The sequence below is a fragment of the Ruditapes philippinarum genome, unplaced genomic scaffold (genome assembly GCF_026571515.1).
Source record: "Ruditapes philippinarum isolate M1 unplaced genomic scaffold, ASM2657151v2 ctg1294_1_1_1_1, whole genome shotgun sequence".
Taxonomy (NCBI): Eukaryota; Metazoa; Mollusca; class Bivalvia; order Venerida; family Veneridae; genus Ruditapes; species Ruditapes philippinarum.
Genome location: NW_026856860.1, coordinates 1 through 133,289, shown reverse-complemented (window position 1 = coordinate 133,289; position 133,289 = coordinate 1). Strand labels below are relative to the sequence as shown.

Sequence of the window (133,289 nt, the reverse complement as noted above, 5' to 3'; positions counted from 1 at the left end):
AAAATTTTATTTATTTGCATAAAACAAACATAAGCATATGATAGCACATTAATTAAAAATTATTGTTTTACTGTGAACATTTCTTTTTTTTTTTTTGCATAATTATGTAATAAATAATTTTTTTAATTTAATTTGTATTGGTCCATTACTAAATTTATTGAATGTTTTCAATTCAGTAAAACAATATTAAGCCTGCCAGAGGCTTGCATTATATAATTTTATTCAGCTTGTCAATAAATTCAGTATTACACCTACAGCTATTCAATACTCACCATATACTTTATGTATATCAGGAAAGGGAACAAATTAATTATTAGTTTATAGTTTATACAATTGAATTCATTTTTATATTGTGTCGCAAAATAAATATGTTTAATGAATTTCCCATTTGGGGAAGCAGCTGAACTGGTATGATGTAATTAGTGTAAGAAATCTTCCTCAAGGAAACAACAACTTGCCCCTTATGTGGTTTGAACCTATGTGCCATCAATTTGTAATAAACTAGTTTTGAATGCTAACCCTCTGCCACAAGTGACCGTCAAGGGTTTTATTGTTGTTAATAATTGTAGGAGTTGTTATGGTTTTTTTTTTTTTTTTAAACAATAATTTTAATTTTTTGTATCTTACCTGCAGATAAGGCCAACTCCTTTGACACAGAGCAGATGGAAAGAAAATGGAGAGAAGAGAGATGGCTGGTAAGTGTACCATTCTGGAGTCCTACATGTAGTTTAAAAACACACTTGTCTATGTTACTGGAAATTGTAACTGATAATAGTACAATGTGTCTTTTTTATGAAGTTACGAGGTATTGATAAAAAAGGGAATTTATATGAAAACCATCTTGTGGTACTCTACAAAGTTATAATTAATCATGGTCCCAGGGTTATAATTTCCAATGCCCTTTGCCTTTGGGCCTTTTAGTTTATGAAACCCATTTGTGGTACTCTACAAAATTTTTTTAATATGGTCCCAGGTTATAATTTCCATGTGTCCTTGCCTTTGGCCTTTTTAGTTCATAGACTTAAAAAGAATATGAATTTGAAAAATTAATATCTCTGAAACTGCATCTCCTAGTGCTTAGATATTTTGTATGTAGCAATGCCTAGTGAAACTCTTTTAAACTAATGTTAATCATGCCAAAAACTAAGATAATTGGTTACAATAACTGTTAAATCTAATTCATGACACCCCCTACAATTTAAATAAGTTCTTTCCTTGAACATATACTTGTTTAGGAATACACATTTCAAAAAACAAAATTTTCTAATATAAAGGTACACAGTATAGATCTTAGATGCTTGGCATGTAGCATTGTGAAAATCATACAAGTCTTGGCCATAGGGTCAAAAGAAGCCTTGCTCAAATGACCTACTTCTTTGTTGGAAAATTTAGAAATGGATCTTGGTTGAGCATTTATGATGCTCCTGCCTTTCCTATATTGATCAATCGTGTGGTTTAGCAAGTGCCCATTTTAGTTTGGGGGTCTTTTTGGCATAAAATGAAGACAGAATTATTGGCCTTACCCTAAATGGCAAGACTGTTGAAATTTCCCAATTTTATCTTTAACAGACAAGCCACACAAACATGAATATTCATTAATTATTTACTCATATGTTTTGGCTATATGCCGAGTGGTTAAGGTCGTTAACTTCAAACCACTTTCCCCTCGCCGCTGTGGGTTCGAATCCGGACAGGGACTTTGGATTCTTTCATGTGAGGAAGCTATCCAGGTAGCTTACGGAACGTTGGTGGTTCTACTCAGGTGCCCGTTTGTGCCTGACATAATGCACGGAAGGGCACCTGAGGTCTTCCTCTTATACTCCTATACCTATACTGTGTCGATGTGACGTAAAACCCAAAACAAACGAACAAACATAATAAAGTTACCAGAAGTGACATCATAATGGAACATGTGTTAAAGTGACCTTATGCCCATCGAATGGTATATAGTATGTGAGCAGGTGAAGATCAAAATAAATTTTCATTTTGCTGTAATTCCTTTTGATTTAATAATAAAGTTCACATAAACAATAAATAACGCACAGATCCAAACGAAATTCCTGTAAATATCCATTTGAATTTACCTATAACGCTTAGTTTTTAAAAAAGAGTGGGGCAGTCTTTTTAAATTTTAAACAAATTTATAATTTTATCCTAAACATTTTCCAACATCAACTGTTGGTCAAACACCATTTTGACAGTCAATCTTTTGAAATATAAAGTCAATTTAGTTCAACTTGACTATGAAAATATGAGCATAATGTCACTTTAAACATTATTTTTTCCCCCACCAACTAGCTTTGATTTTAAGGCATAAATAGGTTTAAATGCATAGGTGAATTTTTATATGAAAAATAGAGAAGTCTCTGTTCAATTTTTCCCAATTTTCTGATGATTACAACATTAGAATTTCCTATATTATCAATGTAATTTATGTCTGAATTAAAGCAGACAGAGATTTTTTGTGGTCTTTTCTAGACCAGAACCTATCATATTGTAGAGATATATACATGTTACAGAACAGAACATACTTTATTATACACCCACAAACGAAGTTTAGGGGAGTATATAGGAGACAGCTTGTTGGTCGTCAGTCCGTTGGTCTGTCGGTCGGTCAACATCATGGTTTCTGGACAATAACTAGAGTTTGGAATGGGGTATTGTAATCAAAACTTGGTTTATAAAACCTTATGTGGAGCCCCCGGTTTAGGTATTGCATTTGGACCCTTTGGGGTCAAGGTTCAGGTCACAGTTACTTAAAAGGTAGAAAAATGGTTTTCGGACAATAACTAGATTTATGAATGAGAATTTTTAATCAAACTTGGTGTATAGCAAGCTTGTATGAAGACACTGGTTGGGATGGCAATTAATTCAAATAATTCTATGTAACAGTTGATACTTCATTTACTATATGTTGAGTTCAAATTTTTCTTCGGATCATTATTTTTCAAAAAGTCAAAGTTACTGGTTGAGATATTAATCACCATCAGTGATTGGACTAGTTGGTGTAGGACACCAGCCCATAACATTAACAATTGTTACATTCAGAAAGATACAATTTATGTGGATACACTCACATCAATGTATCATAACAATTCACACACATTAAATTACTGAAGGTATAATACATGTAATATACAATGTAGTTATAGCTTAATAAAAACTGCATTATCATCTTGTCTTTCAAATTGTTGCATGGTAAACATAATTGACAAGATTTTTTTTGCAACATTTTCATTTTTACATGGTAATAATGTACTCAGTTTGTGGACTGTTGCATAAGTGTAATATATCTTAGCAATATATTTTGATTTTATATCTGCACAACCCGGACAGACTAGTAGAAAATGAAATTCATTTTCAAATACTCCTAAAGATCATACTTTACAATTGCAATCATTTGTGTTCCTCCTGCTATATGACTTTTTAGTCACATGTAAATACATACATGTCAACTTTTTTTGATGATCAAGTGGGAGATTTTTCTTCAAAAAGAGAGATTTTAGAATTTGCAATGAACAAAGAAGGAAGTTCTGACATCAAAAATAGGGAAATTACTTTAATTTGTGAAAATTCGCTTTATTTTATGAAAAATCTTTGAAAATATGATTGCAGAAATACTGTAGGGAGTCTCCCACTAAAAGTGGGAGAGTTCACATGTATGGTAAATATATAGTGCAATAAGCTTTCTCATTTATTTCTCTATTTCAGGAGAGGGTGAGGAAGTTTACAACAGACATAATAAAAGTTAAGAAATTTAACGAAGAATTTACCAAAAAACGAGAGTTGAAGAAGGAAAAAAGGAAACAATACAGATTGATGGAAAAAAGTTGATGTACAATGGATATATAATGTAGTTGAAATTCAAATATAAGGAAATAAGATTGATTTACGTATAAGATTGTTTTACGTATTTTTATTTTTGTACCTTTAATAACCTTTTTATCCCAGACTGCAGAAAGTTAATTGAGAGCTGTAAACCTCAGGTAGAGATCAGAATTCCACCCTCGACTATACGAAGAATAGAGAGAGCTATTGTAGTCACGACCCAATCTGACTAAAGTTCAGATCTACTTATTTGTTTTATGTAAATCTGAAGACAATGGTTTATGTTTTGCCTTCTTTATAATTCTGATTTCCCAAGAAAACTATTTTTAGCGATGCAATCAAACCAGTTTTTACATAGGTATAGGTATAAGAAGTATCAAAATACTGTTATACGTGGAAGTTAAACAAATTGTTGATTTTTGTTTGAAAAAAAAATGTTTGAAATAACTTTTAACAAATTACTTGAAAAAAATAGGGTCAATTTTTAATGAGAAAGATTGTTTTTCCAGTCTACCTGTCAGCTATATTGACAATGCCTTGTTTGTTTTCGAAATTGTGAAAATTACCTACTCAATATTGGTTTACCCAGGATTAAAGTTAGAAACCACATCGCTTTCAAAATTATGAAAGCTTGGGGCTGATTAGCTGTGTGAATAGTCACCAGAAATAATTTATATACGGTCATGCTCGGATCTAAAAGTGGAGTGTTATTATACCCTCCCCCCCATGTGGTCTTTGCATTTTCCTTGTCCAGAGCATAACTTGAAGACTAATGGTTAGAATTCAATACAACTTAATACAATGGTCAAGCACATTGAGATGAAGTGAAGTGCAGTGCACAAGAACCATAACTCCATCTTGACAAATTACAGTTATTGCCCTTTGATACTTTTCCTTGTCTGGGGCATAACTTGAATACAACTGTTTGGAATTCAAAACAACTTCATGCAATGGTCAAGCATAATAAGAAGTGCAATGCACAAGAACCATAACTCTATCCAGAGTAATTATAGAGTTATTGCCCTTTGTTATTTTTCCATCGATTTTTTCTTGTCCAGAGCATAACTTGAATACAATAGTCAAGCACATTGAGAGGAAGTGCAGTGCACATGAATCATAACTCCATCTTAATTAATGACAGTTATTGACATTTGATACTTTTTCTTGTCCAGTTAATAAATCGAAAATTAATGGTTGGAATTCAATACAACTTCATACAATGGTCAAGAAAGTGCACATGAACCAGAACTATCTAGAGTAATTACAGAGTTATTGCCCTTTGTTTCTTTTTCATTGGTTTTTTTCTTGTCCAGAGCATAACTTGAAAACAACTGGTTAGAATTCTCTACAACTTCATACAAAGGTCAAGCACATTGAGAGAAAATGTAGTGCACAAGAAACATAACTCCATCTTGACTAATCACAGAGTTACTGGCCTTTGATACTTTTTCTTGTCCAGTGCATAACTTGAAAATAAATGGTTTGAATTCAATGCTTAGATATTCAACTTTATACAATGGTCAAGCACAATAAGAGGAAGTGCAGTGCAGAAGAATCATAACCCTACCCAGAGTAATTATATAGTGATTGCCCTTTGATTCTTTTCCTTGTTGCAAATCATAACATGAAATCTACTGGTTGGCATTCAAAACAATTTCATACAATGGCCAAGTATATTAAGAGGAAGATCAGTGCACAGAAACCATAACTCTTTCTTGACTCATTTAAGATTTTTTGCCATTTGTTACTTTTTTGTCCAATGCATAACATTGGAATTCAATGAAACTTCATACAATGGTCAAGCACAATGAGAGGAAGTGTAGTGTACAATAACCATAACTCCATCTTCATTATTTTCTAGAGTTATTGCCCTTTATTCCTTTTCCGGTGCATAACTTAAAAACTAATGTTTGGAATTCACTGCAACTTCATACAATGGTCAAGCACAATGAGTGGTAGTGCAAAACTCAAGAAGTGTAACTTTTTCTGGGCTTAGTACAGAGTAATTCAATAAAACGTTATCAATGGTCAACCACAGTGAAAGGAAATGCAATGTACCAGAACTATCTTTAATTTTTATCTTGCGGGGATATTAATCACATTTAGTGATAGTTCTTGTTGAGAGCTGATTAAAATCAGACTGACTCACCACCGCACCAGCATCACATTTTGGTTAATTTTTTGAGTGCAAGTTGGTATCTCCAAAACTACTAAAGGGAATGGGTTTAAACTTCACAACTTATTTGAGAGCATAATAAGATGTAACTATGAAAGGTCACTAACTCAAATATGGACATAACAAACAATCCTTTGAATTTGTTTGTAGTTTATTGCAGATATCAATTTAAAAAGGCAACAACATCAAAATATGGCGAAAATTTTATCACTTTATTTCTAAATATTACACACGCATTATTGGTTATTATGTGTGTATTTAATCCGACGTATTATTATAACATTTCAAAGTTATGGTCGTCGTTACATATTCATACATTTATTTAAAAAACTTTAAAAGTTTTTTTGTGGTATTATAACATGCTTACTTTTATATATAACGAACACAACGCGCGCTTGATTATTATTTAAATAACAAAAGATTATGGTTCCTTATTTTAACATGCTGTACACAGCGTTTACAATACACTGTGCATTGATTCCGTATTTCTTCATTAGTTCATCTGGTTTCCCGCTATGAGGCACACTTGTGACTGCAAGCTTCTTGATACACAGATCCCTTTCCTCACTCAGGCAACCAGCAACAGTATCGCCTAGACCTCCTGTTTGATAAAATCAAGTACAATGTAATATGTTTTGCATTAACACGTCGGGTTTTTAAAAGAAATCCAAGTTCTTGGCAAACGCTATTATTTACTTGGTATCAAAAAGCAATCCGTATTAAATTGCCATATATTTTTAGATTAGCATGGTTAACTCTTGCCGAACATTATTTTTTACATTTTCTACGTAGATTTCTTTTTACAAATAATCAACTGTTTTTATATTACATTTACTTAGCTTTTAAATAGCAAACCTCAATCTTGCCGTTAGTTTGCTTTTACATTTAAACACGCAGTTCTTGATCTTATAATGTGCGGTTTTTTACAATAACTTAAATAACAAGCAATTATCATAGTATTGCAAGCAATCCACAAGTCCCCTACCGGTTAGAACCCCAGCAACATTCTGAAGGGCCATTGGCCATTCACTTATGTTTCTATTTTAAGTAAATTTGTTGAAAAAGTTCTTTAAAAGTGATCACAGGAAACAGTTTTTATGTACAGACAGACGGACTGAAGGACACTCTAAAGTTATTTTTCAAACATCCTTGTTATCAAAATATAACATTTTTAAAAGTAAAATTTTTAAAAAGGAGATAACTCTTGAAATAAAGATGCAAGATGTCATACATGATGTGAGTGTAACAAAGAACAATTAGTAATGAAGGTATGAATAATGAATGTTTATTTTGAATTTGAAGTAAATGAAAGTTAAAAGAACAAATAGGAAGAATTAAAAGTTTAAGGAGGAGATTTTTCTGGAAATATGGATGCTAGATTTATAAACCCTGTCATAATTAATATTATGATGTGGGAGTTTGAAGAAAATCCTATCATGATTGAAGAAGTTAGAGTAAAAATTACCAATTTCTCAAAAAAAAGTCTTAAGTTCAAAAGGGGCATAATTCTGGAAATAGTCTTGCTAGAGTATTGAACTTTCTCACAAATGTTGAGTGTTAATAAGAAACATTTATATGAAGTTTGAAGTAGATACATTCAGAAAAAAAGAAGTTATTAAAAAAAACAATATTTTTTTCATGAAAATTTTAAGTTCAAGGGAGGTAATTCTGATAAATTTTGTCCTAGAGTTGTCAACCTTGTCACATATGATGTGGTTGATGACTAGCAACTTATATTTAAAGTTTGAAGAAAATACCTTAAGAAATAAAGAACTTATAGTGAAAAAACTTAAAAACTAGAATCAGAAATCTTGAAATTCAGTCTATTTGTTGCCATAGCAACCAGAATTTTCAACAAAGGAAGATAAGAAAAAGATGTTCATAATTTCCATACTGCCATCTACCCGTATGTCAAGTTTCATAAAAATATTTTCAATACTTTTTGCGTTATCACTGGATCCAGGTTATGTGTAAAATTTGCCATATTTTCAGTCTATTTGTTGCCATAGCAACCACAATTTTCAGTATATGAAAAAAAGAAAAAGACGTGCATAATCTCCATAATGCCATCTATCCATATATTAAGTTTCATAAAAATATTTTCAGTACTTTTTTGCGTTATCGCGGGATCCAGGTTATGTGTAAAATTTGCCATATTGTCAGTCTATTTGTTGCCATAGCAACCAGAATTTTCAGCATAGGAAGAAAAGAAAAAGACGTGCATAATCTTCATACTGCCATCTATCCATATATCAAGTTTCATTAAAATATTTCCAGTACTTTTTGCGTTATCGCGGGATCCAGATTTGTCGACTGACGGACGGACAGGCGGACGGACAGACAGACGGACGGAGGGTAAACCTAAAGTCCCCTCCGGTAAACCGGTAGGGGACTAAAAAGCAATCCCGGTCTTACATAGTGTTAATAAAACAATATAGTACATGTATAATGATAAAGTAATGATAGTTATATTTCACATAAATTAATGTTTCGATTTTTTATATCTCAAATTCCAGATAAATGTTAATCTGACAAAATGACTCACACAAACTTATTTGCATAATTAATAGCTCTATATAATGGCCCAGTGTAGTAATAATACTTTCTCGTGCATTTCGCGTAAAAGTTACGATCTTAAATGCCCAGAAAACTATGAAATAAAATAACGCAAACCCCATATGTAGTGGTCCTCTACAGTGATAATGTTACCACCAGTTTCTCGTGCATTAGTTAGTATTGTTTCGGTATCGAGAGGTTTCAGGGTGAAAGGGTCTATAACTCTGATATTGACCCCTTTACTAGCAAGCTCATCGGCAGCTTTCATGGCCTCGACTAATGTTACACAAGACCCAATAACCGTAACCTTGTCAGTGTCGCTTTTTCTAACGACCTGCGGAACAAAAATTCGAATATGTGTTTCAATAATGTATTATATTACATGACAAAATACAGATTCCGTATACTTGTTATAAATAAGGTACTATAATAATACATTACATAATATTGCATTGCAATACTCCATCTCTGTTTTCTAATATTTCCAATGGTCTGACGGATAAATACAGACGTTTTATCACACACAGAATAAGATAAAATGTGAATGCTAGTAATTATGCTTTGTTATTATATAGTCCTATTTACAACAGTGTTAAAATATATGGATCTGAGTTCACCATTACAATTCTTAGAACAAACGAATCTTAGCAAAACCTTAAATGCATGCTGATTAAAATCCACTCGCAATTGTAATTATATATACAGTTGACTAGCCTGGGTTCCAGTCTGTTGATTTTTATGTGCTGCCTTCTGTTCGGCAAATCGAATTAATATTATCAAAACACGATCGAGTATGAAATTGCACGTATGTTATGAATAAGCAAAAATATCAACGCCTGAATCCCAGGCTTACAGTTGTGTTATGTTTGTATATATGAATTATTTATGTTTAAAGGTCCATCATGTTCCGGAAATACTTTAATTTTGATTTCTCAAAAGCTTTTTCATTTTGTGTCTGTTACAGTTTCCAAAAATAATTCATTGGCCAGTTACCCGGATGTTGCCTTTTGGTAATTATAGTAGAGTTATACGTGTATAGTGATATAGTATTTTGTCTGGAAGTCGAAATACTACTTTGTATACATTTGACTACCTCTTTTAACAAATTATTTCACATTCAGCGCTTCTTTCTTTAGGTGATAAGTATCAAACATGCTTTTAAACCATTATGTGAACCTTTATAAAATTCATGTTTGCCCTTTTTAAAAAAGGAAATATTTCTTTGTGTCTGATACAAAATGTGCGCGACCTTTAGTCCGATTGAACCTGGGTTTTTTTTTTTTTTACAAATATATTTATAACTTGACGTAGCGTTTATGACCTTGTAACTACCTTAATAAAGGAAGTGGAAAGCCATGAAAAATACCTTAGCTTTTCCAATCTCAAACAATTCATCATTACGATACATAACCGGTATTACGGTACGGCTTGACCGGATATAGCAAATTCCCTTCGTACCAGCGGCCAACTCCGTAGCTCTTTGCATAGAAACTGCATCACTTGGACAGAACACAGTCGAGCCTGGCAGGGATCGAAACATTGCGATATCTTCCATCGCCATTTGTGAAGCACCATCTTTTCCTGCAATAATAAAAAGTGAAAAGTTATACAAAGTTGCAACAAAATACTTCAGACGTTTAGTAGGTAAATACTGTGCTCCTCTTAGTTCACGGTACTTAACGCTTTGAAGCAAGAAAGAAAACAACACATAAAACATATGGCACAAAAATTGTCATAAGCTGTAACATATAGGTATTTTCTGCTGTATGACACAAGGAAACAACAATATTTTTAGTCAAAATCAGTTTTAATGAGTCAGACGTATACCATATGTCAGCCACTTTGAAAACGGTATGTCATCATTTAAAACGCGGTAATGGTGTTTTATTTCATTTTTTTTCATGTGTCAGTTAAAAATTTCTACATGTTGTTTTGCACAATTTTAAATATTAAAAGTATCTTTACATTGTAACTCAACATTTATTTTTAACAAACAAGAACATTTTGAAAATGATGCTTGTTTCAGACGTATGTACAAATTTAAAATACTATATTGTTGTTTTTTGCAGAAGTTTGTAAAATGTTGTTTCGTTTTACGCAAAATCTAGAGATTGAAAATATTTTACACAAAAACTTTGTTGTTTAGGTGTTTGAATAAAATATGTCAATTCTGACGAATTTTAACACTGGTCACATAAAAATATGTCATTAACGTGAATTAAATAAGAGATGACGCAGAATTAGTGATGTTGAGTATGTATAACATACGTACATGTATTCAAAGTACTACTAGTAGTTGTTTTGTTGGTGTGTATTTAAGTTATATACAATTGTATTTTAAAATTTAAGTCGATTGAAAATGTAACGATGCGTTTCTGTTGATTTACAGACTGGACCTTTAAACATGTACATGATATATAACTAGAATTGTGACCATATAGCACTCAGACGCCCCCGCATTCCACTGTTGTGTCAGTCTGCGTATGGACGTCACGGCGTGACGGACGGACGGACGGAAAAGATGCCCCCCCCCATGGCCGCCCTCTAAGTTGGGGAATAATACAAAAAGTCTCACCTATGCATACACCAGCATGGGAACCGACAAAGTTTACATTTGTGAATGAAATTGCCCCCATTCTGATTTGGTCAAATGCCCGTGTGAGGAAAGCAGCAAAACCATTGCAGAACACAATATTTCTGTCCCTTGCAGCACAGCCAATTGCTACCCCGACAAGATTCTGTTCCGCTATGTAACCTTCTATATAACGGTCTGGATAAGCATCCTGCACATACGAACACAATTCTAGCTTTTACACAAATACAAAAGTATGTTCAATTGTTGTAATACTTATACATGAATTTCTCGTTTATCAATGTGTAAAAAGCTATACACACTAAGAGAACTGAAGCAAATGTATTGTACATATCTAGGGTTGTTTTGTTAACTATTTATTTTATGTGTCTCTATATTACAGTGGTCTTCTCCTTATGTTGATTGCCGCAACAGAACAGTGTGTATGTCAAATAATAATTAAATTGAATTATTATAATTATGGCTGATATACAAGAAAGTTTTTTTTCTAGCACTGGTATAAACATGTGATAATCCTGTGAGTCTGAAATGCAAGAAAGATTTGTCTAGCACCAACGCAAACAGGAGATAATCCTGTCTGATATGCAGGAAACAGCTGATGTGTAATCATGCATAAGGGTCCCCCTCTCGAGGTAAATCCGATTACAATAGTTATAATTTGTCAGATGCCGGTAAACAATGAATTTTGGATGTTCACAGAGTGTGCATCTGATAATACGTTGAATTCATGCATCGGTTATTTAGTAGTTGTGGCTTTTTTTTTGGTCAGGCTTGTTATCGAATCTTTAGGGTTATATTTACTGATCAAAAGCCTGTTTAATGGAGCAGCCAAATTGACCTTTGCTTTTGATGTCATAACTGCAATAACGAGTATTACTATATAGAAACAACAGCTGCGGAACATTGAATACATCCCCCATAATACAACAATTAGAATTTTTCACGTGCAAATGTCACGTGGATTCGCCACTTATATGTAAGAGGATTAACGAAAACTGACTTTGAATATATATGAATATGTAGAAGTGTTTGTTTCGCCGTCCAGTGCTATCACCCTAGGATTGTTTTTAGAGAGTTTGACCACGGCATCATTGTAGGCTACTCTGATCGCAACCTGAAAAAAAAAAACAGATAAGAAAAATCAAGAGATAATTTTCAGTTTAAGTGTAAGTAGTATTTTAAGTAGTATTTTTAACATAAGATTACATTGTGAATTATTTTTCAATTGAAAATGTTTAGAAATATTTTATATGCAATGAAGAGATACATAACTATGTAGATCTAACATGGCCACGCTAAATATTTTAAATGGACTTATCTTTAGACACAATCATGTCGCACTTTAAAATAGATTCTGATAGAATAGCAGTAGTGTAGACCATGGTTGATCTTTGTCTGTACTGGAGCATAAAATAATCATTTGCCGCCCACCAGCAAAGATCTATACAATTAAAGGCACATAATGCCTCAGAAATTCACCTTTTTTGTTTCATTTCTTTTAAATATTTTTTATTTAAATTTTTAATTTCTTTTTTAATGCCAAACATGTAATTGATATAGGAATATTAAAGAGCATGTAACACATTCAACAACTGAAAAAAATAGCGCTGAACTAATAATGATGTGTTGTAAAGGAAGCAAAACGTAAACAAAGTACATATATAGTATTTTGACTTCCATGCACAATACTAATTCACTTAATATTTCATTTGCAAACAGAGTAAAATAAGCAAAAGATAGTTAATATTTATCCCAAATCGCTATCTTTTTAAATTTTGACAAGATATGCCAAAGTTAGAAAGTTTTTGAGGAATAAAGAAATATATTGCGTTTTTAAAGCATGATGGGCCTTTAAAATCGCCCCTTTAGACCTTATAAATTTCAATGTATGCATGAACAATAGGACAAAGGTGCCGGTCGTAATGATTCGACCTAAAATATCTTTTATCTAATTTTTCATGCAAAAGTTTATTGATAGTAAAAGTCATTGTATACATGTATATCAATTAAAGTGCATTATAAAAAGTAGAAAAAGTAAATAAAATATATTTTAGTTTAAATTTTTGCGACCATCGTTTTTGCAATACGAGTCCGGTAAGATCATTACATTTAAGTTTTATTTTTTACCTCTTGTTCCATCAAATAGTTTGGCGGTTCAGCTAACATAACATTTGTAATATCTACATCAGGTACAGTTGCCGTAATGCATTGTGGTCCCAGATTCCATGGTCCCTGGCTGTTCATTCTTCCCTTTATAATCTTTATAACAGACTCCGCCCTTGGTCCAAGGATTTTACTGTGCCATCCCGGCGAGTCCTCAATGCCTAAATGTGTGTAAACAAATGTATACGTACAAGTATGATTTAAGGACTAAAATAAATACAAAATTGCTAAATACCATCTTTTTGTGTTACCATCGGTATATTGGTATTATATGTAATTAGTCGTCTGCTGTGCAATTGCATTATAATAATTTAGTTGTATGTTTACATTGTACTTGTCGTAAGTCGTGTGCACGACAAATCTTCCCGGACAACATCCCCCCGAATATGACAAGGCGGACAAAGCTCTCTCAGACAAAACCACTCCCGTCGGAATATGACAAGGAGGACTAAGGCCCTCTCGGACAAAAGCCATCCCGTCGGAATATGACAAGGCGAACAAAAGTTCTACCGGACAAAAAAACCTTCCGCCCGAATATGACAGGGCGGACAAAACCCCTTTTGCCCTTTCGCCCGAATATGACAAAGCTGACAAAAGTCCTTCCGGACAAAAACTCTCCTGCCCAAATATGACAAGGCAGGCAAAAGTCCTCCCGGAAAAAACCCCGCCCGAATATAACAAGCCGGTCAAAAGTCCTCCCGTGAAAATGATGTCTATCCAATTGGATCAAAATTATTCCATTAAGGCCACAAAGATCACAAATGTAAAATATAAATGACACAGTACACGGATAATCTGTATGGGAATGCAAATATATAGATCCCTAACATGTCAAATTCTTATTATCAGATTAGTTGTTACACTGAGAATTTCACCACAGAATATCTGTTAACAAATAAGAACATGCCAATGTTTGTGGTTAAATCTATCTACATTCAAATAAAAAGTCAGAAAATAGCCCGTAAATTTACCGGAAGTCAAACGAAATTTAAGAAACAGTCTACGGTCGGAAAAAAAACATAACTCGTGTGTGCAGCAAATATATACGGTGGCACAAAGGTGACATGTGTGTGTTTTTATTTATCTCGTGGCCACGAGATTGTAATTATGTTATTCCATTTAGTTATGATATTCTTTTCATCCGCATTCAGATCTAGTCCGGCTACAGTGAAAATAATATATTTTATAAATTTCACAAGTGGTTTATCAGAATATAATCATCTGATATATTACAGTAAAACACTGGAAAGCATGAAATAAAGTGTTGAATTGTGAACGATGTACCTGGGAATCCCTTTCCTTTGAGTGTCTTCGCTAGAATACATGTCGGCTTCTCTTTGACAGATTTAGCATCATGGAAGGCTTTGCACAACGCCTTTACATCATGGCCATCTACCACATATGTGTTCCATCTATAAAAATGTAATATAAATATCACGGTTCAGACCTGCTCACAACTGTAGGGGAGAAGATGTGTAAGCGTCCAGATAGCTCAGTCGGTAGAGTCGCTGGTCGGGTATTTAGAAGTTCCCGGGTTCGAGTCCCGATTGGACTGCACATTTTTCTCACTCTGTGTCACTAAAATAAAACTCCCCAGCGAAATGTACAAAAAAACCAAAAAGCTAAAAATGGTATGGCTCTTGTTTATATTACACATTTTGTTATAGCTGGATCTCTTTTACAGGTCAATAACCCTTGACCTGCAGAATTTTCTTAAATAGTCTCATGAAGTCATTTTTAGGGATATCAAAATTAACCTTACAGTTAGTCAGTCAACAGTATAGAATATTGTTATACTGTATTAAAAAACAAACAAAATAACTTATCAAATATCTGTTAGAAAGAACACGTGAAGGTGGAAACCTATTGGTGGTCGTCAGATCCTAATGCATTAATGCATAGCGTTACTAAGGAGCTGATTTTAATCAGATTGGGGTTCATTTCTAATTATTCTTTATTGCACCAAGTAAAATACACGTATAGTCATATATGTTTTAAGCTGATAATGTTACAGTTATTAGGATTTTTATGCCCCCCGGGCATATAGTAATTGAACCGTCCGTCCGTCCGTCTGTCCGTACGAGGTAAACAAAGAACGGCAAGTTGGATTTTTCTTAAGTTCTACCTGTACCAATGGCTTCTTAGTTTACACACTTACTAATCAATACAAAGTACTTGATCTGATCAAGTTACATAACTATGACTTCCATATTAACCAAGTTATTGCCCTTTTCAGCACTAAGAAAATGAATAATGGTTAACCTAAAACGGCAAGTTAGAAATATCTTAAGTTCTATCTATACTAATTGCTTCATAATTCCCACACTTACTTATCAATACAAAGTACATGATATTGCCAAGTTATATAAATGTGTCATCCATATTTCCCAGTTATTTCCCTTTTTTAATTTTGAAAATAGGGCATTGTCTGGTTAACCTATTCCGGCAAGTTGGATTTATCCTAAATTTCTCTTAATTGCTTGATTTATTTAATGATATCTTGCATATTTGGTAGGTTGGATACCTTGAATGGTCCTCTAATTTTTTGTGGTGTAAGTGGTCTTTAGGGTCAAGGTCACTGGTTTAGAAAATAAATTTAAACATTTTTGCTCATACAGCCTTTATTTTTTGGTTGATGTCTTTTATGTTTAATACAAACATGTCAAGGGAGGTCCTCCTTCTTTGGGTGTAGTAAGGGGTCATTTGGGTCAAGGTCAATGTCACCAATGTCAAGGTTACCAATGTTAAAAATAGATTTTTACAGGTGTATTAACCATATTCTATAGACAGATGTCATTTTTAATTGATAGGAACATAAACTTTGATGGAGTTAGTGATCAGTTGGGTCAAAGTCACTTGTGCTAAAAATAGATTTTTACACTTTTGCCCATACAGGCTTTATTTATTGACAGGTGTATTTCATAATTGATAGGAAGATAACTTGCATGGTATTCTTCCTTTGGATGGAGTTAGGGATCAGTGTGTCAAGGTCACTAGTGCTAAAAATAGATTTTTACACTTTTGCTCATACAGCCTTTATTTATTGACAGATATATTTCATATTTGGTAGGAAGATAACTTGCATGTTATTCTTACTTTGGACGGAGTTATGGGTCAGTTGGGTCAAGGTCACAAGTGCTAAAAATAGATTTTTACACTTTTGCCCATACAGCCTTTATTTATTGACAGATTTATTTTATATTTTGTTGGAAGATAACTTGCATGGTATTCTTCCTTTGGATGGAGTTAGGGGTCAGTTTGATCAAGGTCATCAATGCTCAAAATAGATTTTAACATTTTTGCCCATACAGCCTTTATTTATTGACAGGTGTATTTCATATTTGGTAGGAAGATAACTTGCATGATATCCTATAAGTGTCAGTGGGTCAAGGGTGCCAAGTATAGATTTCTTACATTTATATATATTTGATAAAGTTGAATATTTATCACTTCACAAGTCATAGCAATGACTTGGCAACTTATATATTTCACAATTACAAAATACCATGACTCTGTCAAGCTATATAACTTTTGTTTACATTTTTTTTGCAATGTTTCTGTCCATTACTGGATGAATGGGTAAACATTTTTTGAAATATTGCTACTGACAAGAATCGGAGCCGGGGGCATTTGTGTTTAACAAACACGTTCTTGTTTTTTTTATATTCAAATCATTATTGAAAATCGTCTATTTTACCCAAATGACTCCAGTCTGTTTTTGAAAACATCCACGTCATGTTGTAACATGGTTGGTCCGCACTGTCCCAATCTGTTTATATCAAATATGGCAACTAGATTATCTAGCTTATAAAAACTAGAAAACGCCAATGCCTCCCAGACAGAACCCTCTGCACTCTCGCCATCTCCTAGTAGACAGTAGACACGGTACCTAAAATAAACCAGGGAGTAGATCATATAAGTTGGAGAGACACTAACATTTTTCCATTAAAAGTTTATTCACGTACAAAACGATATTATGGTACGACACTAATGTTTTGCCATTAAAAATTGATACGCGTATACAAATTGATTTTGTGGTTCGACAGTAATATTTTGCCATTAGAAGTTTTACACGTACAAAACGATATTTTCGTGCGACACTAATATTTTGCCATTAAACGTTTTTACACGTATGAAACAATATTTTGGTGCGACATTTATGTTTTGACGAATGCGAAACACAATAATTATATGCTGTGCGTGACGTAAAGAAAATATAAAGTCTTTGATTAGAATTAATAAGTGGAACAAGTGAGATGAAGAAAACAATACACAATTTGTAAATTGAAATACTCGAAATTCTTACATAGGCCAACTAAACACTTAGAATGTTGAGATGGAAAAGATAATAACGGTATATAGTCGAAATTAAATTATAAATCGGAGTCTTAGCCCAATTTGAGTAAAAAAGCGTTTCAACGCTTTTTTTAATTTTTAGTCAATTTTTACAATTGAAATTAGTATCTTAGAAATACGGAATGTGCGATTATGATTTTGTGCGATAATGATTTTTTTTTAAACAAAAGTTATCGGTCAGTACATGATTTTTTTTAACAAAAGTTATCGGTTCGTATTTCTAGTTACGCCATGTTAAAAACCCTTTAACGAAATATATTGTACTGTACAATGTTTTGATTAAAGCTGCACGTCTCCAGACGAGTCAAAATATTTCAAGAAAATTATGATTGAGAAAAAATGTACCAAGATTTTCAGAAAAGAAAAAAGTTCCAAGATACAATTAGTTATAATTTACATATTTTGTGTGATAAAGGATTGATTTTGGTTGTATAAATAACCATTTTTCTACTACGTTACTAGCGCAGTAATGTTGTTTTTTGGATTGCATATTTTGACTTCATTTTGGTTATTTACGTGGATTTTTAGCGCCGATTGCAATGTGTAAATTATTTTCTTTGTTCACTTCGCAATATTATACTTTTAAATACATTATCAAAATTTTCAAGAAACTTAGCGTGAACTTTGAGGCATCATACGGCTTTAAAGCGGACATTTCTGTGCGTTTTATTTCTTATATTTCGATCGTGACTCAAATATCCACTCACTCTGACTTGTCGAAGTATTTCCCCGTATAGGCCATGCCGGCAGCAATACTAATACCCTGACCAAGAGACCCAGTTGCTACATCAACAAAGTTCAGCCGCTGAAATCAAACAAGATTCGGTAAGCTACGTTTTAATATATAACATCTATATAAAATTACAATTTAATGATTTTTTCTTCTTTTTAACAGAGCTTAACCATATTTACACATTAGTAGTGTTCAAAAACCAACTGTACTTGAAATAAATAAATCAGTCAATAATTAATGAATAAATAATCCTAAAATTAATTAATTAATTAATAATTTAACTGCTTAAATTAAAACGGCCTTCAGCTTTTGTAAAGGGTTTATTAGATATTCTATTTTTAGATAAATTGCACTTTTCCGAGATATAATTACCGAAATACTTAGTTTGAAACAACGATCGAAGAATTGTTTTTCCAACAAAAAAAAACAAAAAATAGCTGAAGGCCACTTTAAAGGATTCCTAAAAAAGCAAGATCATATCTGGTCGAGAAAACACAAATCAATGCATTGCAAAAATGTAGCAGTATGTTACATAAAATATATTTTCTTCATTAAAACATTAAGCTACATTCATAGTCGTAAGAACGGAATGTCTGTCTCAAAAGCAGAACGTCTAGACAGTACTGTATTGATTTGAGTCTTTTTTAAGCCTTTTTTCCAAGAATATGGTAGCACGGAATTACGTAACAGCTGTTGAGAGTATAAAAAGGAACATTGAACTTTACAAATCAGTAACATTGAAGTTGAACCATTTGGAAGTGTGATATTTTCCCCTTCGGTATGGCGTGTCTTTGCTTTGACACCTTGGTCGGGCAAAGGTCATAACGATAAATATTATGAATTTGTCTAGGCGTTTTTTTCTGGTTATTTTTTTCATTCTCAACAACTTCACGGAAGTCAATTTTGCCGATGGAGTCATTTCGCATTTTAATACCAAAAAGTGCAAACGGTACAAAACAAGGCAAACTAACAATTCGTCGTGATTCAGATCTTTTGCCCCCAAAAGCACAGGCACGAGTATCGGACCTGGGAAGAAAAAATATGACCAGATTGATAATAAAACCTGTGTTCATCTTGAAAGTGTCAAAAAACAAAAAAAAATAATGTAAATAATGACCCCCTTTAAAAATAAACTATAAGTTAAGAGAAGGTCGGAAACTCCAGATTCGAGCTTACGAGCAAGGGATTCATTTCCCGGGCCGTTGTGAAAACAATTGGCCAGACAATTAAAAAAAACTTTTATCGCTATTTCACGTTTGTATTAAGCTTCAAAATGAGACCAACCCAAAGTCTCTAGCCCTACCCGTTCATGAAATATCTATCAGAAAACGAGCGAATTCGTGCTTAAAATCCTTGGTAGGCAAAATTGCGGCACAACAATGTCTGTGTAAGCGCAAACTGTCGAAAATACGATAATACGACAGCGTTATGGTTCGTTGTGTCAATATTTCGCCTTTATGCCCAAAACATACTCGTAGAACATAACAGAAATCCATGGTGGCTGATTTGTGCCATGTCAAATTTTCCGCCCGCATAACGCCAGGCGAAAAAAACTTTCACCTCACATGCAGCCGAGTGGAGCGAAAATACGACATGGCACAAATTAGCCACCATAGCATATATTACTGTCATATAAGACATGGCAGAAATCAGCCATCATAGGAATCAAAACACCATAGCATCATAATAATGATGTTTTTGATATAAAAAAGTAAACTTGTCAATGACTTATTGGCTGAATGTAAGCCATCTGCTTCAAATACATAAGAGCCGCGTCACGACAAAACCAACATAGTGCGTTTGCGACCAGCATGGACCCAGACCAGCCTGCGCTTCCGCGCAGTCTGATCAGGATACATGCTGTTCGCTATCAGTTTCTTTACTTGTAATATGCTGGTCGCAAACTCAATATATTGGTTTTGTCGTGACACGGCTCATATATCGTTGATCACTGAAAACAAAAACAAATCACATGTCTATATGCAGATTTCAAACAAGTATAAATGTAGCACAATACATATTATCGGCTTTAGAATGTGTTTTCTGTTTTCTCCTTTTAAACTTTAACGCTACAATAGACATATGACTTTACAAGAACGAATAGATAGAAAATAGATATTAACTAGTTCATCTACATGTATTTGTAATCGTTATGAAAGTTACAAATATGTAGATGACTAAATGACATATATTTGCTTTTGTTGAAAGAATAAAATGTTGGAACATTGTATATTTTATATTTAAATTCAAATAAATTGTTATATTATTACAATGAAGAAATGCATTATACATCGAACATTCGTTGACATAACATACAGATGTATTGAATCAAAATAATTTATGCTGGTTTGGTAAAAAGAAAATTTAGACGTTTCAAGATCAATAATGAGAGAATATATATTTCTTCTTGTGCCAAAAAATTGACAATTTGAATTTTTCCATGCCTTTCTTTGTTTTTAAAGGAGGAAATGTCTGTATACGTAAATAAGGCATTTTTGTGTCGCCTGCTACAGAGTAGCGGCCCTTGAATAAAAGTTGCGTTTTGGCTTTTTCTCCTGCTACACAGTTGCTGCAACATGCAATAATTTCATTGGCAATCATCAGGCGACACACGTGATCACTGATCGCTCTTGTTTTTTGTCATAAAGCTATTATGACAATTTTGTAAAGTCACTTTTTCATTTAATATAACTTCTTTATTAGACTAGCTTTGTGAGAAAATCAAACGACACATCATTATAAAATTAGAACACTTACTGGGGTGGGATGACCTTCCAGATCCGAATCTATTGTCCTTAGTTTCAGGAGATCTTTCACAGGAAATAACCCCGCTTCAGCCCAAACCGCATACAAAATGGGGGCTGCATGCCCCTACAAATAAATAAATAGATGAGTTTTTCAAATTAGATTTTTAACACAATCACTCCTCAAAGATTCAAGAAGATTCAAAACTTCGAAACCTACTACTTCTGCTGCTGCTGCTGCTACTGCTACTGCTACTGCTACTACTACTGCTACAACTACTACTACTACTACTACTTCTACTACTACTACTACTACTACTACTACTACTACTACTACTACTACTACTACTACTACTACTACTACTACTACTTCTACTACTACTACTACTACTAACTACTACTAACTACTACTAACTACTACTTCTACTACTACTACTACTACCACCACCACCACCACCACCTACTACTACCACTTCTACTACTACTACAACTACCATTTCTACAACTACTACCACTACCACTACTATATAGCGACAACAAAACCTATATCGTTATCGCCTTATCGCTAGCAAAATGCACCATACGGCGCGTTGTCGCACTATCGTCTTGTCGTCCTGTCGCAAGCGAAGCACGCCAAACGGCGCGTTGTCGTGCGGCGCGTTGTCGTGATGTCGCCAGTTTTTCGATTTGAGCCGAGCATCAATGTGATATTGCGACAACACGCCGCACGAAAACGCACCGTTTTGTGTGCTTCGTTAGCGACAGGACGACAAGACATCAGTGCGAAAATGCGCCGTTTGGCGCTTTGTCGTGCTCTCGCTAGCGACAATACAACGAACAAAAGTGTTTCAAATCAGCCACCATATAAAATAGTTTTTCACCCTCCAATGAAAACAAGTCCTCCATCCCTTAATAGATTACCTTTGACAAGACAAACCGGTCACTCCTTGGGTCTTTCGGGAATTTCAAATCATATCTTAACGTATTGAAGTACAATACGGACATGATCTCAGCGGAAGATGAGCATGATGTCACATGTCTGAAATATAACATAAAATCATAGAAGTTGCTTATTAATATAACACCTATACAAGTCTCCAATAAACCGAAACTATATTTATTTAAACGAACTGGAGAAAAAAATTAACCAGAAAACCAAAATTAATTACAAAACCAAAACACCAACAACAACAAACATACAGTCGGAAACCAGGTGATTTTATATGGCAAACTCTCAACATGAAGAAAATATCACATCCATTAACAAAAATGCCGTAAATTTGCTCAGTTCAGTCTATAAGTGAATGTAATTTCAAACTTCGTATTTGATCATTTGTTTGTAATTGGCGAGGTATTCCGACCGAATTTCATTCAGAGAGTTGTAACAATCGGAACATCTCGACGTTTATTCATAATCATCCCGGAAGTACTTGTTATTTAATGAATTGATAGTAGTTTTATCACGTGACTTCAGATGTTACCAAAACAGGACTATATATATATATTTTATTTGACAGACAATGGGAAATAAAGTCAATTTCGGTAAATAATAATTGAAAGTCGGACAGAATGCCCAGTAACCAAATCCGAACTACTAGTATACCCAAGAGGTATACAATTTGTACTTTCGGTTTTCCATACCATAGATGATGATATACTATTTACTGGTGTATGCAGTAAATGATGTATTGATGTATTGTAAAATATTTGTTTTTGTATATCATAATAATTATGGCGAGCAAATATTTTTTTATTTGACGAAAATGTAATCAGTTTGGCTTGAGCAAACAACTACCAGGATGAGAAGCCACACCAACCCGCCAACCCTTTTTGAAGTAATCTGTTTCCCTCCCGTAGTCTTTTAAACAATAGTCCCGAAGATGCGCTTTAGGTGCGTCCTTATGCAAATCGAATATGCACTGGAGGTTTCCGGTACTTTCAGTGCTTTGATTATATCATGAACATAATATAATTGATTTATTGGGAAATCAATCTACTATTTTGTTGAATTGCTTCAAAATCCTCGTTTTCCCTCATAACCCCCCCTTTTGAGGCCTCAAACAGTGACAAAAAGCCCTATTTAGTCCCCCCACTGTTTTTCGTTTAAAAACGTGACCACTTTTTCGGCATCGCCCCGATCAAAATAATGAATGGATGAATATATAAATAAACCAAAACCATAACAAAATTAAGAAAGTCAACCACGTTGGAATGCGATTATATCTGCTTGATTTAATGCATATTTTACAAATTTAATTTTGTCACACACTAAGTCTTAATAATGACAGCTCATAAATCGGTCTAGATACATCATAGATAACTAAAGGTGTTTTTTATATAAAATAAGATGTAATTTATATTTTGATATTTTCGCCTTGAAGCTTCATTGATTTTCATATTACCTAGACATAAAAAAACAACTGAGGTGTTTTATTTTACATGAACGTGCGTATCTCCAATTAAATTAACCTTTTTATTCTGAAATCTTTAAAAAAAATCTTTCTTTTTTTTAAATACGCACATTAAAACATTTAAAATGTACTAAAATTTTTCTCCAACCAATTAAGTGAAGTGGATTGAATTTGTACTAGATATTAAAATGTTTTGCAAGGACTTCTTATCTACATGTATGTCAAATCAGGAATTTAGAAGTAATGAGTATACCACTTTTTGTACGAAAATATCTGAAAATAGTACTTTAACATATACTTTTATATAAAAATGATTAAAATAAATTAAGTGTTTAACAGATACGAAATCTTGCGACATTAAAAATATTGTCGACAACGTCATTATGGTTATGAAGTTTTCGCTATAAATGAATAAGCAACACACGTTTACGTTATATTTTCTTCAATTTCTTTGCTCTGTGTATGATATTTAAACATGTGTTTCCGCCACCACAAAATGTGTTATTCGTGTAAATCGGGTAATGTGTTTTATGTGTATATGTGAAATGTTTCACAAAAACTGTATGGTTTACGACAATATATTGTCTGTTTATCTGTTTTGTCTAAATTAAAAAAAAAATCATCTGCTGGCGGCAATGACTGATCGTGGCCGGTGTCTCTCAGTGTATCCCTGAAAGCCATCATATAAGTCTTTGCACACAGCTTGGTACGATACCAGACACCACATACATACGGGACAAGACACTGAATACATTCGAGACCAGACACTGAAAACGTGCAAGACAAAACATTGAATTCGTACAAGACAAGACACTGTTTACGAACATGAAAAGACACCGAATTCGTACGAGACAGGCAACGAATACGAACGACACATGGTACCCAATGTGTACGAGACAAGACACCGAATTAACACGAGACATGGCACCGTTTACGTACTAGACAAGACACAGAATTCGTACGAGACAAGACACTGAATGCGTACGAGACAAGACTCTGAATACGCACAAGGCAAGACACCGAATTCGTAGGAGACAATACACTGAATACGTACGAGACAAGACACCGAATTCGTACGAGACAAGATATCGAATTCGTACGAGACAGGACACCGAATACGTACGAATCAAAACAGCGAATGCGTACGAGACAAGACATCGAATTCGCACGAGACAAGATATCGAATTCACACGAGACAAGACCCCCGAATACGTACGAGACAGGACACCGCATGCGTTCGAGACAAGACACCGAATTCGTACGAGACAAGACACCGAATACATTGATTTGATACATATATATACATGTATAGGTTTGATGCAATCACTTACCCAGACTCACTTGCTTGAGTAGCGTCGATGCAATCGATTCTAAGTTTGTTTGCCATGTCCTTTAAAGACTGCATAGTATCACAACCTCGTGCATGATAGTCCACCATTATTTAAAATAATATATATCTATCTTAGTATGAGACGAAATGAATTACAAATTTATATTGAATCAACTTATTTAAATGAATACGTTTAAATGTAAAAATTATGACGGATGTTACGTGTGAAAGGAGCACTTTCAATAAAATCGTTGTCTGGAAAATAAGTTAATGACTTGCAAGTTTCACAAAAATATATAAATCCGCGCATGCGTGAATTTACGAAACGCTGCAAATATGTCGGATTCTGCCATATGTGAACTAAACGTGTAATAAACATGTATATGTATAACTATACATATATGAATTAACACGTATATAGAAACTGACTAAGTTGTGACTTTGTCTATCATAGAGGAAATCATAGGCTTCGATTTATTCGGGTTTTTGTCTGTTTTTTTTATTATTATTATTTAAGTTTTTTAAATTAATAAGAAATATATTGACTCTTTTAACGTTCAAGAAAATAAAATCAACTTTGAGAAAAATGACGTTTGAAGAAAAATATAAATATTTACAATTCAAGCGATGATTTGTTCATTTACATGTTATTTGCAAAGTGTATTTATTACAGTCGATTGATTTTGCAGTATTTATTACCGTATTTCTACCGTTTGACTTACACAGTATATTCTATTTTTGCATATTTTGACCTGTATTTGGTAAACTATTTGGATTCAAAGTGTCGTTTGCAATGTGTAAATTAACCTCTTTGATCTTTTTAAAATATTTCACTTTTAATTACATTTTCATTTATTTTTTGAGAATTAACATGAATCTGAAGGCTGCTGCTTTATTACGTAGACGCTATATTTGTTGTCACGCATTTGCCTATCATTCAGAAAATCGGTTGCTTCCATTCTTTGGTTTTTGAGTCTTGTTTTGGTTTTGTATACAGGTATTATTTTTGTTTAATGAGAAATATATTTACTCTTTGAAAAAATGCACAGCAACTGCTTTATGGATTTTATGAAAGTAACATGTGGTAATATTATGGACACATCTTATAGATCTATATGTATTCATATTGAAGTCCCTGGCTTTTGAGTTGTGTAACCATTCTATATTCATTAAACATTCGGGTAATCATTTTCGAGCAATACGTTCAGTTTTAAAGCCATATACCATACACCATATAGTAAATGAAGATACTTTTATTTCCTCCATATTTGGAGAGCAAATATACCATGCAGATAGGATTAAAAAGAAAATAAAATTAACAAGAGCTGTCACGCAAAAGTGACGAAAGCCCCCAAAAAGATTTCTTAAGTATTGCAGAAAGGTATTAAGAAAAGGGAATAAAAGTAACTTATTGCTTTATATTTGTTCTTGTGAAATAAAGTGCTATTCATAGCAAACTTACAACCTTGACCTTGAAGGTAGGGATGCGACACGTCATCTTGATGTGGTAGACATTTAGGCGAAGTTATTTTAAAATATTTCAATGTATGACAATGTAACAGCCTGTACACTAATGTGTACCTTCAAACTCTTCTTGTGAGCATGTCATGAGTACCTTCAAACTATAAGTTTGACCTTGACATTGGAGGTAGGGATATTGTCCTTGCTCGCGACACATGGTCCTGATGCGGTAGATATTCGTGCCAAGTTATTTTAAAATTCTTCAATGCATGACAAAGCTACAGTCCGGACACGAAGGTATACCTTCATACTCTTCTTATGAGCATAAATACCTTAAACCTAGAAGTTTAACCTTGACCTTGGCGGTAGGGACATGGGCCTTGCTCGAGACACGTCGTCCTGATTTGCTAGATATTTGTTCCAAGTTATTTTAAGATTCTTCAATGCATGACAAAGTTACAATCCGGACACGAAGGTGTACCTTTATACTCTTCTCGTGAGAATAAGTACCTTTAAACTATGGGTTTAACCTTGACCTTGTAGGTAAGGACATTGGTCTTGGACGCGACGCGTCGTCTGGATCACGGGGGAGGAAGTGTTACACGAAGGATGGAGTTCTTATGATAACTTGTTTGGAGTTCTTATGATAACTGTCTCGGAGTTCCTGGCAAACGTTACGGATTTCTATGGAAAACCTTTCTATAGAGTTCGAGGAAACGAAAGGAAAAATGGTAAGTTTTACCTTTAAATGGGGAGTTTGAGGTGCTAAATTAAACTTTGATAATTAAGCTTGCCCTACATATTGTATTATGTTTCAGAAAAACCTTTTAGTCCATTTTTTATCGCCTTTTAAAAAAAAATCTGGTAGTTTTGAGTAAAATTTCTAAATTACTTGTGTATTTGTACATATGGACCTTTTCATTTGTGATCTTCTTCATTGCTAAACCTAATTACCTAATTATAATGGTGATTTGCAAACATAAAGTCAAGGTTAATTTTATATCCGATTTTTCAAATGTCACCGAGTTCTTGTGATAACTCAAAATATGTTCCGGAGTTCTTATGATAACTTTTGTTACTGCCAGTGTGTTTCTTGGCTTAATAACAGCACGTTCAAGCGTATTTTATTAGTCAATAAGTGTGTTAATCATAATGAAGCATAGCACGCTTATCATTTGCACAAAAATTTGGTTATATAATGTTGGTTTAGAGTGTATTTCATTTCTAGAAATAAAACCATGAAAAATATGTGTTACAGGATCTTTAACTTTCATGAATATATCGTTCCTGGAACGAAACATAATCTTAACTTGTATGATGAAGGATATTGTAAGCAATCACTTCATCCTTCGAAAGTTATAAAAAAAAGTTGCATACAGATGTATAATGAAACATACAGCAGCCGACAGTTTACACTTCTCAAAAAAAATATCGGTAAATAACCCAAAATATTTTATTTGAAACTGCTTTGGTGTACATTCTACAAAGGATAAGCAGGTGATAAGCTATCTTCAGGAAAACCTGAATCAGCGGTCAACTGTATTTAGCAGTAACATGGCTTAAACCGCCAGGCAAAAATCTTAAAAACTTGCACTTTTTTTCTTGGTTACATGTTTTAAGCAACCGCCTTTCTTAAGCAGACGATATATATATGGGTTTCACTCAAGCAAGAAGTGGCTAAGTAATTTGTATCATTTTATACCATTAACAACAAGTATATAACCGGATATCCTTCACACCCGTGTGCCCAAAATGTATGATCTTTTCATACATAAAAAATCAACCGATCACTACCGATCTCTTCTACAGATTTGCACATGTCCTACGGGTTCGAACGATATATTTGTGTTATCAATTACAGAAAATTTGTTGCAGAGTTTCCACAACTAGGATTATATAGGGAAATACCCGAAGGACTTCAACTTTGGTAAGAAAAATGTATGCACAAATTTTCCGAAATATGGAGATTTCTGTACAAGGTCGATGAACGGCATGAAGCTAACGGTGACTCACATATGTTATCAAAGACTTACTTTCTTTGTATTGTCATATCATTGTCATAGAACTTTATACATTTCTATGACAAAAATGATACCTTTTAGAAATTAAAATATCCGTTGAATACCTAAAGATGACACCCACTTCATTAAATTTAGATAAAGGTAGTGCATATTACTTCCTATTTTGCTACAAACCATTTACATATATTTTGTTTCGGCAGACCGAAAGCATAGTTACTTAATGTTCTCTAAAACTGCAAGGAATAAAATATACATGAAGAAATCATGCTTAAATTCAAAGCGTATTTTTATCCTGTAAGTCAATGCTCTACATTCAAGTATGTTTAAAGACATTCCAATAAAATAAAATAAAAAAAAAACTCAAAGAAACACATAAAAACCCAAACAAACACAAGAAACGGAGGTAAAAAAAAATCTTTTGAAATGAAATACACTCTAAACCAACATTATATAACCATTTTTTTGTGCAAATGATAAGCGTGCTTTGCTTCATTATGATTAACACACTTATTGACTAATAAAATACGCTTGAACGTGCTGTTATTAAGCCAAGAAACACACTGGCAGTAACAAAAATTATCATAAGAACTCCGGAACATATTTTGAGTTATCACAAGAACTCGGTGACATTTGAAAAATCGGATATAAAATTAACCTTGACTTTATGTTTGCAAATCACCATTATAATTAGGTAATTAGGTTTAGCAATGAAGAAGATCACAAATGAAAAGGTCAATATGTACAAATAAGCAAGTAATTTGGAAATTTTACTCAAAACTACCAGATTTTTTTTAAAAAAGGCGATAAAAAATGGACTAAAAGGTTTTTCTGAAACATAATACAATATGTAGGGCAAGCTTAATTATCAAAGTTTAATTTAGCACCTCAAACTCCCCATTTAAAGGTAAAACTTACCATTTTTCATGTGTTTCCTCCAACTCTATGAAAAGGTTTTCCATAGAAATCCGTAACGTTTTCCAGGAACTCCGAGACAGTTATCATAAGAACTCCAAACAAGTTATCATAAGAACTCCATCCTTCGTGTAACACTTCCTCCCCCGTGTGGATGTGGTTGACATTTATGTCAAGTTATTTTATATTCCTTCAATGTATGACAAAGTTACAGTCCGAACACGAAAGCATGTACCTTTATACTCTAATTGTGATAATGTGAACCTTCAAACTGTAAGTGCGACCTTGACCTTTGTGGTTCTCCGTCGCAACATATCGTTCTGATGTGTAAGTCATTTGTGCCAAGTTATTTTAAAATCCCTCATTGAATGATAAAGTAACAGTTCGGACACGAATGTTGTGTAAGTGGGGACACACGGACGGACAGACAGACAGACGGGCAGACGGTACGATTTTAATATGTCGCCCTTTGGGGTCATAAAAACAATAAGATAAATTGTCTGTTAACATGGATGACAATAACAATATTTAAAAATTAACCGAGTAAAACGCATTGATATTCCTTTTTTACTAGAATAAATTAAAAAAGTAAACAGGTAGATCTATATTATTGCGTTTAAAGCTGTTTGTATTACTATGATTTTTCTCAACATTTATTTACATTATTATTATGTATTCATTTATTATATCTATTATTACTTTACCCAAAATTATGTGATGTTTCTTAATTGTTGTTGTTGTTCTAAAATTTAACGATGAAACATTATATTTGTTGGATTAATGATTTATTAAAGCCATTAACTGATATGTCATTTTATGTCTTTGATTTGATCATGGATGCATACAAACCATGTTTTAATGTATTTCATGTGCCCCTGACCTTGATTTTACAAAAGGTCTACATTCAATGATTGAAAATGTAATCATGACATCTCGTATATGAATTTGGTACAAATCGGCATTTCTTGCATATAAGACTCTTATCTCGTTAGTTTTACCCACACTTGAAATTTCAACTGATTTGATTTCGAAGGAGTGGGGAGGGGATGGGGACGAGTGCTGGGGCAGTTGAGTCACACGCTCAAAAATGACGTCATTAAGTACAACGCATTGTAAGATCATTATTAATTAAGTTGTAAATTCGAAATTCCTACTCTGATTATTGAGTTTAACATCAAGAACTTAAAATTTTGTCAAATTATTGAAGTCATTGCGATATATTCAATATATGTCGGAATATATAAAAGAATTATACATATCAAGAACGGCGTCTTTCTAAAGGACTGTCTATATGACTAAATATATGTTTCTTTTTAGCAATTAAATTTGCTTTTATTTACAAATTTATGTCTGGAAATCGTCCTGATAATTATTTTCGTGTCGCCAGCTACAGACCTGTGGTGACGTATAGGGATCACTTCTCCACCTGTTTAACGTACCGGACTACTCCTAAAAACGTATTGGTGCAATTTCATTCAAACTTTACACGAATGATCAGTACCAAGTCTAGTTGTACATATCGTCGGCATTTTCCAGTTTAATGATTTTTGTCAGAGTTATGGTCCTTTACTTTTTTAAAAGTTTTGTTCGGGCTATTTCTCTTATACTACTTATGCGAATGAAACTTAATTGGATTGATCGCTACCTTAAGTCATCGCGCATAGTTAACGAGTTTGCCAGTTGAATGATTTTTAGCTGAGATATTGCCTTTGAATAATTTTAAAAGAGTGTTGTCCTGTTTAATATTTTGTGTCTCCACGGTATCTGCACATACTACAAGTAGCCGCAACATAAAGGGAACAAATTTACTGTCCAATCACCCCTCAATACAACTGCTGAATTTGCTATCAATCGCTCTTAGTCAGACTTTCGCATTGTAACATGGCCAGCGATTGGTTGAAAAAAAATGCAAGAAAACGATAAGATTCAATGGGACCGGAGGTGATTGGATGAAAATGGGATGTTATTAAGTATGAAAACTTATTTAGAAACTAAAACTGCATAATTATTAAGAAACTAACACTGCATTGTTTTCTGAAGAAAATGAAATATTTCATAAGTCTCTAGCATAATTTATGACTTGGATATTTGCATTTAAAAAAAGTGTATGTCAGTCCTGTGATCAGCAGAAAATTTTGATAAGAAGGGGGATATTTCCTCTTTGAAACTAAAATGGTTAGCTTCGTAAGTTATGGTGGCTGATTTGGTAAATATTGCACGTTGCGTTGTCGATAACGACAACACAACCTATATCGTCTTGTCGCTAGCAAAACTCGCCAAACGGCGCCTTGTCGTCGTGTCTCTAGCGAAGCACGCCAAACGGCGCGTTGTCGTGCAGCGTGTGTCGCGATGTCGCTTGGTTTACAAGCCAATCCTTCGATTTGAGCCGAGCGACAATGTGACATTGCGACAACACGCCGCACGACAACACGCCCTTTGGCATGCATCATTAGCGACAGGACGACAAGACGAAAGTCCGACAAATAGCCGTTTGACGTTTGTCGTGCTGTCGCTAGCGACAACACGACGCACAAAGCCACCATAGCGTAAGACAAGATCATTTTTATGTGTCAGGCACTTCATTCTGCTTGAAAAATTACCAGTTTATCATGAAAACTTAATGTTAAAGTAGAATTAGGGACCATAATGGCATTTCTCCAAGAATCTGACTCTTGTGTTACGCAACTTTTTCCCGCCAATGACCGAAGTGCCGAAAAGTTGCGATTAGAACTGTCCGCGAAGTGTCCCGAATGCTGTATCGTGGGAGCAACAATTAATATTGTTACCTTATAGAACTAATACTCTTTTTTATTATATTCTTAAACAGTTTCGAGGCACAAAAAAAAACAAGAAATTTTATTGGATAACAAATATTCTTAATGTGTCAAAATTTGCTCCATATTTAGAATAAATGAAATAAATGAATAAATAACTTCTCCCCCAAAACAGGAAGTATGGCGGAAGGTGGACAAAATCCGGACAGAGACAACCCATTTTCATTCAAAAGTTTCGTAACTAAGAAAGATAAAAAGGTGACAACGGATGGCAAAGCATCTGCTGATGATGATCTTGACATATTTGATTTGCCTGATGTTAGCAATCAGCGAAAACGCGATAAACCCAAGCAAATTGTTGTTGTTGACGAAGGTAGGCTGTAGCTAACCTGGGGTTAGTATCTCGAAGCTATCGTTATATTTGCGTTTACGAACGTGCTAACGATTGACGGAGGGTTGGTTAACGAGAGACTAGCGCGGGTATCTCGAAAGCAGTAGTTAAGAAATCGTTCGTTGCTTACTCGTTAGTTATTAACGATTGCGTTGCGTTATCATTTGAATACATGTACCGCGAAAATTGTGTGCAGCTCTTGTTTATATTCACCGAATCATTATTTTGCGTAGACGAAGGTGAATATAAGGTAACGATCATGCTAAACCGGAACACAATCACATGACACGTGCAGGATCCGCCGGTCTGTCGTCTAGCAATATAGACTTGTTTTGCGATGAAAATCCCGATTGCTTTGATAATATCAATTGTGATAGTGGTAAACATACGAAAACGGTTCCTTTAAAAAAAGAGAACAGTCATTGGAACTGCTCCTGTTGAAAGTTCCAATGAAACAGGCGTGATTTAAATTGAGGGGCGGGGCGGGAACTTAACATAGAAACTGCTAGAAACAGAGGAAAAACGACTGTATATAGAACCGCAGAGACTGAAGATTTAGCAGCAGAGGATGCCAGTGTAGTCAGATATTTTAAACACTTTACCTAGTTAAAGCCAATATTCTGTGGAGCTTCTTCTCAATACCAGTCAAAAAATCTGGGGGCAGATAACCATCCCTCATTCTTCAGGCTATAGCAACATGTTGTTTTAGGGTGTAAGTATACTGTCAATATTCAAATTTGAAAATGTTGCTTTCATTGTTGCTCTCCGTTTGAGTGAAATGTGGACTATATTTTCACGAAACATAATAAAATTTTACTCTTTAGACAAACATATGTACAGCAACTCTTTCTGAAATCCCACTTGCTACACAGCTGCAAAGACGTCATGCGCCTAACAATGACGCCATGAGCAAAACAATTACTTCATAAGCATAAATATATATTAAATATGTAAAGTCGATTTTCAATGGATAATCATGACGTTTATATTATTAGTTATAAAGATTTTTGACAGGTTATATTGCCCTATATAAACGACTGTTTGGAAATATAACCCCACCCGCTAGGTGATGGTTATATTGCCTACAACCATTTAACATGTCAGAAAAATTTATAACGAATTTATAAAACCGCGAACTTCCCTTTTTTTTGAGAAAAAAAGTAAGATTTCTTAGAAAATTGCCAGAAACAGTGTATATAAAACTATAAAAATGTCACGATTCTCCAATGAAAAGTGACGTGACAAACGTGGAGTATTATAAAATCTTTTATAATACTGCACGTTTGTTACTGCAAGTTTGGTACGTCAGTTTTAATTGGCGTTTATAAATATAGTTTATATACACAGCTGCTGCCAATTTATCAAGAAATCTCTCTTTTTTCTGCAGTATTGTAAATTCGTTATAAAGATTTTTAACAGGATATATGGCCGATATATTTTGTTTGCAATATAACTCTCACCTGGCGGCTCGGGTTATCGTTTATATACGGCCATATATATAACCTGTCAAAAATCTGTATTACTAAATATATACATGGCTGCTGTTAATTAATGTGGATAAATTTTCATTTTGTTTTAAACAAAGGATGTTTGTTGTATTATAAATTAAAATATAACGAGTTGAAAATATAACATCTGGGGTTGGCGAGTGAAATATTTGTTACTATGAAATGATAAACAAACAACATTTCTATATATTACATCCCTTTTTGTGGTACCGATTTTTGCAGCTGACGTAAAGCACTTTTCTTCATGATGTAAATAATACATCACAGTTTACTTTTCGAAACATAATTCTGTAACAAGTTTGAATTTTGTTGAATTTTCAGCATGATGTATGCATATATTTATTTATATTTTCTTGTGCAAAATTACACATTACGGAGATTATTCCTTTCGCTGTTTAAGTTATGATATGTTTTTTTTTCATCCGCATTCAAATATAAGTCTTAAATTAAAGAGCCTTTACGGCTTTACAGTTTCCATAATGTTTGATATGTGAGAACAATTTTGTTTGTTTGGATTTTTACGGGTCGTCAACACATAACTGGCCATATCGTGCCGAATGCTATAATAGGCTTAACATGTTATGTAAAACTTTGTAAATGACAATAAAAAATGAGCCAATTAGATCCAAGAATACAAGTTTATCTCTTTCAAATAATCAATGATATTTTTTTGGAATTGTATTAAAGAGTTCTTTAAGTGAATTTACACAATAAAATCTATTACGGGCCTGTGAAAAGTCATGAGAAAAAGAAATACAATACTATATTTATGTCGGTTCATCATTTTTAGCTCGACTTTTCTATGAAAAGGGGAGCTATCCTACTCGCCCCGGCGTCGGCGTCGGCGTCGGCGTTGGCGTCACACCTTGGTTAAGTTTTTCGTACCACCCCACTTTATTTCAGAAGTATTACAAGTATGGCTTTGAAACTTACCATACTTGTTCACCATCATAACCTCCATCTACAGACAAGAGTACATAACTCTGTCAAGGTTTTTGACAGAATTATGGCCCTTTTTTGACTTAGAAAGTGTATTGAGCTTGGTTAAGTTTTTTGTACCACCTCACTTTATTTCAAAACCATTGGAGGTATTGCTTTGAAACTGACCATACTTGTTTACCATCACGACCTTCATCAACAGACAAGAGGACATAACTCTGTCAAGGTTTTTGACAGAATTATGCCCCTTTTTGACTTAGAAAATACATTGAATATGGGTAAAATCCACTTATTGCCTTAACCCTTTGAGATATTGCTTTGAAACTTTTAATGCTATTTCACATCATTACCCCCATCTGTACGCAAGAGAAGGTAACTCTGTCAAGGATTTGTTTTAAAAATTAAGGCCTTTTATCGACTTAGAATCTTGGTTCTTGTATTGCCTTTTACTGCAAAAACTTTTTTTATTGGCAAGCAATAAAAAAGTCGAGCGCGCTGTCTTACGGACAGCTCTTGTTTATCAATAAAATGATATAATTCTCATTTTTTATGTACTTTAAAATCGCACCTTTCTTACTTTTGTGTCAAAATGATAGTAACGAGAGCCTTAAGACACCCTCTAGGCATCCGTTAATAATTGGACATGTTAACGATTATTCGTTAATTACGAGAGCGTCGAGATAGCGGTGAAAACCTTAACGAGAGGTATACGATAGTCGTTATGCTAACGATAGCTTCGAGATACTAACCCCTGGCTAACTAGTCTAGAAGCTAACTTGACTAGAAAAGTAAAAATGTTTTTGTGAAACCGAGTATAAACTCAGGCATTCCACTCATTTATCCTGTGAAAAATAGTGTTATGTTAAATAATCTCCGGAACACATTTATAATACCATCATGACAATAACTTGAATAAGTTGAGACAACTAAAAAAATGAAAAAAAATGTCAAGGGCCACTGACTTTTACAGCAAATAAGCAGATTTGTCAGCTAAAGACTAAATAGTTATCACACATGAATCAAATAAAAAAAAATGAAATCAGGGTGTCTTAAATCGAAATCGAATCGAAATCTTGATGTATCTTTGCAGCCTTTAAATTTGTTATCTGTCCATATTCTGGATGATAATGGATTAAATATTATTATGATGCTAATTGTCAGCAAAATGACATAATAAACAGTTCCAAGGTACAGGTGTTCACCCTTTTTTATTCACCGTTTTGAGGCATCTATACAGTGATTTTTCTCACTTAATTTGGAAGAGGCCTTAGCCTCTTAGTTTTGGGAAAAAATGTCGCTAAAATTGCTAATTTGGGAAGTAAAAAAGCAGGTTTAAGTTCAGATTTTTGGGAAAACTGCATGATTTTAAAGAAAATTTCAATTGGGAAGAGGCCCTTTATCGGAGTCTGTTATATAAGCAGGAAAATCACTGCTAAGTCTAACTGAATATCCAGTTTTGACCCATTTCAGTTGTCACATGTATGCAGTGATTTTCCTACTTATATATCAGACCCCGAAATAAAAGGCCTCTTCCCAATTGAAATTTTCTCAAAAAAATCATGCAGTTTTCCCAAAAATCTGACCATAAACCAGCTTTTTTACTTCCCAAATCAGCAATTTTAGCGATAATTTTGCCCGAAATCAAGAGGCTAAGGCCACTTCCCAATTAAGTGAGAAAATCACAGGTATGAATGTGATAGTGAGAATACACAGAATGGATATGGTATTTTGGTCTAAACTAAACTAAACATGTAAGCTAGCTTTAATCTAATAATTCAAGTAAAAGTCCACCTAAATTAAGTAAATTATAGATATAAAAGTAAACAGTGCATTATTTTCAATATACTTATTATTATGGCTGTAGTCTGTGTAGAAACCGAAAGTACAAAATTTCTTCCTGTGGACATTAACTAGGATTTGGTTATAATTGTACATCAGTTGGCATTTTTAACTCAGACATACTTTCAATCATATTTTTACTGATACAGACTTTATTTTCCTTAGGATATCAAATATATACATTTTGTTATACATTATAGAATATTACATTGTCTGCTTTGTTAACACCTAAAATCTTGTTGTAGAACTACTTTCAATCTGTATTAAGTCCAAAGTTATTATGAATAAGAGCCAAGGTTTTCTGATTCTGTTATCAGCTGTAACTATTAAGTAATTTCTGCAATCTTTTATACACCTGGCAGCAGAGACTTATTTTTTAAACACCTGGGAAATAATATAATGGGACACACAACTGGAAAATAATGTGCACTACAATGTATATCTTTTCGTCCAATTATAGCATTACATAGTCGTAACATAGTTTTATGAAAATTTATCTATGTATGTTTTTATATCATTTAAACATATAAATATATGATTTTGACACTATGCTTAACCGGTGATCATGTGTCAATTGGACATCAACATATGATGGTTTATGTATCACAGTTAACATATTTTATTGGAAATTTTATATATGAACCGTGCCATGACAAAACCAACATAATGGGTTTGCGACCAGCATAGATCCAGACCAGCCTGCACATCCGCGCAGTCTGATCAGATCCCATGCTGTTCACTTACCAACCCTATTACAAGTAGAGAAACTGATAGCGAACAGCATGGATCCTGATCAGACTGTGTGGATCCGCAGGCTGGTCTGGATCCATGCTGGTCGCAATTGCACTATGTTGGATTTGTCGTGACGCGGCTCAAATATATTCAGTTGGTTTCATTTTAGGTGTTGCATGACAGTGATTATTCTTGAAAAGTATATAATGCTTAAATTACATTGTTGAATTTATTGATTTATTGATATTCTTTATACAGTGACTATTTAATGCTTAAACAACAATTTAATGCTTAAAAAAATTCTTTTAAAAAGGATTTGATCAACATATAATGCATAATACCTTAACTAAAATTAGGCTTATGAAAATAGCTTATTCCCTAAGCAAAGATTGTTTCACATAAGCCATTTTTCCATTTAATGTTATAATAAAGGACATATGTTATACAATCGAGGCTCATTCAGATGCAATTGTAAGTAAATCAAACAGACAAAACATATAATTAGAATAATTTATTTCAGATGAAGGTAAACAAGGGCAACAAAAGAAGAAAGGCAAATCAGCAAACCCATTTTCATTCAAGAAGTTTTTGTCTGGAAGTGGTGGTAAAAGTAATGAAAGGTCTAGTCCTTTACAACAGCAACAACATGTTCCTATAGTGAATGATGATAATGACGATGATAATTTACATAGTGTGCCAAACTTACATGTGACTGGTGAATTGCCAGATTTTGTGCAAGATCATTATTCAGATGGTATCGGAACCTCACCAAGAGGTTTAGAACTTCCAGATTTTACCATCCGAGGTATCACGGACAATGGTCCCGATATTGGTGATACAAATTTTCACAGCACTGATTATTCAAGTATAGAAGATTCAGATCGTAGACAAGGGAATAGTGCCGATGTTCACAGTGACTTCGATGAAAATTCAGACACAGAAGACAGTGTTCCGGCACACAGAAGTTTAGTTAATAGATTACCGGACTTTTTATCGGATGCTGCAGTGAGCTCAAGTAAAAATTCTGACAATGTTAACGGCAGTGTTCCTATTGTTTCAAGAAATTCAAGACATGTAGATACTCCAGTTACCAATCATGTTGAACTTCAAAAGGTATATGATGTTGTTACTACTAGAGAATGAATGTTTTCATGATTTATTTTCAAACTTTCTACATTAATTGGTAACTAAATTGAAGAATTTAGATTTTATATACTACTGCATTTTGTAAAGCATTTTTTAATTCTAATTAAAATGGCGCTCATAAAACATTTTTATATTATATATGAATTACATCTATATATTTTCACAAAATACATGTAATGAAATGTTCTTTGTTTGTCAATGTTCTGCTGACAATACTAGAAAGCAAAGACATTGTAGACTCCACATTGAAGAATATGTTAGCAAGTGTCTGTAAAATGAAAATATTGCATAATTATTGTATCACCATATTTCTTTGCAACAAAATTCTTATACTGATTGTCCATAATAATACAAGACAAGGTTAGCTTTTAAAAAAGCTAGTAGCGACTCGCTTCGTAATTTTTTTCAAGGGGTGTGTTTAAATGTAAAAATGACAGTTCTGTTAGCTGAAGAGACTTCAGCGAACATCAAAATAAAAGTGAAGTCAACACTGGCCCGGTGCCCGATGGCCAGTGTATATAAGTTCAGGCCAGTGTAAATTTAAGAAAATTTTGTTAATTATTTAGTAGAATAAATTCAAAACTGGAATTCGGGCCAGTTAATTCAAAATCTTAAACTCATTGACTGAAAGTGACATATAAAGTTCTCTCAGTTTAACCAAGATGAGTATGAGTATATATGAAGGTGCATGTAAACAGGTTGAATGAAGAACCTATGTCTATGCACATTTACTATATGGCCTGTTGACCTTGACCACAAAATGTTAGATAGGTAGATTTCATAAAGATGTCTCTTTATACAAAATTAAGTTGTAATACATGTATGTTATTTAGTATTGGAATGAGAGGCACAAGTCCTAAAGTAAACACAAGTTGTCAATCAATTCAGCCAGAAAAGCCGGGATCCTATTAAAAAATATAGGGATCCCAGAAATTGACCAGGCTAAGAAGATGTTTTTCAGATAAGCCGGGATCCTATTAAAACATATAGGGATCCCGGGAATTGACCAGTTCAAGAATATAGTTTTCAGAAAAGCTGGGATCGTATTAAAATGTAAATATATCTCACGGATTGGCCAGTTCAAGTATATAGTTTTCAGAAAAGCTGGGATCGTTTTAAAACATATAGGGATCCCGGGATTTGACCAATTCAAGAAAATAGTCTTTGATTTTTCCAATTAATTAGGCATATAATTATAAGTATTGTGATTTCCGCATTTTAAGTTTGTTAATAAATAGCTCTAAATATATCTATATTCTAAGTTAAATTAATTTAACGTTCATTGTATACAATAAAAAAAATTAACGTTTTATGGCCTTTTATTACGACAACAATCAACACAAATATAGTTCATTAGGTTTTTCCTCCATATCTTATACGATCCCGGATCCCGGGCGTCCCGGATCCCGGCCAGTAAATACATACACTAAATACCGGAAAGGATAAAATGACCGGAAAAAAGGAAAAATAAAAAATGCACAGAACCAGATGTACACTTATGTTAATTAACCAAACAAAAACTTACTACAGAGAAAACAGGTGAAATCGCTAAATCAGAAGTCAGTGTAAATATGATTTATTGAAAAGAATTCATAAAGACAAACATTTTAATCATCATTATATCTTTGCGCTCAAAACAATACTTGCTGATTTTTAAAAATGGCGTGAAAATTGAAGGTTTTTTGACGCTATGTAAGATTAAATTTGATTGGCTAAATAATTTTGGATCCTAGCCCTGATAGATAAATTTTGTAGAAAGCTGGAAGCCAAGCTTCGATTAAATTTTTGGATAGCTTCGGAGTTTTAGGTTGTTTCTCAGTAAAATCCTACCGTAATACCGGCTCGCCGTGGCGAGCCGGCATAATATAACTTTGGATACTTTTAGATAGTACATGTACATTCATGATTGTAGTAACTTATATTGTAGTAATTTTAACATTTTTCATTACAGTTACAAGATGAAAATCTACAATTAAAAAGACAGTTGGAGGAGTTAAGAAGAAAAAAGTTACAGGATGCTGATAGGTATTATATCTTGATTTTAGGAACATTTCATGTACAGACATCCGTATTTTTACATCCATTTTTTAGCTCATCTGTCACAAAGTGACAGGGTGAGCTTTTGTGATCGCTTTTCGTCCGGCGTCCGTCCGTCCGTCGTCCGTCCGTTCGTCTGTAAACTTTTGCTTTAAATGACATCTCCTCATAAACCACTGAGCCAATTTCATCCAAACTTCACAGGAATGTTCCTTTGGTGGTCACCTTTAAAAATTGTTCAAAGAATTTAATTCCATGCAGAACTCTGGTTGCCATGGCAACCAAAAGAAAAAACTTTAAATATCTTCTTTTAAAAATCCATAAGAGCTAGAGCTTAGATATTTGGCATGAAACATCTTCTAGTGAGTGTCTACCAAGTTTGTTCAAATAAAAGCCCTGGGATCAAAATTGGCCCCGCCCCTGGGGGTCATTGATTTTCCCTATATGCATATAGTAAAAACTTAAAAAATCTTCTTTTAAAGAACCGTAAGAGCTAGAGCTTAGATATTTGGCATGAAACATCTTCTAGTGAATGTCTACCAAGTTTGTTCAAATAAAAGCCCTGGGGTCAAAATTGGCCCCAACCCAGGGGGTCATTGATTTCCCTATATGCATATAGACCCTTTCATTTAAGCGATAACAGTCAGTGAAGAGTTACTTCCCTTACCGGATGTGACGTAAATGGGGGATAAAACAATGCATGCCGCATAGAAAGTTAGCTTATTGAAAAGTTAAATGCGTAAATACTGATCGTTCAATTATGATTATAACATGTAAAAATTTACGCATGCATACATAAATTCAATATCAAGACAATAGAAAAAATACAAAAGCAAAGATTGAGATTAATTCTCACTACCACAGATTTATAAATCTGTGTCGCAACGGAGTGAAACAGCGAAATTTCAAAGTGAATATTTTTATTAGATCTAGATTTTCTCAAATGCCAGGATAAAAAGCTAGTAACTAAATCAAATTTTAATATTTTACAAACACCTATACACACCGAAATTGCCTATTATAAATTTAAATGGCCATTTTCTAGTTTTCTGTGTTATTTTCTGTCATTTAGAAAATTCTGGCATATTTGTGACAAACCTGAAAACACGGATTTATATTACATTAGTACACGGATTTATGTAATATAAATCCGTGATTAGTAATATAAATCCGTGTTGAAAATAAGATTGCCAATGTCTTTTAATGATTGTTTTTCAAGCTTTAATAGAACAATAACAGAATGCATTCTTTTTCATTATGCCGTATAAAAAATATTTCAAAGAACCAGTGAAGGATATAATTTTATAAATATTCCGGAAAGAACGAAAACCATTATGTGGCATTGACTTTTATAATTTTAGATTCGCAATGTTCAGACGATAATAAGATAATTTTGATATTAAAAATCTATTCTTTAAAGACCTTTTCCCAGCATCTTATTTTATAGATAAATAGATGTGTATATATAAGCGCCACTGGGCCGTAACTTATTAATTAAAGGGTACATATGTCGCAATACAAGCGGCACTTGGCTGTGACATCATAAATCATAAATCACCAGGGTGCATTTTTTAGAGTTATAACATTACATCAGATTACGTCACTTTTGTTAGTTGTCAAAATATTTATGGTCCGAATTTTGTTATGGATTATCCTAGGGACTTTATTGGTCACGCCTTACTGATTGATACTCGATCCAGAGTCCTACCAACTGGCACAGTCAAAATACGTAAAATTATAATTCAGTTAATAACAACTTGTTTTTCTTGTTTTTTTGTTGTTGTTTTTTGTGCTTTTTAAAATATTTGAAAAGCAGAGTATGAATTAAAAAGTATCAAGTTGAAAATATTACTTTACCAGCTTAATTAATATTGGTGTGATGTACGATTTTTTAAGAGTGCATTTTTGCCGACTAAATAGTATACAGTCCTGTACATTCAAAAGAACTTTTATTTTTTATGCCTTTACATTTTTTTTAAATTACATAGATTTATATTGTTTTCTTTTCTTTGTCTTAGTAATGCTTAAATCAAAATTATTTTAATAAACCAGTATCTTGCAATTAATTATTACGCAGCCGTTTTTCGAAACTACAGAATCCTTACATTTTTGAAACTCAAAATATATTTTGGGTATTTTATATTAGCAGAGACCTAGATACATTATTTATATCTCTGGTATTAGCAAGTTAGTACGATTTAACTGCCTGGATTAAGAATCTAACGAAAATGGTAATCATGATCAGTTACCCAGGAATATGGTCTACTATTAAAACAAATCGTTAACCATATTATATAGTAAACATATTTATTCATTTCACCATCCTTTTTATGTAATATCTTATTTAATTACACACAATTTTGGCAATTTCAATCTGCCAATCTTAAAAAAGAAAGGATTAAGATCTTTATATCCCTCTATTATTATACTTAATCGTATCGGCATTGTCCACCGTATCCCCCAATGACGTCATCCAAGGGCGACAACTTGAATACAGTCTTAAATGAAAGGGTCTATAGTAAAAACTTAAAAAATCTTCTTTTAAAGAATCCAAAGAGCTAGAGCTAAGATATTAAGCATGAAACATCTTCTAGTGAGTGTCTACCAAGTTTGTTCAAATTAAAGCCCTGGGGTCAAAATTGGCCCCGCCCCTGGGGGTCATTGATTTTCCCTATATGCATATAGTAAAAACTTACAAAATTTTCTTTTAAAGAACCATAAGAGCTAGAGCTTAGATATTTGGCATGAAACATCTTCTAGTGAATGTCTACCAAGTTTGTTCAAATAAAAGCCCTGGGGTCAAAATTGACCCCGCCCCAGGGGGTCATAGATTTTCCCTATATGCATATAGTAAAAACTTAAAAAATCTTCTTTTAAAGAACCCAAAGAGCTAGAGCTAAGATATTAAGCATGAAACATCTTCTAGTGAGTGTCTACCAAGTTTGTTCAAATAAAAGCCCTGGGGTCAAAATTGACCCCGCCCCAGGGGGTCATAGATTTTCCCTATATGCATATAGTAAAAACTTAAAAAATCTTCTTTTAAAGAACCCAAAGAGCTAGAGCTAAGATATTAAGCATGAAACATCTTCTAGTGAGTGTCTACCAAGTTTGTTCAAATTAAAGCCCTGGGGTCAAAATTGGCCCCGCCCCGGGGGTCATTGATTTTCCCTATATGCATATGGTAAAAACTTAAAAAATCTTCTTTTAAAGAACCATAAGAGCTAGAGCTTAGATATTTGGCATGAAACATCTTCTAGTGAATGTCTACCAAGTTTGTTCAAATAAAAGCCCTGGGGTCAAAATTGACCCTGCCCCAGGGGGTCATAGATTTTCCCTATATGCATATAGTAAAAACCTTAAAAAATCTTCTTTTAAAGAACCCAAAGAGCTAGAGCTAAGATATTTAGCATGAAACATCTTCTAATGAGTGTCTACCAAGTTTGTTCAAATAAAAGCTCTGAAGTCAAAATTGGCCCCGCCCCAGGGGGTCATTGATTTTCCCTATATGCATGTAGTAAAAACTTAAACAATCTTCTTTTAAAGAACTCAAAGAGCTAGAGCTAAGATATTTAGCATGAAACATGTTCTAATGGGTGTCTACCAAGTATGTTCAAATAAAAGCCCTGGGGTCAAAACTGGCCCCGCCCGGGGGGGGGGGGGGTCATTGATTTTCCTTATATGTGTATAGCAAAAACTTAAAAATCTTCTTTGGAAAAACCCAAATAGCTAGAGTTTAGATATTAAGCATGAAACATCTTTAAGTAAATATCTACAAAGTTTGTTAAAATAAACGCCTGGGGGTCAAAACTGGCCCTGCCCCAGGGGTGACATTGTTTTTAACTATATGTGTATAGTAAAAACTTTAAAAATCTTCTTTTAAAAATGCCAATGAGCTAGAACTTAGATGTTTAGCATGAAACATCTTCTTATGGGTGTCTACCAAGTCTGTTCAAATAAACAAATAAAAGCCCTTGGGTAAAAATTGGCCCGGGGGTGGGGGGCCTATATACAGGTGAGCGACCTCAGGGCCATCATGGCCCTCTTGTTTTAAGTGATTTTGTTGTTGTTGATTATAATTCATTTTGTATCTTCACATGAAACCGGAAATTTCTTCAAGACCCGTACATTTTCATATTTCTGGCAACTGATGTAAATCTTTGTACATGTATTGGAAAAGCACTGTGTAGATTTTTTAGTTATATAAATCTTATTTCTAGACTTTTAATACTGGTCAAGACTGGTGTCAATAATAAGTCATGATCCTAGTATTGCTAACATCAAAACACTTCCATCACCAGTCTGGGTTCGAATCTCTCAAGGAACTTTGAATGAATTCTTTTATGTCAAATTGCTTTTAGCTAGCTTAAAAGGTTAAAGAAGATCAGTGAATCTACTTCCATGCCCAATTATTCCTTTTATAATTCACTAAAGGACACCTTACTTCTTACTCCACTGTTAAAGAAGGAATGTTGCCATATGACTTGTAAAGTAGTGATAATTATTATGCTGTCTGCTGGTGTTTTACTGAAATCACCTTGGAAAATATATATTGTGATTAAGAATCACTTTTGAGAGCTGCAGTTTGTGCACAACTGAAAGTTACTATAGTATATCTTAACCTGCTAGCAGCTATAAATCTGCCCATGTGAGTGGTGTGGACCAAGACCATGGTTTGCACTGTTTGCTATTCAGTCAGTACTTATTTTGAAATGAAATTTCATACTAAAATGACGAATGATTTTGTCCAGATTGCAAGATGGGCAAGCTCATTTATGACATTAAGTTTGGTAAGGGTTAATCTGCATTTTTATGTGTCGTCTAAACTTTAAATGATATGTACAGTTCAATTTTCCATTTGTTTATTTTTAATATCAAAAAAATAATTCATGACAGCCATTTAGATTGTTCATTGATAATTTTCAGAATTTCAGAGCTTCAACGTCAGATGGTTGAACAAAAGAAGAAGGAAGTGGAAGAGACGAAGGCTATGGAATATGCCATGGAGCAAGTGGAACAGAATCTATCAGCTACAACAGTAAGTTGTTACCTTGATTAAAATGTTGAGAATTTTGTGTTAGGTTGAAAGGTCTACATGATTGTATCCACTGATAAGTCTACTTGTATCCAGTGATCAGGCAAAAACTTTTGTTTCAAACAAATTTGATAGTACACGTATATGATAATATGGGAGAAGTAAAAAAAAAACCAGCAAATTTAGAAGAGCCGGGAACCATCTCAGTGTTGCTTGTTTGCATCTTAGTCAGATAGCATAATTTTCTCTCCCGGTTATTTCTGCAGCCTAAAGTTTTGTACTGTTATAGTATATAACTCTCAGTGTAACATCACTGTTTAAATACTTTAAAGCTAAATATGATGCTAACCCAGAGTTTAAACTCTCTACATTGTTTTATTATCAAATCTAATAAATAAAACAGAAGCTAGGTGTTGTAAGCTTGCCATTTTTGAACTGCCGTTCTTAGCTTTTTACCTGACCATATATTTAACCATCATCTGACTTAACATTAAATAACATGGTACTTAGCAAGCAAAGGTCATGAAAATTACACACGATCAGCAGTGCAACCACGTAGGTGAATGTATATTGGTCTTGATAATGTTACATCAGTCTATTTACACTATAGTCTCTGTACCAAATAAATATAGCAGGGAAGTATATGACAGAATAGAACTGTTCACAAATTTGGGAGAAAATGTTGAAGCACTTGGGTAGCTCACTTAAAAAAGCTTGGACATAGTACATAGTATTCTGTGGGTTTGTGTTCTGTTCAAGGGAAAGCATATTTTTCTCAGTGCTGAAACTTGCTGTTTGTTTTTGTTTTTCCAGAAAAGAGCAGTGCTTGCCGAGTCTACTGTTACAAAGTTGAAACAAGAGGTGAAAACTCTGCAGGTAAGTAAATGGTACTTTTTCATTTTTACCTCCCTTATTTCAAAATGATGTAAACACCCCTCAGTGTTTTCAAGATGGCTGCTGCTGCGTTTGAATAAACTGTAGTCATTTGCAAACAAAATTTTAGATGAAATTTAATCAAGTGACATTAACAAAGTTTAAAATAGAAGATCTATAAACTTCAGAATCCAATAACTGTGCCAAAGTCAAAAGGTGAACTGCAGAAATTCCTAAAATGACTTTGGATTGATGATATAATCAGGAAGCAGTTCTTATAGGTAGAAACAATTATGTCCTAAGCCAAAGAACATGTCATTTAGATTTAAATGTAGATAAATCTTAAAGGGGCATTATGTCTCAGAAACGAAAAAATATTTCCTTTTTTAGAAATGGCAAACATAAGTTTTATAACTTTTAAATAATTGTTTTAGAGCATGTTAGATGCTTATCACCTTAAGAAAGTAGTGCTGAATGTGAAATTATTTGTTATAAAAGTAGCAAAATGTAAACAAAGTAGTATTTTGAAAACCATACAAAATACTAAATCACCATCACTACTAATTGCCAAAAGGCAACAGAGCAACAGATTGTTCAATGAACTAGAACAGGACACTAAAAATAAAAAAGCTTTTGAATCGATGAATAAAAATGAATGTGTTTCTGTGACATAATGGGCCTTTAAAGTTAGAAACAATAAAACGTACAGTGTGGAACAAATGCAATATTAGAAGCATCAAGAACCACTAAAGGCATTCACTTGATACTTTACACATGTCTTTTGAGCCATTATTAGCTTACTAAGACCTATGATTCTTAACATAAAGTTTTGAAAAATAATACCCTTTTGGGTACTCAAAAAATTCCTGAACAAGATTTTGCATGCTTATTCTATATCAATAACAAATGAAACATATTTTATATTGCACAATTTTCTTTCGCCCAAACTGACATTACAATGTATTTCAGGTTTACAATTTCGTTTGGCTAAAAATTTCAGCTTTAAAGGGTCCTAGACGTTTTCCCTTTAAACTGTGTTTTGAATTATTGCAGTTAGTAATTATGTAGTATATTATAATTATATACGGAATCATTCTGAATAACATGTGTCAGCCAAACTAAGAAACTATCACAATTATTGAAGAAAATGTTGAAATATTGTATTTCAGACAGAGCTTAAGGCAATAAGAGGGGAGAATGGAATGTTGTCCAGTGACCAACATCTCAATGATGTGAAGGAGAGAACAAGTTATGTTGCCGAGCAACTGTCGTCTGCTACAAAAACTGCTGAAACTTCCTTGAGGTAAGGTTATATCTTGTTACCATAGTTACAGATGGCTGAGTCCTGAAAAATGTGTCAGATGTGGCTTTATACTTGGTATGGGCCTGACATTATTATATTGCCTGAGACCTTAGGGATATATTATGGTGTGGCTTTGTCTGTCCATAGACAATTGGTTTCCGCAGCATAATTTTTGAAGGATTTCAGTGATACTATTTTCATTTGGCTTGTTGGTATGTTATAACTAAACACATGTTATGTTTAAAGCTCATTGCCCTTTGTGGCTGTGTGTTTGCCTTTAATGGTTGAGGTTTAACAATTGCAGCTACTGTTTGTCTTTGCCTGATCAAAAGAGGCGACTAAATGAGTTCCAATGACTGGAGTCTATGCAGCTCTTAGCTCCCAGCAGGTGAGGTGGTTTTGATCCCTGGTGTTGTATTCAATTTAGTAACACCCAAGGTCAGCCAACATCATCTTTTCTGTTTGGGCATCATATGACCTATACTGTGTTGGTGTGCTGAAAAGCCAAACAAACATACAAATTCATAATATGTACAATTTTTTGTCATCTTTTAATGGTAATGATTTATTTTTATTCAGGCAGCTCCTGTCCGGTGTTGATAATCTGAAGTTGTTATCACAGGTGCTCAATTCTATAGACAAAATCTCAGAGGATACATCAAGTACCAGCAAAACCAGCTCGGATAATTCCTGACATACGAAACACCAGTAAGCGTTACAAAACACCAGTGAATGTATTATTTTATGTTACTTCTGAAGTTCAAAGAACATTTTACAGAATGACATGTAACAGAACGGCGTCTGCTGTCATAACTCAAAGAGTTTAAGGCAGGAGTCACATCAGTTAATCTAGAAGGGCCATAATTACCAATTACTGCTGATTTCTTGATTAATTATATTTGATTGCAGTCAGTTACAGATTACTGTTGATTTCCTGAAAAATTATATTTTAATGCAATCAGTCAGAACTCAAAGAGTTTAAAGCACAAATTACATCAGTTGATTAAATTATGATCACAAGTAATCAAAAGGGCCATAATTACAGATTACTGTCACTTTATTGACAAATTGTACTGTCGATTTCTTGGAAAAATTATATTTGAATGCAATCAGTTACAGATTACTGTTGATTTCTTGAAAAATTATATTTGAATGCAATCAGTTACAGATTACTGTTGATTTCTTGGCAAAATTATATTTGAATGCAATCCGTTACAGATTACTGTTGATTTCTTGGCAAATTGTATTTGATTGTAGTTCACTTAGGATTATTGATTACGATTACACCTATTTTCTGTTTTTTCAAAGGAAATACAAATAATGTAATGATTTTACAGTTGATGAAATTCATGGAATGACCTATCCACAAAAATAGTGCCCCACAAATAATAATGATTTTACAGTATATAGATATTTTCAACATAAAAAATGTTATGTTGCTCAATTCGTTGTTACAAGGTTGTTATGTATTGAAATAAGGCCAAGCATGTGTTTTTATTGTCCTTATATGGCCAAAAAAATTTTATTTTACTGAAAAGATTATTTGTTTTATTATATTTAATTGTGATATAAAATCCATAAATGATGAACTTATGAGCACAAATAGAAACTGGATATGGTTATATGCTTGAAAAATAAAAACAACACTAGAATTTGATTGATTGATTGATTGATTAAGTCATTGATTGATTGATTGATCGTTTGTTTGTTTGTTTGATTGATTGATTGATTGATTCATTCATTCATTCATTTTTAACATCAATAATGTTAATGCTAGAATGGTATTTGGGCTCTTTATTCCATAATTTTTGCAGTCAGCTACCAGGCTTATCACCAACCAAGTCAGCAGTTTTATAAGTTTTGTTTGGGTTTTTTTCTTCAAAATTTATGTTGCCATAGCTGTCATAGATGTTCATATTTATTAAAATTATGATAGGGTAAGGGTCTCATGTATGGTAGAAACCCAGAAACAAAAATATCTCTGGTGTCTGAACGCAATTATTGAATATAGTCTGTTTATATACCTGCTCATTTATGCTGTTGAAGATGATTATGTCCCTTGAATTAATTAAAGGGACATTCATTCTTAACCACATTATAATGTTTTGTTTTTTTCTGTAATATATTTGTTATAGGTTGGTAATCCTGTTGAATATGTATAAAATCTTGGGGGAAAATTAATGCAAAAGGCAGTTTTGAATAAGTATAATATTAGTTACTTTTAAGGACTGTTGTTTGCATGTACATATATTGTGAACAACCATTCATATCATACTGCCATATAACTTGTCACTAATATTTATAACGAATTTATAATACAGCAAACTTTGAGATAGAAAAATATGAATTTAATTCATGTCACACATTGTCTAATGAAAAGCTATGCTACAAACATGCAGTACTATAGAAATCATTAGTACATGATGAACATGTACAATAGACATCATTCTCCTTATGTTTATGAAACATTGTAGACTTACTACATAAATACTAGCCTCCGTGGTCGAGGGGTTAGAGTCGATGACTTCTAATCCAGTTACCTCTCTGGCGTGGGTTCGATCCCCGGGAGATGCTTTGGTAGTTTAGCGCGGAGGAAGGTTGTCTAGTACTGGTGTAACTCTCCAGGAACGATGGTTAGGAAACTACCCGCCTATATGACTGAAATACTGTTGGAAAAAGGCGTAAAATGAAACAAACAAACAAACAAACATAAATACTATCCATTATGATCAGGATCCATGCCGTTCGCTTACAAACCTTATAACAAGTAGAGAAACTGATAGCAAACATCATGGATCCTGATCAGACTGCGCAGATACGCAGACTGGTCTGGATCCATACTGGTCGCAAAAACACTATTTTGGTTTTGTCATGGGGCGGCTCATATGTATTCGGAACATAATTTGGAACCTATAACTGTTAGAATACTAAACATAATTCTTGTTCGCTAAAAAAGTAATTCCAGATCAAGTTTTGACAAGTATGGCCTAAATCAATTTAGACCTAAATGGTTCGTTTCTATTTTTGTTCTGAAAATATAATGTTTTTGAGAATAAAGGGACTTGAAAGCTTCGTGTGATATTTTGAAGAGAATGAAAGCAAAAGCATTGAAATGATTGTTTTACTCAGATTTTGTTATAATACATATATTGCTTTTGAAATTTTTGGTTTGGGTTGTTATTTAACATTGATAATGTGACAGTGTTATTCGCAGGATTGTGAAATGAAGTCTGTTGTATAGTGGTGATATAAATTTATAGTTGAAGAATGAAATGTGTCAATTTCTTATGTGATAAACTTGTGCAATTGAAATTAAAAAAATTGAAATTTGATTTAAACATTGTTACCTTTTATATTAACAACCCCTTACATACTCTGTTTACATTTTACGTCAGGTTATCTCTCTAGGTAGAGCGTTGGACTGTTAATCGGGCGACATAGGTTCGATTCCCGGACGGTGCAGGTCACTTTCATTGTGGTTGATCATGAAATATTTTCTACGGTCTCTGATCTGACATGCACAGTAGTTATCAGTTAATTTTATATCATTATAAAAAAATATTCCAAGGAGGCCGTATTAACATTTCTTTCTGTCTGGAAATTGGATCATTTAGGGACAATTAAAAAATCATTTACGAGTCCTTAATAAATTATCATTTACGAGTCCTTAATAAATTGCCAATATATGAGATGACGTAAATTATTTAACTTTTGACAGTTGAATAATAAATAAGTAGGCACTATCAAAATTTTAGAAATTTTATTTTAAGAGACAAAGTAAAATCGCCATACCAAATGCACACATTTAATGACCATGTTTATTTTCTGGTTCTATAAGAAAAAAATCTAGGACATCTTTACTGGTAATATTTTACATTTCGAGATACTACTATATACATGTATATTAATTTTGAAAAGTAATAGAATTTTAATATACAAGAAAGTTCATTTTTCAATGCTATAATTTATGAAGTGTCGTGGTCTACTGAGAATGAGTGGTCCGTGGATTAATACTCATGGACATGTCCCTGGCACGGATCGCGTACCAATGAAATAGCTGCCGGTATTCCATTCATACGTGAGCGCGACGTGAACGTAATGTGTAAGCGTGACACTTAAACATGAGACCTGATTTTTCACGAACACACTATTCCATACATCTGTCTAGCGTGCGTAAAAAAGCAAATCACTTTGTCATTTTGCGTTTGAAACTTGACAAGCTCGCATGTCCAAAGTATGGATGAATGCTCGCCGTTTCTGGCTCTTTTGGGTAGTTTCGGCTCTCTCCATGCACAAAAGCACAAACGAAGACATAGTTGATGGATTCGAAATATTGTCAAAAAAGGGAAAAAGAAAGAAAACAGGAACCTACCAGTTACAGGCTCTGTGCCCCTGTACTCATTTAGCGACTTATCATACAATACAGGGGGGTTTCTGATAAATTATATGACCTTTTTAGTCACCTCAGGCTTGGACAGAGGACCTTTCATCTTGCTCCCCCCCCCCCGAATGCCGGCCGTGAGCGTGAAAAATCACTACATGTTGCGACCCACGTCACGCGCATGTTTCACGCTCACATGGTGTCGCGATGACGTCGATATGGAAAACTGACAATAAAAAGTCGTTTGTTCGATTTTTACGTTTCCTCTTTACGTTCGTGTTACACGTTCATGAATGGATGGAATACCTGTATAACGGACAATAATCTTGATTTACCGAAAATTGATAATGCACAGGTTACATGTCCATTAGAGAGTTTTAGCATGTTTAAAAATGAATAATATATGAGAAAAAATAGTTAGTTCAAAACTCAGTAACACTTAGTAGGATAATAAATGGAGAAGTTCTATTCTATAAATACCGGATTTATATATTTTCATTGAGTGGTATGAAATAAGATATTTCATGATATGGCTGTAGTAATCTTATGTACATGTATAAAAGAAAAGCGAAGACAATTGAAAATACGGGAAATATTTTTCACTTCAGTGAAAAATAAATGTTTACAGTGAACGTACGGAAAATGAAAATACGCTTTTTCCATCAATATTTCATTAGTAAGTGTATAATAATTTAAAATATATCGTCGCTAACATTGCGGGGGAAAACACAGGATGCGCTATAAATTGACATGTAAAAATGTTTAGAAATACCCTGACTAAAATTTAAGTTGTTTAATGATATGCATAAGATGAAAAGTCTTGTTGTTTGGTTGGAGCATATACCTTTTGTTTGCTGAAGTATTGTTACATCGGTATGTAAATGTTTGTTAATAAAGATCCCAGATTATAACCTCATAGTTTTGTTTACATGATAAATAAGAGAAGAGACAAAAGAAAATCGTTGCCAAACAATCACCTAGGCGGAATGATTTCCAGCTGAAATTAAACATTAGATTTTTGTGTAATATTGTTAAATATTTTAATTTATTATATACTTATAAATGAAATATTGATGAAATAAAATGAATATTTTCATTTTCCGTATTTTACACTGGTGTCTTGCCGGAATACTTTATTCTAAATTTAGCCAATACCGCCACTCATGAAATATCTATTTTCATATCACTCGATGAAAATGAATCCTATATTTATAGAATAAAACACAAATATCTTCTATGTATTAAAGGGTATAAAGATATTTTCATCAAATTTATCAACAGTGAAATTATGTTGGTTTCATTATTATACGGCTGATTTCTGAAAATGTTGTTCTGTTATTTAATACACATGGATAATGTACATAAACAGAATAAAATGTTCCGAAACAAAATATAATTTTGCTACTTTTAGTAGGGTTTTATCCGTTAAGCAATGATTTGTGCATGCGTCATTCAATTTTAAGGCAATTAACTACCATATTTATTTCATACAAGCGGTGTATTCTTTTTCAAAATTCAAACAATGATTTTTGCAGCAGATTATATAGCTTTATACACTTTCAAGGGACACCACTGAGGCATTTGTCATGGCGGGAATGGAAGTGTGAATCATTTATTGTAGAGATACACCAATACATTGTGTTTCATCTCATTCGTTCTCTTTAAATTTTCAGAATGATCATGCAAAAAGGTCAAAATTGATAAGCATTTGGACGTGTTTTACTCAAATCCGGATAAAACCACACTCAATATATATTCTTAATTGAAATTTTAAAATATTTCTTTATTATCTTATCATTTTTTGTTTTCTCTGCATTATCTGATCTTTGTAAGAAATTCAAATTTAAAGTATTAAGCTTCTGGAATTTGGACTTCAGTGGAGCTCCTGAACGTTCACTACTAACGTGGTTGGCTCTACATCAAGATTCCCACTTCACCTTAAACAAATAAGTTGTGCGCACGAGATACTATGTCGTGGTCACAAGTTACTAAGTCGTACGCACTAGATAATTAAGGAGTGAGTCTAAAAAAAAGGATTGGAGCACCACACTAAATTCCGGTATATACCGGACAAGGCGCTTGAATGTTAAAATGCTAAAATCTTGCCTTTTCACCCAACGGAATGAACTTTAATAGGTCTAATTCGTCTTTTCACACCGATTTATGTATGATGATGAATGAAAAATGTAAAAATCGGCGAAAAAAACGATATTTGTCTATTTTATGATCATGATTTCTGCAAGCGTCTAGAGGTACTGCTCCAATCCTGTATTGAGTTAAATCCATAATTAAGTGGTACACACGATCTATTATGTCGTGCGCACGAGTAACTAAGTCGTGCGCATGAGATAATTAAGTCGTGTTCACGTGAGCACGACATAATATATCGTATGCACCACTTAATCATCCCGTGCGCACGACTTATTAACTCGTGGTCACGACATAGTATCTCGTGCGCACGAACTAAATAAAAACGCACAAAAGTCACCTCTACGCCACCGTATGTTTAGCACTGTCCACTAAATAGAATATATTTTGAATTTTTCGACTGGAATTTTCCAGACTGAAAGATGCACATCTTTAGCGTCGTTAAGTTTAAATCAGATGTAAAAAGACAATATTCCTGATTAAATATTATACAAATATGGACTTTTTAGCTGTTGAATATGATGTAATATGTACTGAAAAATTAATATTGACCGAGGCGATAGCCGAGGTCAATATTAATTTTTCAGTACATATCACATCATATTCAACAGCTAAAAAGTACATATCTGTTTTATTATATAATTTATAAATAGCTTTTATATGGCTTATCAAATCTGCCATTGCATATGACGGAAATCATTATTTTTCAGCTTGTTTACAAGAAAAGGTCGACTGTCTATAAAAAAGATAAACTTGTCGTTTCATAATTAAACTTCATTTAAACTTTATTTTTTATCTAAAGAAGTTAAACATTGTACATCTCCTAAAGTAATTTTGCTACAGTTTATTATAAGTTTTTTTTTCATTATTAAGGATTGAAGAATTTTATGGGGCCAACAATCGGAACTCCTGGGCTTATTCATGTTTTGTTTGTTCTTTTGTGTTTTTAATGTTTTAAGGGGTCACGCCACGTCTAAATTAATCCCATGAAAGAGTTTTCATTCCTGCTTATACAATCATGTATCTTTATATGAAAACTTTACAGTGGCAACTGACATATGACCAGTGCAGATCAAGGTTAGTCGGTACACCAGGTCCGCATTGTTAACTATTCAGTCAGTACATATTTTAAAGCATGAACATATTTCTTCTTTAAAATATATTAAAATGTAAAATATTGTCAAGTAAAGAAAGTAGTTTATACATTTCAAGCACACTTAAAAACTATGAAAATGGCCAAAAATACGTTAGAATGTGTACAAATAGCCATTAATGCGTTAGTCATGCAGTAAAAATATGGTGATAAATGTACTCCAAAATCAATCATTAATTGCATATTTCATGAAAATTGTTTCTTGAATTGTGAATATTTTTACTTTTCTTAAAATCTTAGCAAATTTCCCTCAAGGTTAAATTTCTTCAAATATATTTTGGCTGATCTGGAGGCATGCAGCTTAAAAAATCCCTATAAATGATAAATGGTTTTGTTATGACTGAAAGATGGACAGGTCTATCTAAGATTTGTTTGGGCTGCAAGGGTTTGAAACACATGCATATATATAATACATGATCTATTAAATGGTTTGTTAAAGGAACTCCGCCTAAAAACATAACATTTGAATTTCTTACTTATAATTATGCTGAGGCACATCACACAGAACTTTATGCAAAAGATTATTCAGAAATATGTACTCAAAAATAAATTAAAAATCGTATTTTGTGCTATTCTTTGCCTGATTTGCGTGAAAAGCGTTGACAAACTTTTCAAGTTATGGCTATTTGACACAATTAGAATAATTATAGAAAATAGAGTGAGCAATTGTCTGAAACTTTGCATACAAGTTATGGAGCTAGTTTTACATCTAAATGAACATTTATCCCGAAATAATATTTCCAGTCCTGTCATGTCAAATAACCACAAGTACCCGCTTAAGATTACAACAACAACAACAACAACAACAACTCCCCTCTCTACCGTTTTGAACAAAAGAACACTTTCTGACTATTTCTTGACTGCAACTTTGCAACTTTGCATGCAGTTGAACTATTTTGTTGTTGTTGTTGTTTTATTTAGTTAACAAAATATATCTGAGGTAGTGGAATTGGTAGTTTTCACTCCGTATCACGGCAGTAAGCTACATTGAATGTTCAGCCACCGCACCGTTCATGGGCAAGCTCTCCAGCAGTTTACCAGTACTAGTTGCCTTTACTTTCGCAAGGAACTGAATCTTCTGTACATGCCAGAACAGAGGTACATTGCAAATGACCGTAGAAAAGACTTCATGATCAATCTAGACGAAAGTGACCTGTACAGTCCGGGAATCAAACTCGGGTCGCCTGATGCACAGTCCAACGCTCTACCTATTGAGCTAACCGGACGCCTTAAATATATCGGAACTTGCCGGTATCAAAGATATATAACTTTACCTTTCAAACTATGTCTTCTTATTTTCAAATTTATATATTGCAGATTTAATTTATTCTATTTTTTTATTTACTGAAAAATTTACTTTTTTAGTTACAGGAACACATCATCACATATTTTCTAATATCAAATTTGAGAAAAGTATAATTTATTATCTGTCAATAATATGTTTTTTCCCTAATCAGTTTTATGATTATTTTTTTTCACTTAAAAGTCCGCGATTATTCTCATTGTTGAAATTTAAACATCCATAAGCGGATTATAGTTAAACTTGCAGATCAGAATTCACGACTTAGGTCATTTTATTTTCATTCTCTTTTATTTATTAAAAACATTGTCACATAATTTATACTTTATTATCCCTCCATAATGTTAATATAAAACTAACTGTTAAAAATTCGTTTTTGTGCTAAATCAATTTGGAATGAACGAAAACTGACCGACTCGGCTCTTTGCAATTCTTGTACCCCTTTTTGCAAAATTAAAACATGAAAAAAGACAGGTTTAAACAAACAGCCGCCTCTCGATTACTTGGTTGATAATCCAATCAAATACACCAATTTCTGCATATAAAATAGCATTATGAAATAATCGGGTTATAACGGGCATATTAAACAAAATCACCACATAACTTGTTGGACACAAGTATAGAAGGGTCATATTTTGGGGATAACTTTAAGGTAATAATACATTTTGTTCTTGTCTTTTTTTATATCAGTATCAGCATATTAAAGATTTTAAAATCGTTTCTTCCTATTTGTTTTTGTTTTGGTCAGTAATTATTATTTTTTTATGTATTGTTTTTTAGCAAATGTATACTTATAGTGTATGTCAACAGGCCTACTAGAACTCGTTGCTATGGTTTCAATTTTAAAAATAAATATGATTGAATTAGGTCGCTTGTTTTCGAATGATATTACATGGGTGACATTTTTTTGTTGAGATCAAAATATGTTAACTTGATTGATATGGAAGTATAAGAGTTGATCTGCCACGGGCAGGAACAAAATCATAATTTTGTAATGAAATTGAACTTTTCATCCTCGTTCGAAATTCAGTCGTCAGATATATTGTCAAAGTCATTTAAAATTTTAATTACCTCGTTAGACCATATTTACATATTTGTCAATCACGGGAAAAAAAGTGAAAGCTAACTAACAGTAAATTGTTTTAGCCGGTGTCCATAGCACGAGATTAATTTATGAATCAGACAAGGTTAATATTTCTTTTAAATTGTACAATATTTTTATACTTACTTTATAGTACTATTGTACACTTTATAGTACTATTGTACACTTTAAAATAAATTATTGATCATTTTTCAAAAGATTTGTTATTGGCACGACAAAAAATGATGATTGTTTTTTGCCGAAAATGTGTCACAGTCTCCAAGACTCATTCGGGTGGAAGAAAGGGATGCTACGGGTCACAGATTTTTATATTGTAATATAAATCCGTGTACGGATACATTTATTAAAAGAGCTTTTGTCAAACGATGAGTTAAGGCAATTCAATAAATTGTAAAATTAAAGAGTTTTTTTTTAAGATTAGTTTTTATTTTTTTTAACAAATAACATAATTAAATCAGAATGGTACGTTTATGTATTCATAAACATAATACATTATATCAACATTAATAACTGTCCTTCTTTTCTCCTCTTGGTATGGCGTTTTTTTTTATTTTTCTTGCGCCAGTTTTAAATAAATTATTTTGATATTTCTATTGAATTAACAAGTTTTTGTTAAATACATGTAATATCAAGAGATTCAAAACTTTCTCACAATGTCCGTGGTCATGTTCGGCGGTCCAATAAACAAATAATGAAAAAAGTAGATCTATGTACAATAAACATAATGACGATATAATAATTATATATCATTTTTATATATATATTAATATACCGATTTTTTTACATATCTCGCCTAACGCGCAGTTTGTATCCTTCCAGTTTCTTTTTTAAACGAAAATATTTGATAAATACTCAAAACATAAACAGGAGACGAACACATAAGCTACTATAAGAAAAAGTGCTTAATGGAAATAATTGTTCGTAGTTTGTTTCCGAAATATGATTAATATGTAATAATATTAAATATTCAAGGAAAATAATCAAACATTAGCTGTCATAAGAGGCGGGAGTATTTTAATATCAGACAAATTCAGTTTTAATGTACATTAAGTGTCTAATATCTGAGAGCTTTGTATACCTCTAAACCCGTGTTTTTGTTAATGTCAATCTTATAATCTCGCATTATAACATCATCTATTTGCATATTTGTAACATCTTGAATCTATAAATAATCTAAATTTATGATATAAATTTTCTTTCGTCGACAGCCAGTCTGAAATCAATTTAACTTCCTGTAAAATTTACAGGGAAGAACTGACTATAAGAAGAATTTTTATTTTAAAATTACAAAATGAAATTCTGGAATCTCATTGGCCATTCTAAAATGAAATGTAAATGATAGTTCTTGCCATTCTAAGATAAAGTTTTAAGGATAGTTCTAAAATAAAACTTTTTATCAAATAGGAACTTACTCAGTTATAAGTTTTGTCCAAAAGAACGAGACCACCAATTACGTTCACGATCATGTTATTTTGTTCATGCACATGAAAATATCGAAAATCAAAGTTTATGATGCTAAAAAAGTGTCCAATATATTATATGATCGTTGATGTGTTCAATTGATATAATGTTAATAATTTGCGCATATTTCTGCATATTAAATTAAAGATCCTGTAACGCATATTTTTATGATTTCATATCATAAATCTGATACTCAAATGAAGATTTATCAATATTGTAAGTTTGAAAAAGCATTATTTGAAAGGTATTACCGAATTTAACATTTCATGTAAATAAAGGGAGATATTTCATGTAAATAAAGGGAGGTGATATTTTTTGTATCTTTGATAAAATCTAAGCAATTTTATAAAAAAAAAAAGAATTGCCTACCGACTGCCTACCGAAACACGCCAGGTAAATTTAGGATCACATACATCTTGCAGTGTTCCAGTTTTCAAAAGAAAGAACCCGATTATTTATTCTGTCAAATAGATAAGTATCGAAGACTTAGAAATAATATACAAGTTAACCTCGCTTACTTTGACCAAGTATTTTTCTTAAAGATACTTCTTGTTAAGATTATATCAAAAATTCACCATAAATAATTGTCCATATTTGTTTAAGAGGTGGTTGTTTATTCTTGTTTGCGTAGGAAAAATATTGACCACTAAAATCATATTTTAAATTAAAATCAAGCCCTAAAGCATGTATGGGCAATTCGTTTTTTTGTCTATAAAATATATATACGTACATTCACGTTATGATGGTAAGATTTAATTAATTGATAATAGTTATAATTGTCAAAACATTTTATATTTTTACCAAAGGAATAATGGTTTAAAATTTTATACTTAAAATATATTTTTAGATATTTAACTTAAAGTGATTCGTTTGAAATTGGGAAATTTAAAAAGGTACCATTACAAAAATAGTTTTTATACATTTTAATTTTTATAAATAAATGAATAAATAAATAAATAAATAAATAAATAAATAAATAAATAAATAAATAAATAAATAAATAAATAAATAAATAAAATTCGTTTAAAAATTGTTATTTAGTTGCATTAAACAGGGTTTATTTATATTTTTATTTTGGTTGTTTGTTGGTTTTTTTGTTGTTGTTTGAGAGACTGTTTACATTCATTCTTTTGTAAATCCGTTCGTTCGTTTGTCCGCCCGTGCGCACATTTGTTTGTTTTGTGCATTCGTTCGTTTGTTTCATTGGTATTTGTATGGGAAATGAAATAGTTATATTTCAAAAACATAAATTCAAGAACACGTTGATACACAAACACTGAAAGTCTCAAGATGACGTTGGAAATTTTGGCTTTTTATGGATACTTTTGCTAATGGAAGTTACTTTATAATGTTTCATAATATAATTTGCTTTCGAAAAGAATATCATTTATATTCTATTTTTTTTTTTAATTCTACAATTGATTAAAATGCGATTTAAATGCCCTATATCATAAATTTATCAGTCGCATATTTTCGGCCCTTTCCGCCAGTCTTCGGTTTTTATGAATGATAGCCGAAGACAATCCGATTGCACCTTGATGTGAGACGGAAGGGAATGACGTATGCCATAGTTTAAATTGCTTTCTTATGTAAATGGCGGGTATTTGTTTGCTTTGATAAATTTCGGATAAAACAATGTTTAACCCTTTTGGGTTAACAAATATTTGATTGAAGATAAATATCAAACTTTTACCTTAAACAATTTTTTGGAACGTGAGTCATTTTGTGGAAGACGATCTTTATGAAAGAACACGTTTGCAATTTCATTATTCTATACTTCTATTAATTAATAAAAATTGTAAGTACCAGAAATGTTGATGCCTACCCATCGTGTCGTGTTTATTGAAACATAAAAAATATGCACTTATAAATGAAACCGAATAGATGATTAAACCGTCGTACAAAGTTTTTCTTCTTCTTTTGGTTGGGTTTCACGTCGCTTATTCGCACCAACACAACAAAGGTTATATGGCCACTTTCCAGCTTTAGTGGTGGAGGAAGACCTCCGGCGTGCCTTCCGTGCATTATTTAGGCACGAATGGGCTACTGAGGGCCTGTGGGTCAGATTCAATTCCACAGCGGTGCATGGCAAGTGGTTAGAAGACAATATATCTAATAATAAAAATAAATAAAATAATTTTGTTGATTTAATTAGATTTTAGGACATTTTTATGTGTACTCATTATTTTTACTCTGACTCTAAAGTAACTTTCAACAATATGATATTTCATTGTTATTTTTTGTCTGTGAAACCTGTATGACAAAAATCTATAATAGTCCCAATAACATGTGGACACACTATTTCAAAATAATACATGTAAGATCCTTTGAGGTCATAAGGGATATTAAGCCAAAGATAGCGTCAGTTTTGAAAACTAAAACAGCATTTAAGTCAGGATTAAGGCAAAATACTATTTTAAGCTCTACAACCCGTCGTGTTATTAAACAAAATATAATCTTCTTTTATTTGACGCAAATGACCACTCATGATATTTACCGACGCTTATATTTCCATAACATTAACATTAACATTTGCTTCCATTACATTTGCATTTGATTCCTTTACATTTACATATTTTATACATGACATTTTCACTTGTTTTTGATTCCTATTCAATCTTATCAAACTCATCAAACTCAACTATTGTTAGCATCAAATCCTTATACTGTATTTGAAGCTTTTATCCAAGACTACGTTTCATTATCTTCTTCGGCAATTTTGAAACAATTTTTTTTGTAGAAGGCAACTTATCTTTAGTTTGACCATGCTTGTCAGCGTCAATATGTTAAATGTTTCATGCAAATATTGACCTTGTCCTTTGTCTTTGTTCTAATACAAATGAATATAAAATAGAGTCCCTTTATGTAAACTCTTTAAAATTTGATTGAACGGCCCAGTGTTTTATGACAAAATAAGCTCATAAAGCGATATTCGCAACTCATGTCCAAATTTCTTCTTTGTTCGTTCATTTGTTCGTTTTCTTGTTCAGTTGTCTTTAATTTATAACGAGACGAAAGCATAATATACAGTCGCAACTTTTCGGCCTTTTCCGTCAGACTTCCGATAATAGATAAAAGCATTTTCTTTTATGTAGTGTCTGCAATTGGTTCCTTACAATATTTAGACCAGCCGAAACTTACATGACGTAATTCTGTATTTTATTTGTAAAGATAATATTGTGATCCAGTTAAAAGAATAACCGAGCTTCGTACGCCATTATCATGATTATTGCTAAGCACAGAGTTCGAGTGCATGCATGAAAATGGTCCTGCCTGGACTTCCGGTGACATCATCGACTTGCTAATGAACAAGCTATTACCTATGTTTTCATTTACTGCTTTTAGGGAACCAGTTAAAGAACAAGCATGAAGATTCTAATAACAGGAGGTGCGGGATATCTCGGCTCAACAATGATTCCAATGTTGTTGGAAAAAGGTCACGAGGTCACGCTCTATGACCTTTTCTTCTGGGGTATAAGCCCCTTATTACCAATAGCAGACGACGCAAACCTTCACATTATCAAAGGTGACATCCGTGATAGGGAACATCTCTCTAGTGTGATGGCGGGAAAGGACGCCATAGTTCATCTAGCAGCTATTGTCGGCTACCCAGCATGTGACAAAGACCCAGAATGCGCCATTAACACAAATATCGAAGGTACAAAAAATATTACGGAATTCAAAACTGCTAACCAAATATTAGTTTATGCCAGCACAGGCTCATGCTATGGCGCTGTCGAAGGACTGTGTACGGAAGAGACGAGCATAAGTCCACTGACACTATATGGCAGCAGCAAAGCGGAAGGGGAGAAAATGGTTCTTGCCGTTGGTGGAATCGCGCTAAGACTTGCAACTGTGTTCGGTTTGTCACCACGCCTTAGGTTAGACCTGCTTATAAATGATCTTACATATAAAGGACTAACGCTTAAAGAATTCGACCTATACGAAGGCAGCTTCCGGCGCACATTCCTGCACGTGAAAGACGCAGCTCTAGCTTTTATCTTTGCCGTTGAGCATGCGTCCGAAATGAAAGGACAGGCCTATAACGTAGGTGACGAAAAAATGAACATGACAAAATCACAAGTGGCACAGCTTATTCAGAAAAATGTTGAAGGCTGCAAAATTACTGAGTCAAATTCAGGCGTAGATAAAGACAAAAGAGACTATGAAGTGTCGTATGCAAAAATCCGGAAGCTCGGGTACCAGTCAACAATATCTGTAGAGCAGGGAATCAGGGACATGCTTAAAGTGCTTCCGCATATACTTCCTGTTGAACTTGGCAGGTGCAAAAATGTTTAAAAATTTCATTCGAAGTTTGACTTTAATACAAACAAAAATATTTCAAGATTTAATTTGAACGGAAATTTGATAAGGCTTATTCACAAGAACAAAGTGATTAGATTTTGACGATCTCACTATGTAAGAAAGTTCTGATGATGCATAAAAATGAAGTTTCATCGAAATCATCTTGTAGGGTCGGTTACATCTTTTATTATTTCAAATTTTTACCGGAAATATCATTACATTCATTCAGATTTTTTTTTCTACTTTTACTTTATTGCTGGCAACGAGGTGGCTCATTCTTTTGTTCATTTATCTAGTTATTGTATTATTTATTATTATAATTATTTATTTATTTATTTATTTATTAAACATTTGGAGACTGTTTAATGACAGTAAGGGTGTTTGTTAAAATTATACCACTCGTGAGAAATAATTAATGTCATATTAAAATTAAAACCAATGTTAGACATTTTTATGTAAGCTGTTAAAAACCCCTTCCCGGAACAGGAAATCTGGTTAGTTGCTTCGCAGCGATTTCTAGATTTTTTTTCTAGAATTTACAGGAGTCATTTATAAAATTATGGATTATGTAAAAACCACATGCTTCAAACAGTAAAGCAACTTTAATAGGCCAAATTTTCGCAAAGATATTATTTCAAATATGCCTCGTTATTGATGGTTTTCTGCAGCAAGATTTGACTAAGGGAAACGGTTGCCAACTTGTTAAGGTGTCTGCCTCTTAAGCCTGTGATAATGGGTTCGAGCCCTAATCGGGTCATGACATCGTTTCTTTATATGACACCAGTACTGGTTGGTTTGGAAAGTGATTAATATAAGTTGCAAGAACTTGTTTCGAAATCGAGCTTATATAAATGACTCGCTAGCATTTCAGCCTTTGTCTATCCAAGTCAAGTCAAGTCAAACACATAAAATAGCGGCGTTCTTAATTTCTCGTCATTTAAATGTTCTATTACTTTGTAAAATCTGGAGCCGGTGAGATAAGTACATTTCTTTGACCACATATTTTAAATCCACAATGGTAAAGGATAACATATTTTGTATCCTAGAATTATTTTACCTTCTTTCGGTTGGTGTTAAGTCACATCGATACTGTAAAAATCAATTAACAACTTTCAAGCTTTACGATTGGAGCGGAGATCATGCACGGGTAGAAACATCAACCTTTTGTTGTCTGGATGGGTATATTTCTGACATCATTGTCATAAAATATCATTAGTTTCCTGGCGGGATTCGAACTTAAGAAATTAGGTCACCTGAATCAGGTCTGAATCCACTTCCAAGAGGTATGCAGTACTGGCCTGAATGTTATAAAAAACTTTTTTTGTGAGTTCTGTCACAAATATCAAGATTTTCATTGGTCAGTGTACATTCTGTGACAGTTTCTGACCAATCAAATACATGAGGTCTAAGCTTAGGGATTTTCTTTAAAACCTTTGACCTCGATATATTAACAGGAAATACAGCCATGGTACAAGTAGGGCTCAGACCTACGACCCCGGGTTAAGCTTATAAACTTTTTCCAAAGCAGATTATTTATTATCCTTCAAAAGTTGCCATTATACAATAGAAAATGTTGACATCATTATTCACAAAGGGTCTTTTGAAAGACCCTGATTAACAGAAATGTCTGAAAGAATTTTTTTTCTTCAAAATCAGAGCAACATTATGCTCATTTTTTTCATGGTCAAGTTGGCCTGAATTGATTATATACCGGTATTTCAAAAGATAAACTATTAATTATATTGGTGATTGACCAACAGTTAATAAATAGAACGACTTTTACGTTACAGATAATTTCAGATAGACATTTACAGCAAATTACTTAAGCCACGCGAGTTATTTATCGTTCATGTGGAGCAAATTATGAAATTGAAAGGAATTATGACAAAATGTAAACTTATTTCGACTTTTACTTATTCATTAACTATATACATATACCCTTGGAAGGCATAATGTCATTTTAAATTTACTATATACTGTTTATAGCATGTTACTCCTGTTCAAGTTATAATTCTATTATTGTATTGTAAGAAAAAACAGCATGAACTTTATTTCACCATAGATTATGTGATAACTTATAAAACTACAATACCCTTATAAACTAATAAAATTATCATCATTTGTCATATACTTTCATTTATTGACCATATTTATTCAAATGGACTCGCAAAGTTTTCGTATTTTTCACACTTGTATCCTGATTAATGAAATCAAATAATTGATAAGATATACGCAGTTGCAAATAGGTAATAACAAAAAAAAAAAAAAAAAAAAAAAAAAAGAGCCGCGTCACGACAAAACCAACATGGTTCGTTTGCGACCAGCATGGATCCAGACCAGCCTGCGCATCAGTGCAGTCTGATCAGGATCCATGCTGTTCGCTTACCAACTCTGTTACAAGTAGAGAAACTGATAGCGAACAGCATGGATCCTGATCAGACTGCGCGGATGCGCAAGCTGGTCTGGATCCATGCTGGTCGCAAACGCACTATGTTGGTTTTGTCGTGACGCGGCTCAAATGTCAGTATATGAGGCATTGCTATATCAAACAAGAGCTGTTATAGGGAGCGGCGCGCTCCACTTTTCTCAACGCAGGATAGTATGATAAAAGCAAATACATTGTACTAGAAAAGTGGGCATAATTATGAAAATCCGATTGGGGAATTACTGCCCTTAAATATAAAACAAATACTCCCAAGTTTGACGTGATTATATCTGATGTTTTTTCACACATCAGGAAAATTTAAAAATACAAATAGGGAGATAAACAAACACGAGCTATCAGTGATAACATTGCGTCGCCCCCTGATAGCTAATTGCATGTTGCAGCTACTGTGTAGACACAAAATCATTAACAGGGCAAAACGTGTAATTCTTATTCAAGGGCCATAACTGTGCCAAAAATTATTCAACCGGTAAGCACGTGTAATATGCGCAAGATCTTGAGCTATCAAATAATCATGTAAAGTTTCATTGAAACTGCATCAGTGGTATAAGAGGAGTTATTATTTTTCAGTTATCTGACTCTAAAAGTGATTTTAAACTCATTTTCAGCGCTTGGCGGAATTTTTAAGTACACAACAGGAAAATGGGGGGGGGGGGTGGTTTAATTATAAGCTTGGGATCTTCATCATTCAGCTATGTTTACTCCTATTACACACTGTCAGTAGGTAAAGTACAAGTCTGTTTTTAATGCTTAAATACATGTGTTCCACATGGCAATGAACACGTGACAATTATTGGGATCTTCATCACTCATCTATGTATACTTCTATTACACACTGTCAGTAGGAACAAGTCTGTTGTTAAAGAAATGCTTAAATACGCGTTGAACACGTGACAATGAACACGTGACAATAAAAGCATAATTCAACAGCAATATACATATTTCAATGTCTTTATTAAACGTAAACTATAAATAGTAACATATTACACAACACGTGTATATCACATAAAATGAAATGGATCAAAAATAGTGAATGGCTAAAAGAACACATTAAAATGCAGTACCAAAGATGTGTATAAATAAATAATTGCTAGGGAGTACATTGATTTTTAGAACAGCCTTCAGTCATACATTAAACAAGAGCATCTCATGCTGTGTTAACGCTCCTCTGTTAAAGAAGGGACAAACTCAAAAAATATTGTTTTAAGAATTACTTCCCTTGTCTTACAACTGCACCTTCTCATTCAAGTTTCATGTTGATAACTTTTTTGAATAATTGGCTACATTAAAGTTTTTGCACAACGATGATGCCATAGCAATCAGGATAGCTCTACTTTTCTTCAAAACAGACAAGCTAATAAACAAGAGCTGTCGGTAGGACAACAACGCTCGACTATTCTTAGTGCTTGATAGTAAAAAAAAATGCTTGATACAGTTACCTCCTCCTGTTTACAGGTTGGGGTCGTGATGGTGAACAAGTGTGCAAAGTTTCAAAGCCATATGTCAATGGACTTTGAAAATATTTGAACTATTACAAAAACTTTAACATAAATTCTAAGTCGAAAAAGGGGCATAATTCTGTCAAAATGCTTGATAGAGTTACCTCCTCCTGTCTACAGGTTGGGGTCATGATGGTGAACAAGAGTGCAAAGTGTCAAAGCCATATGTCAATGGACTTTGAAAATATTTGAACTATTACAAAAACTTTAACATAAATTCTAATGCAAAAAAGGGGCATAATTCTGTCAAAATGCATGATAGAGTTACCTTCTCCTGTCTACAGGTTGGGGTCATGATGGTAAACAAGTGTGCAAAGTTTCAAAGCCATATGTCAATGGACTTTGAAAATATTTGAACTATTACAAAAACTTTAACATAAGTGGTTACGCCGACGCTCGGGTGACTACAATAGCTCTACTTATTCTTATCGAATAGTCGAGCTAAAAATAGTCTTTTTAACACTCAAACTGTCAAATAAAATACTAACACTTTCAGTTGGAGAGAAAATTTTCCACTTAAATCACATCACATCACATCAATTTAAAGCATAAATTCATACAGGTACCAGTTAAATCAACATGTATATAATCAGCTGTTAATAAATGAAATTAGTTCCTGTAACAACATATTGTGAAATTGTTTTGCAGATCATAAACTTGTGTCACTGGTAAATATAAAGACTACAATTGAAAAAAAAAAAAAAAAAAAAAAAAACATGGTCCATTGGCTCTTATATTATCTTAAACCTCTTGGTATTTAAACTATATACATGTACATATATTCTCAATTGTAAAGAACTTAGAAATTATATTATTCTGGTCACAAGATAAAGTTTTTAAAATTCTGCAAATCTGCTTTTCAATTTTGGACAGTTTGTAATTGTTTATTAATATACTTCTGGAAAATATTTTTCTTAATTGATTATTGCCAATTTAAAGCATAAATGAAAGCCTTCCAAAATGTTATGCACCCCTTAAATGCCATGGTCATTCAGTGTTATTTATAAACAAACAAAAAATATCTATAAAACCTATGACAAGCAAGATTGGCATAAAAATAAAAACAACAAAGGAATAAAATATCTTGTAAAATAAGACAGTAGACATGGAATTTTATTAAAAGAATCAAATGTTGTGTAGTGTATAATGATACTTTATTGGTAGAGGAGGAACTACAGGTGCCCCATTGAACATTATTTCACAAGCAGGTGTGTGAGTAGAACTTCCTTAAAGCAAGCTTGAATTAATTATATTGATTCTTTAGCTCAGTGGTATACAGAATTGTGTCATTTTGTGTTTGAATATCTTATGGCGCAAGTTTGAATACCGCACAGTGGGATTTTCACAAATATAATGGCACCTTCACTTGCAAATTTAAATATTCATAATTCATTGATTTATTAAGACTTAGTCAAAAATGTATAAAAACATAAAGTAACTCATTTAAAAGTAATAAAGATAGAAAAGATAAAAGCAAACTGAGCATTATTTAAAAAACATCTACCACTTACAATTTAACTGAATACACTGAACCTACAGGTTCTAGTTATTACAAAAAAGCAACTCAAACAACAAAGAAGAGCTGTTGGTAGGATAGTGTGCTTGACTATTCACAGTGCTTTAAACAAGAACCTGGATAATGTTGAATTCTGTAAGTTCAAAAAGGGCCATAATTCTGCAAAAAATCATTCCAGAGTAATGGGTCTTTGACATTGATCTCCTACTATGCCCTCAAATAAGTTGTAAAATTCCAACCCATTCTCTTCAGTAGTTTTGGGAGATATCAACTTGCAATAAAAAACTTAACCTAAGTGTGACACTGACGTTGACATTAGTATAAAAGCTCTCCCTATTCTACAAATAGGTGAGTGAAAACCACAAAATAAAACCTTCATGCAACATATTTATTGTAAATTGACTTCTACATGACTAGATCACTAGAACAATGCCTGCTGTTTTCTCTGTTAAAAAATTATAAAAAAAATCATAACTTAAAGTTATACATGTAACAACCTTATTATAAAGTTATAACAACCTTAAAATTAAGTCATTTCAAAATTCATTCCAATAAAATATACAATTACCTCTTTTTATAACAAAACGTATTGACATTTGTTTAATAAAAAGTTTAAATACATAGTAATACAAATACATGTCACATGTATAAAGAAATATAAATAAACATTGAATCTTAATGTTATAAAAATGCACTAACTATATTTTATCATTTGAAAATATTGAAATTTTCAGCCACTCTTTATAAAACAAATCAACATTTTCCTGCAAATAAAACCCTCAAAAACTCAAAAATCTATAAAAAACTATAATTTCAATATATATTTTTGTTTTCTTTATTCGTTGCACAAACACAGGTCACATGCCGACTTTCAAGCTTTACTGGTGGAGGAAAACCTCAGGTGCCTCTCTGTGCAATTATTATAGGCGCACCCAGTAGAACTGATATAAACCCACAGCGGTAAGTGGTTTGAAGTTCACAACCATAACCACTCGCACAAGGACGCCCCTTCAAAAATTTAAAAAGTTGTATTTGAATTATGTGCTGCTTAACAGATCTTGGTGTTATAATATCAAATAAGTATAAAATATCAATAAAAATCTATTATTTAAATCTAATATCATTAAAATACATATATATACATACTACTTTATCTTTCAAATCAAATTAACATGTAAATATCAACAAAAATATGATTTATTTATCTAAAGTTAAATTTGAACATGTAAATATCATTAAGATATGTTATTTCTATCTAATTTTATGTTTTATAATCTTAAACCAAATAACTTTAAGGTAAGTGGCAGTTATCAATTCTGTTTCTTAATGAAAGAATTTATGTCCTACTAGAGTCACGGCTATGTTTTTTCATATAACTCCAATATGGCGGAGTGCCCCTGAATGCATTATTTGAGTAGAAGTTGGAGTGGAGTCTACAGTGGTTTATTAAAGTTTTTAGAGTTTAAAACTCACAATCCATTCTATATGTTCATAACTACTTTCAAACTAATCAAGTTTACATGTATCATACACCTTACATATAACCTACTGCGCTAAATGAGCTAGATGGACAATATGAATAGAGTAAAATTATAATCAAAATGCTGTACATGTACATAACAGTTATACATGAGTAATATCATTATATCATAGCAATATTGTGAATGAATTGAACCAGGCAGGCCAGGTTATTAAATGCATTGATTTTATAAATAAAAGAAAGAAAAGCAGTAGAATAATACTTTTTTTGTTTTCTGAAAAAGAGTGAGATTCACTTTGTGTCAACTTGAAGATTTTTATCCATTTTTATCTTAAACGTTAAAACGTTTCAAACACTACACTTAACACGATAAAGGGAATGGCTTGTGAATGGTATAAATTACTCTACATATTGCGTAACAAATTTATATAGAACTATTACATTTGTGATATATATACCGTAAAACAAGGCTCAGCTATCTAATTTCTTATATATATAATAACCGGTCCCTACAGCAGCTCCAAGAGTTACTGCCCCTGCAATATATGGCGAGGCAGTCTTCACACTGTCCCACAACATTGTCATTTTAAGATTCGCAATCTCTTTTTCTATTCGTTGAAACGCTGGTCTCTTTTTCACCTGCCAATAATACTGATGAATGCACGGGCATTTTGACGTTGAAAAATATCGCCCATCAAGTCCGAGTAAATAAAGACGATTTAGTAATACTGAAAGACTAATATCTGCAGCAGTAAACATCGGTCCGAACAACCATAACTCATCCGAATAATCGGCACCCTCTGTAAATGTAATATATTCACACAGTATTAATACAAATCTTTACCAAAAACACCTAACAACTGCTTATAAGTTACAATACAACAACCAAAAACAAGTTAATTTGAGCCGCGTCACGACAAAACCAACATAATGGTTTTGCTTCCAGCATGGATCCAGACCTGCCTGCGCATCCGCGCAGTCTGATCATAATCCATGCTGTTTGCTATCAGTTTCTCTACTTGTAATAGAGTTGGTAAGCGAACAGCATGGATCCTGATCAGACTGCGCTGGTCTGGATCCATGCTGGTCGCAAACCCATTATGTTGGTTTTGTTGTGACGCGGCTCATTTGTATATCTTCAACAGACTGTGCCATGTTCAATTTATGATGGTTTTTTTTAAATTAGAGTTATCAAAACAATTAAAATCCAATTATTTCTGTAACAAAAGCTATTCCCAGTGCTTGATTGTTTAACAAGAGCCTGGATAATGCAGAAATTTTTAAGCTCAAAAAGTGCCATAAATTAGTCAAAATCAATGCTTATGGGTCTTTGTCAGTGACTTAATAATAATAATTATTATGCTCTCAAATAAGTGTGTGAAGTTTCAACACATTCCCTTCAGTAGTTTTGGAAATACCAACTTACATGCAAAAACTTAACCAAAGTGTAACGCTGACGCCTGTGTGAGTACAATGGCTCTATTCTCCTGATAGTCTAGCTAAGAACTTAACAACCTTGATAACCCATTGTTACCACTAACAAATTGGTCTTCTATTATTAAGTGCATGTGAATACATACATACAAGTATTATATGTAAACTATACAGAACATCCTCTAACAAAATATACTATTCCATACGACAATTACTTTCAAGGAATATTACGTCTTTCATGTAATAAATATACTTTGGTATCTTGTATCATTTTATTAAAGCAGCCTTCAGCAGTTCTAAAGGTTAATATTGTTATTTTTAGATAAATTGATTCATATCATTGTCAAATCAAAAGAATTAAGGTGAAAAATGAATTTTATCGTCAATAAAATACATAAACAACACAAAACCCCTAGATACCTCCAATCTACCGGTCTGCTCTCTATATGTAAATTAGTAAAAAGGACAATTGGTTCCCTGATCTTCTATTTTTAGAAATGAACGTCACTGATGCCCTATAAATAGCTTTCAGGATGCCGTTTTGAAGAAGACTTAACAGTGATAATAATGCATTTTTTCAAGATAAAATTACTGAAATACTTAGTTTGAAACAACACAGAATTGTTTTTCCAACAAAAAATAAAAGCTGATGGCCGCTTTAATTATTTTATATACAAATACTTCGCAGATTACTAACAGCATGACCATAGGCATACATGCAGCATTATACCCATGTTATGGTTAACCTGGAAGGAAAATACATTACCTTCTTTGATTTTCTTCAGTTGATTTTCAATAGTCATAAAAACAGGTTCTAAACTGTCAAGCTGGGCAGCAACTTGGGCCTCTTCTGTAATGATGTCAAATTTATGGGCCGTAGTCTGGCTTTTCGTCAAGTAGCTGTCTCGTAGGTCAGGATGTTTTGTTGCTAGTTCCGTTAACATACTCATTCTCTTCGCAAAATTTTCTACGAAAAATAGAAAGTAGAAGTACATCGGAAAATAATTTCATACAAATCTTACTTGATATTAACATTTGAGCTGAACGAATATCGTATCCAATAATGAATTTCATCTTGATACACAAATAACACTATCACTACAAAACACACTTTGATAGTTATATACAGCTTTTTTGAGGTACATATTTTAATTATGGTAGTACCATGACAGTACTCTTACATAAAGCAAGCAATTCAAGAGAAGTTAACTAAAAAAACAAGATTTGGTTGACAACCTTTTTTTTACTTAAAGGCACATTGAGCACTTTTACTTCCTTAGAAAGGACAATTATGAAATTTATAATGTTTAAAAAATGGTTTATGAGCATGTTAGATGCTTGTAGTCTGAGGAATGTAGTGGAAAATGACAAATAATTTGTCATAAAAGTAGCAAAATGTAAACAAAGTAGTATTTTTACTTCCGTACAAAATACTATATCACTATAAAAGAACAAACTGCCCAAAAGCAACAGATGAAAAAGGTTGTTCAATTAATTGGTCAATAAGTAACTTTTTGAAGAATATAAATACACTATAATTAAGAGCTTTTGAAAATTAAAAATAAAATCATTTCTGAGGCATAATGGGCAAAATGTTTCTGTTACCACACATGTATTCTAAAACAATGATAAATCAATAATACTAAAAATACAGTTTTCATCCCTCCTTTGTATCTATTTTTTTTCTTGGGTTTTACGTCACACCAACACAGTATAGGTCATATGGCGATGTTCCAGCTTTACTGAAGAAGGAAGACCTCAGGTGCCCCCCTTTCGTGCACTATTTCAGGCACAAATGTAGAACCACCGACATTCCATAAGCTAGCTGGATAGCTTCCACACATGAAAGAATTCAAAGTCTCTGTCAGCATTCAAATCCAAAATTGTGAGAGGCAAGTGATTAAAAGTCAATGACCTTAACCACACAACCACGGACACCCCTATGTATCTATCTAAAAACTGTAGCGAATATACTAAGAAGCACTTTATAAGTATTATTAAAACTTATTTTGTCTTTATCTAATACAGAAAATTTTGTATATTTTTGTTGTCCGGCCTTACCCTGCATACTAAGCTGTGTTGCACTGGGTATTTTACAACCCGAGTTTGACAGTTGGGGATGATATATTACTCCATATGTCAATATATCTGCAGGGACACTGTCAATCATCTCTCGAAATTCCTGCACATTTCTCCCTAGCTGTGACTCAAGGCTTGGCACCAATTGATGACCTATATAAAACAAATGTCACAAAGAAATCAAAACCAGACACATATATGAATGTAACAGAATCTCAACATTAACCCTAAACATGCTGGAATCAAATGGGATAAGCTTTTGCCACCAGTATGCAACTAGACCAGATGTGCAATCAGGTGTGCAGCCTGACCAGGCTCTTTAATGCAAGTAGCTTAAAGGAGCTCGACAGAGATCTAAAAACATAAAATGTATAATTCTTACACAGATCAAACAGAGCACTTAAAACCAAAACATACAATTGTATCCAAAAAAAATAGATAATAAAGAAATATACTTGGACATAATTGAAAATAATTTTTTGTGTGCAATTCTTAATGGAAAATTGGGGTTATATTTTTTGGATCATATTGCCTAATTAAAAAGATTATTCTCTAAAAAACACAGTGAGATAATGATGTGAAATTTTTCTTTTCATTTTTGTGTCATTTTGCATAATTTAATTAAAATGATTATTCAGAATTAATGGAGTTAGGCTTAATCAAATGGTTTTTAAATCTAAAAAATAGTATTTCCAGCGAGTCCCTTCATATCAAGTGGATTTCCTTCAAGTTTTGCATTTTGATATTGAAATCACATAAACTTTAAAATTTAATGAAGTCTACTGAATCCAAAATTGGGCAAAATCAGCAGGTTAAGTTTAGTTTAAACATATTTATTTTAGCTCGATTGCAAAACAAGTTCTTGCAACTTATTATATCATATTAATCACTTTCAAGTCCACTTCCTGGAACAAACCAGTGCTGGTGTCATATGAAGAAACATGGTCGTGACGCAAGTAGGGCTTGAACACATGATCCCTGGGTTGAGAGGCAGACACATTAACCACTAGGCCCTTTCAGCAGGTTAACTATTAACTATTATCTGCATTAAACAATAAATTAAAAGATTGGGAGGGGAGAACAACACATCAAAACACTAGGTTGGTTTCTATATTTATTTAAACTACTGGTTTCGGGTACTATATACCCTTCATCAGGTTATCTGCATTGTCTTGTTTGTCAAGTTACAAAATTCAAGATTGCTTTAAGTGTAAATAAAGATAAGTGTAAATAGTTTTAAAAGAAAGAAAAAAAAGAACTTCTCAAGTTCTGATTTTATCAAGGCAAAAATTTTTCCCTCTGATAAAATTATATCAACTTTAGTGACCATAATGAAATATAAATATCATGTTTTACATTATGTATTCAAACACATTCAATATCTTACCAGCATTTTCTGTACATTTACTAATGTAGTCAATTATTGCCGCTGGTTCCACTATAACCTTGTTCCCATGTTTCAATACGGGTATATGGCTTCCATCAGGGTTTAACCTCATATACCACGGCTCATTATGTTGACCAGAAAACAAACTCACATACAGCGGCTTGAAGGTTACTTCTTTTTCAAATAATGCAAACAGTACCTATGAAAATAAAAACATTTTAAGTTCATATAAAGCAAAGATATCTATATCACTCATCATAAGGGTTTCTACTATACACAGGTTGATATACAGTCAACTATCGTTATCTCGACATCGCTTTTCTCGATATTTCGTTATCTCGATAAAATTTTGAAAGTCCCGATTTTCTGCCTTCTTAATCTATATTGGAAATATTTGTTTATCTCGATATTTTTATTTCGATTTTTTCAGTATCTCGATGTATAATTTCAGCCCCAACAGTTATTTCCACACTATTATCCTTTGTTTATCTCGACTAATAGTTTTCTTTCGTCTGTTCCCTTCAGACGTGTGAAAAACACAAACTAGACGATAATTGCTCAATAGCATGTGTCATAATGATGCTTATGTTTGTAACAAGTTTAGTTGTTTTTATAAAAGTTAATCTATTAAGCGTGTTGATTGCCTTAGGTCCAATACGAGTGAATTTTACGTTCTTTATAAATATTCAAACACTGAATCAATGAATAATGGCTTTAAGTGTAAATGAAAAAGTGAAAGTATAGAAACGCTATCGTTGCAATATTGTTTCAAAACATCACCACCAAATCAATCAGCGGTCGAACAATCTCGAGAAAGACCCGAAAAATAACACGGGAGGATATCCGGATCAACCACCCTGAAAACAATGTTTTCACTATATTTGTGTATTACTGAGTAAACCTCACTATGGGTTTTTATCACAAACACCCGTATTTCCGCTGGTAAACATCCGCTAATCTTACTTTGTTAAATATTGACTAGGCCTATGAAAACAAGACATGGGGATATCTGTTTTTTTGACATAAGGTATGCACATGTCTTTTGTAAAAATCAGTTTCTGCATTAATCAAACACTAATTTGGTTATCTCGACTTTTCGTTATCTCGATAGTTTTTGGACAGTCCCGATGACTTCAAGATAACGAGAGTCGACTGTAATTACAAAGGCAAAGAAATAATAATAAGTTGAAATTCCTTCTTTGTCCAAAACGCTATTTAACTTTATAAAGTCTATCAGACAGATTTCTGATCAATGCAAACAGGATGTTTCAGCCCAAAACTAGATCTACTAACCAAATGCAAAAATCAGCCCCAAAACAGATGATTCAGCCATTTTACACCAGACACATCAGCCCTTGTATAATACATGTGTGTATTTGATCCATAATAACTTGTTTTCTTCATTTTCATATTATATAAAAAAGTCCTTTATTTGCTTTAATCATTTTTTGTAGAATTTTGAGTATATTACCCTATGAAAAAGTGTAATGATCGAATGATGTTCTTAAGTGAAAATAAAGTATATTTGAGAGGAGTAAATGTATTTGCCTTTGTCATAGGGTGAGGAAACAGTGGATTTTTTCCTGTAATTTACAGCCGGATAAAGGCTGTTTCTCCTAGCACAAAATAATAATATTTTACCGCGGCAATACTGACTAAGCTATCCAGCCGCATACACCTTGAAGTTGTTGAAATATGTGTCTAGTAGTCAATTATCATTTGGGGTTGAAACGTCTTGGGCAGAAATGACTCTTGAAAATCCTTTCTAATCGGCTAATTGCTACATTATTATTATTGTTCTTTTGCTTTATTATAAAATCAGCATCTGTCTTTACACATGATGTACATATAAACATAAAATGAAACATAATGTCATTATTTAAACTTTACTGATAGGCTAGGCATTTTAGCCAAAAATAAGACCCAACCTCAAACAAATTCCTTCAGAAAAGATATTTGCATATTTGTTACCTACTATATATGTGTTGCTACAGGAAAAAAGTCCTCAAAAAAATTCGAAGTATAAAATGCTAAAAATGTCATGTTTTGAAATCATGTGTTTTCAATTAGAAAAATCTGTGAAATTAAATAACCCAGATATTCTACGCAAATATGATCATTAACAAAGTAACACTTTAATACACAAACATGCTTTATTTAATCTAAAACACTTCAACCAATGTTCATTACATTCAAAAAGTCGCAACACTGCATAATCTATACATTATCATTTAGACTGGTATAAAACATTACCCCACCCACTAATGATAAAATTATTTGTTTTACTTTAAGTCAGATTCCATTAAATATTCTTACAAGTTAGCTCTACCAAGAATAAAGTTGTATGAATCTATCTAAATTAATATTATAATTCAAAATTGCAATACATTTTACACGAATAATTATTATTTATATGCATTGTATTTGTATTTCTGTTCTGAAAATCAATCCTTCAAGTAAATATCTTACCAATGCTTAATTGCACTTACTTTACCATGGAAGTTTTGTAAAATAAATTAATGTAAAAAGACATTTTAAAATAAAATGAATCTTCTGAATGTTAAGACACTGAAAAAACACAATGTTATTTCATCATTTTTGTCACCGAGGCCCGACTATCCATATAGTCTGACAACGCTACACATGTATATATATACATATTGCCCTGCCCTTAATTGTTCAATGCTGAAATTACATCTCCACTTTTTCGGCCGGTGCTGTTGAAACTTTTAGCCTGCCCTTTTCACAGAGACACATTGTTTCGCATCTGTAAAATTGTTACAACATAACATGATGAATAAAAATGCGAACTTTGCATTCTGCTTTTAAAATAAAACAATTGTATGTCAAACTGAAAATTTAGGTACTATGAAAAGCAAGATAGGATTGTGCTTTTAGATTTATATTTTTATATTGAATTATCTTCAAATAATTCATACATTAATGAGGCACGTTTAGCCTCAGCAAAAACGTGCCTCAGCTTTCTTCTTTAGAAAATATGTTTCATGTTATATTGTTATAACAAAATTTATAAAGCGTGTAAATTGCCTATCGGCTGAAATAAGCGCTGACTGTGAAACATCATAATGTGCCATATAAGTAGGAAATACTGAACAAAACAGCACCTATACTTTCATACAGATAACTGAATTGGAAGTTTTGGTCGAGTGTTTTACTGACTTCAAAACACTTGCTTCTTACGGTGTTAACGATGTAGGTTCGAGTCCTGCCTGGGTTTTGGAATCTATTATCTGACGTAGCTATCCCAAACTGACTTATAGAATATTGGTGGTTCTACGCGTTAAAAATAATACATATGTCACACTTTTTCCTTCACCAGTAAAGCTTGAAAGTTATCATATGACCCGTATTTAAGTGTTGATGTGACATAAAAACCAACAAACAAATCTCTGATGTTAGTAATTCCGAGAATGTAAGAAAACTGCAGTTTTGGACACTAAAAATAAAACACTTTTAAAAGAAAACCATTTAACTTTTACAAATGTGAATTCCCTTTAGAAAAGTTATATATGCAGTAGCACACAAAACTGAATCTGGTACACCAACTCCAACTGTGTATTAATATATAGAAGGTTTTTCTTTGATTTACCTGTTAATTACTTTTCAAAAATGCAGGATCTTTTCAAACAGAACCTAACTTGGAAATATGGAAAACTCTTGCCACATCCAATCAACGGATTGTTTGCCAAAATATAAAAGACTGGACTCTCGCTAAATATTGTCCTATTATTGTTTAGTCCTTCCTCTGAAAATAAGATATATAAAGTCCATTAAACATTATCAAAAAGATATTCAAAAGAAATAGTATTGAAATGATATAATAGGGAACCGCCTGAGAAGATGTTGGTATGAGCAAACTCTTTTGTATGTGCATTTATTATAATCATGCTGTAAAACAATGATGTAAATTTGTGTTGATATATAAATTTCTGTTGTATTAACAAACCTGAAAGACACCCAATTGTTTTGTTTTCATTCATTCAATAAGATATATCTACGTAAAAAGTCATTTTTCTCTCACTCTCTCACATCCCATTGCCCCTTGTGTAGAAGTCACGTGTATATCCATCTTCTAACTAATTATACATCAACTGTTCTATAAATGCTGACAACAACATGGAAAACATTACTTAAAATACACATACAACTGGCACTAGTATCATGAGGGTAGATTGTCAAGCTACACAAAGTTGTAAAACAGAATTATTTTCTACAGATGAATGCCATATTTGTATATGATTATCAATAACTCGTTGTTTAAATATTTTTGGAAATAATTTACTATCTACGATATTATTTTCAAAAAAGTATTCGAATAAACCATATATGTCTAGCATTTCTTTAACATTTGATACCCAGTTTTTTACCTTTATAACAATCAGATAAACTTAATTCATATGTTTTCCGTAAAGTTATATTGTCAGTATTTATCAGTTTGCACCAAAACTTAAGTACTCTTACGTATCGATTTACATGTATATACAATGGGTAACGGCCGAGTTTATACGAACATTGCTTGTATTGGCTCTAACATTTAAAATTATTTTACAATATTTCAAGTGAATACGCTCAATTATCTTTTGATTTGCTTTAACCCCATACTCTCAGATGCATATGATATGATTGAGCCTACAAAAAAAATCAAATGATTGGCATAATAATTTGGGTTTTAAATCCATGTCTTCTGTTTAGAAGTAAAAGTAATGTATAAAGTTCCAGTAACAACTTCCTCATTAATAGGTAATAGTTTTAGCTTGATTACACCCTATTGGATACGCTGTCTATTTTTCATATAACATGCTGGAATATTATCATTTCGCTTAGAAATGCATTATGTATTACGAAATACATTTGTTTACATCAAGTTAACATATTATTTGTTTTGATAATGATTTCCACAATTCATAAAACATGCCAACTCTTTGAAATAAGTCAAATTTAACATTTTAAAAATATCCCTAGATTTTCGTGATTTTGGTCACAGCACGCTTCCGTAGAAAGAAAAATTTACATAACTTTGTGCATACACATTTTTTTAAATACTCAGTAAGATGTGTGGTTAATTCTTTGTCATTTTAGATAATTGTACAAAAGGAAACAATGTAGAACAGCGAGTAAAAGATAAACTCTCTTTTTATGATTACTTCATTCAAAATTGCGTTTAAAATCGCGAAATTATATGACACATTTTGTCATCTGCATAATCGATTGATTGGTGGTCAACTATATCTATCTGCTGACATATTTTTTCCCTAATTTATACAGAAGAATATAAAAATGACTAAAAATACTCACCTTTGCACTAGGAATGCTGGAATTGAAGTAACTTCAGATCTTTTCAACGAAATATAATAAACGTTACGTCACCGAACGTGCATAAAATTAAAGTATGGTGTAATTTAAGAGACACATTTAAATATCGATTTTTACTAAATCTTTATGATCGATTTTTCAGGATTCTGCAAGGAGATTTTTTGAGGACTTTTTTCTCAAAATGTAGATAATGTTTATCTTTTATTTGATCGTGAAAACATTTGTGAAGGAATTAGTTTTACCTTAATTTCTATTATGACTGGCCTATGAGTAAATTTACATATCTCAGTGCACAAAACTGTTGCAATTAGCAGATAAGGTCAATATTCAAATTAATAATTATTGAGCAGACAAGACTAAAGAGTGAACCAATACTTTCTTGTGAATAAATCACTACTACTGAAAGTACATGTTTTAATGATTGTGGTGAAAATTAATCCAAAATTCAATTATACAAATATTCTACATGGTCAAAGTAATAAATATTTTTACAGCCATAACCAAGTGTTAACTGTCCGAAATATTTCTTATCCGAAATATCTTCACTTCATCTTAGCAAGGTCATATTTTCAGAGTGATTTTTTTCGGATAAATGCATGCTTTATAGTTACCTTTTGGGATGAAAATGATGTTGGGAAATAAAATAAGAGGAATTCGTCGATTTGTGGCTTTGACATGTCCAGATTTTAAAAAACAAGCCAGATGTTTCAAGTCCTCTGCCGCTGTCAAAAATAATGTACATGTAATTATTGGATTATTCCATTACCGTATTTTAGGGTAGACTTGTTACTAACGAGACATTTTCTGCGTATTCTCATAAAATAAACAGCTGTTTCCAGCGATAAATACTTAAAAAATAATATTGTAAATATACTTAATTTGTTTATATTTCTATGAAAAATAGAAGATAATAATATTTTTTGTAGAATTTTGAGTATATTACCCTATGAAAAAGTGTAACGGTCTGAATACTCTTCTTTTAATTTATTTAACCCAAAGGAGTAGCAAAAAGAGGACGACCCATTATAAAGTTTGTAGCGGAAAGACTTCCTTAAATGAAAGTATACATTTATATGTTTATATTTTATATTGTCTGAGACTTATAGTTGAGATGTAAATATAGGTCTGTGATATTTTATCATTGACTGAATGAGTTGAACAGGAAAATATAAAAGTCAAGGAAATTGATGAAATAGTCATATTGATTTAATGCTTTGAACCGCGAACATGTCAGATAATTTTTCTTGCATATTCTATCATATTTTAAATTCTTAACCTAAATAAATTTTTTTTTATAAAATTGATATCATTTCATTTTTCTTACAATAGCGAATCATTTCAGAACGGCAAAATGACATAGTCCTTAGCATACAATTTCATTCTTAAATTTTAATTTGCTGAAATTGCATCATTTAAATGCAGTTCATTCCTAAATTGTGCGTATTGAATGATGACATTGTTTTACATGCAACTCATCTGGACACCCCCCCAAACAGCAGATGAAATGTTCAGTAAATGAGTAAAAATAACGGAAACAAAAGTCTGATATGCAAGAATAAATACTTCTGGCTTCATCTAACACGTGTAATGTTGGAGGTATATATCAGTAATAAAAATACTTATAAACAGTCAACAACCTGTCTATAAATAGGCATTATTTTTTTTACAATATAGCCTAATATGATATCACATGGTGTTATCACCTATTCTATCATTCTGCAAATGAATATCACCCAGTCAATATTTTTTGCAATATTCCCCAGGGGCGAGTAGTCTATAGACTTAAGTAAACATAATGTTTTAGTTCTCTCCCCTGGCCATTTTGCTAACATATTAAAATGTTGGTTTGGTATAATGAAAATCATAACACATGTCTATCGGGGTGTTATTTTAGTTCTCGGGTTGCTTATATGCACTGTGATCTTGATAGACATTTGTTATTTTTATAAGTCTATTGTTATCATTTCCAGCATTCAAAGAGTTTGACTTAAACCTGCTAAACTTCTTAAATAGACTAGTCCAGATTCAATTATTGGGACAGTCCATTATCATTTTGGGGAATTTAGAATTAGCCAGTAACCAGTATAGAGATTGATCAGACTACGCACACATTCAGCCACAGGCCTGGATCTATAATAGTGGCAAAGGCTTAAATTCCTTTGGTTTCAGCAGTGTATGGTTTAAAACTATTGTACGACAATATGCCAGTTACTAAGTATATTACACCAAAATTTACCAAATAAAAGTATTTAAAAACAAGAGCACCGTAGGCGGAGCATTATATGCCCGAAAGTGTTTTTTTTTTTTTAGTAAAGATGAAGCATTTGTAAGACATGGGACTAAAATAAAGTATTACCTCCTTCAAATAAACAATCCTCCTTTTGAAGTTTCAAAAACTTGTGGTCCAATAGACTTTTAAGTTATGTCCAGAAACTGTTTTTCAATTCTAAGGTAAAAGTGACCTTGACCTTGTGACCCCAAAATCATTAGGGGTCTTTTATCCAATATGGACAATCATACTATGAAGTTTTTGAATATTGTGGGCTAAATGGAACTAAAGTTATGGCTCAAGAAACTGTTTTCAATTTCTAAGTAATAGTGACCTTTGACCTTTTGGACCACAAAATCAATAGGGGTCTTTCTACCCAATATGGACAATCATCATATGAAGTTTGAACACTGTGGGCCAAATAGAACTTAAGTTATGCTCCGGAAACTGTTTTCAGTTCTAAGGTAATAGTTACCTTGACCTTTGACCTTGTGACCCCAAAATCAATAGGGGTCTTCTACCAAATTATGGGACAATCATCCTATTGAAGTTTGAACACTGCGGGCCAAATGGAACTTAAGTTATGCTCCAAAAACTGTTTTCAGTTTTAAGGTCATAGTGACCTTGACCTTTGACCTTATGACCCCCAAAATCAATAGAGGTCTTCTACCAAATATGGACAATCATCCTATGAAGTTTGAATATTTGTGGGCCAAATGGAACTTTTAAGTTATGCTCCGGAAACCAAATTGCTAACGTTTTTTCAGTTTTAAGGTCATAGTGACCTTGACCTTTGGACCTCATGACCCCAAAAATCAATAGGGGTCTTTCTACCCAATATGGACAATCATTTCCTATGAAGTTTGAATAATGTGGGCCAAATGGGAACTTCAGTTATGCTCCGGAAACCAAATTTGCTAACGGACGGACGGACAGACCGACGGACGTTCTCACAGGACAGTAATTATGTGGCTACTCTATTGTTCTCTCTATTGTTCTTTTTAGCCACGCAAAATAAAATAGCCACATAAAAGCATTACGGAATGAATGACATCAAAGAGAAAGAACAGTTACCTATTGTCCCTCTAGCCACATAATTACTCTCCTGTGAGTGCGGACGGACGGACGGACAGACGGACGGACGGACGGACGCCAGGGGGTATAACATAATATGTCCGAAATTCTTTCGGGCATATAAAAAGTAATAGAAAAGGAAAACAAATATTCTCTTTTATTCCTAACATTTCTATTTTGCAATATAAATTAACAGTTTATAAAAATACACAAGTATTTTCAAATTTGATATCAAAGTAAAATACATGCATAAGTGTACATGTAATTTCACTGTCACAATGACTATGTAATAAAACAAGTATTCTGTACTTCAAACAAAACACTGACACCATAAATATGTAACAGAATAGAACATTATGCATAAAAGTACTTAACATATCAAATCTTTACACATATTTTGATTTGTATTATAAAATCTAACAGACATTAATAGGACTGAAACTCACATCAATGGGTAAAAACTTGGTGCAAATATGCTCAACAAGATATCATACATCAAAGAGCTTACTTTTAACCTCATATCAAATTTAATAGGAGTTAACCCATTACTACACTAAGGTGATGATTAAATTTGTCTAAATGACAAAATTGTATTGTTTACGTTGTATTTTGTAAAGGATTGACATGTTAAAGCAGACTTCAACATTTCTAAAGATTGACTATGTTATTTTAGATAAACTGTTTCATATAATTGTCAAATCAAAAGAATTAAGGCGGAAAAAGAAATTTAAATTGCAAATGATAAATTACATAGGTAAACAATAAGGAAACCCCTAGATATACTTACCTAATCTATCTAATTTGACTGCTCTCAATCTTTTAACAGTATCATTAAAAAATATTGAACAGTGTATGGGCATGATAAAAACAATTAAAGTCTAAAACAATAACAAAGTTTACAGGCATATTTAAAAGAAGACAGGCCACATGTTTGACTAAGTAGAAATTGGATAACAATATAACAATGAAGTAACTTTTCCTTTTGAAGAACATGTTCTACCATACCAAGTTTGTTTCTGAAATTTTCAATATTCAGCAATTTTGTCTTCAGTAATACAGAATGACACTACATTCATAGATGTTTTATTGTATAATATTTACATGTATTTGGTGCCAAATATGAAGACTCAACTTAAACATCTCTTAAGAGTGTTTACGTCATTTCAATTGCTATTTGTCAACTGAGATAGCTGAATAAAATCGAAAAAAATTCTTGAAAAATTCATTATTGTGTTTTTGTTTTGTTTTTAATCCTTTTATCATATTTTCAATAATGGAGATAATAATCTGTGGTGTTTAGATACTCAGTGTGTATTTGGTGTCTTTACCCTTGCCATCCAAGATACTCTGTATCCAAGACAACAATATTTAAAGGAGCTATACTGAAGTCAAAAGCCCCAAATATGAAATTTGAAATTCTTGCATAGATTAAGCGTTGCATTATAAACAGAAAAATTTGCAAAAAAATAATAAAGGAATAGACTCAAAGTAAAACTGAAAATAAAATTTTTGCATGATTTTATCCCCCGTTTGAGTGGAAAGCATTGTAATGGTTTTAATTTTTTGGCCATTTTGAAAAAATAATTTTATTCTGGGGGAATGATCTGAAATTTTGAAGTCCAAACCCAAATCAAATCATGTCATGCAAAAAAAGCTAAGTGAAGTCTTTTTAACATTTTCATTTTGTAGGGACTGTATGCAGTCTATTAACAAAATGCAAATAAAAACAAGCATACATAATAAATAAGCATAGGGGTAACTTTCATGCATTGCAAAGTCAAAATTTTCATAACAATAACAAATAACATTAATACAATATTTCATTTCCTGTAATACATCCAACCTGAGAAGATCAACAACAGATCCATCTTCCCAGATACAACCTGATAAAATATGTGACATAAAAGAATGTTAAATAAAAATTATCACAGTTAATAAAATGTTGAAATGTGAAATGTTATCTTAAGTTTCTTCAATAATAATACAAAAATATAAATTCAAAATTTGGAAATTTTATTTGCCTTCAAACTACTAAACAATGCAATAGAATTTTTGCTTTTCCACTTCTCAAAAATAAATGGTTGTGTATAATGTAAATAAAAGTTGCTATCGAAAATTCCAAAATCCAATTTAAAGCCTTCATCTTATTATTTAATACAACTACATAGTACAATACTGTTGCATTTCTTTCGTTATTTCACATGTGATACACCCATTCTGTACTGAATTTTCAATCTGTTCTTTCCAGTTACACAAGCCTTTTCATTTAACTATCACTATCTGATTCAACCTTTTATAAAATGAACAATTCCATAGTTTTATTCTCAGAATTCATATTCATCAAATCAGGTTTACACCTTTATTGTTTATAGGTAGAACATTTATAACATTCTACATTTTTGACACAGGGGTGTTTCTGACCACACCCTCCTGGGCCACAGACATGGCAAGTGTTCCATCTTGTTTCCACACTCTTCCCAACACCAAAGCTTTTCCATTTCCTTATGAAACAAACATGAAAATCAATTAGTCATAACACATGACATTCACATGATCAAAATAAGTAGTTTGTACAAATTACATCATGAAAACTGTAAGTTCGTTTTAATGTACAACTAGAACTCAGCGAGTCGGATGTGTCGCCTTGTGAACAATTGTAGTTTAGGAGAAATGGCCAGGACAAAAATGAAATATGAAAAATAACAAAGGGCAACAAGAGCCATGTCAACATGGCCATCTCCCGCCGAATGTGTTTGCTCATTGGAAGAATGTATATGTAGTAGAGCAGAATAATTCCATTTTAAGAGGTCTTTTGGTAATGAAAAACTGATGGCTATAGTGATTACAGATTTTGAAACCTATGTGAATACTGATGGCAGAAAATAACAAAGGGCAATAACTGAAAAATAATGCAGGGTAGGTTATCATTCTTGTGTGCTGGCATCCCTCCTCAGTAAAATTACATCCACCCTATGAAGTTTCAAGTTGATACCTCAAATACTTTTTTTTGAGAAAAAAATTGAATTGGAAAATTAAGTATGAAAAATAACAAAGGGCCATAACTCAAAAATTATAAAAATACAGTTATCATTCTTGTGCATGCAACACCTCCTGAGTGAGATCTATGCACCTATGAAGTTTCATTTTGATATCTCAAAGGCTTTTTGAGTTATGCTCTGGACAAAAATTAATTTTGAAAAATAACAAAGGGCAATAACTCAAAAATAATGCAGGGTAGAGTTATCATTCTTTAGCACTGCACTCCTCCTCAATGAGATCCATCCACCTATGAAGTTTCAAGTTGATACCTCAAATACTTTTTGAGATAAGCTCTGGACAAAATAGCATGAAAAAAACAACAAAGGGCAATAACTCAAAAATTATAAAAGGTACAGTTATCATTCTTGTGCAGTGCACACCTCCTGAGTGAGATCTATGCACCTATGAAGTTTCATTTTGATATCTCATAGGCTTTTGGAGTTATGCTCTGGACAAAAATCAATTTTGAAAAATAACAAAGGGCAATAACTCAAAAATCATGCAAGGTAGAGTTATCATTCTTGTGCACTGCACTCCTCCTCAATGAGGTCTATCCACCTATGAAGTTTCAAGTTGATAACTCAAATACTTTTAGAGATATGCTCCGGACAAAAATTTCGGACGGAAGGACTGACGGACGGACGGACGGAGACTATTTCTATATCCTCCGCCGAAAATTTCCGGCGGGGGATAATAACTAAAAAAATAATAAGTGCAGAGCAGCAGTTTCTGTGCACTGCACTTCTTATCGATAAAATCTATCATTCTATGATGTTTCAAGTCCATAGCTTTCATACTTGAGGAGAAATGACCAGGACAAAAATAAAGTAAGAAAATCAACAAAGGACAATAACTCAAACAAGAGCTGTCAGTAGGACAGCAACGCTCGACTATTCTTAGTGCTTGATAGTAAAAAAAATGCTTGATACAGTTACCTCCTCCTGTTTACAGGTTGGGGTCATGATGGTGAACAAGTGTGCAAAGTTTCAAAGCCATATGTCAATGGACTTTGAAAATATTTGAACTATTACAAAAACTTTAACATAAATTCTAAGTCGAAAAAGGGGCATTATTCTGTCAAAATGCTTGATAGAGTTACCTCCTCCTGTTTACAGGTTGGGGTCATGATGTTGAACAAGTGTGCAAAGTTTCAAAGCCATATGTCAATGGACTTTGAAAATATTTGAACTATTACAAAAACTTTAACGTAAATTCTAAGTCGAAAAAGGGGCATAATTCTGTCAAAATGCTTGATAGAGTTACCTCCTCCTGTTTACAGGTTGGGGTCATGATGTTGAACAAGTGTGCAAAGTTTCAAAGCCATATGTCAATGGACTTTGAAAATATTTGAACTATTACAAAAACTTTAACGTAAATTCTATGTCGAAAAAGGGGCATAATTCTGTCAAAATGCTTGATAGAGTTACCTCCTCCTGTTTACAGGTTGGGGTCATGATGTTGAACAAGTGTGCCAAAGTTTCAAAGCCATATGTCAATGGACTTTTGAAAATATTTGAACTATTACAAAAACTTTAACGTAAATTCTAAGTCGAAAAAGGGGCATAATTCTGTCAAAATGCTTGATAGAGTTACCTCCTCCTGTTTACAAATTGGGGTCATGATGTTGAACAAGTGTGCAAAGTTTCAAAGCCATATGTCAATGGACTTTGAAAATATTTGAACTATTACAAAAACTTTAACATAAGTGGTTACGCCGACGCCGACGCTCGGGTGACTGCAATAGCTCTACTTATTCTTATCGAATAGTCGAGCTAAAAATAAGAAATGCAGAGTATCAGTTCTTACGCACTGCACTTTTTCTTAATGAGATCTATCATCCTATGAAGTTTCAAGTCCATAACTTTTATACTTTTGGAGAAATGGCCTGGACAAAAATTAAGTATGAAAATGAACAAAAGGCCATAACACAAAAATTAAGGAATGCAGAGTACCGATTCTTGTGCACTGCACTTCTTCTAAATGAGATCTATCATCCTATGAAGTTTCAAGTCCATAGCTTTTATACTTAAGGAGAAATGGCCCGGACAAAATTAAAGTATGAAAATAAACAAAGGGCAATAACTCAAAAAATAAGAAATGCAGAGTACCTGTTCTTTTGCACTGCACTTCTTCTTAATGAGACCTATCATCCTATGAAGTTTCAAGTCCATGGCTTTTATACATTAGGAGAAATTGCCCGGACAAAATTTTAAGTATGAAAATTTACAAAGGGCAATAACTCAAAAATTAAGAAGTCCAGAGTACAGGTCCTTGTGCACTGCACTTCATTTTATTGAAAAAAGCATGCATACCAGGTTTGAAGTCAATCAGACTTATACTGACTGAGTTATGCTCCGGACAAGCTTTAGGGGAAGCCGACAGCGACACAGACGCAGCCGACAAAAGTAACCCCTATATGTCACCTTTTAAAGGCGACACAATAAAAATGAGCCGTGTCATGATAAAACCAACATAATGGGTGTGCAACCAGCATGGATCCAGACAAGCCTGCGCATCCTGTTCGCTTACAGACCATATAACAAGTAAAGAAACTGAAAGCGAACAGCATGGATCCTGATCAGATTGCGCGGATGCGCAGGCTGGTCTGGATCCATGCTGGTCGCAAAACCATTATGTTGGTTTTGTCGTGACGCGGCCCAAATACAAGTAGAAATTTATACCCATGTTAATCACCCTTTAACAGAATTCAACATTTAGACATAAAGATGGTAAAATTTTTAATTAACATAATCTGTAATTGTGTTCATATGGCGGTTATAATGGAACCTCTAATTAGACACTTTAGTGCCATTTAAACTCAAATTTTCAAATATATGGCCAAAAAACATTTCACAAATCTAACAGGTACTTTTTTCCTGACAATTCAACAACTAACCTAGCCTGGGATTGAGACGTTGATATAATTTGCTTATTCATAACATACACGCTATTTCATACTCGTTCGTGTTTTTGATAACTGCCAAACAGAAGCACAGAAAAAAAATAGACAGACTGGAAGAGTGAAACCCAGGCTACAACTTACCAGCATGAGGACTAAAAGATTCATACAGCATCCACTCATCAACTCTAAATGGATTATGGAACCATAGCGTATGATCTAATGAGGTCATAAATCGAGTTTCAAAGTTCGGTCCACCGGGCTGTAGTGCTGTCCCCAGCAGGGAGAAATCTGACATGTATGCTGCCACACATTGATGAAGTTTATTGTCATCACCTGAAGGTAAATAATTGTCATTTTATTTAAAGGCCCATTATGTGTCATCTACTGAAGGTAAATAATATTGTCATTTTATTTAAAGGCCCATAATGTGTCATCTGCTGAAGGTAAATAATTGTCATTTTATTTAAAGGCCCATTATGTGTCATCTGCTGAAGGTAAATAATTGTCATTTTATTTAAAGGCCTTTTATGTGTCATCTACTGAAGGTAAATAATTGTCGTTTTATTTAAAGGCCCATTATGTGTCATCTACTGAAGGTAAATAATTGTCATTTTATTTAAAGGCCTATTATGTGACATCCCCTGAAGGTTAATAATTGTCATTTTATTTAAAGGCCCATTATGTCTCAGGAATACTATAATCTTCATTTATTTTTGGTATCCTGTTACAATTCCTTTAAATATACTCCTTTACTTTATACATGAACTATTCTTTGCATCTTTAGTTCTTTTTGGCAAATGGTATACTTATAGTGAATTAGTATTTTGTATAGAAGTCAAAATACTACTTTGTTAACATTTTGCTTCAATCTTTTATGATAAATTATTTCACCTTTAGCACTACTTTATACAGGTAACAAACCTCAAACTTAAAATAATTAATTTAATATATATACAATTCATATTTGCTTTTCCTAATTAAAGAAGTAAAACTCTATTGGTTTCTGAGGCATAATGTGCTTTTATAAATATTCAACTGTTGTTAAGTGAAAAAAAAAATCTCTGTAACCTATAAATGTTACAATTCAATAAATATGACATCTTGATGTTCATGTATATACCAATAACACCATCGGTTTTCATCCAAAAGAGTCTCTTCGGTTCTCCATCTTTCTGTTTGAAAAACAATCTTGGATCTGTGGGACGTATAAGTATCTTCAACTCCTCCGCTAAATAATGTTCCCATTCTTTCTTTATTGACGACCCCTCTACTCTACAATAAAAGAATTATATAAATAAACAGCAAACTAAATATTTACCAATATTCCCGTTGGCTCTCATCCATAGAAGTCTTTCTGGTTTTCCAGTTTTTATACGATAATAGCTTTCTGGTTCTGTTGGCCTTATCAACAAGGGTATCTCTTCCGCTAGTGTTCTACTTATATGTTCTTTTTCTTTATCTGAAACACCATCTTCACTGCAAAATTTTATAAATACCATTATTTAAGCTCTCTTTTCCTTAATAATTAAATGATGTAACAAGGTTATACAGAAAAAAATTAAATGTTTTTAATGATAACTATGACATCCCTACTAAACAGTGACTTTTTAAAATTTATATTGATCTTTTCAAATTAGAGTGCTCGATCACCAAAGGCCACCATTTAGTAGGGGTGTATGAAAGACTGTTTAATACTTATAGTCAATTTATTTATAACATTGACCAATGATGTCAAGTCTGAGGACCACCAAATATTTCAAATAGCATTAACTTTTTGAAAACTGACAAAATTTATACAACTTCTGTAAAAATTTAAAATGCTGACAATGACAATGTAAATTGACAAATGCTCGCAATATTAGAATGTTGGCATATCTTCAATTTTCAGACCTATATATCAATAATAACAATCAAGTTCAACTTCAATTTTAAAATCTTTCAAATGTTGTGAAAATAGGTCACAAATAATGTTAATACATTGTATAAATTAATGTGAATTTCACACATTATTGCAAAATGTTCAAAGAAATTATCTGTCGTTTTATGTTGCTTGGCTTGTTTTTTAATGATTTAAGTTTTTCTCTAAATGGTCAAATATGTCCAACCATGTATAAATATACCTTTTGATGGAATAAACAAATCTTACCAAAATCAAACATCAAATAAAGAAGAGATCTTTTACTAATTGTTTGCACTAATAATGAAACAAAAAAAACAACAACAAAACAACAACAAAACAACAACATATATAATAATAGTAAATACACCGAATTTAGGATATGATAACTTACTCTAGTCTCATTTTGAGAATCTCATTTGCATCCAAATATTCCTCTGGCCCTTTCACTTTAGGCATATCCATGGTGTACCTATAAACTTGTTTCTCATCCGTCTTAAATGAGCTCTGCATGGTAAATATAGCCTTGCCATCTTGTGTAGCTTTTACAGATCTACTGGCATAGGTTTCCCCATCACGTGTTCTGTCTACATGGTAAAGGATTGGCCAGTTAGAGTTACCTGGAATAAAATGAAAACTCACACTTCGAGTAAAATGATAACTCACTCCTGGCTTGAGAAAAAAGATCACTTAAACCTGAAGTAAAATGATAACTCAAAACTCACACTTGGAGTAAAATGATAATTCACCTATAGTAAAATGATAACTCACACCTGGAGTAAAATGATAACTTGTCATTTTTATACATTTTTGGTCTTTTTCTCATGCTTTAAAACAGGACATTTTCATATAATATTATTCATTGTTTTTCTGTTGGTATGAAGAAAGCCTACTTTCCTGCCCATCTGTCAAATATTTCACTTTTGTTCAATATTAGCTGCTAAGTCAGCATATTAATTGTCACAAAATTCAATTTAATCAGCTAGCATTAATAAGTCATATAACATATAAATTGGAAATTTTCAGGCATAACCATTAATTTTATTGCGTTCATTAACAAATCAATAAGGAAATACTTGAACCCTATCCAACAGTAAGAGTCAAAATATTGCATTTTAAACCTCTTGTTCATGTTTAGTTGAGGGAAACTTCTATTTCTAATGTCAGTGACCTTGACCACATCAGAGAGGTTCATGCAAGGTATTTTTTATTTAACATTATCTCCGACATCTGTATAAAAATAAAGCAGAATGGGAATCCCATAGTCAGTGAAATTGATAAAAAACTAATAACAGTTTTTTTTGTGTGGATCATACAAATATAATCTACCTACCTTAACAGAACTTCAGATAAGCTTTCAGAGGTAAATGGGTAATACCCACCCCTATCAAAATTATTTAGTTATTTCAAATTTTCAACTGAAAACTAATGCATTTTTACCAAATGTTTCAATATTTAATTGGGTCTTCAATACCAGGCAGATTGTTTCCCCAATTAACCACTAATCCACAAATCAGTCAAAGTTTCAGTTTTAATTTGCTGATATTGCAAATTTTGCATGTCAATCTAAAAGTAAATTCTTCCTCATTGACTAAAGCAACTTACCAAGGGAACTGTAATAAAATTTGATTGAATATAGCCTCTTTCAGTTTATACAAAAATCAAACAGAAATATGCAAACCTCCTCTTAGAAAGTAGCAATGTAGACTGTGAACAAGATGATCTGGAGATACTGTGTTACAGGCTGCTACAAGAGCTTGACCTACGACCTGGCCACCAAAAATAAACCTACTTCTATTTGGGTGCCAAAGATTTTCTTTCGGTGCTCTGAAATTTGGAAGAAAAAAAGAAAGTAATACAAACTAGAACTGCCACTGTCATTGCGTGAATACCCCCACATACCACTTTGTCAGAATCAAGAGTGGCCATTTAGAGCTCAAGGACAAGGTCCCTGCTAAATCTGAGGTTACTAAGCCAGTGCTATGTAGTCTACATGCTTCAAATGTCAAAATCAATAAACTGCTGACAGACCTCAAAATCAATAGGGGTCATCTACTCATCATGACTAACCTCCATGCCAAATATTATCTTGCAATAACTTGTTGCTACTTTAATAAAAACATAAAACAAAAAAACAAAACCCAATTTTGTAGGAATGTCATTGAATATCTCAATATCGATATAATTATCATCTATATTCAAATATTGATACAAGCTCAATTTATTTATTCCAGTTAGTGAATACACCTCTCTATTATGCCTAATAAGAGAAGTCACTTTTCAACTTAAAACTCTGTTTTAAAATGTCAGTGACAAAAATGACAAACAAGAGAACCAAAATGGCCCTAGATCGCTCACCTGACCCATTGAACTTATCCAAGCAATTACCTAGACAAGCATCCTGACCAAGTCTATGGGTCAAAAATGTGACCACTAGAATGATTTTCCATATTTAAGCAGTGTGACCTAGTTTTTGACCCCAAGTGACCCATATTCTAATTTGGCCTAGAAATCATCAAAACAAACTTTCAAACCAATTTCCAGGATATTTGGATCAAAACAGAAGCCAGAAGAGTGTTAAAATTTCTTTCTATTTTTAGTTCCTGTGACCTAGTTTTTCATCCGAGATGACCCATGATCATACTCAACCAGGTAATTACCTAGACAAGCATCCTAACCAAGTTTGATGACAATTGAGTCAAAAATGTGACCACCAGAGTATTAACAAGGTTTTTCCATATTTGGGCTTTGTAACCTAGTTTTTGACCCCAGGTAACCCATATTCAAACTTGACCTAGAAATCATCATATTACCTAGACAAGCATCCTGACAAATTTTGATGATGATTGAGGCAAAAAAGTGATAGCTAGAGTGTTAACCAATAAGCTAGAGTGTTAACAAATAAATGGTAGACAGACACGGACAATAGATGGATATTCAACGATCCTAAAAGCTCAGGGTGAGCTAAAATCATCGATATTTGTCTCTCGATTCAAAATTTTCCATCAATGACAGTCCTGCTATTATGTAAACAGTAAGTGCAAAACATAGATGCTTTAAAAATATTACAATGCTTTCCTAATGATTAAAAATAGCTATAAATGATGGACTTTTAAAAAGAAGAATGCATATTTTTGTGATGATACAATTTTGATGTACGGGAGGCCAATGAGACCATTATAATGCATCATGGATAAAAATGAATGATGAGCTTGACTGACCTAAAAGATTATGCAACTCGGACTGATACCTGACACATATTTTCCGTATGCATGACCAACATGCACGAGCATTCTTTCCAGGTTTTTACAGGCGAATTTTTAATGAAATTTGAGCCAAACATTGGTTTTTTTTTCAAGTTTGTATGATAATAAAAATAATGCAAGTCATTCATGTTTTGCATTATGTTTTTATATTATTAGTACACTCCTGATAAGAGAACCCACAGGGTAAATAACATAATGGCAATGTAAATACTGTATTCCCTTGAAGTTGGTGCAATACATTTCATTACAAGTAGTACAAAAAGAAAAAAAAGAAAACTAAAATGTTTTTGCATTTTATTATAAACTCATATAAATAATCATATTGCATATGTTACAATGCATAAAAAAAGACTTTTATTGTCTCAAAAAACGGAATTGAAAGATTTTCTAATCTTTTGGTTAATATCCATGTCAGTTCAAGTATTCTATAGCCTAGCTTTATGCATATTTCATAGTCATACTACCAGTATAATTACATAGTTTTTATTTTCAGAATATATTAAATCATTTATATAGATCTTATGTAAATCTCAATTTGAGAAGGTAAGAGAGATAATGAGATAAAAATGACAAAAATATGCAAATTATAAACATATTAATTCTTTAATGTATAAATGGCTATTCATTCTTAAAATCATTACCTTTGTATAAAGCAACCATAAGTTACAATCAAAAATAACTAATTGGTATTATTTGCCAACCCCCCAATTTTTTTCCATTTAGCATTTCACAGTTTTATATTTCATTTTATACCAGATTATATAATAGTTACAGTATATGAAAGAGTAAGTTACAAAGATATGACACTGGCTGGGGGGAAAAAATGTTGAGGCCGTTAGGCCGAGATGATTTTTTTGCAGACATGTCCCAAGATGTTGCCCCAGCCAGTGTTATACCCCCGTAACTAAGGTCACTTGTTTCATATATTACAACTGTTTTTTCACAATTTCATAAATTAGTTGTGTAAAAATTATCAGCAAAACAAAACAATAGAAACCCCAGATAAAATGAACCAATACCATCTAATGCTGTCGTAAGCTACCTTACAGCTTAGGAGCTATTTATAATAAGGAGGTTGTTTGAAGGTGTGTTTGCTGCCGCAAAAAAAAATAAGAAAAAGAAAAGAAAAAGAAAGAATAAAAAATTAAAACAATATACTGCTCTTGAAACCCTTGAAAATTTAATTGCATCACATGTAAGAGACTGATTGTAAACTGATACCTTTAATACCTTGATGAGAAAGTAATATTGAATCATGATCTAAGGACTTTTTTCTTAAGTGGAAATAATTCATTCAGCAGATGTACCTTTTGATTTTAGCAGTTGTGTATAAGAGAATAAATTTCATTTCATTGATTATCTTTGTTTATATAATTTGGAATGTTTGTTACCGATGCCCCATTGGACGGCCGTTCTCAGTTAGAATTTACACCCTTAGTTTTTACTTGTTGCCACCGTCTTTCCTCGTTATTGCTGGTTATTTGCCTGTAAATCTATGCTGGTTTAAGAAGGTAGATGTTACCTTAAATAACACACAATAACTCGCCATTTGATCATGAATAATTGTTTAATAATATTCACCTAAAGTTATGAAAATGACAGGTTCGTGATTGTCGCCGTCCAGTTTATAAAAAGTGAACGTGTATTTAGAAGCTTTAATTGTATTGTTTTAATTTTGTTTCGTGCCGTATTATTTTGCAACAGTTCGCGACTATAAATTTGTAAAATAGATCTTAGTAACAATAACTGATAAACAAGAGCTGTCCGTAAGACAGCGCGCTCGACTTTTTTATTGCTTGCCAATAAAAAAAGTTTTTGCAGTAAAAGGCAATACAAGAATCTCTGTATTTTTAAAGTGAACAATGGCCATGAGCATTAAGATATTTAGTGAAGAATTATTTTACTGAATTGTGTGATACCCTTGAACACTGCAGGTTCAGTGGATAGGAATGAATTTTTTTAGATTTTTTAAGTTTTTTAGTGCTTGCCTATAATACAAAACATTGACAGTTAAGGGCCATAATTCAAATAAAATCTTTGACAGAAATTACCTTCTCCTGGACATGTTTGGGAATCATGATTGTAAACAAGTATTCCAACTTTCAAATTAATATCTCAAACAGTTCAGTCAAAAAGTGGACTGGTACTAAAAACTTAACCAAGATTCTAAGTCGATAAAAGGCCTTAATTTTTAAAACAAATCCTTGACAGAGTTACCTTCTCTTGCGTACAGATGGGGTAATGATGTGAAATAGCATTAAAAGTTTCAAAGCAATATCTCAAAGGGTTAAGGCAATAAGTGGATTTTACCCATATTCAATGTATTTTCTAAGTCAAAAAGGGGCATAATTCTGTCAAAAACCTTGACAGAGTTATGTCCTCTTGTCTGTTGATGAAGGTCGTGATGGTAAACAAGTATGGTCAGTTTCAAAGCAATACCTCCAATGGTTTTGAAATAAAGTGAGGTGGTACAAAAAACTTAACCAAGCTCAATACACTTTCTAAGTCAAAAAAGGGCCATAATTCTGTCAAAAACCTTGACAGAGTTATGTACTCTTGTCTGTAGATGGAGGTTATGATGGTGAACAAGTATGGTAAGTTTCAAAGCCATACTTGTAATACTTCTGAAATAAAGTGGGGTGGTACGAAAAACTTAACCAAGGTGTGACGCTGACGCCGACGCCGACGCCGGGGCGAGTAGGATAGCTCCCCTTTTCATAGAAAAGTCGAGCTAAAAATGGTAAGGGGTTAGTGTTTGTCGCCGGATAGTATGAAATGTTCGTTATCCTTTTAACCATATATTGCAAGTGAAGTGTTTTTATCATTGAAACAACATTACATGTTCTTTTTTGTATTAATATCACAATACAATACTTTCATATTATCACCATGTTCATAGTGTGCACAATTTTGTTATTATTTATGTATAATTTAACGTTGTGATGTGGTTTGGGTTAAAATTGAAAGGTTCGTTATCTGATTTTAAGGGTTTATGATTGCAATATGTACTCCCAGCACATGAAATGTTCTAAGTTGAGTAAAAATTAGTATATTATGCCAAAAATGAAACATTTTGTAGTTGTATAAACAACATTTTTGAATCTGAAATATGCTGAGAAAAGGTTCGTGATGAAAGGTTCGTGCGGTGATATATTTTACTCGATGCCGCATACACAATGCTTGTTTGTAAACGGCTGCGGTTAACAAACATATGTACTATGAAGTCATTTGGGTTGAAACGTTTCAATTCTTTATACAATGGTTGCTTATTATTCGCAGCACATGCAATAAACATGATCGAAATTCCCATCAAAATCCTTTGGCAAGTGATTTTGATACTTTTCGTGATTATTAAATTTCAAGAAAATTTTCTATTGCCTACTGAATCACAAACGATGTTGTTTTCAAATGTAATAAGCGAATTTATATTTTTATGATGTTTATTAATACCATGTCGGATTACAAACAAGGAAAGGTTCGTGACCATTAGTCATGAACCTTTCCTACGATAATTTATATGAATAAAATAATATATCTTATCCTGTAATGTATATAATATTATTTAAGAAAAATCTTGTGAGTATATCTTATTTATACAGAAAAAGAACATCAAAAGAATGTCTGATTTTTACAAGACGTTACAACTGAAAAAGATTTATGTAAAAAATAAACCTCGTACTCGCCTGAAAAGCTTGTTTTATAAAAAAAAAACAAATAAACATTATATTTGTGTGATTATAAATTCAAAATATGAAGTGAATTTAAAACAATTCTATAAAGATAAATTATTATGATGAGGGAAACATGATAAAATAAACATTTAACTCAATGAAAGGTTCGTTGTCTTGGGCCACGAACCTTTCAATTAAAAAAACCGTCTTTTTCAAGCTAGACGAATGTAGCTTTGGAATTACTTTTAGTGCAGACAATTATGCTGAAATCTAAACCTGAAAACATGCGGTAATTCAGTAAAATAAAAAAACAAGAAGATCCGAAAAAAATATCAAAAATATATTATTACAAGCATGAAAAAATGCGTTGCTTCTTCAATGTAGTGAAATTGTGATTAACCTTTTGAAAACTAAAATTTGCGTGACATATTGCAATGTCCTGTAGGCGAAGAAAAGATATGGCTGAACCCAACGACACACCCTAAAAGGTTATGAAGCCAAGAGAAACAAGATATTCGCGGAGGTCATTTAAATAATTGGGAGGTGACAACATTGAATTGGTCAATTCTTTGTTTGCTGCAAAAAAGCAGTTTCAGTGAATAACGAACATATCATTAGCGAAATTGACTCCGATCCTATAATTTGATATGCTTGCGTTATATGGCTAATATTTTATACTAGCTGAATGTCTCTCTTCGTAAAAAGCTTATGTTTATTTGTTTTAAAAGTAGAATCTAGTATTATTACCTTATTGATACGTTTTCATTGGATTGAATTAGTTGTTATAGATTTCAGAAAACATTTATAAATTGTTTTACTACAGATGCCATTCCAATTTAATATCATTTTTGAGAAATGAAATGATTACTATAGCTATCATTAGGTAATAAATATAATTGTTTTTGAATGTCTATATCCGAACTTTATATCTGAATATATATGTATCAACATTAGCATCAAAATTTTGATTTGACAATGAAAGGTTCGTTATTTTATATACCATATCTGAATTGAAAAAAGAAAGTGAATATATGATTAAAATCTTAGCCTCAGCAATGTATTTGATCTGGTAAACTGTTCTACTTCTTGATAAATGTTTATCTTTTAATTAAGGTGTTGTTGTTTCAATTGTTTTAGACTGATATGCTGTATTGCTATTCCTTTAGTTACTATCATTTTATATTAAATACTATTTGATGCTTTATTTTACTACAAATTGTGTACCAGTATACTATAAAGTCAAGAAAGGTAATGTGTTTTATACTAAATATCATTGTCGGATGTCTATATGTATGCTTTGGGGTATTAAGTGGGCTTCTTTTTTGGTTTGTGTTTATGGTTGAAAGGTTCGTTAGCTTTACATAGTACTTAAATCTTAGTAAGGTGATCAATTGACCTAATAATAAAGCATATACATACAATTGCTAGGAGTGATACTACGGTTTTTATTTATGCCAAGAACTATACTAATTACACTGGGTCCTAGCTCTTATAATAATGAGACAAATCGTTATCACAGTTAAGCAGTATATCTTGATTTGCACTTTTTGCATATGAGTTTCTAAAAATGTATATAAGCTTAATTAGGCAAGAAATTCGTAATATCAATTGTACAATTAGAAATCTATGTATCATGTGATATTTAAAAGTAAATTCCAATAAGATATCATCAATGTAATTATAAGCAGCCCTTTTTAAAGTAAAAGGTACTTTGTCACGAACATTTCCGGCATTTTAAAAAGGTTAAACGGATACACTTTTCAAACCGCCGATTTACAAAAACTACTTATATGATGTTGAAAATAATTTCAGTAGAACTTCACAGATAGTTTCAGTTTGTAAAAAGACTAACAGTTTTGCGTTTTTGCTAATCTGTATTTTTTATCAAATTTTGATAGGGGTGTAAATTCTAACTGAGAATGGCCGTGGAGCCTTTGTGAAAAAAAACGCAACCAATATATAGTAGGTACAACATAAATCTTTATATTTCTTGAATAGCAAAGAAGATATTTCTTTTACACTTGCTTTATTCTAGCTAAAGATACTTCAGCAAACAGGTTTTATAGTACTGCTAGACAATGTCAAAATGAAAGTGACATATAAAGTATTAAATGGAAAACAGAAATAGCTTTATTGTTTATTGAGAGTATTCATGAAACATGACACACAAATATACATTGGAATTACAATATCTTGATTAAATTTTGATATGTAATTTTTTTTCTTTTTTTTCCCGATTTTATTGAGTCATCATTTTCAATTGTAAATGGCAATCTCATAGACACCTACCTAATCTCGTCTAGGGATGGTGGCATGTGTACTTTATGTTATAATTCTATTAAACATTGGTAAATCATAAATGTGAAATAATTTACTTTCACATTCAACACGTACTGGATAAGATAATGAACTAAATACACCTGCGTCCTATCTTTTGAACGACAGACTACTCATGTCCGAGCACTATTACACTTTTGACATATTTCTCTCTCAAAATTTGATTAAAAGAAGACATAAAAATAAAGTTACCTGAAAATATTTGGATCCAATGACTCTAGGGAAATAAAAGACCGTATAACTTCTCCTTCTAAGTCACTGGCAGAGTTTGTAGCCATCGTTCCAATTCTTGACATTTGTTTCAGTTTTCTTCCGATGATCCGGGCTGACATTGCGTGTGTGGGAAATCCCCGAGTAATCCGAATGAAAAAGAGCGCCGGTGTACCGTCTTTTGATCGAAATCGTAAGAAATGAAGTTATCTGATAATATACATGTAGTTGGTGGGATTTGCGTTGATATAAGGATAATGAAGACTAGCCAATCACCACAACATGAAAATATATCTATATCTAAGATATACAGAACTTTTTTTTATTTCGTGAAAATAATTGATTTTTTGTTAAACCAGCAATTTAAATAGCAATTATCACAAAACCGTTTAAAGCACTAATAGCATTTCACGAAGAAAGAACTGGTTTCGGGGGGGGGGGGGGGGGAGGTAAAGAGCTCCGCTATAATCCAAAAGCATATAACGTCCATGAAAACCTTGAAACACACTTTAAAAGATAAAATATGAAGAAAAAAAAAGATAGCACAGTAAGATACCAATATATAGAGCGGTTCTTAGACCGATTACAGTTAAAAGGGTTAAACGATTGTCGTTTTTAAAAGGGTATTTTTTTGCACAATAAAAGTGTATATTCTGGAAAAACGATTTAAGCAAATGATATCAAATGTTGCGCACAAGTTATTTATTTGTAAAAAGCTCCATCAAATGCTATAAAAAATCTTGCAACATCAATTCCAGTCCTGTCATTTCTTAAAACCTGAATGGTCAGACACTCACATTGATTTTCCATGTTACAATGCGAATGTATGACCTAATGGAGTCCCTTAATGGTAGCGTATGAAAATTTACACTTCCTTAACACATGTAACACATGTACAGACTTCAAAAGGGAAAAGCCATCATCAAGGAACATCGTTCACCGGCGTTGCCAAAGATAACATATATAATGAAAAATCTTATTTTCAACAAGGTCTTCAATAAACACTAAGAAAGAAAACATAAGCGATACTACAAGTAATTATAAAGATCAATACATTCAGTACATTTTATCCAATAAAAAAGACGGACATACTTTTATATAAAGTACAGCACCCGAATAAATTACGAATTGTTCCGAAATTTACCGACATTAAGAAACAAAGGTTTGATCCGAAAGCGTTTATATAATTGTTGCATACAAAGAGTCCAGAAATAGTTAAGAATATGTTTTATGATTAGTAACATGAAAAAGAACTACAGACATGAAAACAGCCGGGAAAGATGGATGATTTCAATATTTCTTTCTATGATGACGTTATCCTGAACACATCCTGGTGGCGTTAGTGGTCCTTAGACGGAATACGTAATGCAATAACAACGGTAAAACTCATCCTTCTTGTTATTGCCTTGCAGATTAGGCCAAATATCTTTATATAGGTTTTATGTCCCTCTATTGTTTGTAAGTCCAAGAGAATAAAACATCATGGAAAGTTGGTTTAAACAGTATGTTTTTCAAATACACGTACTTCAAACATATATAATTATATACCATTACATGATTTAATACTGAATTGAAAAGAAAGTCAAAGACTTATGTAAGTTTCTTTCCTGGAAAGTTGGAATAGAGTACAAAAGTATGATTGCTAATTCAATATAAAACTAATTTACGTTTTGATTATTTTAATATTAAAGAAGCCTCATTAAATCTATGACTTGCTTTCTTCATTTCTGATTAAAAGTGTTTAAGCAGTTAGTAGCATGTTGTCATGCGCATAGACATATTTTAACTGAAATATAAAATTTGAAAAAAATCTATGTATTTTGAATATTCACTCGATATTTACAAAACAAAAGAAGTCATAATACTATTACTTGAGAATAAAATGATAATAAAACAATCTAATTCGTCATCAAATTTGATAAATATGTTTAAAAAATAAATGCATAATATCACGAATCGTAGGGTAAAAGACCGATCTACATTCAGATATAAAAGACCGAAACCCATTCAAATTATTGAACTGGCCTATGGGCAAAAACATAGAAGCTATCTGCTTAATTACTTAGCATTTTTTTCGATTGACAAAAATCCATGTAGACAGCAATTTGAATCGTTTTTTAACGTAAGTCTGGTCCCGAAAAGATACGAGGTTTGATAGGAATGAACTTTCATACGAAACATTGGAAGACTATGAAGATCTTCCGGAATATAAATTATATCAGTAAATAAATATTGTCTTCTTATATTGTTTAATTCTAATTAAGTAATATGTTTTAAATAGTATCTAATGCTCAGTGAATTTAGATATTTTAAATTGTGTTTAGTTAGTATTGTGGAAAGCTGATTTCATATCAGAACAATCCAAATAGAAAATATATATTAAGTAAAATGATAACCTAGCAATTTTACTTTGATTTCATTAATATCTGTTAAAGAATTTCCTAAAGAAATTATTTGAAATGAATATAGATATTGGCGAAGATTTTATTTGATATTTGCCTTACATGTTTTTAATTAAAAGTCATGTTATTGTCATCATATCATATAAAGATGAAAAAGCATTTGAATCTATTTAATTCAAATATATTAGACTTTTATTACGTGTTTCAAAGTAGATAGTTAGATGTAAGATGCTCTAAAAGCAAGATGACACAGAACTTAGGAGAGTTTCTGTGTGTCGGTGACTCAGTTTGTTTGTTTTCCGTGGAGACAGAAGGATTTGCTTACAGTCTCCAGTCAAGGTAAGTTATTGTTTCAGACTTTTGTTTTTTTTCTCTAATTTTTACTGCCCTGATATGATAAACGTAGATGCAAAATTATAATAGATTGATACTAGTGTTGAACCAATTACACATATGTCTGTCCGGAATAAGGGGATCAAGGGAGAACTATGAAAGAGATGTAGAATATCTCAAGGATTTTTTTAGAGTTTTTGAGATGTGGTGGTGGAAGATAGCATCTTTAGCTATATCAAATAAAAAGATAACGTACAGTTAACAAACCTATTCCGTCACTCAATGTGAAAAAACTTTGTAAATAAACTTTATTTTTGACATGTCTGTAAAGCATTTTGCTGATAAAATGAACATATCAGCAACACTTTGGTCGCGTCCGTGTCTGAAATACGGTCACCTGCGTTCTTCCTCGACCAGTAAAGCCCGAAAGTCGCCTTCTGACATTTACAGTGTTAATGCGACTTAAAACCCAACAAAAACACTGGTAATGGTAGGAAATGAATACTAGTATACCGATGCGACCAGTGCAGACTATAATCAGTGTGAATAACTGTGTTGTCTTGACATTGTCTACACTATTCGCTTTACAGTCAGTACATATCTAAAACTATGAATATATACTTTTGTCCAGAGTGACAAAGGGACAGGTCAATTTGATAGATTAAGCATTTTATTGGTTGATAAATCATATGTACTATAGGAATTACATATCGTATAATTCTTGCAATAAGTATGAAAATAGTAAAATTAAAAGTGTCGATTTAAGCTGACAAAATAATGTACTCGTATTTTTAAATGTAAAATGGAACCATAGCCTTCTTTTGGATATAATATCCATAAATATGGTGCTTATAGACGAACAAAGAGTGCTATACATAATGCGCGTAACATAATGTATAATGTTTGTATATATTTCAGTTCTGTACATAGCCATGTATTCATATATCAAAACCAGGACCGAGATAAACCAACGAAAATACCAAGTGCACAAGGTAACCATTCATATACAGTCTGTCATTGCAAAACTGTTTGTCTATATGAAAACTTAATAAACTTTTTTCTTGTCATCAAGTTTTGCCGGCCTCAATTGTAAAATTCATTAGAACAGTGACCTCTCTCCTATTGCGTTTAAATATTGAGTTTTGTTATTTAAACGAAGAAAGGTATATTTATTGTTCAAGCTATTTGTTTTCAAACCTATCTTTGTTTTGTAAATCATTACATTTGTCGTTCACAGCATGTGAGTTTATTGTTGGCCTGCAGAACAGATATAAACTGAACAAGAAGTTTAGAAAGTACAAGTCGATGGTAGCAAATTCCGAGGGGACCATCCATGAAGATGAAACACTTCTCAGACAACACAAGGTGGGTATCTTACTTATCAATATAACCCACCCCCTTATTATCTGTATTTTGTATTAATATAACACCCACTATAATGTATCTTATTTAAAGTTATTTATCAACATACCAACCCCCTATAATGAATCGGACGAATCAATATACCAACCCAAATAATGTATTTCATTTATCAATATACCAACCCTCAAAAATGTACCGTGCACGTTATGCCATTATGCAAAAAGTACGGCCTTTTTGAGAAAAGTCGGCTATCATGAGATTGGAGAGAATTTTGATTGGCTCTCCAGCTCGGTCATTATGAATCATTTTTGTCATTGAAAAAAGTCGCCATTTTGAATTGCTGCCTTTGGCCTCAGGCTAATATGACAGTCCTCATCCCAATAACAAGGTCATTATGAGATCACATAATTAATTATTAACATTATAATAAAAGATGGTACGATTTACATTTTTTTTCTGAAAATGACACTATATGTCTAATTTACAGATGGCGGCGGAGGCCGAGAATATGGACAATGCGCAGGAACAGAAACGGCAACTTGGTAAACGGGTTAGATACGGTGAAATTGTACAGGTATTTCATATAGCATATTAGACACAGTGGAATTGAACGTGGTCTTTTAAAGCTAAACTCTAATCTCTAATTTATTAATATTTGTTGTTTTTGTCAATAAGTCAGTAATCAGTTTAATTTAACTACTAAGAAAAATAACCTTTTGAACACTTTTATTCGATTATTTATATAACATAAACTTCCTAAACGGGCATAAAATGCATAAATATCTTTGAAAAGGGGTAACGTATAAATTGAAAAAAGAGAAAAATATATTCGTATCTTATTTCTATTTCAGTTGAAACATGTGTTTACAAATAAATACATACACACATGTACATCTCAAACGTCACAAGTCGATAAAAACAACATGGTGGTAAGTAAAAGTAAAAAAAAAATAATACCTATGTGGAGTATTTTTGATGTTCTGCACATTTCGTTAAATTTTCACATTTTTGTTACATTGCTTGAAAGAGTTATAAGCAATTTTTGTAGTTTTAGAAGGATATTGAGCTCCAGTTGCGACCGGATAACTAAAATTCATCTATAAGGAAACTCGCTTGGGTTTATGTTAAAAACAACAACAAGACTTTTTGCAACTATTTTTCTATTTTGATGGGTTTTTTTATTAATGACACTTACACCATGGTTGGCTATAATCCTGCTTTACTTGCGGGACAATAACTTTTTTCTATCTATAGTAATAATCTCTTTTACGAAAATGCGTAATAAAATGTGATACCATACTAGTTGGAAAGTCACAAATAAATTGTCAGATCTAAAAGAAAAATCTTAGATTTTAAGTATGTCTATATAAATTCGGGAAATGTCACAATTCAAGACTGACATCATTAATAAAGATATACCACATGGCCATTCCAATGAGATTTAGCTTTCCAAGGACTTAACGAACTTATTCCATTAAAGACTCTCAGCTTAATTAAATCTACCGCATGCTCATTTATTTCAAATAAAAATTGAAAATGCCATCCATCTTCTGTTACGTGCATGTTGACTAAGAACTAGACGATTAATTTCGCAGGGACTCACTTCGAAAAATAGTTATTATTTTTTTAGAGTAGACCTGTTTCCTGTTTGTCTAGCCATCGGTAAAGCCATGCAAATTAGACATGTATGTTGATGTAGAAGGAAAATGCAGAAATCTATCCCAATGTTAAAGATATGAGAGGAATATTTGTAGCCAAAGAGCACCACAAATGGAAACAAATAGTATTTCTATCATAGTCAAACTAGTATTTTTTTTACATATATTTCTTTTTACTTACAGATTATGCTCCAAGAATACAATGCGAAAAATGCTCAGTTTAGGATTTTGCCCCAATATAAGGTCAAATCTGAAGGTGAAGTGGTAGGTATTTTAATGTTTTAATATTTTGATCATTGTAAACTTCAACTTTTAAAATATAATCTCTTTAAAAAAAATATTTATTTCTGCTTTTAGATATTTTGATTAAACATTTTGTTCCTCGTAAAATCTTTCTACGCAGGTGAATGTTTTTGACCTTCTTGTTTTCATCAAGCTATGTGCCATAGTTCATCAAGCCATGTGCAATAGTTCATCCAGCCATGTGCCATAGTTCATCAAGCCATGTGTCATAGTTCATCCAGCCATGTGTCACACTTCATCAAGCCATGTGCCATAGTTCATCCAGCCATGTGCCATACTTCATCAAACCATGTGTCATACTTAATCAAACCATGTGCCATAGTTAAACACCTTTTCTATCAAATTTAACCACTTCAAATGAACACCTTTGCATTATATATAATTAAAATATAGAATAAAACATTTGTTTTGCAAGTACATTATGAAATTTGGATTCAAATGCCAAGTAAAAAGTAAAACAAAATAGAGCGAATAATTAGAGAAAAAATGATATAAATCTACTATTATATATTTTGTGTTTTCGTGAAATGCTTCTTGTAACGACTTAAAACTAAAAATGTTTTATAAAAGTTTATGATTAGAACATTTCTGATAGTATGATGTCATTATACATCGTTGAGAACAATACTAAATTCTGTTGGACGAGTACGTAGCTGTTAAAAACCTATATTGGACGGGAGCTATTGAAATGCATGTAAGAAATGGTATCGAGAATTTATAAAGACAAAATCGAGATTAATAAATATGTTTGTAAGCATTTATCAATATAAATATGGAGAATTAAATGTTGAGTTTGTTTTATTCAGGTACAAATATACGATCAAATTGTGTTTGAAAGTGTGAAGTCTCCAGGTCACTTTATACATGCCAGTTCACCATTCCAGATTGACCACTTTACATTCGGGTAAATATTGTAAATAAATCTATTAATATAAGATGCTCTCCACATCCTTAATTAATTTCTTGTCTTGATTTCATAAAATTCAATGTAATTTACTATGTGATGAAAAATAAATTTTAACTTATGTTCTATATTTATCTATATTGGAAATAAAAATTGGTTTACATCTCATTCATTCATTCATTCATTCATTCATTCATTCATTCATTCATTCATTCATTCATTCATTTATTTAATTATTGATTCCGTGCAATGTTGGTCAACCAACCAACTGAACCAATGAATCTAACATTGAATAAATAAATAAAACAATAAATGAATAAGTAAATGAATCAAACAATGAATGAATGGATGAATGAATGAATGAATCAAAGAGTAAATGAACGGATAAATGAATCAAACAATAAATGAACGAATAAATGAATGAATGAATGAATGAATCAATTAATAAATAAATGAATAAAGAATCAAATCATAAATGAATGAATAAATGAATGAATGAATGAATCAAACAATTAAGGAATAAATAAATGAATGAATGAATGAGTAAATAAAAGAATCAAGCAAAAAGGAATGAATGAATGAATCAATCAATCAGTCAATTAATTAATTAATTAATTAATTAATCAATTAAATAACCAGTAAATCTCTTGTAGGTCGGAATTTAACCTTGGTGTGGAAAGATCAGGTTTTACATTGATACGATTCAGAAAACGACCACCGACAGAATCACTTATATATATCCGGGTAAGTTTGTGACCAGTTTTCATTCTCTTTGTTTTTACATTGTAACATAGAAATAAATAAAATACGTGTTTGTTTGAAACGTTGCCATAAAAAGCTGGATAAAATCTTTATATGTTACCATATAATCATGTATAATTACATACATAAACATATTTCATACAAATTCTCTGTTTCGACATCGTTACGTTTATTTGTTTATTTAAATCTGTTAGAAACAGAAGGAAAAAAAAAACATTTGTATTCAACGCTTTCACTATATCTAAAGAAATAAACAAGACTACTCAGATCGTTGTTTCTGTAAATTACACTTTCTTCACAAGATATCCAAATTTAAAAATTGGTTTCTTAACCAGTATATTATGAATTATATAAGAATATTACGAAAATGTTTAACAGTGATTTATATAAATTTCAGGGAGGAAACATTATTCGGCTGTTTCACAAAGAACTGGAAGCATACGTTGTTGCCGAAGGTCTTTTTGAGGATGAAATCACAGAAGATGGTACTGATAAAAACGTTCTTCATATTGCATCCACTGTAATTTTTATATGATACTATTTTTAAAAAAAAAATTAAGTACAGATATATTTTTGTTGTGAAAGATGAATTGTGAACATACTTTCTTCACATTTTTGGATATTATTCTTGTTATTTTCTAAACTATTTTGCAAATTGTTCTGAATGAAAGGGTCTAAAGACTTTTGATACATGTATAATCATACCATTGCTATACTTTTAATTCTAACTGCCAAGTTATTATATAGTATTTTCTTCAAATGAAGAATAATTGTTATTCCTTTTATGCCCTTTAAAAAAAATCTTTTCTAGTTCATTTCCGTGTCCGAGTAATGGACCAGCATAAGCCGCGAACGCTGTCCCCGCCAACTTCCGGTAACACATTCTGGGTGATAGAAGCGGAAAAAGCAATCTTTCATGGTAATACAAATAATAAATAATAATACAATGTAAACATTTTAATGTCAAAGACGTGTAGTTATTTAAAAAAACAACAACAAAAAACAAACAGAAACTAAACAAAACACCCCCCCCCAAAAAAAAAACCACACCAAAAAAACAAAAAAAAAAAAACAAAAAAAAAAACAACAACAAAAAAAAAAACAAAAACACACACACAAAAAACAAACAAAACAAAACAACAAAAAAACACCAGTAAATTGTTTCGAAATATTTTTGAATCTGAATTAAAACTTTTGTGAATTATACAGTGGACCTATTACTTTAAAGTAACCATTTTAACAATACAATATATTTAACGATGTTCTCCCTTATCAATACTAAAACGATATTGTATGCAGTAATTTTGCATCTTGTATTGAATTATATAAATTGCACTGTAACTGTTTTGTTGTATACCATAAAAAGTTATGTTCTGTTCTGTTCTGGTAAGGTGAGATTATCCAATGGGAGCAGCAGATACGGTTACGTCACATGACAACAAGAAAATACATATGTATCACAGCAGAGCACGAGGTTATACTGATAGACAGTAACGAGGACCCGCGAACAGTGTTCCGACTTCACAGCGTTATTAACGTAAGTTGTATCAATCAAATAGGTTACGTCAACTTGTACGCCCTCTTTTAGAAATCCATTCGTAATAAAATGTTATAATTACATGCCATGTAATTGTACATATCAGTTTTTACAACTTTGCAAATTAATTCTTTTAACTTTTGTTTCAATAATGGCAAATTTTGTTGTTTATTATATTCTATTTATTCCATTATCATTATTGTTTATCATGTTCTATTTATTCCATTATCATTATTGGTTATTATGTTCTATTTATTCCATTATCATAAGAGTTTATTATGTTCTATTTATTCCATTATCATAAGAGTTTATTATGTTATATTTATTCCATTATCATTATTATTTATTATGTTGGAAATTATTCCATTGCCATTTTTGTTTATTATGTTCTATTTATTCCATTATCATTATTGCTTATTATGTTCTATTTATTCCATTATCATTATTGTTTATTATGTTCTATTTATTCCATTATCATAAGAGTTTATTATGTTCTATTTATTCCAGTATCATTATTATTTATTATGTCCTATTTTTTGTTTATTATGTTCTTTTTATTCCATTATCATTATTGCTTATTATGTTCTATTTATTCCATTATCATTATTGTTTATTATGTTCTATTTATTCCATTATCACAATTGTTTATTATGTTTAATATAGCACTAACATTTTAGAGCTGCGATTTCCACTTGCATTACCCATACTCTTTAGCCTCCTTATGACAACAGGGCCAGTGCAGACCAAGATTTATCTTTACCGTCTAATAATGATTTAAGATGCTCGCTATTCAGTCACATCTTTATTTAAAACTTTCCCTAAACGTTCCCTGGTTTTGTTTAGATAGAACGTTGAACTATTCCATTTAAGATATTGAGGCTGGAAAGAGTTAAAGTTCTGTTAGCAATATAATTACAGACCATTACCATCAGTATAGTGTAAGTTTAGCTTGCACACCTGTACAGGCCTATCAGATTGTGCATTCAATACTTTTATTCTTATTTAAATATTTATACCTACCGTTTTAAGGAAAGAGACGAGATCAGATTCGAGAGTTACTGCAGGATCGAACATGTTCTAACAGGATCGTGGCTGCATGCACTGAAAGGTCAGAACAATACTTCAATTGACATAAACAAGTACATGTACTTCCAATTTGCAATGCATTTGTTTTATGCGTGTATCAGTTCTTTTTTAAATGATATTAAAAAATCAGAATTACAAGTCATTGCTAAAATACTTTTTCAATCATTCGGTTTCTGTTAGATAGGTAAAAGCTAATAAGTAATGAAATCACAGTACATGTATACCAATGTGCTTTTCAATTTTGTTTTTATCCAGACGAAGAATACATTCGTAAACAATTTCGTAACGAGGAAAGTTGCAATGACCAATCATTAAAAGGATTAAGAGTTTCCAGCGCCCCAGTTAAACGGGTTAGTAACTGAGGACTCAAAATACATATTGCTTTAACAGTTCGGACATGTTTATATTTTTTTTAGTTAAGCAATAAATAAACTAAATAAATAAAAGAAATAAAATAAATCTTTATTTTTTTGTACGATAATGTTGTTCATTTGACAGTCCCAATCGAAACCCTGGTTTCTTATACTAACAATTAATGTGTCACTATTCTTTACAAAGTTTTGTCGTTCCTGAATTCATGTTGTAACATATGAGCCGCGTCACGACAAAACCGACATAGTGCGTTTGCGACCAGCATGTATCCAGACCAGCCTGCGCATCCGCGCAGTCTGATCAGGATCCATGCTGTTCGCTATCAATTTCTCTACTTGTTATAGGGTTTGTAAGCGAACAGCATGGATCCTGAACAGACTGCGCGGATGCGCAGGCTGGTCTGGATCCATACTGGTCGCAAACGCACTATGTTGGTTTTGTCGTGACGCGGCTCATGTATGCTGGTAATTATTCGAATGTATCCGCAGGTGACCGGAAGTAGTGAGAGCCAGTACGATGACGCGTTCACAATACAGAGAGTTGAAGATGAGAATATTCGAGAATTTAATTACGTGGCTGGTATGGTACCGTTCCTACAGAATCTGATCAAAGATGTAAGTTATTGTCTACACGTTACATGACAATTATCACATTTTGTTCAAATTAACGGATAAGAAAATAAATTATAAATATCAGGTTAGAATGTCATTTGAAATACCTTTTTTTCCAAGAAGTAATATTTGTTTTAACATATAGCTAATGTTTGCAGGAGCAGCCAACTATCATTTTGCTCTTTATCCGGGTGTTTTGTAAACATCTGAATGTAAAAATAATGCTATATAAAACATGAAATCACATCTTTTACTTCATGACAAGTAGTTCAAGTATTTATATAGAGAAATGAAAGAGAAAATGTTTCTTACTGTGTTACATAATCTCTTGGAGGTTTCTCTTTAAGATTTATTTTGCTTCAGAGGCAAGTTGGGATCACCCTTAATTCAAAAAAGACACATCAGACTGTACAGGTAAAATATATTGTATTAATTTGAATTTATTTGTTTGATGTATGCAACATTGCTTTTAGATTTAATGTCGGTAACAAACGTTCATTGAGAGATTAAGAAAATGTTACAAGAAAATAAGTAATAAAGAGGTTTATTGTATTGTAAAGTTTGAGGGGTATTGTTCTATAGAGACAGAGGTTGCACTGTACATTTTAAAGTCATAGCATTTTGCTACGAGTATTCTTACATGGCATGTTTTGTAAAAGATCCGCGACAAATTTGTTGTTAATTTGAATAGATAAATGTTAATTTCGCAATAAAATCTATAAAGTTGATTGCCTTTGTCAATTGGTAAAATAGAATTCATAAAATTAAACCACATTTCTAATGGACTGGAGATGCTTCATATATAAATTACCTTGATCTTAATATAAAGGGTGCGAGTGAACGTCAAATTATTATTTTAAGAATATCCAAGATGATAAGTTATCTTCGTTTGCAGGCAATGGACGAACTTCAACATTTCATGATTGTGGAAAATCTACCAAGCAAAGAAAGACAGAAACTGATGAGGAACCTAAGGGTAAGATATATTCTGCATTTGCAATATGTTTGCAGTATAAAACACTAAATGAAACATAAATGAGCCGCGTCATGACAAACCCAACATAGTGGGTTTGCCACCATCATGGATCCAGACCAGCCTGTGCATCTACACAGTCTGATCAGGATCCATGCTGTTCGCTATCAGTTTCTCTACTTGTAATAGAGTTGGTAAGCGAACAGCATGGATCCTGATCAGACTGCGCGGATGCGCAGGCTGGTCTGGATCCATGCTGGTCGCAAACCCATTATGTTGGTTTTGTCGTGACTCGGCTCAAATCTGTACCAAACATTAGTTAACTGAACATATTACTTATACATTCACATTTCTTTTAGTTTTGGAAATGTACGTATGTATTAAGTTCTGCATTTCAGACGATATTTTCTTAAATAAAAGAACATTTGTTTTTGAAAATGATAGTTTATTTCGTAAACACATATATTTAAAGCAATTAAAATCATAAAATGAAACTATCAAATTATGCTTTTAAAGGTGACTTTGTTTTCATAATCCGAATTGGTTTTATTCGATCTAACATTGATAAATTTGTATATTAAGAGAAAAATATTATTCTAAATTATACAGGTGATAGATTTGCTGGTGAAGATCTTACAATTTCCGCTAGATGGCGTTGCGGATGAACATGCAATCATTCTAGTATTCAAGGAGGCATACGAGATATTGTACACGTACATGATCGGCAAAAGTAGGAAAAATGCCCTTTACTTTGCAAAATATATCGAGTTCTTCCAGACCCAGTTTACACAGAAGGTAAACAACAGCTATCAGAGTATGTCTTCATACGGAAACGTTGATTTTTTTTTACTTTTGAAATACTAGTTCATGAGTAGGTATGTAATTTTAATTTTACAAATTTAGATTCCTACTGGATTCCGACATAAAGATAAATAAAAGACTAAAAATATACTTTGGTATTTATTAATGAAAAATATACTAGTAACCAATGCCTTTCAGTGCATGTTTTTTTCATCGTCTGGTAAACCATTGATTGTAAATTGACCATAAATTATTTATCTTGAAATATCTAATCTCATATTAAACAGGGAGGTATAGGTCTGAACGTTGCTCAGATGATTGTAGAATTGATAAGAGACAAGAGAAAGATCGTTGACAGAATATCGCATCATCAGATTGACGAATTTGTCGGTCTTCTACAGTCAACTCAGGTAAACAAATATTCAAAAACGTTGTTTTTACGACACAAATTTATTTTTGAATATGGTTGATAGTATTCGTTTAAAACTCAGGTAAGCAAATATTAAACAAAATGTTGTTTTTTAAGAAATAAATTTATTCTAAAACATTGTTGATGTTATAACATTAATTTTATCGAAAGACAGCATATTCCGCAATCAATATTTACAACACGGCCTTAATTACAAAAACTTGTAATTATAGCCGTATTTAAAATTAAGACATACTTTAACGAAATATTTTCTTGATATCTAGATACAATTTGAATAACACATGTATTTTATTTCTGAACCAGAATTACAGATTTCTAGATTTACTGCACGTGCTTTGCGTGTGTGATGACATTGCTATTCCAAACAATCAAGTGTACATCGTGCAAAAATGGATGCTTGACAAACCGGTAAGTCCATCAAAACTCCAAAACGATAAATATACAATATGATCACTGAATATTTCAGTGATGTTGAGCATTTATTTAAGGTACTGTTGTTGAATTTGTATACATTTTGTACATATCGTAATATTTCTTCAATTTTAAATTACGTATACAAACATTATTGCCAGCATATATGCTTTACAAATGATTTTAAAGAAAAGCCTAATTAAGTAGTAATTTCTAATGCTTAATATTGTTAAACTTTTAAATAAATGTCATTCTACTTCGCAGAATAAGCGAATTAAACATATGTTGGACCGTCATTACGAGAAAAAGATCTAAACTGAGTTTTGATCTGCTTGTTAAATATAAAACAAATGTACAAAAACGTTGTACGAACAGAACGAAATGCAGTATGATACAGGACTTTCACAAATGCATTTTCAGTGCCCACACTTTCAAGGACTACTTGTACAACTTGTCGTAGGACAGACAACAAAAATCAGTCATTTAAGTTTTAAAAAGAATTATATGATAAAAAAGATCACAAACAAACACAGTTTATCAAAGAATGTTTCATGAACTTCATCAGTTGATATGATAAATAACACAGGAAATGATATTAAAGAACAGTACTAATATCTCCACGAATTTGTTACAGAGAGGAATATTTTTGACAGCTAGAGGTCAGGATATCAACAAGCAGCCTAATATACTCTACATTACAACGGACGATGCCAAAACATGGTCTGCTTTGCACGACTTTGTCAATGTATGTTTTACCAAAAACACTTTTGAAAAAGTATTAGTATTAGAAATGTCAAGCATACAAAAATATCGGCTTTAGCATGTCTTAGACATGCATTTAGAATGCATAGAAAAATAGCCGTAGCTGCGTCAGAAACAGAGTAAAATATGGTGATAAAAAAGCACATCCAGTTAAATTGTACATAATACAATAATTTAACCCCGAAGAACTGTTACAAACAAATTATAAAAAAACCATCCTTTTCTTACGTTTCATATTTTAAAAATTTGTACACTCATCAATGGTTGAGCAGATTTGTGTACTATCAAAATACAAATAAGAACTGTTTTATATAAATTTAGAAATAAGCAGTACATGTTATTAAATAAAACGGAATAATCATGTGAACATTGAAATATGCAATTTTCTTTGATAATTTTAGCCAGAACACGAGGAGTATGAGAAAGACAAACACGATTTTCTGCTACATCAGCTTGACCTTTTCATTGCTCTTTGTAAGGTATGTTCTAGCCAACGTTTAAATTTACGTAAAATGTTCATGATTTTAAAAATGTGTCGGTTTAAGTAAGTAAACTAGTTGTTAAAATTGCTTTAAAATAAGTCTTTTTAATACTTTGTGAAAAATATTGCCCTATATAGTTAATTCGTTGTAAAATTGCTTTAACAGAAGTTTTTTTAATACGTTGGGAAAGAACAATTTTGTCTATATTAGAACATACCCAATTGTACATGTGTCTGAACATTTCTTAAATGCATTATCTGCAATATTATCAACATGTTAAGAAATCTCTTCAATTATTCTTTGAATATTTAAAAAAGTTACTAAAAATGAAAAGAGGTGTTATAAACTATGATTAAATAAAAACACTTATTTTTGCACATAATGTTTTAATATACCTTACACATGTTTTATAATCATATTTGCAAGACTTCTTTTATATTTTATACTATTAATAAACAAGGGTCGTAATGATTTTGCTATCAACATCATAACAAAAGAGTCGAGGTTTCTAACTTGGGAGGAAACGTTCCTAGCTTTGAGGTCGTCAATTTTACCAGATGCTATCCGAGCAAAGTACTGTGATATCACAACAAGTAAGTGCTGTTTTCACTTATTTTTTTCTAACAAAATCTTATTTACAAATAGCTTTGCAAAATTTATTATCGCATATAAGAAATTGTTATTGTCGATAATTGACTAAACCACAATAACAAATCAAAATCATTGTACACTATCTCAGTTAAAATCTTATTTTGATCTATTGAAAAGAATTCATATCAATTATCATCAAGTCATTCTTCTTCTTCGCTATTTCTTCATTTTTATTACATTTATCTATTTGATGATATTACACATCGTCGGATACCCACGGTTGATCAACATTTAATAAATGTTAATGGTTCAGTCGTGGGTATCCGACGGTGAATATTACACTACATTTTTAATTACAGAATTACTTAGCAAAAATTAACTGCAGATTAATCTTACTTAGTCGTAGTCAATGTCACATTTACAGTTTGCTTAGAAATAACTTTACATTTCAATACATTTAAGATCTGTTTGTTGACATTGGAAACAACTATTCTGTCTTGGCATACCCGAATATTTGCTTCGTATATGACTATGTTGGTTCAAAGGATGAAGAAAAAAGTGCAGGAGATTTTGTAAGTATACATTTTTAACAAATAACATCCATGTTTTATGGGGTTTTTTTTATACTGAAATGTTTTTAAACAGTTAAAAATTGATCGTTCAGTAGAACTTCACTGTTTGTTCATCAGGTTAACCAATTAAGATTGAAATAAATGACATGTAAAAATTTGGTTACTTCAAAATAAAATTTGTTATTTGAGCATATTGCGAAAAATGGCCGTTTTCATTGAAAAGCCTCCTGTAACAAGTTCAAACTGCTATGAAACTATGAAAAATGCTTCAATACTAATGAAACTTGGCACAAATGTTGACTACACCATAGCCTCTGTAACAGCATGCTCAATGGTAAATTTCCTGTTACCATGGCAACGGGGGGACGTCTCAAAATTGCCAAAAATCACTATTTTGCATTGTTTTTTTCCATCAAAAGTGATTTCAAAGTGCTGCAACTTCTCAATGAATTGAGATAGAGTGAAAGGCTTTTCAGCGTCGGTTACTAGTTACCCTAAGATCGACCTGAGGCCATTTTTAGCCTGTCACATGTCCAAAATTTTCTTGGCGATGAGGGGGACTCCGCCCCACTTCAAACCCCCAAACAGAGGGGGTACATCCCCCTTCTGGGAACCCCCTGATGTAATATTTTGGATGGGGGAAGGCGCCGAAAAAGTGGTCACTTTTTTTAACAACATTTCTCAAAAGAAAAACAGCGTTGGGGGCCTAAATAGGGCATTTTTTCACTGTTTGAGGCCTCAAAAAGGGGAGGGGGGGGCAAACAGCCGTCGAAACACGCTTATATAAGGGAAAAGGTTAATCATTGAATGTTTTTAGAGTCACACATCATTTGCATAGTCACATTAAAATTTTGGTGTTTTAAACCCCCCAAACAGAAGGGGGCACATCCCCCTTCTGGCAACCCCCTGATGTAATATTTGGTTGGGGGGCCGCGCCGAAAAAGTGGTCACTTTTTTAAGCAGCATTTCTCAAACAAAAACAAGGTTTGGGGCCTAAATAGGGCATTTTTTCACTGTTTGAGGCCTCAAATATGGGGGGGGGGGGGGTGGGTGGGGGCAAGATAGCCGTCGAAACACGCTTATATAAGGGAAAAGGTTTAAAGGAACTGAAACACAGAGTCATATCTAAATATGTCATTGATAAATCTATCAATATATAGGATTTTACATGAGATGCCATTACATTTAAACTGATATCACTCAAGTCAAGGGAAGTGTCATAAAGTTAGCCGGAGACAAGTTTTATTATATCATATTAGTTATAAATATCGTTGACAGGTTATATTTAACAAATAAAACATGGCCTTTCGGGCAATATGCAAGTTTACGTACTGGTTGGTCAGACCTCGGAAGGTATATGGCCCGAAGCGCAACTTGCATTTTGCCCGAAAGGCCATGTTTTATTTGTTATATTATACAGAATCTAAATCCTTTCATCCCTTTTGTTGCTGACATTTTTACTATAATTTACTTTCAAATAATTATTTATTTGTTCAGTGTGTGAAATATTTCAAACCCTAGTCGGAATTATTATTACAATTTTCAAGCGATACAGCAAAAAAAATCATGCTCTTCTTTTGTTATTCAATTTTTAAAAATCAAATTAAACAGGCAAAAAACGAACTTTAAGATTTAATATGACGTCATCCAGTCCATATAAGAATTATGGACCGCCCCCGGTCTGTATGCGGTTTATGGACCGGGTGACGTCATATTAAATATAGAAGGGCGTATGCAAATGAGGTATAATATAACTATATAAACGTCACGATTATCCAATGAAAAATGACGTTACAAACGTGCAGTATTATAATAGGAAAAAATAAACGTATGTTTTACCAAAAATGAATTATCACATGATGTTATAACGGCAGACAACGTCGAAAAAAGAAGACAAAACTAGGCTCTGAACAGGCAATATTTGCAAATTAAATGTGTCTCTAATAAAAAGAACAATTCGTAATGGTAAAATTACATTGAAAACAAGAGCCGTCATGCGATATACCGGTATTCTAATTTTGCAGATAATGAAAGAGCTTGTTGCCATCTTCCCTGTACTTCGAGACTGGATTGCAGAGTTTTTATCGGAAAATTTGTGCATGTATGCATCAGAGATTGGTCACAACATGCTGATTGAACAGGTCTGTAGTAATAAAAGTTGATGTAGTATGTCAGAAGCTTTATTACGTTTCATTCCTAAAGGTAATTGTGAAAGAAATGAATAATAGGAAAAAAACAGCAACTGTGCATTTTTATTTTGTCATCTCCTTTGATATACCATGGAGCTTAATATAGAATTACATATCATTTTTCAAAATCTTAAAACATTGAATGTATTGCATTGATTTTTTTTTAAAATTGCTTTTTCGCAGAATAAACCCCACATTTTGATCTTCATGTTATAAGGGCACATTTTTTCAAAATGAATTATGTCTTAGTCTTATTTAAAGGCATGTAAATGTTAATCTTTTTGCAGGTTTTGCGACTTCTGTATTTTCTAGTAAAGTTTGGTTACTACATGGACTCCGAAGATGTTGACAATCTACTTCCGCCTTTACTGAACCTTCTTGATGGTAGACATGACTATCCATTCCCTGCTAAAGACAAAGGTATGCAGAGGAAAAAATATGATATTTCGTTTTATATAATAATATAGTTTTACGGTTGTGTTGACATGTTTCCGTTTTTGAACCACGAGTATCATCAAACCAATGACAGGATATCTCTACAAAACTGTATCAATATTTCCCGTTCACATTGTTATTCCAAAAGCTTTCATGGCCCTTACCACAAATCCAGCAAATGAAGTTGTATCAAATATGTTTTGAAATGATGTCCGGCTTTAATCTTTTTAGTGATAAGAACTACTATCTGAAATTGAGATTGAACTTATCATTTATTTGCAATAACTTGAGCTCCACACATAAAAACAATATTATACATTGTGAGCAAGGTGACTGGCCGGTGTTATTATAATTATGTAAATAGTTTTGTAATTATTGTCAAAACATAAGTCACCATAATATCTGATCTTATCTTATTATAACAGGTTACAACAAAGAAGAAAAGAAAAAGGTACATGCCTATCAGATGACAGCAAGGTTTGAGAAGACAAAAGAAACTGAGGCGATTAGTCGTGCAAAGTTCCAGTATGTTTGTTGAAATATACTATAGATTTATTTTATCAAACCTTACATTCGTAAACAATGACTTTTGCTTATTAATTTGTTGATATAATTAGATAAGAGTGTGTTAAACTTTAATGGTTTTCGTAATTTAGAGATATGATAAGTACAAACTAATACACCTCCTTGAACATAGCTATTATACACATTCATAAAAGTAACTGATAAAAGTTAGCAAACTAATGTATAGGCGTATTAAGATATCTGTTCATAAAACTATTTTCATGTTTAAATGTTGAGGTCGGCTTAAGTCGCTATACTACTATGAATGTAGGAAGTGTTCATTTCCACTGCCGTCGAGAAACTGGCTCTATCAAGCAAGTCTACAATTATGCATTGTTTGTCGACCTTTCAGTGCTCCAGTCTTGTCAAAATATATGTATAACCATTTATATTGTATTTCAGGGTGCTAGAAGTGTTGGATTTGCTGTTAACATATCAGAGGAACTTGAGACTTCAGGTTTGGAATTTACTTTTGACCTTATTACGAATATGTTATAATTGCCGAAACAAATAATTTTTTGACGGACATATTCATTGAAGAGGACTTATCTTAATTCATTTTGATAACGCATTATTTTTTTCTTAGTCATGAGATACAAGTTTTTTCGGGATAAAGATTGATTTCCATACTTGTTTTAGAGTTTTGTGGGAAAATTTAAAATAGCAGAACAACTTGAAGGCGAGGGGAAAACCTCGATCATGACACCGTTACTGTATGACACATTTAACCCCCACGACCAGAGCAAGTAAGTTATCATTATATACTTGTAGACGTACATATTTGTTTGAACATCACAATAGAACATGTATCATAAAGTAAAATATATATAATTGTAGTAATTTTGTATGATGATGATATAAAAATAATTCAGATCTATAAATGATAAATGCTTAAAAGAAGTTTGATATGTAGAAATACAATGTATCATGTATGGGTATTCATGTCCTATGGGTCAGTTGCTTGTTATATATTTTAGAATTTTGAAATACGTTATTGATTTCACTGGTTTTTCTTTAATATAGCAGTTCAGTTGATATACGAGTATTAATATGCTTAAACGGATACAATTTGAAACATTTGGAACATTTTGTAATTAACTGTATGTACATTTTATGAACATTATTGCTGTTTTAAGGAAAGCAATCGGTGTGCAGAAGAAAGTCAACAAGGAGTTGAACGACATGTTCAAGCTGTCTGCCCTATTTGACCTTGAATTTCTTACTAAAGTTCTCATGGTAATATAACATAAATTTTGCTTTATAAATACAGCACACTAAAGCAAATTATTGTATATATGACTTGTTTTATAGAACATCAACTTGATGGAAGTATATCATCTAATGTCTTGTAACATAAATAGTAAAATAGATATAAACAGAATCCCTAAAGAACGCCCCAAACCACCGTGTATATCCAGTAACGCAGGAATGTGCAAATAACGCAGGAATTGTGCAAAAGTAACGCAGAATTGTGCAATTTAGTGGCCAAAACGAGCACCGCGATAAGTTAATGGACCAGCATTTTTTATTGTACACAAAATTAGAATAAATGAATTAGCGCATACGGTTGTTGAGATATTATACTTTAAACCTCATCAAAAATATTTCCTTGCAAATGTTTATTTTTGAAGATCATTCGTGAAAATGACGACCTCACTAGCGTATTGATGGCCCTTTTTAGTTTCGTTGATATCTTAATATCACAATTATTATACATATTACTTTATGATTCTTTTATATTCAGTGTACCTAAGGTATTTTTTTAAATGTACGTGTGTCATATTACACTTTATGTAGCAGATAAAACGTAATTTAGACCATTTTTACTAGGTAACGCTGAATTCGTGAATGAAGCACTGAGGCGGTTATCTCATTAAAATATTAATATCTTTATTTGACAAAACACAAAAGTCACCTTCAAAACGGTAATCAGGTTGTCTTTCTCAAGAATGATCTAAAGAAGAAAACATATTCCTGAAAAAAATTGTAATGCTGGTTAAAGTATAATGTCGTAGCAGCCGTGTGCGCTAATTCAATTCTTTAAATTTGATTTAGAATAAAACATTTTGTAAGTTTTCTTACTGTGTTATTCGTTTGGGCAATAGCGTTGCACAGATTCGGCGTTACTTTTACGTTATATGCACATTCCTGCGTTAATGGATATGCACTGTGAACGGCGAAATGTGATGTTGCAGGCTCGGTTAAAAACTTTGTAAAATCTTAAAGTTTATATTTGAAGTACTGGTTCTTCTACAAAAAGATACCGATTCCGAATTTGGCTATATAACTCATGACAGAAACAATGCTGATAAAAGAATATAAACTCCAGACTCTTACTTAATAATTTCTTAGTCATTCATTATCTATAGGACTTGTCGATGTACAAAGACAACAAGATGGTGCTAAAATCCATGACTATCATGAACAAACTATACTCGACAAAGAGTTGCATGTTTAACATCGGCAGTCAAGCCCAGGTAAGCAAATATTAGAAACCTTCAATCATTCTTTATTCTTTTTATTACATGTACATATATTTAACTTTGTTTGATCGTTATTAAGATATTATAATAAAGGCTCTAGTAAAAACATATTGTCATGTATGCAATGATTTATTTTTTTGTCCTAGATCTTGCTGACACAGGATTCTGCACGTGTGCACAGAGAGGTGCTGAAGAACATGCCAGTCTTGAGGAGACTTTCAAATGCCAAATTAGATGACCTCCAAATAAAAATGATGGGCAGCATACTCGATGATCTCGCAGAGTAAGCCATATTATTTTACATACAATTTCTAAGTAATATTTCTGTTACATCTGTCACAGGTATATAAACTTTGCGGTATAGTTCAAATACATTTTTAAAATTTGACCATTTGTTGTGCAATACACTTTCATTTTTATTGTTACAGGTTTTGTCATCTACCAATGACACCTGATGAGCCACATCCGATGAATCAGAATATTCTCATAAGCAACGGTATTACCTTTAGTTTTGCTTTGTTTTCGCTTATTTTAAATGTTTAGGAAGATAAAAAAATTACCCCGTTTATGATGTAAAAGTATGGACAATCAGAACTTTAACCATGTTTACATTGACTTTATCACACTACATACTTATTATGTTGTGTCATGTTATATTTTATATATTTGTAACACGTTTGTAAAAATGTAAATAGAAAAAAATAAGAAAAAAGTAAATGCCATATTTAAATTAAAAATCTTCATTTTTTATCATACAAGGTGTCCTCGACGTGCTGTTTACAATACTTGAGCAAGATATTGATCCGAAACTGATGGTAAGTAAAATTTTTGTCAACGTTTTTTTTATTCTTAGTTTATTTTTTATTACCTAGATTTTTAAACAATCTGAAGATAGTTAGAAATTAGAGAACGATAAGCATTGTGTTTGATCTAATAAATTATTGGATAATTGAAATACTGGTGACAGAAATAATGTAAAACATATTATAGCCAAAGTTATGAATACAATAATTGGAAAATTGAAATTACTGTATCTAAAAAACCGAAAATCATATCATTGACATCATTGATACATTAAATATCATAAGTTTTTTTATATTTCTTTATTACTAGAGTGTATATGGAGGAATGGCGGATATATTTAAGAAATCTTTCTACTTGCTGAAGCTGTTAGCGAGGGAGAACTTCAGTGTCCAGTACAAGATAATGGAACGACTGGACATCATGCTGAACGTCAAAGTTGTGGAATCAGACCTGGCCATCGCACTGAAAGAGGTTAAGTTTTAAGATATTCTTAAGCTTGATTTTGAATTAGTTAATTATATGAATCACTTTGTTTCTCCACTTCCTGAAACTAACATACGAGCAAACATGGTCGTGACTTCAGTAGAGAGCTCAAACCTATTATCTCTTGGTTAAGAAGCAGAAACGTTAACAAATAGAGCAGTGCTCCATTAAGTTAATTTGATTTCAGATATTTATTGCACTGAATAAAACATTGTTCAACAATAATATCTATATTCCTGCGCATTATACTGCGCTGATTCTTACAAAAGCAAGATTTAATGATTACAATGGAAACAATCAATGAATCAAATTTATAAATTTTGAATTATATTATGATTTTTCCTAATATGATGTTATTTTAATACATATATTACGAATGAAATATTATATAGTGATTGCAATTGTTTATTTGTTGCAGTCAGAAGTTTAATATGATTTTAAATATTTCTCTTTGGATTAGGTATTCAATGGAAACCAGTTTACCTGCCTAAAGATTACACAGAAACAAATACAAAAAATTGTCACTCGAATCGCAGAACTTCAAGAGAAAGCTCCAGAATTTCTTGATCTACTTGGTATGGTCGTCAAAGTGTCTGGTCTCAATCTTACCCTGAAAAGGAACCAGGCTTACGTCATGAAATACATTATGCAGAGCTATCGAAGGGTGGCTTTTGTTCTTGATATGTCTAGAGAAGAAAGGTATAAATAAATATGTTGATGACAGAAGGTTTTTGATAAACAGTTTTTCGCTATATTCAATAGCGATAGGAAATATGACAAGAACATGAATATAACTTGGTAAAACAGAAAAAAAACATGTAAACATGTCTTTAGCTGTTTACAAAAAGAAAAAATAGAAATACATGTATATAAAATAGAATGTATGCTTTCTTTATCTTAAAGTCAATATATTTCAGGAAGACGAAATAAATGAATTGGACAAAGTATTATGAATAAGAATAATTAAAAGATGATAACGCATTTGTTTTATTTAAAGCTGTAAGTATATATCGACTTTGAGCATTTTTAATGTATTGCATGTATGCCATTATATTCCAGGGTAACTATACTGACAGACCCAGGAGAGATCGCTAGGTTACGGTACTACATTAGTTTACTGGACTTGTTGGCCGCATGTGCTGAGGTAACGTATATTCTTACTAGTATATCAGTATACCTTAGATGAATTGCATGCATATCATTATATTCTAGGCCGACCCGGAGATCGCTGGGTTAGGTACTATATTAATTTAAAAATGAATGATATGAAATTATGATAATTAGCAGAAAGGTAATAACATAATACATGTAATTCTGTCAGAACAGAAAAAATGTCTTTACATATATATAGATATATTTCAGATAGTAGTGTTAATGAAAATATTTTGTATACCTAGGAATTCTGTAAATATTTAAGCAATATTATGTCCTTGATTATAATATATGAAGCGGTATTTCAGGGAGAAAACATGTTCATAGAATCCCTATGTCAGACTATTCTACCTATTGATGACCTACTTATGGTCTTGAATAGTGACAAGGTGGATAATGTCTTCAAGAAGCCATTCTTAAAATGTTTGCACCATGTATACATGAAGACTGGAGACACAAAAATGGACACTGGAGCGAGTGAGCTGTCACATTTTGAGTAAGATAATTGTCTACAGTCGTTTTGATATATCATTATATTTTTATTATAACCAATCTTGAAGCAATGAGTATTTATCATTTATTCTAATGTTAAATATAAGATAAAAAGATTCTTAAACTAAGACATTGTATTAATACATGTTTCGCGTTAATAAGCTTTATTAGATGATGCTGAATGTTAGAATTACGACCAGATTTAAACAGCTAAACTTAAAAGTGTAATTTCTAAATTAGATTAAGCCTATGACTAAAGTGCAAAAGTCCCTTTTTAATTGAGAACATTGCAACTTAATGTATTTTACTAATAAAATGAGATATATTGTGTATTCTATGCCTCCAGCCATTGACGTATAGGACTATCTTGTCGCATACAAAATTATATAATTGCAATAAATGTTATGATAATATTGTACAGAGAAATATGGCATTATATATCGATTGTCTCCCTTGAGATGAACAAACTTACAGACAGTATAAAAGCCGACCCAGACAAGATGGCTATATATATAAACTGCGCACCAGAGAAAAGGTAAGAAGGATAATTAGTTTATCAACATAGCAAGATTAACAAGTTATCAAATTACTAATAACTGATACTGCTTGTTTTAATAACTTTCTTCCCACATCCTAGACTTTAAATTTTATAATCAGTCAAGAAATCGCTAGAAAAAATAGAATTCCTGAAGAACGCCCTAAATGGCAAAGTTGAAAATTTTGCAGACTCGATTTGATTCATGGACGGCAGTGGCAATTTCAAACTACCGTCTGCTTCCTCCCTGACAACCGTCTTACAGTTCATAATTTACAGCTGCAGTAAAATGTCAGATTGCATCACTTTACAGTTAGAAAAAAGAATAAATTATTTTTGATTAATTGATTTTTTGTATGAAATACTGAAAAAAAAATCAGACAAAAAATGACTTATCATCTTTATAAGGAGGAATAAATAAAAAATTACATTGTGTGCATTTTATATAGTAATGTCATATTAAATGAAATATATACATGAATTTCAATGACATATGACATTTATAAAAGGTATTCTCGAATTTTCACAACATGATATTAACTTATATTCGTTTTAAAAAATATTTTTTTAAATATTCAGCGGACAGGCTGCAGCTCCAGACTTCGAGTCCAGTTCGTTTGGAACAATGCTGTACTTTCTTGAAGGGGTGTTACCATTCCTTACTTCATTCTATCAGCATTTTTATTATCCTGAAAGACATTCTCATCCAAATGAACTTGACGAGACAGACCATATAGCTAAAGCCGTCGTGGTATGTGCTTAAAACTTTTTACAAATTCTTTTCAAATCACAGACAACATTTTTTTAGATTCACAAATGTTTGTTATTTTCGAACCATTTGACGATCCAAATTATTCCATTTATCATGTAAATTACACGATAATTCTTTCTGTCATTTCTTACATTTTCAAAACAATTTTTGGGAAACTTTTCGCGGTTTAGAATTAAAAGTGATGGCCTAATTATTTTTTTAATAAGTATAGTGTGATAGTTGAATACGAATAATTTTTCAGTCTTTTGTATAAGCATAAATTTGTCTTAAATAATACTTGCGTACAAAGCGTTACAAATGACAGTAACGGTTATATAGTCATTAAATTTATAATACTCAAATCAATTTTTTTTACTCATTACTTAACAGCTATTTGGAGAGATTCTTGGACCACTAATACACAAGCCACTGCACATGAAGAACATCAGTGAAGCAATTACAGTTCTAGTACCAATATCAAACATGCCCAATTCTGTAAGTTTTAATACCACTTACTATTTTCTTTACAAAAAATGAATGTTAACTAATAAAGATATGGATATTTTAAGTTCAGTGCCAAACGTTTAAACACTTATATGCCTTCTTTGATAGTTATATCAATGATGTTAATTTATAACCTATCATAAGCTTTTACCATAGTCATATTTAAATGTTGAATAATGTTAAATAACTCGTAAGTCGGTGCAAGAGGCCATGGACGCTACATTGCTCATTCTGTAACAGTTTCATTCAAATCGAGCCTGCGACAGTTTCAAATCTGCGGCGTTCAAAACGTTCTTTAGGAATTTCAATTCCACTCTTTGAACTTAAATTCCATCTTTTATTTAAATAATTGTATAATTGTATCATTCGTATGTGTTGTTCAATAAGTTCTGCCTGGCAAATATTTGTTTTTTTTTTCTGAAAAAGATTTTATACGATGTCGTTATTGATATTTTTAACATGTCTAATTGTGTACATGATAATTTACAGAACATAGAAACAATCTTAGGACGATGGGCATCTGGCATAGAAGCTGAAGACACATCGAGTGCTATAAGAAAGGTACATAATACATGTTTGTTTTTATCATTATAATTTAAAAACAAAACTATATGTTTCAATATCAATACATATTTTTGACTGGAATAGTTAAAATTCTAATGTGTATGATATAATGCTAAATTTATTTTTGGACAGTTTCCCGGATTTAATAATTGTACGCGTATACAAACATTGACTTTTTAAAACTTTGTGTTCCAACATGTCATTAACGTTTTTTTTTATTAGAATATCTTACTTCTTTGTATGATAAATCGTTTTACCTTTGTCACCGGACTGAAACATTCGAGCAAGTGTTTTAATGTCCGTTGTTGTAATTGATTTTTTATGTAAATTAGGGCAACATCGAGTACTACTCGGATGAAGTGGAGATAAATGCCAAATTTCGATCGTTTACTAAGAATTGTTCTATAGTGTTTGCCGGCCACAATACTGTTGCTGCACAGCTTGGCTATAACCTTGACCGAGGTAGGTAAAATTATATATAAAAGCAAGCCCTAGCTTAAGCAATTTTGTTTTCGTTAACTGCCATACAAGTTCTTGTCATAAGATATAGACAGTGATACAAAATTTTTAATTTCAACACAAAATGATAAAAAATAATTGACATATCGAAGTTATAGAACCACCCACTTTAAGCAGAATAACATCACATATGACTGTCTTCTGTGGTTTAGTAAGTATGTTAACCCGAAATCAATATATTTATCATACATTCGACGTTTTAGATAAATGCATGCATGAAAAATATTTTTTATATTTCATCGTTTAGTTTAAATACCACTCCTTTCGTTTTTTACAGTAAAATTGTCATGAGGTATGATTTACGAATTAGTTTTGAGGTATCAAATTCGAGATTAACGATGTTATGATCGAAATTGTCGGTTATGTCTGTCGGTCTCTAACTTGCAAGGTACTAAATTACAATCTGTTTAATCATTTTATTTTTCAGAGTATACAGTGTTAGGAGGTGATGAAGAATTACCGCTCGGTGAAGAGTTCCAGAGTTTAGTGAAATGTTTCGTTAACCATAGCGAAAAGAAAACGGCCAAAAAGTATGAGTGGACGGCAAAACTTATAGAACAACTCAAGTATGTAAATGTGTTTACATAAAATAGAACCTCGTATAATTGAATGTACATGTATAATAAATCTAAGACCATAGGGAATAGAGTTTTATAAAGATTCAATAAAAATTCATATATTACATGGGTTGTGTTTAAGTAATTTAATTCAATTGTGTTTTCATACGTTTTATTCATTTACACAAATCTTGAAATAATTTAATAGTTCATTAATACAAATTCTATATCACATTCATATCCTAAAGTAAACTAACCTGCGTAATAAATATACATTTTAAGCTGAACATTGATTTCCTACCCGACCATTAAGGACAATAATTATATACCCCAGACATGAAATCAATTTTTCCTCTGAAAAAATGCAAACCTGTGTTTAATTAGGAAATAGATATCAATTCTGAGTGCATTGTTGTAGAATAATGCACGGTTTGAGTTCAAATGCGTAGTAATATAATCACGAAGGCCGATAGGCCTGAGTGATTAATTACAAAGCATTTGAACGAAAAACGTGCATTATTATACAATAATGCACGAAGAATTAATATCTATTTCCATTCTAACACGTCAAGAAAAAATATAATTATTATTATAAAGTTGGACTCTATGTTTGGTGGTTTAATTTGTTTTCGCCCCAGAGTTTCCCATAGAAACGTTCTTTAAGAGCTGTCCCAGTTGGTTGAAAAAAGCTGTCGATAAATCTACCGTGTGTAGAAACATTTTGAGAAAAACAAATTTTGAAAACGTTGGTAAAACTTTGTGTTTGTTTATTTATTTCACTCTATAATTTTTCAAGCGAAAATACAAATTTTTTAAAAGTGAAATAAATGTGGAACTTAACTTGTTTGCGACATTAAAATAGCGTACTTGATTTGATTGTTTTGCACGTGCTGTTTGGCGCTATATTGTGACGTCACGTAAACAACACTTTAAACGTCTGTACAGCGTTAACGACTGAATTTAAGATATTGGTGTTCGGATTCATTTTCTTAGTTAGACCATTTTCTTTCATTCTAGATAGCTTTCACAACAAAATTCGACAAAAAATGTTTTTATTTATCAGATTTTTTAAACAAAATGGCGCCCTCAATGTGAAAATACACAGGGAGGTAATAAGAACGGCGAGTGCATTGTTGTAGAATAATGCACGCTTCGGGCCTTCTTTGTCTATACAGAAAAAAATCCGATAGTGTTAGAATGATGCTTTAAACATGGATTTAGAGCATGTTAGATATCTATCACATGCAGAACAAAAACAGTTTTGAATATGAAATAGTTCATCATACAAGTAGCAAAACGTACACAAAATGGTAATTTTTCTTCCACACAGAATACTATTTAAGTATAACTTTACTTATCACCAAAAAGCAAAAGATGGTTTAACTATATGGTCGATGAGTAACTGTAACAGAACACCAAAATATATAATGCTTTTGAGATACAAAAAAAGGTATTTTGGGGCCTTCATGAACCTGAAATTACATACAATCATTTTTTAGTTCGGTCTAACGTCTGGCCCATACATGTGAACTATATTAAATGATCATATGGGAGAATTTTTTTCAAAAAGAGGGAGATTTTAGAATTTGCAATAAACAATGAAGAAAGTTCTGATATTAAAAAGAGGTAGATTTCTTAAATTTTTGAAAATTACCCTTATTTTAAGAAAAATCTTTGAAAATATGACTGCAGAAAGTGTGAGTCTCCCGTTAAACGTGGGAGAGTTTACATGTATGCTCACCAACACAGAAAGAAAGACCTTGGAATCCTTTCCGTGCATTACTTCAAGCACGAACCTGCATTAACATGTACGTGTGTAATTGGCGTTGATCTTTTTTCATTACAGAATATCATCGGGATTCACTAGATTGACAGAACATGCACGACAGGAGATGGACGAGCTTAACATCAAATGTTTACAAATATTGAGGGCCATGGTGCATAATGAAGAACGAAGACTTCCTGATGATTGGCCAACAAGAACAGCGGAACCTAAAGTTGCAAAGTACAACAATACTTTAATTACTATTAAATTGAAACAATACACTATTCTTAACTTCATTAAATTTAATATATATTTATTTCATGCTCTGAATATAAAAGGTTAAACTTTGCAAATTGTACAGAAATATTAAACGGAACATGCGGATTAAAACATTTCGACCAATAGACTTCATCTGTAAACAAAAACAGAGGGTTTTATCTTTGTATAATAAATAGCGAATGCATATGTTTTATATACAAAGGAAAACAACGTCTTTTTCCGTATAAATATGACTGATGAAAAGGGCCGAAATATTGGAATTTAGGAAATACGTCAAAATTTATTACAACTTATGTAGATAGTTAAAAGATATTTTCAAATAAAAAATACGAAACAAAATTTGTTTGATCATTCTTAGCAGAACATTCTGGTTTACATTTTTGTATATTATTTGAGACAAAGATTTCAAACTAATACTCATTTTCTATCATTGCAAAAGGAATTTTTCTCAGATATTTAGGTTGTGTTGAATATCACTTGCATAAGGTTTAAATAATTGACATATTAATGTTATAATAACTTTGTTTGAAATTCAGAATACAATTTTATCGATATTTTTAGTCAAAATATTTCGTGAGCTATTTGCAAAGAATGAAGACCGAGGATATCTAAATGGTTAAAAAAAAGAAAACCAAAAAAAAAAAAAAAAAATGACTTGCTTTCTTAGCTAGCTCATACATTGTATACATTTGTATTTTTATCAGGATACTACGAGGAATTGGGAATATTCAAAAGTTCTATGACTGCAAAGATGCTATGATGAAAATATTGCCACATCTTGCCACACGAAATGAACAAGTAGCGAAAGAAACTCTCGGCTTTTTGTGTGCTTTATTGTTAAATGCCAACAGAACGGTCCAGGTAAGTGAAGTGGTTCTCACTAGAAGGCAATGCCTTGTAGCCTAGAACATGTGTACTGCTGGTGTGTGATCGTGAATACTTTAATTTTGTCAGAGTCCATAGTATAATGATAAAGGGTTGTGTTGTAAATAACCATTTATATACCATCATATAACATTTAAAACAAACTTTATTACGAACTAAAATTAGAGCAAATTTTCTTTACTTGAGGGAAGAAAAGAAAATTACATGTCACAATTATTCACGAGAAGCGTTAAAACGTTGAAAGTTTTGTAGTGAAGAAAGAGGACAAGAAAACATTGACATACAAGTACCTTTGCAATACATTCAACATATATATACATTTGACTGAAAAAGCATTCTGTTACGGTAATTTATTTTAGTGTTGAAGTATCCATGATATGTGATGCTTCCTTAATTAATAATGTAACATTATTCATTTTTTTTTTAAA

General features: G+C 32.3%; 6 protein-coding genes across 8 annotated transcripts; 3 read left to right on the top strand and 3 right to left on the bottom strand.

Moving 5' to 3' along the window:
• Positions 1–6,203: 6,203 nt before the first annotated feature.
• On the bottom strand, positions 6,204–25,861 carry LOC132747941 (transketolase-like protein 2). Its single transcript, XM_060737474.1, has 12 exons — positions 24,892–25,861; positions 22,071–22,188; positions 21,163–21,276; positions 18,380–18,477; positions 17,014–17,205; positions 14,601–14,728; positions 13,281–13,477; positions 12,154–12,267; positions 11,136–11,343; positions 9,927–10,141; positions 8,678–8,894; positions 6,204–6,605 (listed from the first exon to the last, which is right to left on the bottom strand). The coding sequence occupies exons 1-12, from the start codon at positions 24,996–24,998 to the stop codon at positions 6,436–6,438; spliced, it is 1,878 nt and encodes a 625-aa protein (XP_060593457.1). The 5' UTR covers positions 24,999–25,861; the 3' UTR covers positions 6,204–6,435.
• Positions 25,862–32,205: 6,344 nt separating this feature from the next.
• Positions 32,206–49,153, top strand: LOC132747942 (endosome-associated-trafficking regulator 1-like). The gene is made up of 7 exons (XM_060737475.1): positions 32,206–32,431; positions 37,988–38,580; positions 40,565–40,638; positions 45,574–45,685; positions 46,496–46,558; positions 47,725–47,858; positions 48,438–49,153. Exons 1-7 carry the CDS (start codon positions 32,239–32,241, stop codon positions 48,550–48,552), a joined length of 1,284 nt encoding a protein of 427 aa, XP_060593458.1. The 5' UTR covers positions 32,206–32,238; the 3' UTR covers positions 48,553–49,153.
• Positions 49,154–57,358: 8,205 nt separating this feature from the next.
• Positions 57,359–65,784, top strand: LOC132747940 (GDP-D-glycero-alpha-D-manno-heptose dehydrogenase-like). Of its 2 annotated transcripts, none has more exons than XM_060737472.1 (2): positions 57,359–57,492; positions 62,749–65,784. In XM_060737472.1, the coding sequence occupies exon 2, from the start codon at positions 62,770–62,772 to the stop codon at positions 63,700–63,702; it is 933 nt and encodes a 310-aa protein (XP_060593455.1). In that variant the 5' UTR covers positions 57,359–57,492; positions 62,749–62,769; the 3' UTR covers positions 63,703–65,784. The 2 variants fall into 2 exon arrangements, with proteins under 2 accessions (XP_060593455.1, XP_060593456.1); XM_060737473.1 differs by lacking the exon at positions 57,359–57,492 and adding an exon at positions 60,210–60,296.
• A 3,881-nt stretch (positions 65,785–69,665) lies between these two features.
• Positions 69,666–81,650, bottom strand: LOC132747939 (ganglioside-induced differentiation-associated protein 1-like). The gene is made up of 5 exons (XM_060737471.1): positions 81,495–81,650; positions 75,550–75,748; positions 74,145–74,315; positions 72,850–73,050; positions 69,666–71,449 (listed from the first exon to the last, which is right to left on the bottom strand). Exons 1-5 carry the CDS (start codon positions 81,558–81,560, stop codon positions 71,121–71,123), a joined length of 966 nt encoding a protein of 321 aa, XP_060593454.1. The 5' UTR covers positions 81,561–81,650; the 3' UTR covers positions 69,666–71,120.
• Positions 81,651–84,381: 2,731 nt separating this feature from the next.
• LOC132747938 (acyl-coenzyme A thioesterase 8-like) lies at positions 84,382–101,697 on the bottom strand. 2 transcript variants are annotated; one of them, XM_060737469.1, is made up of 6 exons: positions 101,531–101,697; positions 93,746–93,891; positions 92,459–92,684; positions 91,486–91,643; positions 90,309–90,500; positions 84,382–86,727 (listed from the first exon to the last, which is right to left on the bottom strand). In XM_060737469.1, the coding sequence occupies exons 1-6, from the start codon at positions 101,668–101,670 to the stop codon at positions 86,618–86,620; spliced, it is 972 nt and encodes a 323-aa protein (XP_060593452.1). In that variant the 5' UTR covers positions 101,671–101,697; the 3' UTR covers positions 84,382–86,617. The 2 variants fall into 2 exon arrangements, with proteins under 2 accessions (XP_060593452.1, XP_060593453.1); XM_060737470.1 differs by lacking the exon at positions 91,486–91,643 and adding an exon at positions 91,288–91,439.
• A 2,469-nt stretch (positions 101,698–104,166) lies between these two features.
• On the top strand, positions 104,167–126,510 carry LOC132747937 (inositol 1,4,5-trisphosphate receptor type 2-like). The gene is made up of 36 exons (XM_060737468.1): positions 104,167–104,289; positions 105,202–105,275; positions 105,521–105,648; positions 106,133–106,219; positions 106,497–106,574; positions 107,487–107,567; positions 108,413–108,510; positions 109,164–109,254; positions 109,670–109,757; positions 110,084–110,191; positions 110,664–110,809; positions 111,839–111,917; positions 112,151–112,245; positions 112,756–112,881; positions 113,774–113,854; positions 114,461–114,646; positions 114,940–115,062; positions 115,386–115,490; positions 116,128–116,238; positions 116,657–116,734; positions 117,198–117,330; positions 117,791–117,900; positions 119,925–120,041; positions 120,377–120,509; positions 120,950–121,049; positions 121,491–121,545; positions 121,728–121,834; positions 122,225–122,324; positions 123,458–123,565; positions 123,718–123,854; positions 124,000–124,067; positions 124,331–124,386; positions 124,685–124,846; positions 125,319–125,557; positions 125,918–126,002; positions 126,319–126,510. The coding sequence occupies exons 1-36, from the start codon at positions 104,195–104,197 to the stop codon at positions 126,508–126,510; spliced, it is 3,960 nt and encodes a 1,319-aa protein (XP_060593451.1). The 5' UTR covers positions 104,167–104,194.
• Positions 126,511–133,289: the final 6,779 nt, after the last annotated feature.

Excerpts from the sequence above, each read along its gene's own strand:
- LOC132747938 (XM_060737469.1), bottom strand. The coding sequence starts at position 101,670 with ATGTCAGCCCGGATCATCGGAAGAAAACTGAAACAAATGTCAAGAATT. Across the intron at positions 93,892-101,530 it reads TTGGATCCAAATATTTTCAG|AGCACCGAAAGAAAATCTTT; the intron begins GTAACTTTATTT and ends TCCAAATTTCAG. Across the intron at positions 90,501-91,485 it reads GAGAGCCAACGGGAATATTG|GTGATGACAATAAACTTCAT; the intron begins GTAAATATTTAG and ends ATTTACCTTCAG.
- LOC132747939 (XM_060737471.1), bottom strand. The coding sequence starts at position 81,560 with ATGTCAAAGCCACAAATCGACGAATTCCTCTTATTTTATTTCCCAACA. Across the intron at positions 75,749-81,494 it reads CATCATTTTCATCCCAAAAG|GTACTGTTTGCATTATTTGA; the intron begins GTAACTATAAAG and ends TTATTTTCATAG. Across the intron at positions 73,051-74,144 it reads AACACAGCTTAGTATGCAGG|AAAATTTTGCGAAGAGAATG; the intron begins GTAAGGCCGGAC and ends TATTTTTCGTAG.
- LOC132747940 (XM_060737472.1), top strand. The coding sequence starts at position 62,770 with ATGAAGATTCTAATAACAGGAGGTGCGGGATATCTCGGCTCAACAATG.
- LOC132747942 (XM_060737475.1), top strand. The coding sequence starts at position 32,239 with ATGGCGGAAGGTGGACAAAATCCGGACAGAGACAACCCATTTTCATTC. Across the intron at positions 40,639-45,573 it reads AAGTTACAGGATGCTGATAG|AATTTCAGAGCTTCAACGTC; the intron begins GTATTATATCTT and ends GATAATTTTCAG. Across the intron at positions 46,559-47,724 it reads AAGAGGTGAAAACTCTGCAG|ACAGAGCTTAAGGCAATAAG; the intron begins GTAAGTAAATGG and ends ATTGTATTTCAG.
- LOC132747937 (XM_060737468.1), top strand. The coding sequence starts at position 104,195 with ATGACACAGAACTTAGGAGAGTTTCTGTGTGTCGGTGACTCAGTTTGT. Across the intron at positions 109,758-110,083 it reads GGATGAAATCACAGAAGATG|TTCATTTCCGTGTCCGAGTA; the intron begins GTACTGATAAAA and ends AATCTTTTCTAG. Across the intron at positions 125,558-125,917 it reads GATATGTCTAGAGAAGAAAG|GGTAACTATACTGACAGACC; the intron begins GTATAAATAAAT and ends ATTATATTCCAG.
- LOC132747941 (XM_060737474.1), bottom strand. The coding sequence starts at position 24,998 with ATGGTGGACTATCATGCACGAGGTTGTGATACTATGCAGTCTTTAAAG. Across the intron at positions 21,277-22,070 it reads ACCGGTTTGTCTTGTCAAAG|GGGCATGCAGCCCCCATTTT; the intron begins GTAATCTATTAA and ends ATTTATTTGTAG. Across the intron at positions 10,142-11,135 it reads CCATGCTGGTGTATGCATAG|GAAAAGATGGTGCTTCACAA; the intron begins GTGAGACTTTTT and ends TTATTATTGCAG.